Source organism: Lontra canadensis, unplaced genomic scaffold, assembly GCF_010015895.1.
Source record: "Lontra canadensis isolate GAN:19392208 unplaced genomic scaffold, GSC_riverotter_1.0 scaffold2, whole genome shotgun sequence".
In the NCBI taxonomy this organism is placed as follows: Eukaryota; Metazoa; Chordata; class Mammalia; order Carnivora; family Mustelidae; genus Lontra; species Lontra canadensis.
Window position 1 is genome coordinate 10,159,825 of NW_022630996.1, and position 144,179 is coordinate 10,304,003.

General features: G+C 41.2%; 1 protein-coding gene and 1 long non-coding RNA gene across 2 annotated transcripts; one reads left to right on the top strand and one right to left on the bottom strand.

Annotated features, from left to right (window-relative positions):
• The first annotated feature begins 8,887 nt into the window (after positions 1-8,887).
• MTPN (myotrophin) lies at positions 8,888-65,610 on the top strand. The gene is made up of 4 exons (XM_032868491.1): positions 8,888-9,223; positions 44,936-45,049; positions 45,804-45,887; positions 64,218-65,610. The coding sequence occupies exons 1-4, from the start codon at positions 9,152-9,154 to the stop codon at positions 64,302-64,304; spliced, it is 357 nt and encodes a 118-aa protein (XP_032724382.1). The 5' UTR covers positions 8,888-9,151; the 3' UTR covers positions 64,305-65,610.
• A 53,165-nt stretch (positions 65,611-118,775) lies between these two features.
• On the bottom strand, positions 118,776-123,159 carry LOC116874075. The gene is made up of 3 exons (XR_004383923.1): positions 122,963-123,159; positions 122,690-122,843; positions 118,776-118,933 (listed from the first exon to the last, which is right to left on the bottom strand). It is a non-coding gene; the product is annotated as an uncharacterized LOC116874075 (long non-coding RNA).
• Positions 123,160-144,179: the final 21,020 nt, after the last annotated feature.

The window sequence follows — 144,179 nt, forward strand, 5'->3', positions numbered from 1 at the left end:
GCAACATCTTCCTAGGAACATCACCAAAGGCAAGGGAAGCAAGGGCAAAAATGAACTATTGGGATTTTATCAAGATCAAAAGCTTTTGCACAGCAAAGGAAACAGTTAACAAAACCAAAAGACAACTGACAGAATGGGAGAAGATATTTGCAAACGACATATCAGATAAAGCGCTAATGTCCAGAATCTATAAAGAGCTTAGCAAACTCAACACCCAAAGAACAAATAATCCAATCAAGAAATGGGCAGAGGACATGAACAGACATTTCTGCAAAGAAGACATCCAGATGGCCAACAGACACATGAAAAAGTGCTCCATATCACTCGGCATCAGGGAAATACAAATCAAAACCACAATGAGATACCACCTCACACCAGTCAGAATGGCTAAAATTAACAAGTCCGGAAATGACAGATGCTGGCGAGGATGCGGAGAAAGGGGAACCCTCCTACACTGTTGGTGGGAATGCAAGCTGGTGCAACCACTCTGGAAAACAGCATGGAGGTTCCTCAAAATGTTGAAAATAGAACTACCCTATGACCCAGCAATTGCACTGCTGGGTATTTACCCTAAAGATACAAACGTAGTGATCCGAAGGGGCACGTGCACACGAATGTTTATAGCAGCAATGTCTACAATAGCCAAACTATGGAAAGAACCTAGATGTCCATCAACAGACGAATGGATAAAGAAGATGTGGTATATATACACAATGGAATACTATGCAGCCATCAAAAGAAATGAAATCTTGCCATTTGCGATGACGTGGATGGAACTAGAGGGTATCATGCTTAGCAAAATAAGTCAATCGGAGAAAGACAACTATCATATGATCTCCCTGATATGAGGGAGAGGAGATGCAACATGGGGGGGTTAAGGGGGTAGGAGAAGAGTAAATGAAGCAAGATGGGATTGGGAGGGAGATAAACCATAAGTGACTCTTAATCTCACAAAACAAACTGAGGGTTGCTGGGGGGAGGGGGGTTGGGAGAGGGGGGGTGGGGTTATGGACATTGGGGAGGGTATGTGCTATGGTGAGTGCTGTGAAGTGTGTAAAGCTGGCGATTCACAGACCTGTACCCCTGGGGAAAAAAATATATGTTTATAAAAAATAAAATTTAAAAAAAAAATACCTTCACCCTCAGTGGGACAATTCTTCGAGAAAAACGGACATAGCAACTTACAAGATTTCAGAAATATGCAGATGTCTTCTACTGGACAACCAAGAATTTCTAAGAAATGTTGGACAAAATTTTATGTTCACATTATTATTGCTGCTGGCAGCCTTGTTTCATATAAAACTCACTGGTTTAAAAAAAAAAATCGGGGCGCCTGCGTGGCTCAGTCAGTTGAGCATCTACGTTTGGCTCAGGTCATGGTCCCGAGGTCCTGGGATCGAGCCCCAGGTCTGGCTCCCTGCTCACTGGGGAGCTTGCTTCTCACTCTGCCTCTCTCCCCCTCCAAACCCCCGCCGACTTCTCTCAAATAGGTAAATAAAATCTTTAAAAAAAAAAAAAAAGAGATGCTGCAAAAGCAGTTCTAACAGGAAAATTTATGGCTATAGATGCATACGTTAAGAAGAAAGAAAGATCTCAAATAAGCCTAACATTACACCTCAAGGAACTAAAAAAGAAGAATAAACTAAGTTCAACATAAGAAGGAAGGAAATAATAAAAACTATAGCATAAATAGAGAACAAGAAAACATTAACAAAATAAGAGTTGACCCTTTGAAAAGATAATCTTCACAAACCTTAGCCTGACTACCCAAGAAAAAAAAAAAAAAGAGAACTCAAATAAATAAAATAGAAAGGGGAGAGGAAATGTTACAATAAATACCACACAAATACAAAGGGTCATAAGAGACTGCTATGAACAATTATATGCCTAGCTTGTTCTAGAATAACATAGAAAAATGGATAAATTCCTAGAAAAATACAACCTACCAAGAATGAATCATGAAGAAATAGAAAATCTAAATAGACCAATAATGAGTAAGAAAGTAAGAGACTGAATCAGTATTCAAAAACCTCCCAACAAAGTCCAGGATTTTGGTTTCAGTTGTAAATTCTACCAAAATACTCAAAAGATTAATAACAATTCTTCTGAAACTTTTCTAAAACATTGAACAGGAGGGAATACTCCCAAACTCATTTTAAAAGGCCAGAATTAACTGGATGCCAAAGCCAAATAAGGATACTATTAGAAAAGAAAACTAATAAGTTTTCTATACTGATAAGTATATAAATATAGAAATATATATAAATATAAATAAATCTATAATATATAAAAATTCTCAACAATATATTAGCAAGTTGATTCAACAGAATATTAAAAGGTTCATACACCATGATCAAATGTATTTATTCCTGGGATACAAGGATGGCTCAACATACACAAATCAATAAATGGGAAACATCACATTAAAAGAATGAAAGACAAAGATCATGATCACATTAATAGTGAAGGTGAAGCATTCAACATCTTTTCATGACAAAACTCAACAACTGAGTATTAAAAGAAGGTACCCCAATATAACAAAAGCTGTATATGACAAGTCCAGAGCTAACATCATAGTCAAAGATGAAAGATTGAAACTTTTCCTTTAAGCTCAGGAACAAAACAAGGATGTCCACTCTCACCACTCATTCACATAGTACTGGAAGTCCTAGACAAAATAATCAGACAAGAAAAAAAAAGGCATCCAAATTTGAAAGGAAGAAGTAAAATTGTTTACAGATGACATGATCTTACATATGTAAAACCCTAAAAACTCTACCAAAAAACTGTTAAAATTAATCTTTGAATTCAGTAAAGTTGCATGATACAAAATCAACATATAAAAATCAGTTGCATTTCTATACACTTAACAATGAACTATCTAAAAAAGAAATAAAACAATCCCAATAACATCAAAAAATAATTTAATTAGGAATAAATTTAACCAAGAAGACAAAAGATCTGTACACTGAAAACTGTATGACACTGGCGAAAGAAATTGAAGAGGATACAAACAAATGCAATGATATCCCATGTTCATGGATTGGAAAAATTAATATTGTCAAAATGTCTACACTACCTAGAGCAATCTGTAGATTTAATGCAACCCCTATAAAAATTCCAACAGCATTTTTTACAGAAATAGATAAAAAAAAAATCCTAAAATTAGTGTGGAACCACAAAAGACCTCAAATAGTCAAAGCAGTCCTCAGAAAGAACAAAGCTGGAGCCATCACTCTTCCTGATTTCAAAACATATTACAAAGCCACAGCAACCAAAACAAATCGTACCGGCATAAAGACAGACACATAGACCAATGCAACAAAATAGAGAGCCCAGAAATCAACCCACAAATGAACTAACATTTGAAAAGGAAGCCAAGGAGATTCAGTGGGGAAAATACAGTCTTTTCAATAAATGGTACTGACAATACTGGACAGCCACATGCAAAAGAATGAAATTAGACCAATATCTTGCACCACTTAAAAATTAACTTTGAGTAGATTAAAGACTTAAATGTAAGACTTGAAACCATAAAACTCCTAGAAGAAAACATAAGGAAAATGTTTCTTGACATTTTTCTTGATGATGAGTTTTTACATATGATGCCCAAAACACAGGGAACAAAAGTAAAAATAAACAAGTGGGAATGTATGAAACAAAAATCTTCTGCACAGAAAAAGAAATAATCAACAAAATGAAAAGATAATCTACAGAATTAGAGAAAATATTTATAAATTATATATCTGATAAGGGGTTAATATCAAAATATACATGGAATTCATACAACTCTATAGCAAAATAACAAAGTATCCAATTTAAAAATGGGCAAAAGACTTGAAAAAGCATTTTTCCAAAGAAAATATGCAAATGGCCAACAGTTACATGAAAAGGTGCTCAACACCATTAATCACCTGGGAAATGCTAGTCAAAACCACAGTGAGAGATCTCCTCACGCTGTTAGAATGGCTATTATGAAAAAGCCAAGAGTTAATAAGTTTTGGAGAGGATGAGGAGAAAAAGCCACCCTTGTGTACTGTTGATGGGAATGTGAATTGAGGCAGCCACTTGGAAAACAGTATGGAGGTTCCTCAAAAAACTAAAAATAGAACAACAGTATGATCTAGCAGTTCCAATCCTGGCTATATATGCAAAGGAAACAAAACCACTATCCCAAACTGACATCTGCACCCCCATGTTCACTGCAGCATTATTTACAATAGCCAAGAGATGAAAAACAGTTCAGTGTCCACTGACATGAATGGCTGAAGAAAATGTGGTACATACACACCATGGACTATTATTTAGGCATAAATAGGAAGGAAATCCAGCCATCTGAGACAACATGGATGAATTTCGAAGATATTATGCTAACTGAAAGAAGTCAGGCAGAGGAAGACAAATACTCTATGATCTTGATCTTACTTATATGCGGAATCTAAAACACCAAACAGAAAAAGAATAGATTGGTGGTGGCCAGAGGTTAGGGGTTGGGAGAAATGGGTGAAAGTCGCCAAAGGGAACAAAATACTGGTTATGAGGTGTTACATTCTGAGGATCTAATGTATAGCATGATGACTACAGTACATACTGTATTATATACCTGAAAGGTGCTAAGAGAGTAGATCTTAAAAATTCTCACCACACACACACACACACACACACACACACATCCTTACTAAGATAATCATTTTTGCAATATATGTATATATCATATCATCACCTCGTATACCTTAAACTTTCACAATGTTATATGTCAACTATATCTCAGTTAAGCAGGGAAAAATAAATAAAAATATGTCCCCCCCACAAAAACATAGTTACCAAGACATGCAACCAGCTTTCCATTGTCCAGCCTCTTCCACTAGAGCTACAAATGTACAGGGTACATTATCTGCCTTCCAGACTTCACTATGCTACATGGGAGATTGTTTTGCCAAATGTTTCACTCCTGTGAATATGAATCATCATCCTTATGGCTTCTAATATCACTTCCTTTATTGTGTACTATTTAGTCCATAAGCCAAAGTCGTCTATTTAAGACTTTTGTTCTAGTAACAGCTCTCTTCTGACAATAATTTCTGCATCAGTCAAGATTGGCTCAGTGTTACTCACTAATAAATATTAAAATCTCAGTGGCTGAAAAGTTTGCTGCATATCCGTTGTGGAATGGTAGGGGAGCTCTGTTCAATAGGGTCACTCAGAAACTCAGGCTGATGATAGCTGTTGTCTTGAATGTTGCTGGTGGCTGTAACAGAGGAAATCAAGAGCTCTGAAGGGTCTGGCATTGGCAAGCCTGCAAGTGACTCATATTACTTCTGCTGATAACTAATAGGCCAAAATTAGTTACATGACATTATTCAACCACAAGGAAGCCAGGAAGAGCCATTCTCTCTTGTGCTTGGGATGGTAGACAAAAGAAAATAGTTTTTGAGCACCATGAATACCTAGCAAAGTAGGTCAATAAACAAAAAGAAATGAAAAATCTGTGATAAGTGAGGTAAAAGGGGAAAAAACTGGGCTATATGGTAGAAGTAATTGAGGGACCTACTTAAAGTGGGTGGTCTGGGAGGTCTGATGATGTAACATTTGCATTGAGACCTTGAAGTTCCGAAGGAGTAAGCAAGAATGAAAAGAACATTCTTGTTAGGGAAAAAGCACATTAGCCCCTGGGTGGAATGAGATTGATTTTTCCTAAACTGACAGAAGACAAGATTTTGAGGAACCCAAGAAGCAATGAGGATAGGAGAGTTGTGTCATAAGTTGGAAGAGACGTCAGAATCAGATCACAGAAGACCTGAAGGCTGTAGAAAATAATTAGGATTTCATCCTAAATGCAATGGGCAGCCATTGAAAGGTCTTAGGGTGAAAAGAGCCTGTTTGATTTATGTTTGAAAAAGGTAACTCTGGCTATGTGAGGAATTACTAGGAAAAGAGAGGGAAATGGGAGACCAACTGGGAGGGTACTGTAGCCGCGAAGACAGGTCGGGGGGTTGGGAAGGTTCATGGAAGGGGATCAGTAGTGAAGACCATAAGTGGTGAACAATTTAAGATATATTTTGGAGGCTTTACTGATATATTAAGAGAGAAAGATCAGGAATGATAGGAGTTATTTATGACTTCCATTGTCAAAGATAAATAAATCCGGATACTAGTAAAGTGGTAGGAACAGATTTTTATTAGTAACAACTTGTTACAATAAAAAATGGAGACCAGCCTTGAAAAGTCCCTGAGCAGACAATACCAGTTCAGTCATACAAACAAAGATTAATTTAACTTATTTTGCAAGACTAACTTGGCCTTGGTCATTTCTTACTTATGCCTCTGAAAATCACAAGTAAAGCTTGAACTGTTTCCCAAGGTTGATAAGAGCAGTGCCCTATCATTTAAGAGAATTCTAATATTATAACCAGCCACTGTGAAGAGTAGTCTGCTTTTCCACTACATACGCTGCTTTTATAGCAATATACCCCTGAGCCTCATTACTTGCTTTGGTTTGAGTGCTCCTGGTTTGCAACTGTCTTTTTGGTATGTGCACAATAAACTTTGACTAATTACTACTTCCGGTGATTCATTCGCTTTGCTTCTGTTATGTCTGAACTTCTGACAAACTATTACGTAGGTAAAAAGAATCCAATGTGAAATGAACTCAACTTTGATATGTACAGAGATGAATGGGTATTTTAAAGGAAGAATGAGAGAGGAAAGCGGAGGCAAGTGGGGGCTTAACTGAGTAAATGCAAGTAGGCTGGCTGTGTATGCTAGCTGGCGATCACTGAAGCTAGGGTTCTTCCTTCCAACAGAGACTGGGAGACAGAGGCCCTAACCTCAGGTATCAAATGAAATGAAAAGAAAAAAAAAATGGCAGTCTTGAGTTTTCTCAGGCAGACACTTTAAGGGGTCTGGGGTCATCTTAGGATGTGGCCTTGATCTGTTAGAAACTACATTAGTGTTGGTTCAAGTTTTTATATGTCAAGGTTGAGGCCCAGCTGAGAACAGGCTCTCAGAGGAGGCTGTCGTCAGTTTGGTCAAGGAGAGAATCTTTGTTACATGTTTCTGATTCTAGTGACATGTGGTTGGTGATGTCATTCACAGAGAAGGGGAAGTCTACAGGGACAACTAGGTTTAGAATCTAGAGGAGACCAAATCCCATGTTAATTTTGAAACATTTGAATGGCTAAGAAATTAAATATAAGAATGGTTCGTAGGGGCACCTGGGTGGCTCAGTGGGTTGGGCCACTGCCTTCGGTCAGGTCGTGATCTCAGGGTCCTGGGATTGAGCCCCACATTCGGGCTCCCTGCTCAGCAGGGAGCCTGCTTCCCCCTTCCTCTCTGCCTACTTGTGATCTCTCTCTCTCTCTGTCAAATAAATAAATAAAATCTTTTTAAAAATGTTTAAAAAAAGAAAAGAATGATTTGTAGTAGAAGTCTGAGCTAGAGATATAAACATAAATCAAGAGCTGTCATCATGATCTAACTCAAAGATCACACAGGTGGGAGTGGGAGATCAAGAAGATGTAGGGACTCTAGGATTTGCCTTACAAATTATTCCTTGAGATTTTTTTCCAGAAATGTATCACCATTAGGTGGATGGATCTGTGTTTTTGTCAGAAAGTCAAATTAACAGAACATCAATCAAGATAGCTACTAAATATTTGATTTTTCTTTTGATTTGAAACCTATCTCCATTTACTATTTCTAAACCATAGCAAAAAAAAATTACATTTATTGAACATTATTATTCACATTAAACATATGTAGCAAACTGAACAGAGAAGGGTTAAATAACTTTTGCCTTACAAAATTAGTAAGGATTGGGTCCTGTATACAAAACCAAGCAATCTGTTTCCAGAGGCTATGATCTGAACCCCTATACTATATGGCAAGCATAGTTAGTAGCTTGGCTTATTTACTTAGTGGGCCATAAATAATAGTCTTTTATATACATGTAATAGTTCCGGTAAGTTTTTATTGGATCTATGTTTATGTGTGCATGTCTGGGTCATTAGGGTTGGACACAATTCACCTTGAGGCTGTGCCCTACGGTAAAATACACCCAAACTCTAAGAAGAGTAGAACTGGCTTCACGAGAATGGCCCTGAAGCTTCAACCCATTAAAAACAAATGAACAAACAGAAAATAAAAAATAAATAAAAACGCAAATTGTACAGTTGGGTTTGCTTTATCCTAAGGCATCAAGCTGAATTCCTAGTCCTGGACGTAATTTGTTAGTCTGGGAGATGAGTAAAAATTTTCCCCCACCACACACTGAAGTTTTCGCGCTCCAAACAACATCATACATGGTTATTTTACTGAATTCACACGGTTATCTTAAGTATTGAAGAGGTCTTTGACGGCAGGCATTGTTTTATCCATCTTTCTTACTATACCCGCAGTGGCTAACAGAGTCTAGCATGGAGGAGGAGCCCAAGGGATGCCTGATAGTGTAAGAAGAAAGAGAAGTAACAGAAAAGGAAGGAAAGAGGGTAAGAGAGAGAAGGGTAAAAAAAAAGTAAAGGAGGGAACGAAAAGAGAAAGGAATTCAAATCCAACATTCCTACTGGACACTTAGAATGTGAGCAAGGTGCCCTCCAACGCTGTGTTTTAAAAAAGTTTTTCCCCACGTGTGTGGTGTGCAAAAAACATCCTGGTTCTACCTGAACTAGCCTAACTGGGCCTCCGCCCTGGGCCCCTGAGGCCCACGGGCTCGCTTCACTGGCCTCTCAGTCCCGCCCACTCCCCCCGGACCCGGTCCGTCAGCCGGCCTCGCCACTGCGCCTGCGCACGTGGAGCGCTCCGCCGCGGGCCGTCAGGGCGGGGTCCCGAGCGGGGCGTTCCGCCCAAGGGAAGAGGAAGAGGAAGTTGGGGGAGGATCCTAGCTGGGAGTGAACCGGAAGTGCAAACGCTCCGGCTTCTCTTCGGCCAGGCGGAACCTGCTCTGCTGGGCCCGGTGGCCGCAAAAGAACTTTGTTTCTCCCGCCCCAACGGTCGCCGCGGCCAACTGCCTCGCCCGCCTGGCAGCCTTCCCCGCCTTCTCTTCCCCTCTCCAGCTCCGCGCGGCCCTGTCTGCCTCTCGCCCCGCGGTATCCGCTTGCTGCTACCACCGCCTCCTCGTCTTCTACCCGGCCAGGCGGCCCGCCCCGCTGCAGTGATGTGCGACAAGGAGTTCATGTGGGCCCTGAAAAACGGAGACTTGGATGAGGTGAAAGACTATGTGGCCAAGGTAAGCGGCGACGAGTGGAGTGCGCGAGAGCACGGAGGTGGGATGTCGATGAGGCTCAGGAAGCGGACGGGAGCTGGGCTGGCGGGAGTGGGGGTTGGGGGAGGAGAGACAGCCTGGATGGAGGTGGCACCGAGGAGAGAGGGGAGCCTGGGAGCGTCTGAACTGAAGGAAGGGTCCGATACCACGGTCGCGTTCTGTCAGGTAACTGGTTGGTGTGATACAGTCAGACTCCTCTTGTCCGCCTGCTCCCTGGGGGAGGGGAGGAGTGGTAACCCTCTTTGAGAGTCACTTCTGAGCCCTGGTCATTTGAGTTTGGTCGTCTTCTATGGTGGAGTTACTTAAATCTTTCTTGAATGGAGGTAATTCTCCATCTTGGACCTGCCGGTTGCTGAATGAAGTAACCTAAGTGATTAGAATCAGAGGAACGCCTTTTCTTGAACTTTGAACCTGTTGAGAATTTGAAGGATACATTGACCCTGGAAAAGAGTGCCGAAAATAGCAATGGTTGAAATTTTGAAACTCGGTATCACTTCACTGTGAAGTCTTAACTTTGGGTGTGGCCTTTTTCCTCTCCCACACTACAACAAATAGGTATTTGCTTCAAGTGGTGAGGGTGTCAGTCAGCACCTGGCAGTGTTTAAGATAATCAGAATAGTTTTCAGTCAAGCACGTTGACTTTAGTTACTCCATGTTTATCCTCGATCCCATCTGAAATACTCAAACGTGTAATAGATAGTATGCAGTGTAGTCACCGTGTGTTTAAGGGTAAAATCGTGATGAAGAAAGCTCATCTCAAACCTAAACTCAAAATAGAAAGTTGAATCTGCTTTGTGGTGGAATGGTAAGCTTAGAATCCCAAGCTGACCTGCCTCCGGACCCTGAAACTGCCTTTTGTAGTCGTTAGAGAACTGACCTGCGATTATCATATGATGGTAATGTAAAAACAAATCTCCCAAAACAAAAGTATAACCTTATGACGTAACTGTGGAGGGTGTCTTCTGAAAAATATAATTTTATGACATAACCAAGGAGGACATCTTGCTCACCTTCAAAAAGTGTGAGAATTGGTTCTGGATTTTAGTTCTTCAAAGGATATGACCACTGGTTGTTTTTGCTTCAGAGATCTGTGTTAGGAAGGAACTAAGCAGAAGCAGTGTTTCTTAAAACTTGCAGGATTGTGCAAGGCAAACCACTGCTAGTTTTTACTCATTTAATACCATTACAGTTTAGACTTTTGCATGAAGAATATGTGTTTTGTTGTTATTTGCAGTGGATTCATAGGACACCATTTGCTGCCTTCTCAGCTAGTGGCAGTCTGAAACCTAACTTATTGGATGTTTCAATGTAAGATTGAAAGGAAAACATTACTGGGATACTTTAATCCATGGTACACTTTCCAGTGATGGGACACTACGGTACTCTGGAATCGAGTGGGCTTTTGTTTTTCTGTTATGGCAGAAGCTAGGTTATTTGATATACCTGAAATATGAAAAGTTGGTAAATATTAATGGAGCTTGCAGCTACAAAACAATACCATTTATGTGGTGTCTTCCTGATCCATTATTTTATATCATCCTTGTGAGTCTTGTGAAAGTCCTTTTATTAATCCCATTTTACAGATACATTTTACAGTACTGAGATGCAGGGTACTTAAAAATCCAAAGTTACAGAGATAACAGATAATGAAGCCAGAACTGCTGACTCCAAAACTTAGGCTCTTTTAACTGCTCCATGCAGTCTCTCCCAATATAAACTGTAATTGTGAAAGTATTTGATATCAAGATTCTAGTAGAACATTACCCATTTTTTTTTTAAAGAGTATCAAAATCAGGTCATTATGTTCAGTTTGATTTTGTTCTTTCCCTATTACTACCCTACTGCCTATTCTCATCAAAAGAGAGATGCATGAGAGGGAGGCTAGGCGTTCAAAGAAAAGCAAAAGGAAGTATTAAGAACTGGCTTATCTGAAAAGTTTGACTATAATGTAATCCTATGAATCCTAAGATTTTTCCTTAGTTTTATTGAGTAACTCGAGTCTCTTAAAATATCTTTTGTTAGTGAAAAATACCCCCAAAACCCAAAACCCACCACTCCAGTGTTTACTGAGTTCCCTTTACAGTGCTATTCATACTCTCAAGTGCTTATAACATAGTTTCTTCTGCTCAGCAGCCATCTTCCCTGCTTATTCATTGCCTCATCCTTTTCATCTGCCAATTTATGAACACTCATTATGATACTGAGTTTATGTAATGTGCATTTATCTGAGTAAAAGTATGTAAACAAAGTACATAAAGGAAGTTTGGACTCATCTAATTTTCCTTCTAAGTGGTGAGTCTTTAAAAATATTCTCCTCAGTACTCCTATGAAGATCTCTCACATTGTTAATACATAAGAATGGACCCATAGGTGAAGTATTTTAGTATTTTCCCTTTTTAAAACTAATGTTTTAAATAAATCAATAATCTGGGGCCCCGGATGGCTTGATGGGTTAAGCGTCTGCCTTTGGCTCAGGTCATGATTTCCGGGTCCTGAGATCAAGCCCCACATCAAGCTCCCAGAGGCTGCTTCTCCCTCTCCCACTCCCCTGGCTTGTGCTTTCTTTATCTCTCTCTCTAATAAATGAAATCTTTTTTTAAAAAACCAATAATCTTACTTTTCTACCTGCTATTGACTTCTATACAGAAATCGGAAATAAGGATAGGCATAACTTACTGGTTTTGAGTTCTTAACTCTGAAAAGTAAATTCAGAGTCCCCAGATCATTGAAAAATCTGTTACTAAATGTAAAAAGCAGCATATAAAGAAAATTTTAGGTTAATCTGTATTAAATGTTCATCTGGAACATTAAAACAGTATCTAAGACACTTTGGCTTCTTTTTTTTTTTTTTTTTTAATTTATTTATTTATTTATTTTTATGATTTTATTTATTTATTTGCCAGAGAGAGAGAGGGAGAGTGAGCACAGGCAGACAGAATGGCAGGCAGAGGCAGAGGGAGAATCAGGCTCCCCGCCGAGCAAGGAGCCCGATGCGGGACTCGATCCCAGGACGCTGGGATCATGACCTGAGCCGAAGGCAGCTGCTTAACCAACTGAGCCACCCAGGCGTCCCGACACTTTGGCTTCTTGATTGACCTAAAGACCACACATGGTTAGTTAATTCATTTTTTTTTTTTTTAAGATTTTATTTATTTATCTGGCAGACAGAGATCACAAGTAGGCAGAGAAGCAGGCAGAGAGAGAGGAGGAAGCAGGCTCCCCAGTGAGCAGAGAGCCCGATGCGGGGCTCGATCCCAGGACCCTGGGATCATGACCTGAGCCGAAAGCAGAGGCTTTAACCCACTGAGCCACCCAGGCGCCCCAGTTAATTCATTTTTATTAGGCATCTTTCAGGTCCCAAGCACTCTGCTAGGTCTGGCCCAATAGTGAAGAAGCTGGACACGGTGCTCAGTAGACTTAAGCATCTACATTCAGCAGACTTGTAGGGGGCCATTTTCATGCTTTTAAAGAAGTATGAAAACTCTAAGTAATATCTCACTTACATAAAATTCAGTTTGTCCAGTTGGAAAACAAGCGAAAGCCAGAGAGTGAGATCTTTATGAGCAGCAGTAATAGATACTCGTAGCCCCATCCTCAATCTCTGTACTTCTTCTGGGTGACATTACCTTTGCATCATCTGCCATTTCTACCTCTATGTCCATTTCTTTTGTCGCAGTTAATTCTGCTTTCACCTGAGCTCCCATCTGCCAAATGGACGCCTTTGTTCACATAAAATCCAGATTGAGTCCACACTGTCTTCTCAGAAACTTTTTCATTTTTGTTGTCTCCATTTTGACTAATGACCTCCTGACCCAGCAATTTGCCCAAATGAGAAATTGGGGAATTTTCCCCAACTACTCAGTGTTGTCAAGACTACCCACTTCATCTCTCTCTTTACTATCATTCTTATCACTACTACTTGCGATTAATTGCTGCATCTTTCCCGCCTGAACTGTATTTTCCTTGGCTTTGGTAGTCCTCTCTTTCCTCGTCAGTTTGCACATCTTAGTTGGGGAGATCTCTCAGTATTGTGAATTCTGACCATGTTACCTTTTTCAGCCAACCACCTCCACTGTCCTTAAAATACTTTGTGATTCCCCATTATTATTTTTTCCCATTAATTAATTTTAAAAAGGGCCAGTTACTCCTCGGTTTGGAGGACTAGGCCATTATGATCTGGCCCATGCCTACCTTTCTAAATTCTTCTCTCTACAAACACTCTGCTCCAGGCTGTGCCAGGCTGTTTCTTACTTGTATATCTTTACATGTGCTCTTTTTATCCTCCCGAACCAAGTCTGCGCACCTCAGTCCCTAACCCCCAACCTGCTGATCCCCTGTTTATCCTCTGAGCTTAAATTCCACTTCTTCCAGAAAAAAAAATTTTGACTTCAGATGGTGCACTGCTTCTTTTACAGTTTGACTTATCAAATTGCTGTGACTTTGTTTACATGTCTGTCTTTAATTAAGCTCTGAGCCTCTGGAGATTCGATACTATATTCTTTTTCATCTTTGTATCTCTAGTACAGTGCCAAGGAATTTCACACATTAAAAGCATATGTTCCAAGAAATTCTTTTTATTCTTGACTTAGCTACAGTTTCAATATACTTCATTAGCTATATAATAAAGATTACAATTAACAGAATGATTTATATTGCTGGATATAAGAAGACACTCTGCACGATCTTTAAGTTTTCATTTGCTTTTTAAGCCAGCATTTCAGTATAGCTAATAGTATTCCCATTTTAAGGATGAGGAAATTGAAACTTAGAGAAGTTGAAGTTAAGCAATGTAACAAGGTCACAAAGTCAGTAGCGTAAGGATTTAAACATAGAGCTGTCTGAATCTGCCGCCCGTATTTTTTTCACTGTATCAGTCTGCCTTGAAATGGTTATCTGGTTTCTTAGCTCAGAGTAGCTTAGCATCAGCACCTTAAGAAAAAGAAAGGGGCTTGCAAGAAGGAGGCACAACAAGTCATCTCTGATTATGAATAAAGACATAGGAAAAATGGCTATAATTTTTGAAATTTTTAGCTGTAACAATATAGAAATAGCATAAAGACAGCATCTCTTATAAACTTTAAATCTCCTCAGAGGCTCTCTTTGCTCAAGGTACTCTCTGAAGAGACTGATTATTTGATAGCTTGTGGAAACTTTTGTATTTATAGTCACACGTTCTTTTTGTTTGTTTGTTTTTAAAGGTTTTGTTTTGTTTTTAAATATCTACACCCAGTGTGAGATGTGAGGCTTGAACCACAACCCTGATTCAGAGAGTTGCACACTCTACCGACTGAGCCAGCCAGGTGCCCCTATAGTCATACAGTCTTATAATTTATATTCCTAGTGATGACCCTGTGCAGTGCAGAAAAGGTTAAATTGTGTCTGCGTTAAGAAACAAAGTAAACTAAAGTATTGAGATCTCTATTCAGAATGGTTTCAATTAACAAATAGCACTTTTTTCCCAAAAAGTATGTTCTTAAAATTTTACTTGAGCACTGTCATGCCATGTATAAATATAATTTCATTTACTTATCATGTCAACCCATGAGCATAGTTAATGGCGTTAAACCCCCATTTTAGAGATTAAGAGACTGAAGCAAAGATTAAATAGCTTGCCTAAGGTCATAAAGCTCTTGAGTAGTGAAGCTGAGATTTGAACTCTGACTTCATAGCTCCTTGCTATATACTTCAGCATACCATTGACCTTCATTTCTCAAGAATGCTGTGTAATTGGGGCGCCTGGGTGGCTCAGTGGGTTAAGCCGCTGCCTTCGGCTCAGGTCATGATCTCAGGGTCCTGGGATCGAGTCCCGCATCGGGCTCTCTGCTCAGCAGGGAGCCTGCTTCCCTCTCTCTCTCTCTGTCTGCCTCTCCATCTACTTGTGATCTCTGTCTGTCAAATAAATAAATAAAATCTTAAAAAAAAAAAAAAAGAATGCTATGTAATTTAGGGGGTACTGTTTTATGCAAGTCTTAAAAATAATCACAACAGGATGGTAATTATCCATTGAGACTACTTAGAGGTGAACTTTGTGGTAGATTTTGAGGATCCAACTATCCTAGGGGTGAACGTTTATGAGTTGTATTAATGGTCCCTTATAACCTCCAGTAGGACTGATGTATGTACTCTCTTGTTTACATGTGCTTCTGTTTCACTTGCTGTGAAATACTATACATCAGGTCTCTAACTTCCCTTTCTCTATGGTTTCCTTTCCCTCTTCCAGCCCCCATTCTAATTACATCTGCCTTCGACACTCTGATAGGTTTGAAAAGCCACAATTGTGCACACTTTGAAAGGATAGGATCTCTTGAATCTGAGAAAAGTATCAACTCTAATCTTTAGCAATTGCAAGACTTATTGGGATCGCTTTTCACTTTCCTAATAAAATAGGCGACTTAAAAGCTGTCTTATTTTAATCTGTCTTGCATTTATTCATTTTAGGCAGTTTCCAGTTTTTCCATTCCTTTTTTAAATTACCGGCTTCTTTCTTATAAAGATTTGTCACTGTATTCTGCCCTTTCTGCATCAGGGCTAGTGACTCAGTCAGAAAGCAGATATATCAGCTTGTATAAATAAATATAGGTGCCCTCAGAAGACAGAGAAAATTAAGTGTAGATACACTTTTTATTAGGCTTTTTTTTTTTTAATGTAAAAGAAGATCTTTTTATATTGGAAGGTTAATGTTCACTCTGATATATATATATATATATATATATATATATATATATATATAGTGTTTGGTTTGAAATTGTAGACGTTGTCCTTACACTAGTGCAGGCAGTTAAAAGTATAATATATTAAAGCTGATTTGATTATAAAAATAAAAGCTTTTACTATGTAAAAGATAACACTGCACTGAATAAAATAAATTGAAGCTAAGTGTCCCATTGCCCATTTCCCCTACCCAAGTAGTTTCTTAAATATGGGTTGTATTAGGTATTTTTAAGACAGAAAAGCATAGAAAAGACAAAAATTGCCCCATTATTCTACTACCTAAATAATTCCTTTTAACTTTAAAAAGTGAAATTAATTCAGGAACAGATTAAAAAATGCAGCAGCTCTGATTTCCTTCTCTGGTCTATGTGAACAAAGTGAACCAAGAGTTTCACGTAATTTCAGAAAAACACTGGAAATTCAGTTACTCATCTATTTCCCCACTTAAAAACAATTCTGTACATACGTCTACACTTGCGTTTTTAAATTCCTTGATAATTTATCTTAAGTTCCACAGTGAAATCTACTCATTCCCCCCCATTTTGTTCACTGGGGCATAGTATTCTATTTTATGGATATACCGTAATTTATTTGACTAGTGTTCTATGATAAATATTTTTTCCAGCTTATTTTTGTAAGTAAACAGTGCTATCATGATTACCTTTGTATATATACCTTGGCACCTTTTGAGGTTGTATCTGTATTACTCTCCTGATAAAGTTTTATAAACTTGGGCACACATCAGTAAGCACATTAGACTGATTATTCCGTGACAACATCAGCAGCATTGGGCATCATCACACTTTTAGTTTTTGCCATTTGAATAAGTTGCTTCAGATTCATTTTTTAATGAGGAAATCAAACATCAAAACTTTATTAGCATTTGTGTTCTTTCCCCAAAATTTTTTGTTCATATCTTTTGTTCATTTTTCTATTAGGTAGTTGGTCTGTTTTTTATTGATTTGCATGAGCCCTTTATAAATTAAGGAAGTTTGTTTTGTCCCATACTTTGTAAATTTTTTTTCCATTTTATCTCTTGACTTCCATCTATTTTGTTGTTGTTCTATAACAGTCCTTACTTTTTATGTGGTAAATATATCACTCTTTCCCCTTTTGTGACTTGAATATTGTCTCCTACTTACAGAGACCTCTTTCTTCTCTGTAAGATTATAGATAAATTTAGTCTTCTAAAACTTCTTTTTTCTTTCTTTTTTTGGTATTTTAGGCATTTGATCCTTCTGCTATTTAAAGTGTTTGTTTTTTTAACAGTTTGTTTCCATACCATTTATTGTGTAATTCCTCTATCCTTACTAATCTAAACTGTTATCTTCATCATTGGCAGAATTCTGTGCTTGAATTTCTTGCTCTGGTTCTATCTATACTAAATTGTTTTAATTACTGTAGCTTCATAATATATTTTAGCATGGAATGAAGCCATTTTTCTCTTATATTCTCTTTAGAATTTTTGCATGAGGGTTCCTTTAAGATTTTTTTTTCCTTTTTTCTGTTGTCTCAGGGAAAATATGAGCATTTTTGGAACTACTTCAAGTTTAACCCTTATGTCTCCATAAGCATTATACATTTTTTTCTTGCATGTTGACATCATGTAATGTGAGGAACATAATCTTTTAGGTAGGATCAGAGGATATAGTACAGTGTGGGAATATTCTGTATGAAGTATTTGAAGTAGTGAAATTGTGTTGAGGTAATCCGATCATAGCTGAATTGATAATTTTAAGAGCTACTCTAGGTACCATAGCAAAGGCCACCTTGTAATGAGAAGTAAGACAAGAATTAATTTTTTTGCAGCCGTATATTTACTATATTAATAGTTTTGATAGCTTGGAAGCTTGATTTTTTTGCGGGGGGGGGGTGATCCACAGAACACTACCAAGGGTGGAGAGGAGCTGTGATTATTGAAAGCAATGAAAGAGGAAGCAAACGTAAGCTTACCCTAGAAAATGAAGGAGCAAAGAGTCAGGTGACCTTAAAGTTCTAGAGGCCCATACAGTAATTAACATGTATGGATGTAACCTTGAGCTTCAAGAAAAGTTTAAATTTAGTCTACTTTTCTCTTACTTAAAAAGTCAGAGATGTGTAGGATATATTTTGGAAAGATTTCTATTTGACTGTACAAGATAATGAACATTATGATACTTAGGTCTAAATTCTTGACTTTCTGAAAAATTTAGATATCAAAGAAAGGGGGTTGTAGATAATGAACACTTTACCCATAGTATAATAAAAGCAATAACAGTCTCCTTAGGGAATTTGAAATTTCATTGTTGGGTTAGCCATAATGGCTTTGGAATTAGACCCTCTTGGCTCTGGCTCTCTTAACTTACTGGATTGTGTTGAGCAAATTAGTTCACCGCTCAGAACCTGGGTTTCCTCAACTGGGGAAAAATGAGGCTATTAATAATACCTACTTGGTATATGTCGACTGTGTACCATTTTCCTTGGCATGCGGTGATTGTTAGCCAAGAAATGTTAGCCACTGTTACTCATAATAATAACCATAAATTTTTTTAGAAGCAGAACTATGTAAATATCATGTAGTCTTCCTAGACCCTTATTTTGTAGATGAGAAAAAATAAGTCATTAAATGACTTGACCAAGATCATACTGCTAATTAGGATTAGGACTTTATGGCAGTTTTCTGGAACCAGAACAGGTGCTTCCCCCCCGCCACCACCACCAAACTATGGTATTTTATAATAAAGTATTTTGTACTTTATACTAGTCACTACCTCTGTTGGAATGTTCTTTTTTGCCCCACCCTATCTGCAGAGTAAATTTCTGCTTATTTTTAAAGTTCTTGTTCTATATAGCACTCCTTATTTGTGCACTTAACTCCTCATTTATGCCAGTGTGGTATCTAACATAGAACTTTTTTAAGGTGTTTCTGCTATACTGCAGTTTCTTTAACTGGAGAGCTATAGGCTCCTGATTTGACGGACAAGTCCCTGGACTTGAATTAGAAAAATAGTGGTTTAAGAAATTCAAATCTTGTTCTATGGAAGTCTTGCTCTTGTCTTTAAGTTTTGAATATTCAAAAAGAGTTTTGTGTTAATGACTGGTTTAAAAAAAACAAAAAGTGCCATGTGTGAGTGGCTCATTTGTTACCATTTAGATGTTTGAATAGTTTGTCTCAAACTTGAGAACTAGGAGATCACCTCCCCCTGAATATTTCATATCTTGATTTAAGATACAGTATTTGTAGTGGGGCTTTTATCTTTGGGGGGGGTGGGGCTTCCCAGAATTTGAAGGCCCTTCCTGTGTTTGAGGAGTTCACTCTTACATGGTATGAATCTTGGTGAAATGCAAGATCTACCACAACAAAAGCCAAAAAATACAGATAAATTTCTTTTTCCTGCCTGCACTTAGAAAATAGGCCCCAAATTCATAATCCTTATTGGATGCTTTTTTCCTGGAGCTGATACAAAGACGCTGGCACTGTAAAGAATCTAGCAGCAGCAGTAAAATATGCAGTTTCCAAAATCAGAAGTCATGCTATGCCCATTGTGGTATCTTCTACGCAGGTGCTTCTTGTGACAGATTTTGGTTTTATTTCTTGTTTTGAAGCCTCCTTCATGCTTGCACATTTACTGAGCTTGGATCTTGCTTGATTTCCAAACTGTGGAATCTCAAGAGAAGGCTAGTTACTGCAGTTTTCATTGTTTCATTCATAATTCATTCAGCATATCATTTGGGCGCCTATAATACCAGCCAGCGTATTCAGTAAGCCTAGGAATACAGTGATTGTTTCTGAGGATCCATTTTCTTTAGTAGGCTCAGTTAAAAGGGTATACATGACAAACAATAAATAAGATACTTATATGGGTTCTGAATAAATTATTTTCTTTCTTAAAACATGACATGAAAAACACTTAGAAAGCAAACATACAAATATGTTAATGTTAGGGAATATACAACCATATAAAAATAATAGACTGCTAAAAGAGCCAAGAAAAAGTCATATTTGATTAAGGTATAGAGGAGAATCAATGCTATAGAACATCAGACTCAAAATGGAAGATAATGGGAACAGAATCCCTTCTCTTTGAGGGCTTTCTCTGTGTCAGGTATGGTCCTACAGAATAAGGTAATATACATGTAGATAATGCATATAATTTAATCCGTATCTGCCCAGGTAGGCTTTATCTCCATTTTATAGGTAGAGAAATGAAAATTAAGTAACTTGCCTGAAATCCTACAGCTAATAAGTGGAAGGACAAGATTTGATCTCATTCTAAAAGAGTATTCTTTTCCATCATTTGCACTGAAAATTTTCAGAACTACAAATGGAATACATAGATGGAAAAAATTGAAGATTATTATGATATGTAAAGCGTTGAGATCGAACCAGCAAAAGATAGCATAAGCAAAAGAACATACAAGTTTGAACTGATAAACAGAAATACAGGTTTTCACAACTGAAAAGAACACCCACAATTGGAAATAGAGGGTCCCCACATTTTATTCAAAATCAGTAAATGTAAATGAGGAGCATAACACATCCTGACTAAAATGATTAATTTCTGAAGGTTTTTTTTTTTTTAGTTTGTATGCTTATAGGCAAAATAATAACATGAATTTTGAGGTTAAATTGTCTTACCTTTAGATTTTCTGTGATAGTACTGGAAAATAGTGAAACAAGCAGTTCTGTCAGGAATAAAACATATAATCAAGTTGTCACTCATATATGATCGTGACAGAAAAACAATCTTAAGAAAATATATACACCCCCTTCCCCACTCAGTAGATTTCTGCAGAGATCATATTTAAAATTTTAGAAATTGAATTACGTTTTCCCTTCTGTCTGTCTTCTCTCTTGCCCCCTCTTTTCCTTCCCTTTTCCCTCTTTCTCCCTATTGTGGTTTTATTTGCAGATATAAACTTTAGGAATGTAAACCATTGGATCCAGACACAAAGATATTTCCCAAGCTACGTAAGGTTTTAAGAATAAATTCCAGCTGTGGAGCCATGACTTAGTTTCTTGAAAATGAAGCTAATTTTTTATCATACTAAGCTTTCTAAATTGAGGTACCACCATAATATTTTGAATGGGCTTTTTTGATTTTGGTAGTCTTCATATAAATGCATGCATTCTGTTAAATTAAAATTTTAATTTTATACCACCAGTAAGAATTTTAATTCTTCATTATTTCCATCTGAAAATTTCTAAATGTGACTGATTGCTTTAAAATCTTCCAAAGAAGAAAAATCAGGTGAGCTTTTAATAAGTAAGTCAGCTATATAAAATTAATTTCAGTGCCAGAAGTAGTCATCTTGAAGAAAAAAAAAAAATGAACCTTACGTTGAAAGTTCTGTGTAGTGTACAGATGAGGGATTATACCATAAGATTTGAGCTCTTAACTCTATGGGCTTTCATTTAAAAACTTTTTTGTTAGTAAAAAATGTAGATGCTTAATACTTCTATTAGGTAAAAAAAAATACTTAAAAACAGTCATGCATTATGTTTGCACTTAAAATTTTTTCCAGTTCACATTTTGATTTTCATTAGTTTTGTGTGATACTCGTAAGTAAATTAATGAAAATGAACTATAATTTGAATGTATACTTTCAAAACCTTGAATAGTCCTAAATTAAGAGTCCTGGAGACAGAAAAACATAGTTATTTGCATAACTATTTTAAAAACACAGAACTTTGTTTTATTTTGTAGTTCTCATCTTTACACAAGGTATATGTGGTTTTTTTCTGTGAACAGTTTTTTTCAAAATTTCTTTGCCAGATTCTCAGGCATCCATTAACCATTGAAATATGTTAAAAGTACTACCATTTGTAGTAATTTTGTCAGTGAAAATAACCCACAGTTGGGAATGTGTCTGGGGTGACTGATCCTGGTAGATTTTAGAAGGTGATTATTTTGGTCAGAATCAGCACAGTAAGGATTTTAACTAGTAATAAAAATTGTTCTTCAAAACAATTTAAAATGTTTTCTGTGGATGCATTATTATTTATGTACTAAGTAGGTGCTCATTAAATGAATGCTTATTGTTGTTATTCCTGTTCATTACTTTGAAATGAGTTCATATTTATAATATTGAAAGTTTCATGCATTTGGTATGGCAGACCTTTACTGAAAACTGTAGAAAATATGTAGAATTAAGAGCAAGTGATTAAATATTTCTCAGACCATCTACCTTTCTCCTGTGCTGTCTGCCTGTGTTACCACCTTTTTTTTTTGTTTTCTTTGCTCCTCAGTGGTAAATTATACATTTGAATCCACTGCTATGTAATTTATAACTCTGGTACTTTTTATCCACTAATATCACTAGTGCAGTATTACATAATTATTTTGGCAAAGTTGTATCCTGAGGCAAGGACTTGTACCCTCGAGGGGCAAGAGAGAGGACAGAGGGACAGTTGTAGGAAAGAAGAAGCCATAGCATTCATCCAGTTCTCAAAAGGCTCTGTCATTATGAAAATACTTAATACTACAGTCTTAAGGAAATTTTGAACTCTGAGTGGGGAAAGGTAATACTTAGCTGTAACTGAATTACTGGGTACATTGACTCAACTATATAGAATTTGTTAAATTTAATAGTTTTACTGCATTCTCCTGTCAGTCAGGTGTCCAGTATTAACTTACCTGCTGTGCTACAAAATGGTCCCACATATGCTAATTTAGTCTACTCTTTGTTGAGTAGCTTTTGAGGACACTGGTTTCTTGTGACAGTACAGTATGTTCTTATGCCAGTGGAACTCAATTGCAGTAACATCATAGGTATCTTGGAGATCAAAGGAAGCAAATTACCTGTGTATTTTCACCTGAAAAAAGTCCTTGAAAAGAGTTCTCTGCAAGAATCAAATGACCAGGGGCGCCTGGGTGGCTCAGTGGTTAAAGCCTCTGCCTTCGGCTCAGGTCATGATCCCAGGGTCCTGGGATCAAGTCCCGCATCGGGCTCTCTGCTCAGCAGGGAGCCTGCCTCCTCCTCCTCTCTCTCTCTGCCTGCCTCTCTGCCTACTTGTGATCTGTCTGTCAAATAAATTAAAAAAAAAAAAAAAAGAATCAAATGACCATTTTATTTGGAAATACTGTAAAGAATGCTATCCCAGTCGGAATGTTTATTATTCAAATGAACCTAATGTGTTGTAGAGAGCTGCAGGAAGTACTGCATCTAATAAATATCACGCCCAAACCACACTTCTGCAATGCATATAAAAGGTTTTGCCATTGGGGCACCTAGGTGGCTCAGTCCAAGCATCTGCCTTCAGCTCAGGACATGATCCCAGGGTCCTAGGATCAAGCCCCACACTGGGCTCATCCTGCTCAGTGGGAAATTCATCTGGTCAAGTAACAGGTGTTACTTGACCTTCTCCCTTGCACCCCACCCTCCTTGTGCTCACTCACTCATTCAGATAAATAAGTAAAATCTTTAAAAAAAAAAAAAAAAGATTTTGTTGGGTTATGGACATTGGGGAGGGTAGATGATATGATGAGTACTGTGAAGTATGTAAGCCTGACGATTCACAGATCTGTACCCTGGGGCAAATAATATATTCTATGTTAATAGAAACAATTTTTAAAAATTAATAAAAATTTAAAAAAGATTTTGCCATTAAGGAGAGGCAGTCTGAAATTATTGAAAGTATGTACGTATTTGTAAATATGTTTTTATTCTATATTAAAACCATTTAGGAGAGTAGATAAGGAGAATATTGAAAAAAGCTGGGGAAATCTGGTGAGAGGAAGATAGAGAAAAATAGAAATACAAAGTGAACTAGATTAGGTGAACGGACCTACTCTCTGTTTGGACTGTGAATGATAGAGATAGAGCACTTCATATCACAAAGCTCCTTGAAGTGATTTTTTTTATTCACTATTGTACCTACCTTTTGCCACTTATTTGCCTTAAACTTCCAGAAGATATACTTAACAGTGAGGTAGTACTAGCACCCACCAGAAGAAAAATTACTCTCTGGACCATATAAGTGATTAAAATGACAATATTTTTAGCATATAGGTAAAGCAAACCAAAGACCTCATACTTGTCCTGTGTTACAAATAAATGTAATGATATTCTAATAGCCACCATGTAATATTAAGTTATTTGCAGAGTGTTTTGTCTACATTTTCTTATTTAATTCTCATAACATTTGGTTTAAAAAAGACACCATGAAAGATTGTTTTGACAGATAAGGTAAATGAGAATTGAAGAAATTTAAGTAATGTGCCCAGGTTAACCAAGCTAGTAAATGGCAGAGCCAAGATTTGTCTCTAGGTGTTTGATTTCATAAACCACTCTCATTCCATGTCATGAACAGGAGTTTTTTTTTGAAAGACTGAGGGAGTAGAGAAATGGAGTTTCAATTTTTTTTTAAATGACTTAACACAAACCTGTTGTCAAAAGAGAAACTTGTAGAACCACAATGACCATAGTCCAGCTCATGCTATGCAGATTACACCTGTTACTTGACCTGATGAATTTGTATCTTTTTGTTCACTTCAGTACTTTTCTACCATGTAGAGTAATATCTCGCTCTTAGTGGGAGCGTATAAATATTTGTTGGATAAATGACCAGATAAATGACTAAGGAATGAAAAAATGTTTGAAGGTCTTATAAAAGATCTAGAGCTGTGCATGTGATGGTAAGAGTTTATATAGAAAGAGCTTGTAGTTATTCTCTCTCCAGAAGATGAAATCAAGATCAGATTAAGGATTATCAGCTTGAGCTGAAAGTCACTGGCAAGATTTGAGTCTCTAAATGGCAGGAAAAGAAGAGCATCCAAAATCTAGACAGGGAATAAAGTGTTAACAGACAGAAACCAGGTGAACCAGTTCCCCATCATGTTGGCATTAGCAAACTGGCAGAAAAGGGGTCTGAATTATGGTGAGGGGGAGCTACAGTATTGTCTTGGGATTTAACTCTTGTCACCCAGTACATTAGGGTTCTTCAGTGCTTTTAACTAGTTTCTAAGGTGTAACACAAAAGATAAGGAGATCAAAAATTAGATGTCGGGCCACTTTGAGTTACTCATGTAAAAAGTCTTTTAAATAAATGACATCTTTAGAGACAAGGACCATGAGAATACGCTCTCATTTTCTAAGAAAAAGCCGCCTGGGTGGTGGCTCAGTGGGTTGAAGCCTTCGGCTCTGGTCATGATCTTGGGGTTCTGGGATCTAGCCCTGTGTGGGGCTCTCTGCTTGGCAGGGAGCCTGCTTCCCCACCTCCTCTGCCTGCCTCTCTGCCTACTTGTGATCTCTGTCTGCCAAATAAATAAATGAAATCTTTAAAAAAAAAATCATTTATTTAGATCATTATAAGACTTCTTTACCTTTGATAGAGAACATTGCTCATTATTTTTTTTTATAATTTGTTATTCAGGGAGAAACAATCATATTATTACACAGTACCACCAAAGCCAGGTATTTGTTTGCTGGTTTTGCTTAAAATGAAAGATGAATTCAGCACCTCCTTTGGCTCAAAATATTAAGACGACGTCTTTAAAATAAGACTTGGAGATTTTCTGCTGTTAGTCCTAAAAGTGCTGTATGCTGTTAATTCTTGTTTTCATTCCAAATATTCATTTTTTATAAGGATATATTTTGACCAGATTTGTGGATAATTATTCTAAAGGAAATAGTGGACTCTGTGTGTGTGTGTGTGTGTGTGTGTGTGTGTGTGTATACACATACATTATAAATACTGGGGTTTTTTTCCAAGCATTGAAAACTCTTAAATGCACTCTTATTACTGATATTTATGAAACTAGAAAAATAGATTTTTGAATTTGAAATCAGATGTTCTGAGGTTAATTTTCTTTGGAAGCAAGATGGATTGGATGATGTTTCTGTATAGGTTTTTCTAATGGATTTTTAAGTTTATAAAAATTGTCATTACCTTTTAGCTAATATGGAAAGTTACCAGAATTAGTATACTTAAAACTTTTGTTGTTGCGAGATCTAGGCAAAATAATAAATGTTTTTAAAGTCTAATGTGAAAATCAAATTAAGATTTTAAAAAGCCTATAACTTTATATTAACACTCTTACAAAAGCTGTGGTTTTCCACAGTTTTGGGCCTAAAGGTAATATTCTTACCTTTAATATAATAATTTAATATTTTTATCTTTATTTTTAAAACAGTAATTTTCCAGTCTTGAGCTCTTCTTTGCTTCATCAGTAATTTAGGACATTCACTATTGGTTCCATTGTGTGTGTGCATGTTTATGTGTGTAAATTGGTGTGTTTTGTGTTTTATTTTTATTGCTTCTTCCTTCGGTGTTTTTTTGGTCCTGGTTTGTGTTTATGTTAAAGTTTTTGGTATTACTCTATAGTTTTATTGCAGTGGGGTTCTATAAGATTTTCAACTTCAGGAGGTACTGAGGTTTTCTTTGGTCTATTACATTCAAGTTTTGTTAATCATTGTAAGTTAAAGGTGTAGTTTCCATAAAGTTTGAATTTCCACAAAATTCGATATGTATTAATTCAGTCTTACTGATTGTTAATCATGCCTGCTATAGTCTTACCTGCCAAAGTCTGATAATATATTAGTCTCTCACTACGGCGCTATTTTGTCAGTTGTTTCTTGCTATTCTTTGGTAGATTCATAACTAACATACATAATTTTTAAATGTAAAATGAACATCTCTTTCACATATACTCTTTGCCTTGAATTCAACTTTATCATGTATTAATATTACTCATTAATTTTTTAGATATATGTGCCTGATATATTTTTGCCCATTTGTTTATATTTTTCACATTTTCTCACAGTATTTTGTTTTTAGGTGTGTCTCTCATTGGATTTTTGTTTGCTTTTCTTTTACCAATGTTACTTAACAAAACCCAAATTCATTCTTCATGTTTAAATTTGATAGTTAAAACTATTCACATTTGTTAACATAACTGATCAGTTTAAATGTTCTTTTTAGACTTTGAATTTATTTTGTTTAAACTTATTTTCATTTTGCTTTTTTTTTTTTTTTTTTTTGCCATAGGAATTTATTTTCTTGGCTTCCTTTTCTTCCATGACTTGAAAGATACTTTTTTGTTGTTGTTGTTCTACTAGAACTTAAATTTCATCAGAAAAAAAGTGTTTCAGTCTAAATTTTGCTAAGCAATAGCCTTTTTTGTTTTTGTTTTTCAAAACAAAAATCTGTGTTGCTTTAATTGAGTAGAAAAGTAATGGATTTTTAAATTTTTAATGGATTTTTAAATTTTTAAAAATATAACATTATTACAACTCAGAAAATGAGAGCGTATTCTCATGGTCCTTGTCTCTAAAGATGACAACTAATAGATTTATTGTATATATTCTTTGAAAATTTTTATGATTATAGATAAACATTTTTCTGGGTTTTGAAGTAAGTGGGATCATTCCTTTATTCACTCAACAGAAATGGTCATCTCTGCATGTCAGCAGTACAGATTACTTTCATTGTTCCTCAGTTTCCTTGTAAGGGAATAGTGGTACTAATTTCCTAAAGCTTTCGTAATAGTTAAGTTAATTAATACCTGGAATGTACTAGTAACAGTGCCTGGCCACATGGTAAGCATTCAAGAACTATATTTTCATCTTAAATGATTCCGCATAGTATTTCATGGAGGATATGCCAGCATTTATTTTAAAGTCTTCCATGTACAGTATTTAGTTGTGATTGTGTCACTTAATAAGGCTCAAGTTGGATAGAATCTAGTCGATTTTTATTTCCTCACCTACTTTCTGTTTTATATAAATGTGTGATTGTATGTGCATGTTAAATTCTGTCTTCTCTCTCGACTTCTTTTTGATATCTGTATTATCTAGTTTTTAACCATATTTGCTTAAGTAAGGACTTAATTGGCTTTTTTCATCATTAATTCTTTGATGCCCAAACTCCCTAATATTGTGTTCTGACTTTGAATTCATTTCTTCTATTTCACTAAAGCAGCAGTTCTCAAAGTACTATAGTTCTCATAGATCTTGGCGGGGGCAGGGGCGTTGGGCCCCTCTTCAAGACATTCGTGAGGTCAGAATTATTTTCTTAAGAATATTAAGACTTTCTTTGCTCTCTTCGCTATGCTGACACTTCTACTGACGGTGCAGAAGCAGAGGTAAGTAAAGCCACTGTTAAAATCAAGGCAGCAGCGCCAAGCTGTATGGCTGCTAGTCATTGTGAACTTTACCCCAACACATGCACAATTACATATGTGCCAGTTTCCCTTCAGGATGCCCTTGATGAAATGCTAAATAGTGCACTTTCGTTAGCTCTTGGTTGTGGTGTACACTTCCTTCATATTCTGCGTGAACAAGTGGGAATTGTTCGTAAAGCACTTTTGCAGTTGGAGCTGCAACCTGAGCTCGCTGCCTATTTGATGGAGCAAAACCCTGCAGATTATAAATTCGGTTACTCAGTCTTGGATATTTGGCAGGTATTTTCTTGAAAATGAAGTTAGTGAGCCGAAGAAAAAAGTCAAAATTTGGAACATTTGCATCTGCCATTTTGAGCTTGACAGCCTCCCAGTACTTAATGGCTTTACTGATGAGATTGGAAGTGTAATCAATGAATGTGATTGTTTTGATATTGAAGAAAGAAGTGTGTCAGCATTTGGAAGATCTGTGAAACTCAGTAAACCGGTACTTTCTAAACGATCTATTCATTACAAAATCATGCATATTTATAAAAGATCCATTTAAAGTGTAAATAGACTGATGGGTTTTAATGTAACAGTATGAAGTTCATTGCTACAGTGAGATTCCACATTGTAAGTGATTTTTTAACAACCTGCCACTTGTTGAGTTTTAGTGTAGAATCAAAGAAAATCCATAATTAACTAAAAAGGCTGTTAAAAACATGTTAAATATGGAGCGCCTGGGTGGTTCAGATGGTTAACTTTTGCCTTCAGTTCCTTCAGCTCAGGTCATGATCAGGATCCTGGGACTCAGACCCTACATCCTGCTCCTTCCTCAGCTGGGAGCCTGCTTCTCCCTCTCTGTCGCTCTCCCTGCTCGTTTTCGCACTCTCTCTCTCAAGTAAAATTTTTTAAAAAGTTAAATTTTTTACTTGTTCAACTACATATCTGTGGGAGGCCAAATTTTCTTCATATATTTTGCCCAAAACGGTATGTCAGAACAAATTGAATGTGACAGCAGGTATGAGAAGTCAGCTGTCCCCTATTAAAGCAGACATTAAAAAGAATTGGAAAAAAAGAAGTGTAATGCAGGGTCACCCTTCACATTTTGGGGGAGAAGGGAAGAGAAATATAGTTACTTTTCATTTTTAAAAATCCCATTTATGTTAACATGCAGTGTGATTCTTTTTGTGATTTCTAAATGAATTACTTTTTTTATTTTATTTTATTTTATTTATTTGACAGAGAGACATGGCGAGAGAGGGAACAGAAGCAGGGGGAGTGGGAGAATGAGAAGCAGGTCTCCTGCCTAGTAGGGAGCCGGATGCGGGGCCCAATCCCAGGACCCTGGGATCATGACCTGAGCCAAAGGCAGACGTTTAACGACTGAGCCACCCAGGCACCCCTAATTAATAAATATTTAAAAGGCTGTCTGCCTTAACAAATACCCATAGATAGAACCATTATAAACAGAAATAACTCTGGGATGCTGAGACTAAATGTTGGAGAATTTACTGCACTAGAAGTCCTAAGATACTGCTCACCTCCTCCTCCTCCCCTCATGGGAGCATCAGTGGTGTATTTTCTGATTTGCTGGTGCCCAAGACTGCCTTTGCCTTTACACATGAATGTTGATTTGCTTGGTGTGGAATGCATGAGTCATAATTTATTCTCTCTCAGCTGCAGCTCAGAGATTCTGTAGACCTTCTGCCTACTTCCAACATATTTAAAGGACACCTCATACATCCCCCAGTAGTGTCAGTGTCAGTAACTCTCCTCAGAGGCTTAGACCTGATCCCTAAGTCCTCTCCAGAAAGCATTACTATAGATAGTTTCTGTCTCTTGTCCTCTGGAATTCAGTGTTGGAGAAAGAGACTGGGCTAATTTAATTTTCGTTAGAGTTAACATATCTTTTACTTTTTTTTATTTTTATCCTTGTAAAACAGAAATTGCAAAACTATACTAATGGGCACTGGGGGCGGGTGGTTCTATTGAACTTTGCCAATGGGCTTTTAGGATCTGCAGGTTCAGGTCTTTTTTTTTTACTCAAAAAGTTTACTTTTATAACTTTCAGTTCCCCTTGTTTTGACAATGTATTATTTATAGATTTTAGCTTTACTATCATTATATCATGTAAATCATTTTTATTTGTTTATCAAACCTCGGTATTCTGGGAGAATTTCTTAAGCTTATAGTCAATTCTTTATTTAAGTTTTCTTAATTTAGGCTTTTACCCAGTCTGACTTTGGTGCAGATTTTAATCTTGCAGTTTCAGTTTTTTGGGTTTTTTTTTGTTTTTTTAAAGATTTTTATTTATTTATTTGACAGAGATCACAAGTAGGCAGAGAAGCAGGCAGAGAGAGATAGGAGGAAGCAGACTCTCTGCTGAGCAGAGAGCCCGATGCGGGGCTCGATCCCAGGACCTGGGACCATGACCCGAGCCGAAGGCAGAGGCTTTAACCCACTGAGCCACCCAGGCGCCCCTGCAATTTCAGTTTTAATTCTCCTGTCATATTTCACTTTCTTAACCAGTTTCCTATTCCCAAAAGCCTGGATCTCCATTTGTTCGCTTTGCATATTTGCTTATTTTCCTCTTAAGATACTTTTTTCATAGAAACCATGTCTTTTGGATTCCATCTTGATCACTCTGTGAATGCTTTCTAAAATTTTCTTGAGTTTTCAGTATGATTTTTTTCCCTTTGTTATAGTTTTCTTACAGTTTTCATACACTTATAGTACTCCCCCCAGCTCAGAAGACTCGGCATCAGGATCTGATGAGTAGAGAGGAGGAAAATTCTCTCTCCTTGGGCTTGCTCTGTGACACCTGCGGTCTCCCCACCCATGTTTTGTACCAGTTTCTCCTATGAAATGTAGTCCTCGGGTTTTGTGCCATCTTGACAGGCTTTCTTGGTGGAATGCACTTCGCTGAGGCAGCAGGGGAGGCATCCTCCTCTGCTTCCCAAGGGTGGCTCTTTATCATTTGGGCAGAGATTGGGTGGGGCAGTGTGGTGCAGGGTGGAATCCTGGGCCTGTTCTCCCCACCTTAGGGCTGCTGCTTCTTCTGTTCAAGTTGCTGCAGCAGGGGTCATGTGAGGTCAGGCCTATAGCTCCTAACGGGGGCCCATTTCTACTTTTATTTTGTATTTCTGGTCTGTGAAAAATCAACATTTAATAAAGGGAACTGACTTTGGAAAAAAAAAAAAAAAACTTTTCTCTAAGTTACCCTTTAAAGGGGAAAGCTGTCCAGATTGAGGGTATGCAAACATGCCCAGAGTGGAGCTTGACATGGGGCTTGATCTCATAACCCTCAGATCCTGACCTGCACCGAAATCAAGAGTCAGATGCTTAACCAACTGAGCCACCAAGGTGTCCCCATTCTGAGCTTTTTGAGTTGGCTTTTTCTGTTCATTTTCACAGAAGTTGAAGCAGACATATCAGGAATGTGACCTAGAGAATGTATCAGTTAACACTGGAAGACAGTTTGCTTTCTGTTTTAGTTTGTGGACACAGTTTAGATGAAGTGCGAACTTCCAGACATTTAGTATTAGCATTAGGATTTAATGTGTTCCTACTAGTTTTAATTTATTTAACATCTTTATTACATTATTAACATATGAAATACTCTGAACTAGAATTGATGGCACACTTACCCATTTCCCATGAGAATACTATGAGCAGATCTTGCCTTCAGTGAATTTTGCCATTTTCTCTTCCCCAACTTTTTTTTCTATCTTGTAACCTGATTTCAGAGATGTTAAAATACAGGAAAATGCATGCTTTGGAATAAATGAAATATATGATAATAAAATAAGAACTTTAATGGTACAGGGTATTTGGTATTAAACTACATTTCCAGAATTAAAGTAATAAGGTAAACTATGGCACATCTGCTCGACAGCATATTCTGTAGCTGTCAAGAATGGTAGCAAGATAAGATACCTCAGGGTTAAATAAGTGTTATTTACTTCCATAGCAAAAAATTAAACAGAAGGACAGCAAGGTAGTAATAATTGTGTTTCAGATGGCAGGACTCACTAGAAGAAAGATCTCTTCTCTCCAAATCTTACTTAATGAATATGTTACTTTTTAAGTATTTTTGTGGTGGCTGTGGGGTAGTCTGTATCACTTATGAAGGGATCAGTTAGATTATTTATAGATTTTATTATTTATGCTATGCTAATTTCCCTTTTTTTGCAGTTCCTAGACTACTATTAGATAAAGGAAATCTCAATCATTCCATTGAAATTTTTATGTTTTAATGTTATGCTTTGGGGAATGATGGTAAAGGATGGTGGGATAAGAATGTCATGAACTAAATTCAAGACTACTTGAATGGCCGTATCCAAATACTCTGCCTATTTCTTTATGTAGTGAGCTAAAGGAAGTTTCCTGAGTACTGGCGGGCCTCCTTCCTCATCTTTTCTCATTTTCTAATAAATGTCTTAGGTCACCATAATGAAGATAGGTGAGGTACAACTAGAGGGAGGTTGGGGATCAGAAGTAACAAATTCCTTTTAATAAGAACCTAGAAAGAACTTGGTAGCCTAGGAAAATAAAATGGCCATTTTAAGTTGAAATTTAATAGCAATTAATGTAATAGCCCAGCGTGTATGCTCAGAAAATCTGTAACTGAAGTTCGGGGTAACAGCAAATCATATAAAAAGATTTCATTTTAGTTATAATTTGATGTGGCTGGTAAACATAATGGTTAGTCTAACATGAAACCAGGGACTGCTTGTTCCATGTGTCCCCAAGGGGTAGAACCAGAACTGTAAAGTGGGAATGAGCTGATCAGTAAGATCTTGAGTTTCCTTTCATTAGAGAGGTTCAATTTTAGGTTGGACATAACACAAACAAGGATTCAAACAGAGTGAGGAGTTGGGTTAGATGACATTCAGAGCCCTTTCTAACACTGAGACTCTGTGACTTTCAGACCCACTGATGATATTTTTAAACTACCTCTTTGGGGAGTAGAGTTGTTATGGTAAGCAGCAGGTTCCATAGTGTGACAAAGATGCTGTAAATGACTGCACTAATTCATTAAATTGGACTGTTGGCACAAGTCACCCATAGACATTATAGGCAATATGTGTGTAAGTAAGGCACTCTCCTTTTTTTAATGGAGTTTTTATTGAAGTACGTAAATAACAAATACCTAATTGAGAAGAGGTAAAATATAGTCAGAGACATAAACTAAAAACTGTGAGGATTAAAAAAAGGGAATTAGATATCAAGAGTATCAAGGGGGGGGGAAGAGTATCGGTAAAAGTTTTATGAGAGAAAATAGGTCTCGAAAAGTAAGTGGAATTTCAGCAGATCAGGACATGAAAGGAAGTGGGGGTAACCCTGGCAAGAAAGGCAACAACATGAAGTTTCCCAGAAGCAGGAGAGCACTGATGTGTTGGGAACGGTGTAGTATGAGGTAAAACGGCCAGAAAGGCAAGTTGGGGTTGAAGTGAAGAGGACTTGAACGTCATGATGAGGATTTTCTATTCAACAGAAGGTAGCAGTTGAAATTTTCTGAGTGAAGAAGCATGATTGATCTTACTTTTTAGGAACATTGATGTACTTGATCAACATTTGCTGAATTGTTGAAGGTGGAGAAATTGAGTGGAAAGGCATCAAATGAGACCCATTGAGGACTTTGTTAATAAAAGCGTTTGGCATTATTGAGTGCTCACTATGTGCCAGGCACCTTAATGTTATTTCAGTGCAACCTCACAACTATGTCATGTGGTAGGTACTTTCCAAATAAACACTTCCTGGATTTCCAGGAGGAAATTCTGTGAGAAATCCATACACCATAATTAATTTCTGCAGGCATATTCTCTTACGTGCACGTATGCTATGTTCACCCACACTCTCCAGATCACCTTAGTGAATACTGTTACGTCTTAGCATAGCATTTTATAACTGCTGTCATAACCAGCAATCACAAATTATTGAGGTTGAAAAGTACCATATTAGGTATTGTGGTAGAAATAAAAGAAGTACAAGATATAGTCTCTGACTTCTAAGGTAGGCACACCTACCTTAGGTATTTATGGTATAAATTTAGGTATAAATTCTACTTTTTTGTACCATTCGCATGCCCAGCACAACATGGCTGCTCAGTTAATAGTAGTTGATTTATTGATATTAAAAGTAGAACTAGGCCATTACACCAATAATTTTCTAGTCAGATAAGAATTTATCAGTATGGCTCAGGCTCTTAGTTATTCAGAACAGTGATACTTGAGGGCGCCTGGGTGGCTCAGTGGGTTAAAGCCTCTGCCTTCGGTTCAGGTCATGATCCCGGGGTCCTGGGACCGAGCCCCACATCAGGCTCTCTGCTCGGCAGGGAACCTGCTTCCTCCTCTCTCTCTCTGCCTGCCTCTCTGCCTACCTGTGATCTCTGTCTGTCAAATAAATAAATAAAATATTTAAAAAAAAAAAAAAAAAGAACAGTGATACTTGAGAAATGAAGCATGATTAGCCTTCACAAATGCCAGTAATGTTATTTAATTTTCAAAACCACCCACTGTCCAGCCCTAAAATGTCATGCTTCAACATAGGAATAAAGGATATTGCTTACAGTTTACTCGGTTCTCCTCTTAACATAGACCTCATTGATTTATTGATATAAACTAGTCATGCATTATCAAATCTTTTTTTTTTTCTTTTAGTTCTATGAATAGTTTTGATTAGGACCAGGGAAGAATTGGAGCAGGTAGTCTGCAGTTGCTGGAATATGGAATAATCTTAGAACTCTTCTTGGGTTCCATTCAATTTGGAATGTCACATAGACTTTCTCCTCCCACCATAATCTAAACCCCCTTACTTGAGAGGCACCAGGAGTCAACCTATCCTAAAGCATTTCATAGTCACTGTAGTGCTTCTGGATAGAATGTATTTAATTTAAACTGCTCACCAGAAAATATTGTGAAGTTAATTATATCTGCCATATTACATATCTGGAATATGCCATGTTTAGAGAAAGTAAGAATAGCTTAAAAACAACTTAGAAGAAAAATAAGTCAAAATATAATTGTAATAGAATAAAAATCTGTGTTGTATATTTAACAACCAACAGGCTTCCTGTTGGAATAAAAGAGTAAAATGAAACTGGATAGATTATTCTTATTAAAAGGGAAAGGAAAAGCTAGGCAAGCTTTGATGTGATTACAAATTAGGTATGTCGGTTTGCATTACTTCACCTGTGTATGAAGATGTGTGAAGAGTTGTGTGTGTGTGCAGAGCTGTTATTTGTGACCTGCATAATTACTTACACACATATCATGATGAGAAACAGTTTTATAATCACAGTGTTACTGCATGGTAAAGCCTTTAAACACATGTAAACTTTATCCCTAAGGAAGCATTTGTTATTCAAAAAAATTTCTAGTCAAACTATTTTGATATAGATATTATACAGGACTGTATAAGGATGGCTGAACTTAACAGCTGTTTAAATTACATGTGATGAAAATCGGAAATTATAACCAAGATTCCCAAAATTTGTTTTAACCACCTGGTTGTCCTGGGTAAGTCAGGAGAGGTGACAGAGAAGCAGTAGTCAGTAATGTGGTGTAGCTGAAGCCAGGAGAGAGTGTGTTTAAAAAAGGAAGAAATGATCAACTTTGTCACTTCTGTGAGGTCATTTAAGGTGAGGACTGAGATAACCTTTGCATTTTACAACATGGAAGTCATTGACCTCAGGGAAAATGGGTACTGTTGAGGGTGGAAGTCAAATTAGAACAGAAGGTGAGAAATTGGAGATAGCAAATATGGACCGTGTTTTAGGAAAGCTTAGCTGTGAGAGGGAGGAGGCGAACAGTAAGTGAAAGGTCTAAAGGAGGTCTAAGGAGAGCTTATCGTGTTGTATTTTGCTTGTTTAGTGGAAGAGTTGTGGATGGCACATACTGATGAAAAGGAGGCAGTCCAGCGGGAGAGGTTGAAAACACAGACAAGGGGCGCCTGGGTGGCTCAGTGGGTTAAAGCCTCTGCTTTCGGCTCAGGTCATGATCTCAGGGTCCTGGGATCGAGCCCCGCATTGGGCTCTCTGCTCAGCGGACAGCCTACTTCCCCATCTCTCTCTGCCTGCCTCTCTGCCTACTTGTGATCTCTCTCTGTGTCAAATAAATAAATAAAAATCTTTAAAAAGAAAGAAAAGAAAACAGACAAGAAAAGGGATAAACAAGGGATTATATTTTCTAAGAAAACAAGAAAGGTTAATATCCAAAACACAGGTGAGAGTTTGGCTTCAGATAAGAGGAGAGATTTGTCAGTTGTAGGAAGGTGTGGTGGAGGGAAGTTCCTGAGGGAGTAGCTGTCTGAAGGTGTCTTTTGTGTAGAGGGTGTGATGAGGTTATCTGCTGAGAATGAAAGGGAAGAGGAGATAGAGAAGTAGAAAGTCGATTAAAAAAAGTGGAAGAAACTTAAAATAGTCTCTGTGGAAAAGCAAGAGAAAGAGGAAAACATGGTAAGATTGTCATTTAATGCTAAGGGACCCCTTGAGATAGTATATCTTTTTTTAATCCCAGAATCTGGGAGACTGAAAATTAGGGTTAGATTTTTCTTTGTAGCCGGCACTGTTTCATTAAGTTAGAATTGATATTACAGAACAGGTGTCTAACTTCCTTTCTGGTGATGTCACTAACGCCTAGAGCATGGGCAGAGGGTAGGAGAAAGGAACTAGAGCACTGTCTTCCTTCCATATTTTTATCACCACTGCTGCAGTTAAACCTATCAGGACTGCGGGGGGGGGGGTGGGGGGGGGGGGGGGGGGGGGTGGGGGGGGGACGACTGTGAAATTCTCTCTACTTCGCTGAACACACCATTGATCTCGAGTTATTGCTGCTGTTGCTAGATAGTTAGCTAATCCCTGTTTGCTTGAAATGGAAGGTGTCTTGTATGACTTGCTTCCAAATCTATTACTTGAGCAACCTCACCATTTCTTCAACCAGAAGCTTTATTATATCAGTATTTACCATATGTCAGAAACTGTACTAGGCCTTGGAGATGCAAAAGTAAGTAATAGAGTCCGGGTACCTACCTGACCTGTGTTAATAGCGGATACTGATATAGGCAGTTTGAGTACAATGTGATAAATGTTAATGACAGAGAAATGCAAGGTGCTTTGGGCACACCTGTGAGGTTCACATTACTCAGAGCTGAGCTGAGGTGGTTAGAGATGACTTTCCACAGGAAGTTTTATTAAAGCCTGCTTCTAAAGGATTACTAGGAGTTAACAAAGGAGGGGAGAGGAGAGGAGTGGGGTGCTGGGGGAGGAATGCTGTGGGAATTGAAGTTGGAAGGGCAATCACCAGATAGATGACTCCAGATCTTCTAAACTGTGTTGTTTAGACATTATCCTCCAGGAGTGATAAAGAGCCTTCAGAGGACTTTTCTTTTCTCTCTTTTTTTTTTTAAGATTTTATTTATTTATTTGACAGACAGAGATCACAAGTAGGCAGAGAGGCAGTCAGAGAGAGGAGGAAGCAGGCTCCCTGCTGAGCAGAGAGCCTGATGTGGGGCTTGATCCCAGGACCCTGGGATCATGACCTGAGCCGAAGGCAGAGGCTTTAACCCACTGAGCCACCCAGGCGCCCCTCTTTCCTCTTTTCTTTTTAAATTAACATATAATGTATTATTTGTTTCAGGGGTACAGGTCTGTGATTCATTAGCCTTACACAATTCACAGCACTCACCATAGCACATACCCTCCCCAGTGACCATCACCCAGCCACCCTGTCCCTTCCCATCCTCCCCACCCCACCCCCAGGCCCAGCAGCCCTCAGTTTGTTTCCTGAGATTAAGAGTCTCTTACCGGTTGACTCCCTCTCCTCCCCCTTCCCCCCACAAATCTCTGCCCTGCCTCTCAAATTCAGAGGACATTTTAAAAGGGAATGATGTGATCACATTTTGTGTTTAGCAGGTTCTCTGTAGTTGCAGAGTAAAGAATGGAGTAGGCAAATAGTGCTAGAAGTTGGGATCTTGATAAGGATGTTTTTTCCAGCAATTCAGACAATTGTTTTGATCTCTGAAACCTACCCAACAGGTAGGGGTCACCTTGATCGTTTCTCATCACACTTTTTAAAACTGGTTCCATGTAGTTAGTTGAGGTATAGGATATAGAAGGCAAGAGGGAGCTGTGAAGGAGCTTGACTCAACTAGCTATTGCTCTTTAAGTCTCCCATGAAGATTGTTAGCCCTGCTCTCATCCTGTCTCAAATATTGCTTTGTTAGCCATTTTGTAGGAATAGAGCCACAGAGATTTGATTTCAGGAAAATCTGTTACTGAGGTATAATTGAAAGTTTTGACATGTATATACCTGTGAAATCATCACCACAATGTAGATAATGAACAGATCTGTTACCCTGTGCTCTTTTGTAATCCCTCCCTCCTGTTGTTCCTCCCCTCCCCTCAGGCAACCACTGATCCGCTTGCTTTCACTATAGTGATAAAGGTTTATGTATTTTGGAGAGCCTGGGTGGCTCAGTGGGTTAACCCCTCTGCCTTAGGCTTAAGTCATGATCTCAGGGTTGTGGAATCAAGTCCCACATGGCGCTGTCTGCTCAGCAGGGAGGCTGCTTCCCCCTCTCTCTCTGCCTGCCTCTCCACCTACTTATGAAATCTGTCAAATAAAATCTTTTTAAAAAAAATATAATTTTACGGCAATGCTGTACCTTCTTGATTACTTCAGTTTCTAATAATTCTTGAAGTCATGTAGTACTAGCCTTCCAAATTGTTCTTTTTAAAGTGGTTTTGGCTAGTCTAGATTCTCTACATTTTCAGATCAAATTTAGGTCAGTGTGTCAGTTTTCTAAAAAAGCCTGCTGTGGTTTTGACTGGTATTGCATTGAATCTATGCGTCACTTTGGGGAGAATCAACATCTTTACAGTCCTGAGTGTTCCAGCCAACAAACATGGTACATCTGTCCGTATCTTTAGGTACTCTCTAATTTCAGCACTTTTTAGCAGTTTCGGTGTATAGGTATTTCACATTTTTGTTAATTTATCACTAAGTATTTTATATCTTTGGATTCTCTTGTAAATAATACTGATTTTAGTTTTGATTTACAGGTACTCATTGCTAGTATATAAAAATGCAGTGGTGTCCTGAAACACCACTAAAGTTACTTACTAATTCTAGTAGCCTTTTGGTAGCTTCCATAGAATTTTCTACATAAATGATCATGTCCCTTCCAAATAGAGAGTTTTACTTCTTCTTCTTCTTTTTTTTTTTTTTTTTTTTTTTTTTCAAAAACTTACTTCTTCTTTTTTTTTTTCTCTTTCCTAATTGCACTGGTTATGTTGAGTAGAATTGGTAAGAACAGAGATGTCTTGTTCCTGATTTTTAGGGGCAAAGCATTGAATATGTCACCAGTGAAGTATGATAGTTGTAGTTTGTTTGTTTATTTACGAAAGCCCCTTATTACACCAAGGAAGTTTTCTTCTTTTCCTAGTTTGCTGAGCTTTTATCAGGAAAGAGATTTAGGGTTTTGTCAGGTACTTTTTCATTTACTAAGATGATCATATGTTTTTTCTTTTCTGGTTTGTTGAAATGATGAATTATGTTGACTGACTTTTCAGATATTTAACCAACTTTGTATTCCTGGGATAAACTCCTTTTTATCATGGTTATAGTCTTTTTTTTTATATCTTTGGATTCAGTTTGCTAAAATTTTGTTTAGAATTTGTGTTCATGAGGGATGAATGCCTGTAGCATTCTTTTGTTTTGTTTTGTTGTAGTGATCTTCTGTATCATCATTGTCACATTTTGAAGAGTAATGCTGACCTCATAAAATGAGTGGAAATCTTCCCATCTTCTGGAAGAAGATTGGTATTACTCTTTTTCTTAAATGTTTGGTAGAATTTACCAGTGTAGCCCTCTAGGGCCTGGGAGTTTCTTTGTGGAAAGGTTATCAGTAAAGTCTGATATTAGCACTTTGTGTATTCACTTTTTTTTTTTTTTTTTAAGATTTTATTTATTTATTTGACAGAGAGAGACACAGTGAGAGAGGGAACACAAGCAAGGGGACTGGGAGAGGGAGAAGCAGGCTTCCTGTGCTGCTGGATCTCAGGACCCTGGGATGATGACCTGAGCCCAAGGCACTTAACAACTGAGCCACCCGGGCGCCCCCAGTCTTTATTTTTCTGATCACTCTGGTTAGATATGTATCAATTATATTGATCTTAGAGAATCAGCTTTTGATTTCTGTTACTTCTTTGTTTTCTGTTTCATTTGTTCCTGCTCTTTTATTTTTCTCTCTGGCTTACTTTGAATTTAATTTTCCATTTTATAAAAATAAACTTTATTTTTTGGAGCACATTTAGGTTCACAGCAAAATTGAGCAGAAGTTACAGGGATTTCCATAAACTTTTTTTCTTCTCCCTAGTTTTAAGTTTTTATTTAAATTCTAGTTAATGTACAGTGTAATATTAATTTCACATGTACAGTATGGTAATTCAGTATGAATTTTTCATGAAAATTTCATGAATTTTTCATGAAAAAAGCACCTTTCCGTGTATCACCCTGCGCTCATTCCAAGTGTGGTTCTTAATCCCCATCACCTGTTTCACTCATTCCCCCCCCACCTCTGCTCTGGTATCCATCAGTTTGTTCTCTGTAGTTAAGTGTCCGTTTCTTGGTTTGCCCCCCCCCTTTTTTTTTTTTTTACCTGTGCTTATTGTTTGTTTGCTTACTTGCTTGTTTGTTTCTTAAATTCCACAAATGAGTGAAATCATATGGTATTTTTCTTTCTCCAGCTAGTTTATTTCACTTAGCATAATACTCTCTAGGTTGGTTGTGTGTGTGTGTAATACTCTCTAGTTTCTTAAGGTGAAAGTACAAAAATCATTATTTTGAGGCCTTCCTACTTTTCCAGTACAGATCTTTTAGTGTTACAAATTTCTCTGTGAGTACAGCTTTTGCTAAGGCTCCACAGAAGAGGATCCTTTTTTTCCTGTCCGTCATACAAAAGCCTTTCTGATATTGTCATCTTTTGTCTGCTAAAATAAGAGTTGTAAAGATATGTCTGCAGGGATAAAGGATAAAGTTTAAACTTACAACTCCATTTCATGTGCATTTCCATATTTAGACTAAGTGGGACGATGCCACTTACTTTGATTCAAGAATGTATCTTTTTGACGAAGTCATCTTATTGATTACCTACTACAAGCAGTACTTTCATGAAAAAAGCACCTATCCAGTTAATGCTGTCTAGCTAATATTAGTAATGGAAAGGAAATACTAATAATATAAGGAAAAATATATTTGAGAATCACTAAAGCAGTTTTTCCGTTTGCCTCAAAGCCTTTCATTTGTGCAGTTGTGAGTAAAGGCTAAGGTGGCATATCAAGTTGCCCTTACTATTTAAATTTGTTTCCAAATAGCAAGTATATTATATTAAGTCATACCTTTAAATCTCAAGCATTATGCAGAAACCTGCCTGTACTCAGTTTGGACAGTCTTTTAGTGCTAGTATAAACCAACATCAGGGTCCACAGAAATAGTAGCTGACCTTAATTAAACATTTTATACTGTGTCAGAAACTATGTTAAATTGCATGGAGTGGCTTAATGATGCATTAAAACCTTGTGAGGTCAAAGCATTTTTATTCCCATTTTACAGATAAGGAAATGGATTTGGAAAATAACCAGTCTAAGGTCCCGTACTACAAATAAGTAGAGTTGAAGCTTCAACCCCATCTCCAGTGACTTTAAGCATGTTGTACACCTTTCTTCTGTACCCATATAGAGTGTGTTTGAAAGAACAGCTTGTAATGGCCATGGAATGATAGGGTTCTGAACATCTTGATTCAGAATATGGTTTGATAAGTAGTTGGCCAAACCAGGGTAAGTTGAGAAAATAAATTCCTTCGGACATGTTGCTACTCTGAAAATCTGAACTTTGCTTAAGAAAGATGGGCAGATACTGAGTTGGAGGCATCGTGAGTTTAGATCTCACTTGTTAACTAAGCCACAGTAAATTAATTAGTTAACCTAATTTAGCTTCAGGCTTTTCATTTATTAGATAGAGACTTTCTCCTTTAAGGTTGGTTTAAAGATTAGAGATTATGTGTCTAGCACAGTACCAAACCCATTAGTAGCTGGTCAGCAAAGAGGCTGTTTGTATTTGTTACTCTTAGAATCTTCTCAGTGAATGAAAAGTTTTTTTGAGGCCTTAAGTTCATTCTCCAACATGACCCACTCCCCGTCCATCACCAAGATTAAGTCCTGGTCTTCTTCTTCTTTTTTTTTTTTTTAATTTAATTTAATTTAATTTTTTCAGTGTTCCAGGATTCATTGTTTATGCACCACACTCAGGGCTCCATGTGATACATGCCCTCCTTAATGCCCACCACCAGGCTCACCTAACCCTCCCACCCCCTCCCCTCCAAAACTCTCAGTTTGTGTCTCAGAGTCCACAGTCTCTTCATGGTTTGTCTCCCCCTCCGATTTTCCCCAACTCCCTTCTCCTCTCCTTCACCCAGTGTCCTCCTTGTTATTCCTTACGCTCCACAAATAAGTGAAACCATATGATAATTGACTCTCTCTGCTTGACTTATTTCACTCAGCATAATCTCCAGTCCCATCCATGTTGATAAAGTTGGGTATTCATTATTTCTAATGGAGGCATAATATTCCATTGTATATATGGATCATATCTTCTTTATCCATTTGTCTGTTGAAGGGCATCTTGGCTCTTCCCACAGTTTGGCGACTGTGGTCATTGCTGCTATGAACATTGGGGTACAAATGGCCCTTCTTTTCACTACATCTGTATCTTTGGGGTAGATACCCAGTAGTGCAATAGCAGGGTCATAGGGTAGCTCTATTTTTAATTTCTTAAGGAATCTCCACACTATTTTCCAAAGTACTGCACCAACTTGCATTCCCACCAACAGTGTAAGAGGATTCCCCTTTCTCCACATCCTCTCTAACACTTGTTGTTTACTGTCTTGTTAATTTTGACCATTCTGACTGATGTAAGGTGGTATCTCAGTGTGGTTTTGATTTGAATGTCCCTGATGGCTAATGGTGATGAACATTTTTTCATGTGTCTGTTAGCCATTTGTATGTCTTACTTGGAGAAGTGTCTGTTCACATCTTCTGCCCATTTTTTGACGTGATTATCTGTTTTGTGTGTGTTGAATTTGAGGAGTTCTTTATAGATCTCGGGTATCACCCTTTGTACTGTCATTTTTTAATATCTTCTCCCATTCCATTGGTTGCCTCTTTGTTTTGTTGACTGTTTCCTTTGCTGTGCAGAAGCTTGTGATCTCGTTGAAGTCCCAAAAGTTCATTTTCGCTTTTGTTTCCTTTGCCTTTGGAGATGCGTCTTGAAAGAAGTTGCTGTTGCTTATGTTGAAGAGGTTACTGCCTATGTCCTCCTCTGGGGTTTTGATAGATTCCTGCCTCACGTTGAGTTCTTTTACCCATTTCAAGTTTATCTTTGTATATGGTGTAAGAGAATGGTCAAGTTTCATTCTTCTATACGTAGCTGTCCAATTTTCCCAACACCATTTATTGAAGAGACTTTTTTTCCACTGTATATTTTTTCCTGCTTTGTCAAAGATTAGTTGACCACAGAGTTGCGGGTCCATATCTGGGCTCTCTACTCTGTTCCACTGGTCTATGTGTCTGTTTTTGTGCCAGTACCATGCTGTCTTGGTGATCACAGCTTTGTAGTAAAGCTTGAAATCAGGCAATGTGATGCCCCCAGTTTTTTCTTTTTCAACATTTCCGTAGCAATTTAGGGTCTCTTCTGGTTCCATACAAATTTTAGGATTGTTTGTTCCAGCTCTTTGAAAAATGCCGATGGAATTTTGATTGGGATGGCATTGAAAGTATAGATTGCTATAGGCAGTATAGACATTTTAACAATGTTTATTCTTCCGATCCATGAGCATGGAATGCTTTTCCATCTTTTTGTGTCTTCTTCAATTTCTTTCATGAGTGTTCTGTAGTTCCTCGAGTACAGATCCTTTACCTCTTTGGTTAGGTTTATTCCCAGGTATCTTATGGTTCTTGGTGCTATAGTAAATGGAATCGATTCTCTCATTTACCTTTCTATGTTTTCATTGTTCGTGTATAAGAAAGCAACTGATTTCTGTACATTGATTTTGTATCCTGCCACGTTACTGAATTGCTGCATGAGTTCGAGTAGTTTGGGGTGGAGTCTGTGTCCTGCTCTTCTGATAGTATTTATGCAGCACTGAGTTCCTTTCCTTTATAAGTTATATTTTGATTTTTTTTTTTTTTTGGTGTAAGTATTTTGTGTGTGGTTTTTTTTTTTTGCTGTTAACATTGTTTAATTATGTGACTATTTGATTAATATCTTCCTCCCCACACAAGATGGTTAGTTCCATCCAATCAGAAGCCATGTCTGATTTTGTTTACCTTTGTCTCTGTGCACGGTGCCTGCCATATAGTGGAGCTTTAGTAAATGTTAAATGAAGGAAATGATTCTTAGTAGCAATACTACTTGTGATAATGATGTCTGCTTCCTTCAAAGTCATGATGCTTTTCCCTGAATTATATAATACATGTCCTGTGATCAGCATAAACTCTCAGTATTTGAACTTACCAGTCTTCTGTGTTCACATCTTGACATAATGCTGACTGAACTCCTTAGAGTACAGTAAAGTATTTCATGACAGTATTATTGTCTGTTGTTTTCAGTTTGGCTAGACATGATTGAATTACCTTCATACTGTATGTATGCTACTACGCAGAATTTAATTTCAACTTCTTGGTCACTTATTTCACCTCGCAAAAAATGTAATTGTTTCATGAAATGCTTATGACTTAAGGGAAGAATACCGGGTATTTTCATGTTCCATCTTCAGTCTACCATCCATCTAAATACCATTTTCATTTGGCTTCTCTTATAAGGGAGAAGATGTCAACCGGACACTAGAAGGTGGAAGGAAGCCTCTTCATTATGCAGCAGACTGTGGGCAGCTTGAAATCCTGGAATTTCTGCTGCTGAAAGGAGCAGATATTAATGTATGTAAAGAACAGTGTCATTTTAGAAAAAAAATTTTGTTGTATGCCTTGAATGATTATTTTCTATAGGCTTATAAAATAAGAATAAAGTCTAAAATTATACCGAATTTCCTGTAACTTAGAATTTTTTAAAAAATAAGCAGCATAGATGGACTTTTAAAACTGCAGGTAGCAAATGGCTATCATGCAGTGGAGGACTCTGCAGTCCTAGGATAAATCCAGATTGGAGTTTTGGACAAAGGTCAATAGGCAGAAGGTCAGACGAGAGCAATCATCTCCCGGCTCTTGCCTTTTATAGCTTTTCAGAGTTTTGGACAAATGTTTAAGTAACCATGATAACAAGTGAGATACACTTTATACATTTCAGGGGACACCGTGTCACTTGGCCCCATTGTGTCAGTCTTTTACCTCTTTAGCAGCTAATTTCTAACCACCTCTTCCCTTCCTGGACCTCACTGGCATTCCTACAATAGTGAGGACTTGGGGCACAAAGAGGTTAAATAATCAATACAATAAGTAGCAGAGTCAAGGTCTGAGTTGAGGTCAAAACCCTGTGCCCTGTACTTCACTGCACTGATACCCAAGGAGATATTTCTTATGGGCTTGGGCCTTGGCCGCTGTCTAAATAGCAGAAAACTTGTAGCTATGAATTTTGTGTAACAAGGCAAATAGGAAAACATTGAGAGTTCTCTAAATAAATCTAGAAGGAAGGGAGAAATGAAAAATAAAGTTTTTTTATCTCATTATTTCATAGGCTCCAGATAAACATCATATTACCCCTCTTCTGTCTGCTGTCTATGAAGGTCATGTTTCCTGTGTGAAATTGCTTCTGTCAAAGGTGAGGTCAATTGCTAATTGTTTTTAAGTTTTTATTTAAAATTCCACTTAGTTGATGTACAGTGTAGTTTTAGCTTCGAGTGTACAATATAGCGATTCAGTACTTGCATACAACACATGGTGCTCACCACAAGTGTGCTCCTATATCCCTATCACCGATGTCCCCCATCCCACAACCCTCCTCCCTTCTGGTAACGCAGCAGTTTGTTCTCTGTAGTGAGGAGTCTACTTCTTGGTTTGCTGCTCTTTTTTCTCCTTTTTGCTTGTTTGTTTTTGTTTCTTAAATTCCACAAATGAGTGAAATCATGGTATTTGTCTTTCTCTGACTCATTTTTCTTAGCGTAATAACACTAAGCATCTGTATTGTTGCATCTGTATTGTTGCAAATGGCAAGATTTCATTCTTCTCATGGCTGAGTAATATTCCACTGTGTATATGTGTGTTTGTGTAGACATCTTCGTTATCCGTTCTTCAGTTGATGGACACTTGGCCTGTTTCCATAATTCGGCTATTGTAGATAATGCCACTGTAAACATTGGGTGTGTATATTGCTTTGAATTAGTATTTTTGTATTCTTTGGGTAAATACCTAGTAGTCAATTCGCTGAATCATAGGGTAGTTTTATTTTTAACTTATGAGGAACCTCCATACCATTTTCCAGAGTGGCTGCACCAGTGTGTTTTCCCACTAACAGCATGCAAGGATTCCCCTTTCTCCACATCCTCGCCAACACCTGTTGTTTCTTGTGTTGTTGGTTTTAGCCATTCTGACAGGTATAAGATGATATCTCATTGTAACTTTGATTTCCATTTCCCTGATGAAAAGACGTTTAACATCACCTGTCATGTGTCTGTTGGCCATCTGGATGTTGTCTTTGGAAAAATGTTAGCTCGTATCTTCTGCCCATTTTTAGTCAGATTATTTGTTTCTGGGTTTTAGGTTTTGTAAGTTCTTTATCTTCTCCCATCCTGTAGGCTGCCTTTTAGCGCTGTTGATCATTTCCTTTGCTGTGCAGAACCTTTTTAGTTTAATGTAGTCATATGGGTTTATTTTTGCTTTTGTTTCCCTTCCCTCAGGAGACATATCTAGAAAGTTGCTATGGCCAGTGTCAAATTACTGCCTGTGTTCTCTTTTAGGATTATTATGGTTTCAGGTCTCACATTTAGGTCTCTCATCCATTTTTAATTGATTTTTATGTATGGTATAATAAAGTGGTCCAGTTTCTTTCTTTTGGATGTTACTGTCCAGTTTTCCCAACATTGTGTGTTGAAGATACTTTTTTCTCATTGGGTATTCTCTCTTGCTTTGTCAAAGATTAATTGTCCATATAGTTGTGGGTTCATTTCTGGGTATTCTGTTCTGTTCCATTGATCTGTGTTTCTATTTTTGGGCCAGCACCATACTGTTTTGGTTACTGCAGCTTTGTAATATAACTTGAAGTCTGGATTTGTGGTTGCCCCCAGCTTTGTTTTTCTTTTTCGGTGCTGCTTTGGCTATTCGGGGTCTTTCGTGGTTCCATACAAATTATTGGGATTCTTTGTTCTAGCTCTGTGAACAATGCTGTTGATACTTTGATAGGGATTGCATTGAATGGGTATATTGTTTTGAGTAGTATAGACATTTCAACAAATATTTGTTCTTCTAATCCATGAGCATGATGGGATGTCTTGTCATTTCTTTGTGTCATCTTTGGTTTCTTTCATCGGTTTTTGTAGCTTTCAGAGTACAGGTCTTTCACCTCTTTGGTGAGGTTTATTCCTAGGTGTCCTATTATTTTTTATCTTAGTTGCTAATTTTTATTGTTTTTTTCAATTACTTTTTGACTGTTTAGGCTAAGTATATGGTTGGTCAGTTAAATTGTGTGTGGCATCAGGGATAGAAAACTAGAGGCAGTATTTAAAATTGAGGTCTAGAACAAGTGTTATTCCAAATAGCTGGTCCACAAACTGTTAACCAGTTCATGATGGATAAGGAGCTTGGGCTAAACTCTAAATCAGTCCAGTCTCCTTCATCAAGAATATCTTGCTATGAAAAAACAAGTTAGCTGAACTAAGCATTATACTTAGTGAGGTAGATAATGTCCTAGACTACTAAGTTTGCAGACTGGTGCCAAGTTCACAAACTTCACTTTGAGTAGCCCTGGTATGAAATGTGTAAGCTTCATTTTCTGTTGTACATACCAAGTAAGATTATTAGGGGCAGTTTGCTATAAATAAGGGCCCTCCACGTCATCTGGTGTCTTGATATGCTTGCGGTCCTGGTAAGTTTGGAATTTTCCAGTGTTAACTCTAAGATGGAGTTCAAATTCCAGTCTCAACAAACCAGTAAGTTGCAAATGATGGAAGACAAGATCTTTATAAAACAGGGCACCAGTATTAATCCCAAGCTTATCATTTTATGGCATACTCTAGAAAATACTGTTTGTAGCATTTCACTTGGGATTTTAAAGTAAGTCCTGCTAAAGGAAGAAAGATACTGAAATTAAATGAGTAAATAAATGTATATAAAGTATTTTGCCACAGTACCCGACAAACGATCAATAAACAGTAGCTCCTATTTTAACTAAGACTGAAGAGGATTTTATGCTTCATAGATTTAAAAAAATTAGGAAAGAAGGCTAGCACATTTGTCTCTTAACTCTATTGATAATTTTTTGAAGATTTTAAGGATTTAAACTGTTCTGAATGCAGTTAATTCAAGTTCTCTAAAATTAGGGGTTTTTTCCCCATAGCTGCATGTTAAATACCATTACTAAATTTCATTAAGTGTGTGGTTGTTACTGGGCTTGGGGTTGGGTTTTTATTTTGACAGAAGGGGTATAAATCAAGAGTAATTTTTAGATACTACACATTATACTGATATGAATGATATGGTTCTCCCAAAGCCAAACAAATGAAAATACCATTCTTGGTCACTGCAGTTGATCCAGAATCTGTGGTAGGATATGCTCACAGAGATTTCTAGTCATTCTGTCTTCCTCCTCCCTGTCCATTCCTCCCCCACACCCATGGAAAGATTCTTTTGAAAGCTGACAGCTTCCGAAAGTCTTCCTTTTATCAGTACTCCGTGAAGCGTATCACTTGCCCCACCTGCCTTTGAGTCTGCCAAAATGCAAGGCTTGGTGGCTTACTCCCTTGCTATGGGAAGCACAGAATAAAAATACCTTATTTTTCTCCTCAAAAAAAAATAAAGTTAAATTTGTAAAATTTAACAAATTTACAATTTGTTAAAGATTTATGTATTCCAATATTTTATTAGTTAGAATTCTTTATATTGCACGTAACTAAATCCAGCTCAGATAGGCTTAAAACGGTAAAAAGATCCTGTTGACTCATATACCTACAGTTGAGGCACACAGCCTGAACCTGGGGCTTAAGCCATATTACCAGGATCTGATTTCTCTTTGCTTCTCAGCTCTGTTCCTCAGCATAGACTTAATTCCCCTGGCCTCAACCTGTCTGTCAAGTGTATAGTAAAAGAAACAGTAATAATACTATCTTATAAATTTGAAAATTACTAAGTAAATCTTAAAGTTCTCATCACAAGAAAAAAAACTATGTGAGGAGGTGATAGATGTTAACTAAACTTTAGTGTAATAATCATTTCGCAATATATGCATGTATCAAAGCAAACTAATACAACTTTAATACACGTTATATGTCAATTACAGCCCAAAATACAAATTCGTAAGTCAGAATAAAAGATAAAACAAGATTTCTTCCCCCCCCTTGTCTCTCTTTTCCTGATATTTTTTGATGCAGCTCAGGTTTTGTTCTCTGAAAATAAAAACGCCCTAATAAAAACCTAATTTAAAAAACTAAAAAGGGATCCTTTTTAGCTTAGGCTCTGTGATCATTAAATGAGATGCTCCTAAGCATGCTCTTTCTTTTTAGCCATATCTCATACTCTGTTTCTTTCTGATAAGCCACTCTTTCTCCACGGGAGAAACAAAACAGTTATTGTTTTGCTAGGGAAGTCCCAAACCATTGTTGGTATTCCTTATTTCCAAAGCATGATGCTCCAGGTCATTGAGACATTGCTACAAGATTCCATTTTCTGCCTTGATTTGCATGTACATTAGGCCCTAATATGTTATCTTAGAAGGGTCTCTGTAATTATATACAATGTTGCTACATTATTGATTGTAAGTTGGTTGTTTGACTTTTAACTAGCTTATTTTTTCTTTCACTTGTGACTCTAATACTGTTCTTTTGTTTGTGTCTGAGCCTTGATTTTTGAAGGTAAGTGACATTCAGAGACGGCTCTGTTAATGGCAGATGAATTATACCCATGCAGAGAGCTGTTACTTTAGATGAAAGGGGTTTTTTTACCTTTATGAAAGCATAGTAAAATTCAGTTCTGCTTTTTCAAAATTACTTTGATTTTTTATTATTGCATAAGCTTCTTTAATGGATACCCTATAGTTTTGTTAGCCAAATACTTTTTTGGAAATTGATTGTGCTCTTTCAAAAATCCTTCGTTGCTAAAATAAGGCTATTCCAGAGCACTTTTTTTGTTGTTAAAATCAATGTTTCTATTACGAAATCTGGTTCTGCCTTTTGTCAAAAGTTTGAATCCTTAATTATTATGAATTCATTTTAAAAGTACTTAGTTTGAAAAGTTTACCAAATTAACATTTATAATATATTATCCCGCTGGTATATCATTAGTATAGAAAAAAAGCCAAAGTAAACGAAGTTGAAAACTCAGTATGATTATAACCAATAGGGGTAAAAAGAAAGAAAAACCACAAAAACAAAAGAAAGAAGGTTAGTAGAACATTCAAAATCAAACTATGGGATATGCTAGATCACTTACTGGACAAGTTTTTTTGTTTCTAATTTAATGCAATGGAAGATGAAGTTTATGACCCATGTGGGAATTAGAAACATTTACTTCTTGATTGTCCATATAGCAAAAGAAGAAGCTAACATCTGTGGAGAACATAATGTGTATAAACAATTTGTTTATCTTATCACCTTTAATTTCTGTCAACCCAAATAAATAGGTATAATCATCTCCATATTGTGGATAAGGAAACCATTTGGCTCACGACGGTTAAGTATCTACCCAGTGTTAAACAAAATATAATGGAATTTAGATTTGTTCCAGGATTATGACTCAGAAGTCCATGTTCTTTCCCTATCAGAATTACAGGCAGGGACAGTTACAAGAATGAAACACATTTATTTCTGTAGATAAAGTTATTTGGCCTGATCTTTTATTTTTGAACTAGTAATAATTTTTTTAAAAAAGATCAATACATGTGGAACTTCCACTTCAAGATGGAGGTACAAGCACATGCCATGGTATCCCCTTTTTCCCTCCTATGACAGAAAAGTGGTTTTTAAAATGAATGAATCAGTATTTGCTTTGGAACATAAGCAGGGCCCCATTAGAGAAGTTATAATGAATCCTTGAGACACAGAAAGCAGAGGGGCTGGAGTTGAAGAAGAAAACGTTCCCTGAAATGAGCAAGAGAGTATTGCAAGAGAGTATTGAAAAGGTAGGAGCTGATCCAAGACTGCTGTAAGCCTGAAGTGGTGAGCATCTTGAGTAACAAATAAGTGAAGATTTGGATGCACTTCAGGAAGAAACAGATTTCAACCCAAGAGAAAAACTGAGATGCAAGAAGGATCAGAATCAAGAAATCTGTGAATAAATCTAAAAGAATATGAAAATACAAAGCAAACACTGAAGTTAAAAAAATAAGCTACTGGGGCGCCTGGGTGGCTCAGTGGGTTAAAGCCTCTGCCTTCAGCTCAGGTCATGATCCCAGAGTCCTGGGATCGAGCCCCACATCGGGGGGTCTCTGCTCAGCGGGGAGCCTGCTTCCTCCTCTCTCTCTCTGCCTGCCTCTCTGCCTACTTGTGATCTCTGTCTGTCAAATAAATAACTAAATAAAATCTTTAAAAAAAAATAAGCTACTATAGAATTATTAAATAACAACCTATAAGATGGAAAGGAGTACATGAAAAACATTATATAAAACTGGGGAGAAGAGACCAGGGAAAAGACACAGGTGAAACAGGTTAAAATGCAGGCTCAAGAGGCATCCTGGGAAATGTAGCAGTAGCAGAGGAGGAAGCAGCCCAAGCAAGAGTGTGAAACAAACTTGTGCGTAGAACCAGCAGCAGCAGCCAGAGAGCACAGCAGTCTGTGAAAAGGCCAAGCCTAATCGACGTCACCTTGTTTTTATCAAAGCAAAACAGACTGTTGAAGTATATATTATTTTGAATTGTAATTTTCTCAGTTGAATAAGGTTTTTTATTTGGTTGGGTTTTTGCCCTAAAAAATCTCAACCAGGAAATTTGAGGAGTAAAAGGGATATTTAAAAGGTGATAAAAAAAAAAATCTATCCTATAGTCTATAGAGGTTGGCACACGTTTTCTTACAGTCCATGTATGACTTTGCAGACGATGTGGTCACTGGAGCTCTAACGCAGCCATGGACAAACTAAAACAAGTACAGGAGTTTGTATGGAATCACAGAAAACCTGAATAGCAAGGCATTCTTGAGAAAGAACAAAGCTGGAGGCATCATAACCCCCGATTCCAAGATAAATACTCCAAACTATAATGAAACACTATGGTACTATCACAGAAATACACATTCTGTTTAGTGGAACAGAATAGAGTCCAGAAACAAACCCGTGCTTAATATGGTCAATAAACCTATGACTGAGGAGGCAAAATATACAATGAGGAAAAGAAAGTCTCCAAAACATGATGCTGGGAAAACTACACAATTACAGAAGAGTAAACCTGGACTACTTTCTTATATCAAGTGCAAAAAGTAAACCCAAAATGGAGTAAAGACCTGTAAATGGGACTTGAAATTTCCCAGAAAAAAACGTAGTAATCTTTTTGACATTGGCCTTAGCAACATTTTTCTAAGGCGAGGGAAACAAAAATAAACTCTTAGAACTACACCAAAATAAAAAGCCTTTGCACAGTGAAAGGCACTATTAACAAAATGAGAAGGCAACCTATCGAAAGAGAGATTTAAAAATTTTATATTCAATAAGAGGTTAATATCCAAATTATATAAACATACAGCTTAACACCAAAAACACCCAAATAATCAAATAGACATTTTTCCAGAGAATGCATGTAGATGGCCAGCGGACACATGAAAGGATGCTCAGTATCACTAATCATTAGAGAAATGTAAAATCAAAACCACAATGAGATAACAATACCTTATACCAGTCAGAATGGCTAGTATCAGAAAGATAAGGAATAACAAGTGTTGTCAAGGACATGGAAAGAAAATAACTTTTGTGCACCATTGGTGGAAACAAATTGGTACAGCTATTGTGGAAAATAATATGGAGGTTTCTTAGAAAAATTAAAAATAGAAATACCATATGATCCAATAATTCCACTACTGGATATTTACCCAGAGGAGACTCAAACATTAATACAGAAAGGTATGTGCACTCCTGTGTTTATGACAGCATTATTTACAGTAGCCAAGATATGGAAGCAGTCTACTGTCCATACAGAGATGAATGAATAAAGGATACATACACAATGGAATATTAGCTATAAAAAGGAAGGGAATCTTGCCATTTGCAACATGGACAGATGTAGAGGGTATTAATGCTAAGTGAAATCATAGACAAATACCATATGATTTCACTTATATGTGGAATCTAAGAAGCAAAACAAAGCATAAACAGAGCCATAATTACAGAGAACAAACTGGTGGTTGTCAGAGGGGACGGGGCAGGAGGATGGGCAAAATGGGTGAAGGGGAATGGGGGGTGGGGGTGAGTATAGGCTTCCGGCTATGGAATGTATATGTCAGGGGGATGAAAGGTACAGCATAGGAATATCGTATAGAGTTGTCCAGTCACTATGTTGTGTACCTGAAACTTATGTAACATTTTGTGTCAACTGTAGTTGTAAAAAAGCTGCCATGAAGAAAGGACGGGCATGGCTGCGTTCCAGTAAAACTTTACTTACAAAAGCAAGCATCTGGGTCATAGTTTGCACACTCCTGTTTTAGTTCACGAATAGTTTGGAATTTATAGCACACATCATTTTAAAACACCAACCCTCAGTGGGAAAGTGATCTTTCCTAAGTGATACAAGTTGAGAATGTATCTATCATTCTGGGTGCTTTTATTCACCTGTGTTAATACTTATTTGTTGAAAAGTTTTATTATCAGTTAATGGAGCCAAACAAGAGCTTATAGGACAGTGATCTGGAATTTTCCTTGATTATTACTGATCTTCCGGACTAAAATCTCATCAATAGCATTGTTTCATGAAGACGTTAGTTAGAAGAGAGTTAATCATGAAATGATACTCTTGAATTTTATTATTAGCCAGTGGACTCTCATAAGTCCAAAATTCATTTCTTTCCCACAGCTACATATATTTTAGTATCTTAATTTTCTGAGAGAAAGTTTGCCTGTAGCATTAATACACTGTCATGTTAGGCATTTCCTATAATATTGTTATGATATATATTATCTAAAATATAGCAACATTTCTATATTAATACTAAAATTCCTTATAATTTATGTAATATCTTATAATTTATATAATTGATAATTGGATTTTAAGAAGTATCCTTGTTTCCTAATCCTAAGGAAAACCACTTCTAAATAAACCAGTGTGGTGAAAAGGGAAATATTTAAATGTTTACTTCTATTCCTCTTTCAAAGATGTTGAGTTTACTATAATTTTGTAGACAGGTAAGCTGAGTCATCTACCCTGGTGTGTCCTCCTATTTTGTCCCCATGTAAGTACACATCGCTATTAAAAATGACCACTCAGCTTCCTGTGAAAATAAGGATTCTTTTAAGTAAATAGAAAAAGTTGTACCCTAGCACGTGAGAATGAAAATCTTGTAAATTGAAGATGTAATCCAAGTTTTTAAAACATGGTAATTACAGTTTTCCTAGATTAACAAACCTATAGCATATTTCAGTTGTTATTATACACGGTCATTTGTTACTAGTGGTAATTAGCACAGTAAGCTGTATCTGAGAGGAAGAAAGCCAAAGAAACTTAGGCTTTTTTTGTTTTCCATGATTTCTCTGCTTCACTGTGTCAACGAAGTTCCCTCCTTAGCAGGACATGTCTGCTATAACCGTATGACAGATAGGTGACCGCTGATTGTGCAACACTAATTGTAGTGACTCCTAGCTGTTGCAGACAAAGTTGTCTGCTCCTGTTTGAGTAGGACAAATGAGATACCTTCCTCTTATAAAAAGGAAATGAAGCTATTAGTGTTTTATGTACAGTTGGTCTAAAGAGTAAAAAATACTAAACATCAGTTTATGAAAATTTAGAAGACCATCTTATAACATTAATGTTTTTACTAAACATATTGGCATTGTATTTTTAAAATGCAGCAGCCAGTTAATGATAAAAACTGAATACCCCTCTCAAATACCAGCATTGTCAAATTTTCAAAGTGTCCGTGGTACAGATTTTGCTGCTGAACGGAGAATCTAATAGATAAGAGCCAAAGATTGGGAAGTCCCCCTTCTCAGCAGAGACAAGTCCATGCTTGCAGGTAGAACCATTTTTCACTCTAATTACTCCTTGCTCCACCCCCAGTAAAACCTAGACAGCTTTACATACCCTCAAGCACAGATTCTCTGATTGCTCAGAACCCCCGAGTTCTCTTCCATTTCACAGGGGCAAGTCTGGCTTTAAAAATGCTTTAGGACAGATGACTCTCAAAGAATCCAGCAATGCCTTTCTGAATTGCCAGAATTAATACAGCCACAAATTTTACTGCCTCAAATGAAGAAATCAGTTGTTACACTGTTTAATGTTTCCTGAGTCTCATACACATATATGCCCATGGTAAGCTCGTTTTTTTCCCATTTAGATCTTTTAGTCTGGAGTCATTATTGAATAGTTTTTGTCAGGGGTGTATACTGGGGCTCTGCTGCTTCCACACCAAAACCCCCTACCCTGCCCCACCCAGTTTAGCTCTCAGTTCTGCTTCTTAATAGCTTTTGTGGTTTTGAGCAAGTTCCTTCACATGTAAGCCTGGTGAGTGTTCTCTCCTGCAGCATGGAGCCAGCACAGTAGTCCCCCCACCCCCCATCCAGAGTTTCACTTTTCACAGTTTCAGTTACCCTTGCTCAGCCACAGTCCAGATTCAGATGATCCTCCTCCTGACCGCAGAAGGTCCGTAGTAGCCTGATGCTGTGGCCATGCTGACATCGTTCACCCCCTGCACCTCATTATGTAGGCCCTGATCATCTCATACCACCACCTTTCAAATGAGCAACATGCACCTAATTGTTGCTTTCACTTGAACCCTTAGAGGCACTGTAGGGTTATTAATTGGCTTAATATCATACTGTGTCTCAGGGAATAGGGAGGCTGGAGGAGAGGGAGACAGGCAGGGGAAGTGGCCAGTCAGTGGAAATGTCAGAGCACACACACCGGGTATCGATTAAGTTCCTCATCTGATATGGGCACAATTCATGGTGCCCCAAAACAGTTACAGTGGGAACATCAGAAATCACAGATCACTCACAGATCACCAGAATAGAAAATGAAAAAAGTTTGAAATATCGCAAGAATTACCGAAATGTGACCCAGAGATGTGAAATGAACTAATGCTATTGAAAAAATGGCACTGATAGACTTGTTTGACCCAGGGTTCCCACAAACCTCCCATTTGTTTAAAAAAAAAAAAAAAAAAAGTATCTGAAGTGCAATAAAGCAAAGCACATTAAAATGAGGTATGCCTGTCCTTGCCACAGAGTAATGTTTTGCATACGTGAGCCTTTCCTTTGTCCTCTCCAGGTTGTGAAAATATGCAGAGAACCGGCTTCTTGTTCTCTTTAATGCCCCAGAATAGGAGTGGACAACCATTTTCTGTAAAAGACCAAATAACAAATATCTTGGGCTTTGCAGGGCACATGGTCTCTGTTATAGCTGCTCAGCTCTGCTGTTGTAGCATGAAAGCAGCCATAAGCAATGTGGGGGGGAGAGGGGGGATGAGATGTCTGTGCTCTGGTAAAATGTTACCAAACTATGTCTAGCAACGAATGGAATACTTCATAAATATATGTTGAATAGTCTTAGGAATTGGTTATCTATAACAATGTTTTTAGCTTGAAAGTGTTCAACAGTTGACATACTGTATACATAATTGTATACGGTTCTTCATTTTCCTGTAGGAGGCACAAAAATACTTAAAGTTAATAAATTCTTGAATCTGGGTCTACCCTGATGTTTTTTAGGAGAAAAGCCATAGGTCATTTATAACTAAAGATAGCATGGAACACAAAATGTATAGTCAGAAAGCTCTAGTTTAACTTGCTAACTGACTTTGGGCAAGTTCCTTAACCTCTCTGAGCTTAGAGTCAAATCTCTTATTAAAAAGAGAGAATGGGGCGCCGGCGTGACTCAGTTGGTTCCATGTCTGCCTTTGGCTTATGTCATGATCCAGGGTCCTGGGATCAAGTCCTGCATTAGGCTTCCTGCTTGGTAGGGAGTGTTCTTCTCCCCCATTCCTGCTCGCTCTCTCACTCTCTCTTTCTCTCAAAAATAAGTAAATAAAATCTTCAAAATAAAAAAAGAACAGTACCTACTTTACAGGGCTGCTGTGAAGAAAAAATAAGATGATGTATCTGGAGTATTAGATAAAAACTCAAAACTGCTACAAAGAAACCTAACATTTGGTGCATTGAGTATTGCATTAGATTCTTTGGGGTACCCAGAAACATTCTTCACTCTATCTCCTGTGTCATTATGTAAATTAAATGTGCTATTAAATCCTATACCAGTAAATAACATTATACAACATGTGTAAATGTAGATATTTGAATAATTTTTTTAATGTTACTGTTTTTAGTAGATTTCAAAATTGAATTGTGTAAGTTCTATGGTAATGGTAATATTTAAGTGTGTACTCAAACAATTGAAAGTTCCCAGATTCTGAGCACTTTATCATACTACTATGGAACTATAAAGAAATGCCCCAAATCATGAGATAAGGGAGTTCTTAATGAGCAGTTTCTCAAGACTGTTCTAAAATGCATATGAATTAATCCAAAATAAATATTTTGCAGTTAACAGTGATTTGGTATGTATATACATAAGATGGTAGAAAGGTCTTTTTCCTTTTAATGTGATGGGTATATATGATCACTAAGGGTAATATTGATGTTACTAATATTCCCTTGCACTGTGACCCACGTATGCATTTTTGTTGAGCAACTGTTATATGCCAAGCATCATCCTAGGTGTTAAAAGTACAGAGGTGAATATAACAAGACCCCTGCCCTCCTGGAGCCCAGCCTAATTTGGGGGAGACAAGTCTTTTAATCTAATTAGACTGGTAACTGCCTAAAGAGAAGCAGAGTTTATCTGTAGCAAAAACTCCTCCTACAGTGATTCAACCCAGAAAGTAACTCATAACAAGATGTCTGAGGTGTGTAGTCCAAGGCTGGGCAGCCGGATGTGCTGCGTCATCAACATCCCACGCTCCCTTCTCCATCTTCCCCAGACCTTACGGTCACAGAGGACTGCTGAACCTCCAGGTGTTGTGTCTGTGTTTTGGGTAGCAACAAGAGGAAGAGCTAAGAACTCTGCCTCCTGGGGCTTTACTGAAGAAGGAAAGGCTTCCATGGGAGAGGCCAAATTTGGGTCAGATGCCGTCTGTAGCTCTGGAGGCAAATGGGAGTTCAGTTTCTTTTCAACCTCTGAAGCAGGGGAGAGCAAAGTCTAGTCTAATAGAGGGAGACAGATACAGAAAACAGTGCATTAAAGGATTGTGATTGCTGTGGCAGTAGTTTCTCTGTGACATAGTAAGGATTTGAAGGAAGTAGAGGTCAAGTGTGGTCCTGGAGGTCAAGGGCATGATGTTATAAATAAGGATGCCATTACAACTTCAGGCACCACAATTCATAAAGCAGTTGTAATGTAACTCATAAAGCAATTGATACCTGAGCTGAATCTTAGAAACTTGTATCCAGGAATCTAACGGAATTGTGGGGCCATTCTAAACAGAAGCAACAATGTTAGAAAAGTCACAGGGACAAAGAGAGGCCTTGATGCATTAGGGTAAGATAAAAAATTATTCACAGCTACAACATACACTAGAAAGTATTTAGCAAGAAATATGACTAGACAGGTAAATAGCAAATTATGCCTCATTTGTCATATTATTTATCTCTATTCTCTTCTGTTAGGATACCATTAAGGTTTTTTGGTAGGTGGGTAGTATGAACAGACTTGGATTTTAACAGACATCACCCAAATAAGTGTACGAAATCTGAACCGAAATGGTGTAAGAAGTGAAAAAAGAGGGGTGCCTGGGTGGCTCAGTCAAATGTCTGCCTTTGGCTGAGGTCATGATCCCAGAATCCTGGGATCAGGCCTGGCATCCGGCTCCCCTCTTAGCAGGGAGTCTTCTTCTCCCGTTGCCCCTCCCCCCCACTTTGTACTCTCTCTTTGCCTAATAAATATTTTTTAAAAAGTGAGAAATGATAGGAAATTATTGAATTAGGATTTCTGTATAAAAATCCTGAACTAAGAAAGTAATGGTAGCAAGGACAGCTGAGAAATGTTAAGAATAGTCTGTTCTAAAGACTTGGTGACTGATTATGTGGGAAGTAAACAAAAAATTATATGATGTCTGCACATTTCCTGGAAGATGGTGGTATTCTTTACCATGATAGAAAAAAACTGAAAAATGAACACATCTGTAGGAAAAGATTATGGAGGAAGCACATGTAGAGGTGAGCCAGCTTGAGCCAGACGATGAGAACAATAACATAGGAAAAGGGGCCTATATCCCTAAATAGCCTTATGGGATGGAACCACCCTACCAATCTTAATACTCTTGGCACTAGACTATTTGAGAGAATAATTTATATTGTTAGAATGCACATAATTACCCCAAATAATCGACTGTCAGTGCAGTCCCTATCAAAATTCCAGTGGCATTCTCACAGATACAGAAGAAAAAATTCCCAACTTCATATGTGGAACCACAGAAGATTCCAAATAGCCAAAGCAGTCTTGAGAAAGAAAAACAAATTTGGAGGCATCACACTTAATAATTTCAAAACCTAAAGCTTATAGTAATCAAAACAGTAATGTGTTAGCATAAAAACAGACACACACAGGAAATAAATGGGATAGCAGAGAGCATCCAGAAATAAACCCACATGTATATGGTCAACTAGTTTCCTATACAGGAACCAAGAACATACAGTCAGAAAACGGCAGTCTCTTCAATAAATGGTGTTGGGAAAACTGGACAGCTGTCTTACACCTTACATAAAAATCAACTAAAAATGGATTAAAGACTTGAACATAAAACTTGAAAACTGTAATATTCCTAGAAGAAAACATAGGGGTTAAACTCCTTAACATCTGTGTTGGCTCTGTTTTTTTTAATTTGACACCAAAAGCAAAGGCAAAAAAAGCAAAACTAAGTGGGTGGGACTACCTCAAACAAAAAGCCTTCTGTACAGCAAAGGAGATAACAAAATGAAAAGACAACCAATGGAATGAGAGAAAAGATCTGCAAATCTAGTATATAAGGGGTTAATATCCAAAAATATATAAAGAATTACAACTCAATTGAAGAAGAAACACAATCTGATTAAAATATGGGTAGAGGGGTGAACATTTTTCCAAAGACAACATACAGATGGTCAGCAGGTATGGGGTAAAGGTGCTTCCCCAGTCATCAGGGAAATGCAAATCAGAACCACAATGAAATCTCACTTCTCACCTGTTAGAATGGCTATCATCAAAAAGACAAGATACAACAAATGTCGGCAAGGATAGGAAGAAAAGGGAACCCTGTTGGTGAGAATTTAAATTGGTGTAACCAGCATGGAAAACAGTATGGAGTTTCCTCAAAAAAATTAAAATAACTTCTGTATGACCCAGCAATTCCACTTCTGGGTATTTATCTGAAGAAAATGAGATTACCATCTTGAGAAGATTTTTGCAGCCCCCATGTTCACTGCTGCACTTATTGACAGTAGCCAAGACATCCAAACAACCTAAGTGTCCATCAACAAATGGATTAAGAAAATGTGGTGTATAATACACAATCATGTGTGCACACACACAGGAATATTATTCAGCCATTAAGGAAATTCCGCCATTTGCAGCAACATAGATGGATCTTCAGGGCATAGTATAATAGTGAAATAAGTCAGAGACCAGTACTATATAATCACTTATATGTGGAGACTTTAAACACACACACCCAGACTCATAGAGTGAGCTGATTGATGGTTGTCAGAAGTGGGGTGTTGGGGAATGGACAAAATGAATGAAGGTGGTCAAAAGATACACACTTAACAGTTGAAAGAGGGAGTTCTGGGGATGTAATACACACCATGGTGACTATAAGAGGTAAAAAAGAATCAAAAGTGTTCTTACAGAACAATATAAAAGTTGATCTTAACAAAATAGAAAAGCTTAAGTGAAGAAGTACAGGGAATGATGGGAAAGTAGAGAAAATATCTTATAAAGTAGAGGGATGAGATACTGTCAGAACTGATAGAACAAGAAATATAAATTTAAATGCTAGTTATTTAAACCTCTAAAGAAACAAACTGATATTTTAAATATAAGAAATAGGACAGTCTGGGGAAGAAGGTGGTGGTGAGCTAAAGCCTCATCCATGTGGCAGGAAGTAAGAAGATAATATCCAAAGTTAATAATGCAAATAAACATGAGTATTATTTAGAGCTATGAAAATAATCACTAGAATTAAAAACAAATGATTAAAAATGCTTTCCTCAAGGAAGGGGTTTAGTCAAATATACTAACTTACATAAGTTTGCTAGTAATTGCATTAAGCACTAAAAATCACTTTAATATTCTTATCCACATTAATAAAATTGGTTCATCATTAGATTTCTACATATTTTATTGTTTTTAATGCTATTATAAATGGAACTGTTTTCTCAGTTTCATTTTTGAAATTTGAATATTGAACCTTTTATCTTATGAAATGCCCCTCTTGGTAGTAATACTGGTTTATCTTTTCTGTTGTCTGAGATAAAGTCACTCTAGTTCTCCTAGGGTTATTCATTTATTTTTAAAAGAAATACCTATATATGCACATTTAGAACAAAAGAGTAGATAAACACTAAAAAAAGTATGTGACCTATAGAATTAAGAGTTTTGTGGAGTTCTTTTGTATTTTGAGTTCTGTGGTGTGTCTATTAAAATTAGGGAGAAAAAGTGACTTATGTAAATGAGCTAGATTTTTGTTATTGTTGCTACAAAAGGCAGCAACAATACCTTTTTCTACCAGGTAGAAAAAGCAATTTTTGAAGATATTGGACTAGTCGTAGAACCAACAGGATCGCTGGAGGATTAGGCTCAGAAGAGGGAGGAGCCCCAGCAGCTCCAGGTCTCTAGGTAGCAGAAACTCCTCGGCCATCTCCTCTGGGTCATGCCACAGGAATAAATGAACTGGATTTTTTTCCTTATCAAGATTCAAAATCCAGAAGTGAGAGTCCTGACTAGGTCAAATAAATCTTTGACATGTTACTGAGGAAAATACTTGGCCTTTTCAGTTACATAGTCCTAGGACTCCACACAGTAGGGTCCAAAGAACCCTCAAAATGATATTAGGATGCTGTTATCAAAAGAAGGGAAATGCATTCTGGCAGCTAAAAAGCAAGTGATCTTCACTGAAATCTTTAACTTTTTTGTTAGTGCAGAATTACAGTTTCTAATGCTAGTCTTTGTAAAAAGCAGGGATCAAATAAATGGTTTTGAATACAGTGATCCCAGTTACTGTCCCACAGCCCATAGAGGACTTACCCACTGAAGTTCTCTCAGATTTCCACTTGACTAGGATTTCCATGTGTTCCATGAAGCAGTTATATTCAATTAGAAAATGAGGAAATAAAGGTTTTTATAATTCTATTGAAGAGAACTTTGTAATAATGGAACACTTCCTAAGGTGTCCTCTTCTTGGTTTACCTGATCAGTTTGGTCTTATTCATCAAGACCCAGCTCAAGCACTGCCTCGTTAGAAGCCTTTCTCCCTGACACCCTCCTCTCACACCCCAGTTTGGCTAACAGAGCGCTCATCCATGTGCGTTAACACTAGGATTCTCGTCCACCTCTGTCATATTGGTTCCTTTGTCTCCCACGCTAGCCAGACTTGCAGACTATCTTGTTTTTCTTGGATTTTCCAGCTCCTTACACAGTGTCTACACATTCACTAAATACTTGTTGAATGAATGACGCTCCCGGAGCACAGTAAGGCATTCTCTGTCTAGAACCTGGCGTGTATAACGACATGGCCCATGGCATGTGAGCATGATGAGAAGTTCCATAGGATTAGAGCACAGAGAGGTTAATGGGAGAGGAGACTGGTGAGTTTGACCAAAATTGGTCTTTAAAGAACTGTTTATGTCAAGTTTAGAGAGTTCTCTAGGCCTTAGAACAGAAGAACAGTGGAGATTTGGCCAGGAGAGGAGGGCGGGATACTAGCGGCTGTTGAATGGCTAAACACTGGTTGGGGCTGCTGTGCTTGCTTCTTTGGGAGTTAAAAAGGTTCAGATGTGGTTTGGGAGCAAACCTCCTGGACACTAGGCACTTTTCTAGGTGCTGGGAGCTCAGTAGTCAGTAGCACAGAGGAGGTGCTCCCCTGGAGCTTCATTCTAGTAAAGACAGCTAAAAACAACAGATAGACACAAAGCTGTGTGTACACATTCTCAGAATTGAAACGCCAAGATGAAAGGAAGATATTCTAGAATCACACTGTCCAGGTAAAGCTTTGGAGTAGGCCGGAGAGGATTTCCCTAGCATACAGAAGGGAGCCTCCTTTTATAGCCCACATGACAACCATTTACTGCTCAGTTTTTATATGTAGAATATTCGGTGTTACACAGCGTTCTTTAGGAACGTGTCTCAAGTAAATGGTTTGTAAGCTCTGAATTGTAGAAATAGACATGTAGTATTTATGCACTCTCCACAAGGTGTTGCAAAGAAGTAATTTTGTCACAGTAATACTTCCTTTAGCCAAAGTGATTTTCCCCATATTGCGCCTAGGGAAACTCTTTTCTAAAGCTTAGTGAATGCATGATAGTAGAAATGAAAGGCAGTCGTTGCCTGTATTATTGGCAAGTTATGTTTGTAGCTTACAGTTTCTGGTGCCTGAAAAATAATCTGGTATTTTCACCACTTAGTCTACAAACTTGCCAGATGTTTGGGGTTTCTTTTCAGTAGAAGGGACCCCATTAGTATAGAGATTCTGGATTCTTGATCTACACATTAGCCTATGCAGGTGATGGAGTCTCCGCGTTCCGGCGGACTCATTCAGTATTAATGGCCATTTCCTCTCTTTTCAGGGTGCTGATAAGACCGTGAAAGGTCCAGACGGACTAACTGCCTTTGAAGCCACGGACAACCAGGCGATCAAAGCCCTTCTTCAGTGACGGACGGATGGGCTGACAGCTCTGGAAGAAGGGCTCTCCTGTGGCCTCACACTGCTGCCTGTCTGTCTGTCACTCTCTATCTGCCAGCTTCTTCAGCTAAATACTTTAAGAGGGGTGAGGGGAGAGAGAAATTCATAACAAATCAGACTACCAGAAAAAAACAATGTTTGGGAAGAGAGGAAAAAAACCGTGATCAGGCTTTTACTCGGATTCCTGATCAAGTCCGCCTCTTTTCCATTTCCAACAAAACATACAGCTTATGCCCAAGGGAGAGCAAAGACAAAAGCTACCAGTACCATTTGACCCTTTCAGCTCCCTAGCTAGTTTATTCGTGAGATGGTGTCGAGGGTCTGATCCTACCAAGGCCAGCTCTCCGTGCGGGGTAGCCGAAACTGCGCGAGCAGCGGCGGCTGCTGGGACCTAACTCCGGGTGCTGAGATAAGCAATCAGCTCTAGCCTTCTGCCTTAAGACGCACTCTACTGGGGGCCTCCTGGCGTAGTTAAGAGCGCTGCCCGTGGTCGGCGACCAAATCTTCCCTCAGCGACTTTCAGCTTTACGTGGGAGCTCAGTTAAGGTGAGGGGGCACACTCCTAAATTCCCGGATGACTCAACTTTGGATTTCCTCTCCCCTTTCACATGGATTTCATGTATCTTTAGATAAAACTGACTAGTTTTATTTATAAAATCTTAAATTTTGGAAGCCTAAAGGAGAAATCATTCCAGTGTGCATATTTTTTTCTCCTCTAGATTCAGACGTTTATATAACATTGAAACACTTTCAACCTCCTACTGGTAGTAAAAGGGGATTTAAACTTAGAATCATAGCCATAGCCTGTTAGTATCCTATAGAGAACGGTTGTCTTAGTACCTCTGGATTTTCTTTATTTGCTCTTTGAATGGATTGGCCTCAGTTATGTTTGGAGAATCAAGGAACATTCTTTGGAAATTCTCTCTCAGACCCACCTTGGATGCTGATTACTGCACCAAAGCGGTCACTGGGGTGAGATTTACGATCTGGACAAACTGAGCCCTGTCCCTTCAAAAGTATGCTCATTACCAGGTTTCCCCACCTTGTCAGTCGGCTTCTGCTGAACATATGCCAGCCCACCTGCATAACAGATCTTTTGTTTCTTTACTAAACCATGCATCGCATTTAATGTGACCCCTTAAAAACGTATTCTATGTTCTTAAAAATACAGGGCCCTACAATGGGTGTTCTGACCTGCAGGAAATACTCAGACACATGTTCAGATGTTCATTTCGTGAGCAGTACCAACGAATTAAAACATACACCCTTAAATTTGCTATCCCGCATTTAAAATATTGACTCCTTTGACTTGCCATCCATAAAAGCTTGCTAAAAATGTTAGGGTTTTTCCTTAGCCAAATCATGCAATAATTGAATGTACCTCAAATTTTTAAAGGGGGGGGTTGGGTTAGGGGCTTGTATTCAGATTATGGATAACAAAGAATTATGATTTTGTAAGGCAATGTAGCATTCTAAAGCAGGGTTAAACTAGTATCAAGAGTAGCCAGCTAATAACAAATTTGAGTGATTGGTTGCTGATCGGTTGTTAGGGTGGGTGTGTGCGTGTGTGCGCGTGTGTGCATGTGTATTTCTCCCCATGAAACTTTTTTTTTTAAATCTTGTGGCTTTTTGCTTACAGCTAGCCTAGCCCTGTAATTTTCCTGCATCCAAGAAAACAATCATAACATAGCGGTTTAAATGCTTCAATATATTAGGCTGATTCTGCTGTCTTAATACAGCTCATTAGAGTTGGATTAGAAGTCTGCAGACGGACTTCATTACACGACTGAATGGAAGCAGAGCGATCCTCATGACGATGGAGGGCATTTTATCGGTCTGTACTTTGGGAGCAACAAGGTGTTTCAGTACCTTCGTTTTCACCTCTTGGCATAATGCTGTTGACAAGGCTTGGGTTTTACCCGCTCTGGTTGTTACCTTTCCTTTCTAACCGGTGTGTTGCGGTTGGCTGTTGCAGAGCGCACGGTGTCCCGTCATTCCTAAACCTGGTCAGCTTTCCTCAGTCACCCAGCGTAGAAAGCACGTGGTTCTTTGTACACTTCATCCTGCTGTTCGTGTTGCAGTAGAGGCTCGCTCACCTTCCCTCTTCTTTCTCAGCCATTTTGTGAGCCCCGTAACCCCGGGGCGACTGCTTGAGAAAATAACATAAACGTAGAATAGACTGGCCCACGTGGTTTACACTTTTTTTTTTTAAACTAGGTTATTTATAATGTATTTCTGAACCACTTGGCAGAGAAATTCACAACACTTAATGTTCATTTTTTGAGTAAAGGAAGCTAAAAACAGGTCTGCTTTTTGGTACTACATGCATTCGTGAAAGGTTAAGTAAGTTTTGTTCTCCGCTGAATATTGAACATCTCAGAAGAAATCTTGCATGTTCTGTAGTTTTTGTATTAAGTCAGTCATTTTGTATGCACTCTATCAAGTAAAAACAGGTGGTTTACCTGTTTACATTAGCATCCTAACAAACTCCCCTCCCCCCCCTTGCAGCTTCAGACTGGTATCTAAGTAGACTTAGAGTTCAAACACAGCACCCGACAATACCCAAGTCACCCTTCTATGCATAGCTCACCTTCTACACCCAGCGGGGCACAAAGGAGAGGTAGGCGGGTACGGTGTGTGCAAGCTGCAAGTAAGGCCCTTTACTCATTGATTTCTTTCCCCCCAAATAATAGATCTTAAATCTAGATGTACCGACTTTTTTTTTTTCCTAGAACTTCAACTGAGCTGCTCTTTACTTCCTTGCAATATTGTGTACTTGGTTGTGTATAGAAGAAGCTGGTGAGAGTGCCCTCCTACCTAAGCAATTGCAGTGTTTTGCATGCAAAATTTTAAGAATTTAAATCGTCCTGATTCTATTTCGTAAATGGAGAAACAATCATATCTTTCTAAGCAGTACTGAAGGAAGACTAGTGCTTTGTGCATTTTGATATATTTGAGTTCATTTTTCCCATCATGTAATACTTTTGACACAGTTGGGTTTCTCATACGATCCTAGTTCATGTACATCCGAATGCTAAATAATACTGTGTTTCAGTTTTGTGTTGCAAGAACAAATGGAATAAACTTGAATTGTGCTACAAGGAACGAGTTGGCAGCTTTTCCTCCCTCAGCTCGCGGCCTGCCTTTCCAAGCCCTCCTCTCACCCTCGACCCAGCCTGTGATTGACTCCAACTTTGGTATCATCCATATTCCCCCTCGTAACCCCCCGATGCTAGAAAAAAGTGGAAAGAAATAAGACAGGAAAGATTTAATTGAAATAAACTGCTCTTCCGCATCTGGAAGCTTTGGTCTTGTAGCAGTCTCCTGACGCAGACTGGCTCACTTGCAAAATGTTCGGCAGCCCTGACTTCCTCAAAGCAAGGGCTAGCCAGCATGTCCTCGAGCATCCGGGCCAGAGTCATGGGCAGCCGCTCAGATCTTTACTGCGCTCACGGAGGTTGCCACACATCCCAGGGTTTGCCAGACCTACTTGACCATGAGCGCTCTCTTAGCATGTACTCCTCAGAACAAATGTTCTGATTTAACATTAAATCACTTTGAACCTCAAAATCTGAACAAGATTATATTCAGCTTGGTTCTGTTGTAATCTTGTCAACAACCTAAGACAACCGTGTATTTTTCTTTTGAAATCTCCAGTGAATAATAATATGTGCAGGTGCTCAAAGGCCGTAAAAGCCATCTTCCAGGACCTTCCTATTGCCAACCGAGGTGTCAGCATGGGACACCATGTAGGGGTAGATGTGAGCATTCACAGATTTTTTGATCAATGAAACCTTAAGAATCTGGGGGGCCTGGATGGCTTACTTCAGTAAGTGTCTGACTCTTGGTTTCAGCTCAGGTCATGATCTCAGGGGCCTGGGATCCAGCCCACATCCAGCTCCACACTCACTGGGGAGTCAGCTTGAGATTCTCGCCCTCTCCCTCTGCCCCCTTACCCCTGCTTGCACGCACTCTAAAATAAATGTTAAAAAAAAGAAGTGGGGTCCATCTAAGTGTTTAAATCTAGTTAAATATGTGTAAAAGGGAACAGGGCATCTTCTGTAATCACTGAAGAACAGACCAGCATTAGTCAAGGAAGGCATACATCTAGACAAAAAGCACTTAAGAGTTACTGTGAAAACCTGCAGTTAGACACCAGCAGCCACAGGACTGCGATGCAACAGCGTAGATGAGATGGTTACAGGATTTTTTTTTTCCTTCTGAGACCAGGGGTTCCTAAAATGTCCCTGGCCTAGCCACGTCACTGCCAACTGGGGACTTGATTGAGGTGCCCCATCCAGGCCAACCAAATCGCAACGTGGGCTGAGCCCATCAGCCCACGGTGTAACTAACCCTCTGGGACATTCTGATGCACACTCGAGTTTGAGGACTACTGTGAGAGACCATTAGAGTCTAAAAACCTGCAAATGGGACGTCATCAAGGTTGGCTTCCTAGAGATGAAGTAAAGGGAAGCCTTTAACACGGGAGATGCAGCAAAATTGAACACCCAAGAAAATCTTAAGATGAGCCTCAAAGTTAGGCACTGGGCAAAAGAAGCGAAGGGAAGATGTAACAATGGGTCCAAAGAGACAATGCTTGTGAGAATGACCCTTTGTTATTAGGGGTTTTTCCCTGCAGGATGTCCTGTCAAATGCTGTGGGTAGTATTTCCACAGGAGCCCAGGGTTAGGGTCCCCATGGCCGAGTTGCTTGAGCCCTTCCCAAGTCCTTTCCTTAAATCCCACAGGGGTGAGGAGGCATGTGAGGAATTTGGAAAGATAGGACATGAGTCTTCTTATCTTGTGGCTGACTCATTGCAGATCACTGGGATTGCTCCAATCACTTACCTGGATCCCTGCTGGTTTCTGCCTATCCATCCTACAGCAGGAGATAGCCACACTGGGAGGCCAGTTCCTGCTGTCTCCACTGCCCACCCCCCAACCCCGTGCTGGTGTTAGTGCTGTGAATGTGGATCCTTCACTGCAGTGGGACCACCATGGGCTCAGAAACTGCCACCTGCCTGTCACCTCACCGTGCTCTTTTTAGGATCAACTCTTCTACCCAGATACTAGCCCGTTCATCACACATCAGCCATAGGATACTTCCCTCCAAGGCTCTTATTTCATTGAAATAATAACTAACTGCTTGAGAATAAAATACATCAGCAGCTTTTATAGTACCTGCCCCTTAGTGGACATTCACCATATTTGTTCAAATAGGACAGAAACTTTGTTTTCCGTAAATCAGGACTAAAGGATCGCTGTTATGACCATGGGACTACACCTAAGTGTCACTGTACACAAACGGCCCTGTAGCATTGTAAGTACTACTGGGACCACAAACCCCAATCAATGAAGTAAAGACAAATGTCACAGTCACAATGTCGCACGGAGGAGTGCTGACCTTGGGGTCAAATGCAGGCCACTGAGCCATTGTGGCATATACCAAACACAGCTCTCAATAGAGCAGCAAAACAAAGCACATTCTGGCCACCCTGGCAACTTCTGAGCCTTCAGCAGCTGCCGCAGCAGGGACAGCCTTATTTACACAGTTGGGATAGAACGACGGGTCACATGTCTAGCAACATCCGCAGTCACACCTCTTAGGACACAAAGGAAAATAATGCATCAACAATTCCTGATCACTGGGTGCTGGTTTTGAGGATACTACTAGATCACTAGAATCTTTTTTTTTTTAAGCCGCGATATTTTCCTAAGCTTTTAGTAACAAATCTGATGATGTGTTACGTAGCTGTAGGTCCCTGGCTGACCTCTAATACTGTTCCATCTCCGGTGGCTGGCTACCAAGTCGCTCTGTGTACTCAGAGCGAGGCTACCTTTACCACTGAATTTCTTAATTAACACTTACTGGGTGCAAGTTAGGAGCTAGGCATTGTGCCAAGGACTTTTTACCACAGGACCTTATCCAATATTCACAATCATCGTTTTTAAAAGGGAGACGAAGAAATGTTCAAGAACTTGCACACAGCCAGTCAGTAGCTCAGAGCAGTAAAAGTTAGTTCTGATCTGAGTGTCCCAACTCCTTCAAATTAAGTGAAAGTAAAAGGTGTTCTCACCCAGACACCCAAAACCAATGCTCAGACCTACTGCCTTGGCAGAACACTGCCCTGGTCCATGGAGGACACTGCGTGGCACTGGCGCGGTCATTCTCAACAGTGGGTGTCCAGAACTAACTTCACATGACCGAAGAAGCATTGCCCCGTCCCCCAGCCCTGGGCATCTGCCACTCTGCTCTCTGCTCCTGGGAGTCTACTTGAGTTTCCACATACGAGTGAGGCCGTGCAGTTATTTGTCCTTTGTCTGGCTTAATTCACTTAGCAGGATACTCTAAAGGCCTAGTGATGTTGGTGCATATGGCGTGATTTCCAAGGCTAAATAATAGGACATCATAGGTCTATAACCACATTTTCTTTATCTGTGCATCGACATTTAAGAGGTTTCCCTATGCCGGCTCCTAGGAATAACACTGAAGTGAACACGGGAATGCAGACCGATCTCTTTAAGATCTAGATCTCAACTCCTTTGGATATACACCCAGAAATAGGATTGCCAGTGTCCCAAGCCCACCTTAGAGGCGTACATCAGTGGTGTCTTTCCACAAGGTCAGCTTTATTCAATCATAAAGGTTGACTATAATTATCAAACAGGTTTAGGATTCTAAACTCAGTAACCTACAACTTGGCTTCATACATGTCACACAAAGCACAATACAAAGTCACACAACAAAGAAGGTAATAGGGAGGTATAAGAAGTGAAAGCAGCAAACTCCCAAGTCCATCCACGAGCGGGCAGTTGAGAGGAGAACTAGGTCCAGTCCAGGTCAGCTCTCAGCACTGACGGCTAATTCCGTCCAACAGTGGAGGACCTTTCTTTTCTTTTCTTTTTTTAAGATTTTATTTATTTGACAGACAGATCACAAGTAGGCAGAGAGGCAGGCAGAGACAAAGGGGAAAGCAGGCTCCCCTCTGAGCAGAGAGCCCGATGCGGGGCTTGATCCCAGGACCCTGAGATCATGACCTGAGCCTAAGGCAGAGGCTTAACCCACTGAGCCACTCAGGCGCCCCTGGAGGACATGTCTTTATCATGGTCAGGACCTACTGGGCAGAGCCCTAAGTAGCAGCTGCCTTTTCAGTGCGGTCAGATATGGGAGAGTCCGAGTCGAGAGTCTGACCGTCTGACAATATGTTACTTCGGCTGCAAAAGTCATCCCAGGTTTAAAAAGGGAGTTTCATCAGTCTTGGGCCTTCGCAGGTCTCTTCTGGTTCTCTCGATTACCAGCTCTCAGTTCTTCTAAGCTGTCTTGGCTTGGATGCCTATACCCATTCTGGCAGCCATCAGCCTCTGCAGGTTTCCATGATAACTGGTCTAGCTGCTCTGCCCCTGGCTGCTTCCATCACTGCTTGACAAGAATCACCGCCTGACATGAGTGACTCCATCTTGCTCTCTCTGGATGGATTAAACTTTAACTCTAGTTTTGGTGTTTTGAGAAACCTCCCCATTGTTTTCCATAGTGGCCACACTAATTTACATCCCCACCAACAACTTGGACAACACAAGCTCCCTTTTCTCCACTTCCTAGCCAACACTTCTCCATTGTTGTTGGTTTTTTGGTTTTGTTTTTGTTTTTTAAATAAGAGCCAACCTAACATATAGGAGGCAATAATTCATTGTGGTTCAGGTTTGCATTTCCCTGAAGATTAGTGATATCGAACATGTTTCCACATCCCTGGTGGCTATTGGTAGGTCTTCTTGGAAAGGAAGGTCTCTTGGGCTGTTGAGTTATAGGAGTTCATTATATGTTTTGGATATTAACTCCTTATCAGATAAATGGTCTGCAAATATTTTCTCCCATTCCATAGGTTGCCTTTTCATTTGTTGACAACTACCTTTGCTGTGCAGAAACTTTTTAGTTTGATGTGATCCCACTTTATTTTTGCTTATGTCTGCACGTTTGGTGTCCAATCTAGTATCAGCAGCTTTTCCCTGTTTTTGTCTATGGGTTTTATTGTTTCAGGGTTTATATTTAAGTCTTTAATCCATTTTGAATCAATTTTTCAATAACGGTCTAATTTCATTATTTTTCATGTGGATATCCAATTTTCCCAATACCTTTTAACAAAGAGACATTTATCCCCATTGAGTATTCTTGGCCCCTTTGTCAATATTAATTGACTGTATATGTGAGGGTTATTTCTGGCTCTCTGTTTTGTTCTACCAGTCTGTATGTTATTATACCAATACCATATTGCTGATTGCTATAGCTTTGCAATATCTCTTAAAATCAGGGAGTATGATACCTCCAGCTTTGTTTTTCTTACTCAAAACTGTTTTGGCTGTACAGGGTCTTTGGTGGCTCCCAGTGAATTTTAGAGTGTTTTCCTATTTCTACAAAAAGATCATTGGGATTTTGTTAAGCATTGCATTGAGTCTATGTGCCGCTTTGAGAAACATGGTCCGCATTTTAACAACATTAAGTCTTCTAATCCATGAACATGAGATGTCCTTCCATTTGTGTTATTTTTTCTGTCAATTTCTTATATTTTTTAGTAGACAACTCTGTTACCTCCTTGGTTAAGTATCATCTTCCTTTGATACTATTGTAAATGGATTTGTTTTCAATTTTCTCTTTGCAGTTGTTAGAAATGCAACTGATTTTTGTATCCAGGGACTTACTGAGTTTTAGGTCTAACAAGTTCTTATAACTGTACCGCAACACTATGAACCTGGAAACTGTCCTATACCTATGCTTATCAGAAAAAAAATTACCATTTAAGGGAGTTAGGGTTTCAGGATATTTTGATGTTTCAGCATTTTAACTGAGCATTTACTATGATCTGGGCACCATTCTAAGTATTTTCGTGGACCACAATGTTTAATCTTCCTAAAAACCCTATGAAGTAGGACTATCATCATCCCTATTGTCAGATGAAAAAACTAAAGCTCAGAGAAGTTAAGTAACTTGACTATGGTCCCACAGCCAGTGAGTGTTAGAGTAGGGCTTCAACTCGGACTGAAGTCTGTACTCGATACCTTATTATGTTGCCTCTCCAACTTTCACTGAACCAAATCATGACATTTTAGTCAATTAACTTAATTTAGTCAATTAAGTTCTTAAAAAGATACATAGAAAACAGTTTATGGATTTAGGATTTTAAACAATCGGGTAGAAAATATTATGTAACATGCACTCGTCAATAACTTTTCATGATGAAATCAAATTCTACAAAGATGACATTTAATTTTCAAGTTTGAGAAGCAGCGATATTTGAGTGTAACATACACAAAATACATATTGAGTATAACATACATTTTTGGGGGGGGGCAGTCTAAGAGATTAGGATACAGAACAAGAGTCAGCAACTTACAGTCCATAGCCAAACCTAGCCCACCACCTGTTTTTGTAAATAAAGTTTTCTTGGAGCGTAGCCATTCCTGTTCATTTGCTTATCACATATGGCTTCCTCCACACTTCAAGGGCGGAGCAAGCAGCTGCAGAGCCTATATGGCTACAAAGCCTAAAATATGTACTCTGTGGTCCTTCACAGAAAATATTTGCCAACGCCGGTCATAGAAGTTTAAGTGAGCTAGATTGAGAAACACCCGCGGTGAAAACACCTTTAGGACGTAGTTCTAGAGTGATGAGCAGAGTCAGGAGGGAATGTAATGTGTTTGTTGAAGCAAATGAAAAGCCGAGCCCATCTGTAAGGCACCTCATTACAGCAGTGGGGAGACGGTTACAGTAACCACGCCCAGCGACTCATGCCTCCCAGTATGGGTGCTCTAGGGTAACCCCTCTCTGCACAGGGTCTTGAGCTTGGCCATGTTACTTGCTGGGGCCAAATGGGCCAAATGTGAAACCAACAGAAGTTAAACATGTACTTCCTCATCGGGGTTTGGATCTCAGCAGGAGAAAGATGAACTCTTCAGGAGAGGCCACGTGGAGAACAGATGTATCCCAGCCTGCAGGCCCAGCTAACCGCTGTCCGTGACTGAGGCCACCTGGGCCGCCACCTCCATTAGGAGTGACACCAGGTGAGACCAGCAAAACCCCACTAGCTAAACCCAGTCCACGCTGCAGAACTGTGAACAAACAGTGGTGGGTTTAACCCATTAGGTTCTGGGTGTTGTTGAGTTTTTTGGTTTGTTTGGTGTTTTTTTTAACTGCAGAGTACATGCTGGCAACAACACCCTAGCCGAAGGGCATCAGGAACCAGTGGCGTCCCCTAGGGATGAGAAATTACGTCTGAAAATCAAAGGGAAAGTGATCATACACACACACACACACACACACACACACACACACACACACACGAAATACCAAACGCCATTAAGGACCCAGGATTGCCTTTTCTTTCAAACTCCTGAAAGGAAGGAGAATAGATTAAAAGACAAAAATCTTTGCCTTTTTAGGGAAGGTTAGATGTTGTAAATAATAAACTCTCCTCTTTCTAGAGAATCTTTATTCCCTTCTGTCTTCAGAGACAGAAAAGGAATCGCTCCCATCCCTGCAGGGCTTTCTTTTCACTTCTCAGAGGAGTCAAAGGCTAGAGGGGATTTACAGGTAAGAGCCAGATCCCCGAGCCAAATTCGGCACGGCAAGGCGGAGAAGCAAGCTGTGGTTTAAGTAGTGTGTGGGGGAAGGGGCGCCAGGCCGGCAGGGGGAGGCTGGAAAGACGGGGCAGCGCGGAACAAAGGGGAGCCACAAGGGCGAAGACCCTCACCAGAGATTCCCTGGGCAAACTGCAGGGTGAGCCAGCCCTGACTTCCTGCCCCAGATGAAGGCCAGGAGGGCCCTCAGTGCTGGCCAGCGGGGGCGGGGGGCGGGGGGTGCTGACGCCTGCACCCGGGGCAGGAGCCTCTCACACTTCAGACTTCCACTTCGTGCAAGCACGCGCTCTCAACCAAGACCTGGGAAATCCTGTGAAAGCAGCCCTCCCGAGATCCATGCCAGCCTCGAGCCCAAAACTGCCTCGGAGAACTCTAGAAGCTAAAGAGTGCCTCTGACGAGGAGACAAGAAGGGAGGGGAAGGTTGCAGGTCTGAAGAAGGAGGGACAAGGTCACGTGGGATGTAACTAACAAAGGAGACAAAACGTCCACTACAAAAGCAACTGGAGCCATTTCAGCTCAGAATGGAATTCATGAAGGGAGGTAGTGAGGCTCGTTCTCCAAACTGTGAGCTCATTCATTCAGTCAACACGTATTTATAGCCTCAAGGTGTGCGGCACTGTTGTGGCCCCTGCAGACAGGACAGGACTCCTGCCCAACTAGGGCTTACAGCCCGTGAGGGGAGAAAAACCAAACAGTAACAAGAACGTGAAGTCTAGGGGCCCCTGGGTGGCTCAGTCATTGGGTGTTTGCCTTCGGCTCAGGTCATGATCCCAGGGTCCGGGGATCAAGCCCCACATCGGGCTCCCTGCTAGGTGGGAAGCCTGCTTCTCCCTCTCCCACTCCCCCTGCTTATGTTTCCTCTATCCCTATGTCTTTCTCTGTCAAATAAATAAAATCTTTAAAAAAAAAAAATAAATAAAAAAATAACGCGAAGTCTACTCCTAACAAGATCATGACATGTCCAAATGGGTGCCGGAAGGAAAGAAGCAAGCTGGCTGAGAGCACATATGGGGTGTGGGGGAGATCGGGAGGGCGCCTCCTTGCTCCTGGGGGGCAAGCACCCGTGTCGTGCTCAGGTCTATGTCCCTCCCAGTGTTTGTGCATTTGAATGAAGTGTTTTGGCTTCGGGTCAGCAAAGCTCCACGCTGTTAGACTTCTCCCAGTTTTCACTCTATGGTCTTGTGTGACGCTGATGCCAGCTAAGACATGGTGGGGGAGGGGCACCAGCAGCATGGAGACCAGAGTAGATGCCGAGCAGGCCCTCCAGGGGACTCACCAGCTTCCCTGCTAAGGACTCGGCAGGCAGGGACAAGGAACAATGCTCCAATGCCATCTCTGCATAGGAACATTTCCTACCCTAGAGCCAGGAGCATGGTCCCCCATACACTGAAGGGTTCTGCCCCAGAGTGCCCTAGATCATCCTAATGGGACCACTCAGGAGACAGAGCCCGGCTTTCTCTGTAAGGAGCTAATAATGCTGGCCATTTCTGGGGGAGGACGACCAGGCTTTGCTCGCTTTACAAAGCAGGAACGTGGTCCCTAGGCTTTATCACCCCGAGGAGGACGGGGTTTATCACACCGAGGAGGATTGGGGTTTCTAACATCTGCTCCTCACATGAAGCAGAGAAGCCCTGGAGATATGCTTTTCACCTTTTTCTTACTCTCCCTTTTTTCCTGAGTGTACCATTACATAACAGCACTATAGATCATCTCGGTAGCTAGGAGTTTAAATCTTGTTTCATGTCATTATTAGCAATTCTTTTCATAATGATAGCAATGCATAAAAACCCCAGTTGAAACCTGGACATCAGACACCCAGTTGCCACAAGTAAATGAACTGTTTGCTCCAAACGTTTCACTGTGGTTTGATGGCACAGAGGGGAAAAAAAAAAAAAAGAGGAATCCCTCTCTGAGGATAAGCAGACCCAACACAAATGTTTTGGTTGTGTGCCCCTGTGGATTATCTTTTTAAAGTTTAAACTCCCTCATTTCAGAATATGTAAAGGGTAGGACTTTAAAGGGCATCTTCCTGATCAAATCTAATACCTTTGGCCCAGAACTTTCATTTGATTCAATTTCACTCCTTGAGATACTGACTCCTGGGTGTCAAATACATGATTTAATATGCTTGCTAAATTATGGAGTGTTGAACAAAGGGAAAGGATTTTTTTTTTTTTCCTCTCTTGCCACCGTTATTTATTTGGGTTAAAGATTGCCTTCTGCTTCCTGGTGTATGTTAAGAAATAATTATGTGAGAGTTGTGTCACATCATGAATCAACCTGACCGTCTTTTCCGCCAAAACTTGCACCTCTACTTTTGGTGTCCCTCTCTTTGAGGTCGTCCTCTCTTTGCTAAGAAGAAATAGATGCTTTCATAAGCCTGTGGGCTAATTTTGTCAAGGGGAAGGTGAGGAAGCAGGTTCCTAATATAGGTTCAGCGCCTGCACAAGGTTGAACTTAAGCTGACCACGGGAGAGTAGCACTTCCTTTTTTCTCATTGTGTTCTCTTCTGCCTGCACTGAGAGACAGTAGTTCTGAGCCTTCAGGTAAACTTGTACTCTAGATGAATTTGTCCAAGTTTCTTGTGCCCACATTTGCCTGAGCTGAAATTTTTTCCCAGGATCCAGAAACACTTCTGACACTAACCACCAATCTCTTGTATCCATAAGTCAGTCCATCCAATGAAAATTGAATTAAAGGGTCCTCGTTGCTCCCTCTGCTTCCTCCCCCAATGCTTAACTGTCTAATAAGATTCAATTAAGACCTCCCCGGCCTCCCCCAACCAATGCAGCAGCACAGGAGAGCCAGATTTAAACCAGCTTGACTAATGGAGTCAAACACACCAATGGGTAATCAGGCCAGAAGAAAAGCATGGAGAACACAGATACAGCACCAATATTGCAACACAAAGCGGTTATGAAATGATTCAAGTATTTAAAGACAGACATTGTTCTAAGAAAGCAGTAGTTCTGGGTGTTAGATCAGAAAACATCCTGCTTCCAGCCCCAACTGGGAGGCTTCCAGAAGTATGGCGGCATGAACAAGATACTGTGGAACTAAGAGTTTTAGCCCAGCTTGGTGGAGTCCTTCTGTATCCTGACTCCTTAAGCAGATTTATCTCCTACTTGAGAATTATCCCAAAAAGCCCAGCACGCCATCAACACAAGGGGCCTCGGATTCCTTTATTACCACGGGGCTCTCGATGGTATTGGGAGACAGGAGTTGCACACAACCAGAATTCCCAACACAGATGCTCAACATCAGAACAAGAACAAAAGTGGGTCAGGGGTACAGGCAGTAAAGTCAAGGGCACCAGGAGTGCCCCCCCGCCCATCCCCCACCCCCGCGGAGAAAGGACTCCCAGATCCACACCTTTCCTGAAACCTCATTCAAACCCTGAGTCCTTCTCTCCAACTACTTTCTGCACCCAAAACTAAACCCACCATCTGCACTGCCCACCCACCTCCACAAAGAAAACATTTCTTTCCTTCCAAATATAAAGTGCATTACAATGGATTAATTGAACATATGCCACAACACCATTCTTTCAATCATGGAGATTTGAAACCCAGTCAGACTTGCTGGGTTACACACTGTTTCATCCTCTCCTGTTGTCATTTCTTCTATTAAAAGCCTCCTTGGCCAAGCTGGAGCCTCCATTCACACTACTGCCCCCTGTTACGGATTGAATCATATCCCCAAAGAGGTATCTCAAAGTGCTAACCCCCCAGTACCTCAGACTGTGACTTTCTCTGGAAATAGGATTGCAGATGCCAGTAGTTCAGAGGAGGTCATACTGGAGTAAAAATGGGCCCTTGATGTCACATAGCTGGTGTCCTTAGAATGTGAGGACAGAGGCAGAGATCAGAGTGACACAACACCAAGCCACAAAATATTCTTTCCCTCCACCAACTGTCTTGATTTCTGCCTTCCCTATCAGTCCACAGCCCCTTGAGAAATGGGCTAGGACTTATTTTCTTTTGCATCTCCCCTGAGCACCCAAATACACCAGAACTCGTGGCAGATGAACAGATCTAGTCACCCTGACACAGGCTTTATCCTTGACCTGGAACATCGGGCAGGCCATAGGCTACAGGCCAGGAACCGCAGTTTTACTTTATGTGTCCCCAGTGCCTAGCCCAGTGTCTGACATTTCGTAGACTTTCAGTAATTGTTTATTCCGGGCCCATCCCAGGTAGACCAGCATCCCCTTCTTTTAAAGGACTCACTAATTAAATAGCTTGAAGTTCTTCAGACAAAAGTGGCTGGACAGGGAGGAAATGCCATTCTCTTTCTCTGGTAACCCCACTAATAGGTCATTAAAAGGGCCCCAGCTTGGAGCCCCAGGAAGCCTCATTAGTCCCCATGACCCATCAGGGAAGGCAGCCTTCCTCCCAATTATCAGGCTTCCTGTTTATTAATACATGACAAGCCTTGTCCTTCCAGCCCATTGTTACCTGTGTTTCCAGAGCCCTTTGAAAGCATAAATAAATGATAGCTGGCGGGTCTCCTTTCCCCAGGATGTTGTCAGTATTGAGAATCCTGACAGTTTTCCAAGACATGATTTGCCACTACAAATGCCAAATGCTCCTGTCCTCTCCTATTTATAGAGATGCTTGATAATCCAAGGTGCCAACTCCTTCCAACAGAGACAGACCAAAGCTGTCATAAGTCTGCAGGTCACAGAGCCGTGCACCTGGCTTTTCAGAGAGCCCAAGGCCTGGCAGTGGAGAACCCGTCTGCTCAGCAGGTCAGCCATTCAGATCCCCAAGATGCCAGACCCAGAGAGCCTGCAGGGGCCACAGGGTGACTCTGGGAAGGGCAGAGTTCCGAGGAAGTTTACTGTTGTTCCAACTCTGTCATTGCCCCTTTCCACCCCCAACCTCATCTCTTTGATCCACAGTTCCCAAAACATTTGAATTAACCTCTCGGATACTTTTTCCCATGGCCTGGACGTTGTCCCTCAAGATACAAATCCCCTGGCCATCCACTGGAGGTTTCGAGGGTCAGGATGGGGAGGAGAGTTGCAGTGGGGGGCGGGGGAGGGGTGGGTGTTGGAGAGTGGGAAGGAGGGGTTCCAAACCCGGAAGGTAGTTAGAAGCCAAAGAAAGAAGGGGACGTTCAGTTTCTAGTTCCTTGTGGAAGGAGCTCAGGACTCCCCACTCGGTCTAGACAACAAGTAAAAAGCTGAACACGCTGAACAACCAAAAATTCTTCTTGGGTTGGAGACATGAGGACACGGAGCAAACCACTGCCCCTGAGCCTGGAGAGAAAAGCAAGCGGTCACGGCCAGTCGTGACTTACCAGACAGAGGAGGCACTTCCGAGGGAACCCGTGCCGGGCGGGAAATCCTCAGCTGCGATGAACAAACTGGTAGGGGCTCGGTGTGGACAAATCTGAGAGTTGAAAACTCTGGGGGGGCGGGTATCCAGTCATAGGAAACCCCCCAAATACTGTGAGATTTACTTCCAGGCGCTCCAGCAGATTCCCACAGTAAGTATCTGAGGACAAACTCCCTCAAGCTTCCAGCAGGGGTTGGGGGAAGGAACCATTTTAAACACACCAGAGCATGTTGTTCTCAATTAGGGCTGCCCTCAAGTGAACGGGAGGCTAGGGTATTTCAGAGCCTAATTGACTGGGGGGTTGGGAAATACCCAACTCCAGCTGGCTCTCACCATCTCGTCCCACCTAAGGGAAGAGAAAGAGCTAAGAAACACCTATGAAACTCACAGCACTGAGGCACAGCCTCACGGAAAGGCTGAGACTGTGGCACACTCCGCCTTTCCCACACCTCACCAACACATGACTAGAGACCTACTTACGGCAGTCCCTCTTACCTGATACGTTATGTCCAGCTAGCCAGAGAAAATTACAAGGCCACACCAAAAGCCAAAAAGCACAATTTAAAAAGAGCCAACACAGGGCGCCTGGGTGGCTCGGTGGGTTAAAGCCTCTCCCTTCGGCTCAGGTCATGATCCCAGGGTCCTGGGATCGAGCCCCGCATTGGGCTCCCTGCTCAGCGGGGAGCCTGCTTCCTCCTCTCTCTCTGCCTGCCTCTCTGCCTACTTGTGATCTGTCTGTCAAATAAATAAATAAAATCTTAAAAAATAAAAAAATAAAAAGAGCCAACATCAGAACCAGACAAAGAAGGATGTTAGAATTATCAGACTAAGAACTTTACACAACTATGACAATATGCTAAGGGCTCTAGGGGTGCCTGGGTGACTCAATCAGTTTAGCACCCAACTCTTGATTTCAGCTCAAGTCATGATCTCAGGGTTGTAGGATTGAGCCCCAAGTCAGGCTTCATGTTCAGTGAGAAATCTGCTTCTCTCTGTCTCCCTCTGCCCCCCAACCACTCACACACATGCACATACTCTAATAAATAAATCAATCTTTTAAAAAATATATGCTAAGGACTCTAACGGATAAAGTAGACAGCACATAGGAATCAATGGTCAATGTAAACAGAAGAATATCCTAAGAAAGAAAAAAAAAAGCTAGATTAAAAAAACACTATAACAAATGAAGAATGTCTTTGATGAGTTCATTAGCCAATTGGATGTGGCTGAGGAAAGATTCTCTGATCTAGGAAATATATCTGTATTATCCTCAAAACCATAAAAAAGAAAATAAAGACTGGGGGGAAAAAGCAGAGTATCCAAGTTCCATGGGACATCTGCAAAAGGTATAATATATGCATAATATGGTATCAGAAAAAGAAAAAAGAAACACTTGAAACAACAAGGACTATTTTCCCAAATTAATATTAGATATTAAACAGTGGATCCAGGAAGCCCAGCACTCATGTGGGATAAATGCCCCCAGAAAAGTACATCTGGGCATATCATTTTTAATTACAGTAAATCAAACACCAAGAAAAATTTTGGAAAAAAAGCCAGAGGAAAAGAAACACATTACCTACAGAGGGACAAAGATAAGAATTACATCTGAGTTCTTCTCAGAAACCATGCATGCAAGAAGAGAGTTAAGTAGGATATTTTAAATGTTGAGAGAAAAAAAACCCACCAAACTGGAATTTTGAACTTATTGAAAAATTGAACTTATTGAACTTATTGAAGAAATTATCTTTCAAAACTGATGAAGAAATAAAGACTCTCTCAAACAAAAGAAAATTGAGGGAATTTGTTGGAGTGACTGGGTAGCTCAGTTGGTTAAGTGGCTGCCTTCAGTTCAGGTCTGGGATCATGCCCCACATTGAGCTCCCTGATTAGCAGGGAGTCTATGTTTCTCTAGCTCTCCCTCTGCCCCTCCCCACTGCTCATCCTCTCTCTGTGTCTCAAATAAATAAAATCTTAAAAAAAAAAAATTGAAGGAATTTGTTGCCAGTAGATCTGTCTTACAAGAAATATTGAAATAAATTCTTTAGGAAGAAGGAAAATAATATGGGTCAAACCTTGGATCCACATAAAGAAAAGAAGAGCGTTAAAGAAGGAATAAGTGAGGCAAAATAATAACTTTCTTTTCTTATTCTTAATTGATCTGACAGAAAACTGTTCATAATAATAGTAACAATATATTCAATTGGGTATTCTTATGTATATAACTTATATCTTATATGCTTATGTCTTTATATACTTAGGTATATATCTTATATATATTTATGTATGCTTATGTATAAGTGAAATGAATGGCAGCAATGATAGGAGGAAGCAATTAGGGTTATTTTGTTATTATAAGATGCTCACACTACCCATGAATTGGCATAGTGTTATTTGAAAGTGGACTTGGATTAGTTGTAAATGTATATAACAAACTCTAGGGCAACTACTAAAAAGGTAAAAAAAAAAAAAGAGTTTAAGTAATATGCTAAGAAAGGAGAGAAAGTGGGATCATATAAAATGCTCATTTAAAACTACATAAAGCAGAAAAGAGTTGAAGACAAAAATAGTAACAGAGAACAAGGGCAACAAACAGAAAACAGTAATGAATATGTTAGATATTAATCCAGGTATGTCAGTAATCCCTTTGAATGTCTAGAGTCCAAATGCATTGATTAAAGGGCAGAGATTGTCAGAGTAGATCAAAAAACAAGATCCAACTATATGTTGTCTTCATGAAATCCACTTTAACTATAATGACACAAATAGATTAAAAGTAGATGGATGGAGAAAACTGCACCATGCTAACACTAAGAAGAAGGGAAGTGTAGGTTATCAGAAGAGTTTATAGTTGATCAAATGCACTTTCAAAAGAAGAAAGGAGCCAAGATCAATTAAAGAATCAGAATTATATGAGGAGGGCAATTAAGGAACAAAGTTTTTCAAGGGAACATATTTAGAAAGTGGATATCTAGGCTTATGGTGTCTTGAAATAAGTTACTGAGGTTATTCCCTAAGTATTTTTGCCAGTTCTCAGTAACTTTCTGACCCCCAATACTCAAAATACTGTGTACATTCCTAAAATAGAGCGAAGGAGCCCCACTCGCTGTTTAAGAAATGCAAAAAATGTAAAATGCAGCCTAGGTCTGGCCTTACGGATGTGTATGAGTGCGCTGTAACAGCAGGAGGTGAACAACCACCTTCTCTTCAGTGTCCCTCCCTGTCAGTGGTGTCATGGCTGTCCTCAGGTATGGGCTATTCCTGGGCCTCCTTCACAAGGAGCCCCCTTTTATCTCATGTTACATCATCACATTATCTTACAATCCAGAAATGGTTGCATCTTAACTGCACACTGAACAACCTTCCAGACCCACTGTCTCTCTCTGAGGTAGCTGAAGTGTAGCAGGATGACTTATTTTCAGTCACACAGTTTTCTAGAAGTCTCAAAACTCCAGGCGCTATGGCAAATGGGAGCAAAGAAAATTATGTTTGGAAGGAAAAATGTCCCTTTATTATTGGCAACCCAGTGGCAACAAGCACACCCATGACCCAGATCATGGTTTCTAAATACCATCCTCCAGCAAAAGGAACCAGGGCTCCTTGAAGAAGCAGTTGATTCTACATCCAGGCAAGAAAAATACTAGATGATCCTGGGGCATTTTATGATGCCAGAAAGTAGGAAGGACTCAAAAAGGATGAGGGCTTCCTGAAGGAACATAGAAACCAACCAGAGTTCCCAGAGACCAAAGCTGGAACAAATTGAGCAATAAGCAAAAAATATTTCATTGCGATCCATAGAATAAAGTAAACACGCACGAATCTATCCTGACATTTATAAATAGTTGAACAGGGGCGCCTGGGTGGCTCAGTGGGTTGAGCCTCTGCCTTCGGCTCAGGTCATGGTCTCGGGGTCCTGGGATCAAGCCCCGCATCAGACTCTCTGCTCGGCAGGGAGCCTGCTTCCCCCCACTCCCAACTCTGCCTGACTTTCTGCCTACTTGTGATCTCTCTGTGTCAAGTAAATAAATAAAATTTTAAAAAATAAAAATAAAAATAGTTGAACAAATAAGGACACTGGCAATAAGGCATAGCTCATCCTTACAAAAGAATTTAAATTAATAAGTGTGGAAGGAAAGAAAGAGATATCAAATCACCATTAGAACTCCACAGTAACAATTCCTGTGGGAAAAATAATCCACCCATGGCTGTTAAAATTAGTGGTTGAGAGTTTTAGGAAAAGCAGAGTATTTCTATAATCTAAAAGCTCCTCCCCAAGATATGTATTAATTGTAAAAGGAAACACAGTAACTTTACATTCCATCCCTTCAGACACACCTTAGCTGAATAACAGAGGGAAAAGCACCAGTAATAAGAACTACTGATATCATGTACCCCTGGTATCAGATCAGGACCCCACACTTAGGACCTCATTTAACTTTAACCACCTTTTTAAAGACCTCATCTCCAAGGACAGTCACATTGGGGTTTAGGGTTCCATCATGTGAATTTGGAAGGGGAAACAATTCAATTTGTAGCACTTGCGAACCACAATCTAATCATGAAAATACATTAGACAAACCCAAATGATCCATGAAACAACTTATAAGCGCTCTTCAACAGTGTCAAGGTCATAAAAGACCAAGAAAGACTAAGGAACTATCTTAGGCTGAAGGCTATTAGGAGACATGATGATTAAATGCAACATGGGATATGGGATTGATTCCTGGGTCAGAAAAAGAACGTGAATGGAGAAATGGACTTGATCTGAATAAAGTCTCCAGTTTAGTTACTATTGTTGTATCCACGTTAATTTCTTGGTTTTGATCACTGTATGATGGTTATATAAAATGTTAACGTTACGGCAGCTGGGTGAGGGGTATACTGAAATGCTTTGTGCTCTTTTTACAACTTTACTCTAAAATTATTTCAGAATAAAAAGGGTTTTTTTAAAAATGTCCCTTCACGTCACACTCTTCACAAGGTGGTGGGAGTAAAGAACAGACCCTGGAAAATCTCTCTTTTGTGGGGGAAGTGTAGGGAGACAGTGCAGAGAACTGCACAATTTCCCCCCACCCTCCAGGATGTAATAGAGAGTGGGATATGGTTAGAGTCGAAGTGAAAGACAGATTTTAAAAGCCGGTTTCATGAAGGCAGACGTGGAGCATGGCATCTACCATAAGAGAGATGGGGGCTGGCCTCCTTCCAGGGGTCCAGTTCAGAGACCCATCACGCACCTTTATTTTAAGACTGTCAGCTGTTTGTGTCCACAAAAGAGAAAGAGAGGACTCTGTTTTCACACAAACAGCCCAGTGGACATGGACCACTGGCTGCTCTCTCCCTCCCAGCTGGTTGATTCTCTGGCTCTGAGAGCCCCAAGGCTGATTATTATAGGGATTAGCACTTGACAGCCTGTGCAACCCAGATAATTCCTTTTATTTAGGACAATCCACAATAAAGTGGATGGCCAACCCCTCACCCACTTCCTACTCTCCCCGCCATCTTTTAGCTTTGTGGTTCTAAGCATTTTTGTTCTCATTCATTTTGCAAAGGTTTTTTGTTTGTTTTTTTTCCCCTGAGTACCTACCTTGTTTAAGGCATCAATAAACCCTGAAGATAGAAAATAACTCTTAGATAAGAATGGAGTGCTAACACGTAGTAGGTTTGCCATCAAGAGTTTGCTGAATTGACTCGAATGCCCTCTGTGGATTGTATTCAGAAAGCTTTTCTATACTTAGATTGTGGTATTTCTGGCCATAATCTCTCCTATGCACAGTGGCCGGAAAAGAATATAAATTGCTGGGCCGAGGTGTAGTTGCGAAAGTTTCTAAAGATATACCGTTTAACACAATGACTCCTCTATATAAGATGCACCCATAAACCCTGGATAAAAGATAAAAATAGAAATAATAATGAGAGTGGTCAGCTATCATCAAGTGTTTACCATGTGCCATGTATGTAAAGCTCCTGGCCACAAACCTAGTATGTAGGAGCTAGTACAAGTTTGCAGATGGCTAGTAAAGAAGAGGCAGAGCCTAGACACAAGCCAAGCACCTGGACTGGAGTCCATGCTCTAAACCAGCGGGCTCCGCTTCCCTTCCCATTCCTCAGTTCTGTTCTAGCCTTACTGCGGGACTTTGAGCAAATCTTTACAATTCTCTGGGCCCCTGATTGCCTGCCTATAATACGGGAATAATCATCCCATCTTGCCTACTTCGAAGGGTTAATTACATAAGGGTCAACACAACAAACGTTGAAGTCACAGTAGACGAAGGGGATCAACAGGACACTTACTGTGACGAGCACTGAGAAATGGAAAGAATTGTTCAATCGTTATATTGTATACCTGAAACTAACGTAAGACTGGATGTTAATTGTGCTTGAGTTTTTTTTTAGAGATTTTATTTATTTATTTGACAGACAGAGATCACTAGTAGGCAGAGAGGCAGGCAGAGAGAGAGGGGGAAGCAGGCTCCCCATTGAGCAGAGAGCCAGATGCAGGGCTCAATCCCAGGACCCTGAGATCATGACCTGAGCCGAAGGCAGAGGCTTTAACCCACTGAAGTCACCCAGGTGCTCCGAATTTTTTTTTAAAGTTGTCTAAAATGTCTAGGACTCTGAGGCACCTGGGTGGCTCAGTCAGTTAAGCATCCAACTCTTGATTTTGGCTCAGGTAGTGATCTCAGGGTGGTGAGATCCAACCCCTGGTTGGGCTCCGCATTCAGCAGGAAGTCTGCTTGAGATTCTCTCTCCCTCTCCCCCTGCCCCTCCCTGCCACTCATGCTTGCGCGCGCTCTCTCTCTCTCTCTCTCTCTTAAATAAATAAATAAATAAATAAATAAATAAATAAATAAATAAAATCTTTTAAAAATAAAACAGGGGCACCTGGATGGCTCAGTCAATTAGGCATCAGCCTTTGGCTCCAGTTGTGACCCTGGAGTTCTGGGATTGGGCCCCACATCCGGCTCCCTGCTCAGCATTGAATCTGCTTCTCCTGTTCCCTCTGCCTCTCTCTCCCAATTCTCTCTCTCTCAATGAATAAATGAAAATCTCTTTAAAAATAAAATAAAATAAAATTTCTAGGACTCTATAGAGAGACCACATCCTTGGCCATAATGCAATTATGAAATCAGCTATAGAAAATATACTTCAGGGGCACCTGGGTGGCTCAGTCAGATAAGCATCTGCCTTCAGCTCAGGTCATGATCTCAGAGTCCTGGGATAGAGTCCCGCATCAGGCTCTCTGCTCAGTGGAAATCCTGCTTCTCTGTCTCGCATTCCCCTTGCTCGTACTCCCTCTCTCGCTGTCTCTCTCTCTCTCTGTCAAATAAATCAATAAAATCTTAAAAAAAAAAAAAAGAAAAGAAAAAGAAAAAAGAAGGTACTTGAAATTTATTTTAAACTAATGTGTTCATAAATAAGTCACAGGTTAAAGAAATTAAGTATCATTAAAATAACAGATTTAAAAAACAAAAGATATAAATCCACAAAATCGAATTCCTAAGCTACAGTGAGGAAAACTGAGAGGCAGCCTATTTTTCCCCTTCAGAACTCCCGAAAGATCTGGACATTTTAGGAATCAGGAAGCTCTGGAAGCAAGGATGGAGAAAGGTCTGAAAATAGACGGACCGGCTGGAAATGAGTGTGGGAAGCACTGAGAAGACTCAAGGTGACTTCCCTCGGCACAGCCCAAATGACAACCTCTTTATACACTTGCCAGGGAGAGTAAGGCGGGGGTCCCTGGTCCGGCACACACCAGGCATGGCTGAATTTTGTTGTTGTTGCTGTTGTTTTTGGGTTTTTTTGTTTGTTTGGTTGGGTTTTTTTTTTTAAGATTTTATTTATTTATTTGACAGACAGAGATCACAAGCAGGCAGAGAGACAGGCAGAGAGAGAGGAGGAAGCAGGCTCCCCATTGAGCAGAGAGCCCGATTCGGGGCTCCATGCCAGGACCCCGGGATCATGACCTGAGCCAAAAGCAGAGGCTTTAACCCACTGAGCCACCCAGGTGCCCCTGTTTTGTTCTGTTTTAAGTAGGCTCCACACCCAGCACAGGGCCCAACACAGGATTCAAATGCATGACCCTGAGGTCAAGACCTGAGCCAAGATCAAGAGCATAAGGCCAACCCACTGAGCACCCAGGTGCCCCACAGCTGAAGTTTTTAGCCGTCCTCACAAAAAGATCTTCAGTGGGAACTCTTCCTGAATACTGACACTCTCTCCTCCCAGCCTTCTTCCCTGACTTACTGCCCCTCCAGCAGCCAGGATTGTAAGCCTCGGGCCCGACCTTGAGAGAGGCTTCGCTGCGGGATCTCAGGATTCTGAAATCCAGGGTCCCTCAGGATCTGGTCTAGCCAGACTCCTTTCAGGGACGCTCACAGCCCATCAGTCCTACCAGTGGGCTCGGGGCTGCCAATCACTTTTTTCCCTGTTGTGGTAAAATACGTGTCACATAAAATATGCCATCTTGGCCATTTATAATTTCACAGTTCGGTGGCATTAAGCCCATTCACAATGTTGTGCAAGCACCACCTCCTTCTATTTCCACAACTTTTCATCGCCCCAAACAGAAACTCTTTACCCATTAAGCAATAACTCTCACTCCATCTCCCTCCAGCCCCTGGCAACTTCTGTTCTACTTTCTGTCTCTGTGAATTGGCCTACTCAAGATATTTCAGGTAAGTGGAATCACGCAATATTTGTATTCTTTAGTGTTTGGCTCATCTCACTTAGTATAATGCTTTCAAGATTCAATCATATAGTAGCATGTATCATAATTTCATTCCTTTATAGCTGGATAATATTCCCTTCATTCACCCACACCTCTGCTGATGGACACTGAGATTGTTACCACCTTTTGGCCACTGGGACTGATGCTGCTGTGAACACCAACGGCACAATATCTGAGTCCCTCTTCTCAATTCTTTTGGGTATTCTCTCTTCCCATCACTTTTTAATTCCTTGTCGTCATAAAGTGACAAACCAGGGATCCCCTGACATTTGAGGAAAGCATTTATGATGAAAAACAGAACACGAACAGTAAAAAAAAAAACATTGTTTTTCAACTTAGAGGAAACAAAGACTATACAGAGAGAAGAAAACAATGCAAAACAAAACAAAACAAAAATGTGTATCCTGAGAAAGATAAAAAGCAGATACAGCATCTAGGAAATAAGGAGAGTATGCTTTAAAAATAAAACTTGCAGAGAACAGAAAAGTTCTTTGTAAATAAATGTCTGAGGGCAGAAATAAAAAGCTAGAACTACCATGCTGTCCAGCAATCCCACTGCTGGGTCTGTCTCCAAAGGAGATGAAAACAGAGAACCGAGAGACATATGGGCTCCCATGCCCATCACCACACTATTCACAACAGCCAAGATATGGAAACCACCTATGTGTCCATCAGCAGATGGACATTGGCTAAAGAAGAGGTGGTACATATATACAGTGGAACACTACTCAGCCTAGAGAGAAAGGGAAGTGCTGCCATGTGCAACAACATGGATAAATCTTGAGCATATTATGCTAAGAGAGGTAAATTAGAGAAAGACAAATGCTGCATGGTATCCCTTATATGTGGAATCTTCAAAAACAAAAAACAAAACAAAACAAAATTGTAAAAGAATAAAATGTGATTCCCAGGGATTGAGGGGTGGGTGAATGGGAGCAATATTTAAGGATACAAACCAGAAACTAATAAATAATTAAGACCTGGAGACCTAAAATAGAGTACAGTGATTATAGATAATACAACTATTATAATCATTAAATGTGCTAAGAAATTAGATCTTAACTGTCACCAACAGATGAAGTGATCATTACGTGACATCACAGAGATGTTTACTAACGCTACAATGACAATCATACTACAACATAAAATGTACCAAATCGGTATGTTGTACACCTTAAACTTACACAGTGTGGTATGTCAAATATATCTCAATTTTTAAAAAAGAAAGGAAAAGAAAATATCCCAGAGCTAATGCACATCAGAAAAAGCCCACCATGTGTCCAGCACACAGGATAAAAACTGGCCCATGTCAATACACATCATCATGGAACTCTGGAGTTCTGAGGATTAACAGAAGACCCTAGAAGTGTCCAGAGAGAGAAAAACATAAGCATGTATGAAGGGTCTAAGGTCAAGATGATTTCTGACATCTCCCCAGCACATGAGAAGCTAGAAGACAATGGAGTAATGTCTTCAAAATGCTTAGGAACAAAGATTTCTGACCTAGAAATCTCTATTTTAAGTTCACTTGTGGTCCATACACCCAGATATGAGCTTTCACTTTGGCAGCATTTTTCCCAAACTTCAAAAATTCACGTACTATCTTCTTGACTTTTGCCCTAATCCCAATGACTTATACTATTATTTTCTTCTTAAATGGAGTCATTTTTTTTTTACTTAAAAATTTATGGAATTTGTTATGGAAAACCAGTTATCACTTGTGATGAATAAAAAGCAAATATGGAAATAAAGACAATCAAAGCAATGATTTCAAGTTCTAACTGGCTCCTGTTGGCTTCCCAGGGCTCAGCCTGGTGCACTTCTCTGCTTGAGAAAGGAGAATTAACAAGAGTAAGAGAAATGTTCAAGATCTATACACTGCCTGATAGGTCTTTTGATGTAATCAAAAGGACCAAAAGAGATTTGAAAGGACTAATTGGCTGTACGCATCAACCTTCTATAACATCACCTCATGCACCTCCTATACCCCCATGCCCCCAACCATTCCACCCAGCACCTCGTCTTGGAAATACTGCACTGAAAGGACACACAGAGGCCATTTCCCACTCACTGGCAAGTCTCAGAGCTGACAAGGTGGCCTGTGTCTCCACAGAGAAAAGCATGAAGGGCCTTGAGACCCCATCAGGCTCAACGGCTAAGATCAGACAAGAACACTAAACCCTGTTTTGATTTTAAAACCTGTCTGTCTCTGCTCTTCAAAGCTCAGAAACCAAAGGGGGCCTGCCTGCAAAAGGGCAGGTCTCATCTGTGAGCTCAAACCAAGTCTTGCTTTAACCAACCTCCCCTCCGCATCTCCAAGTTTGCTTAAATCATCTCAATTTGCCATTTCACAGAAGAGTGGTTTCTGCAGGCGGTCTACCCCCCATCCCACCCCCACAGGGTTGGGCTATGTGTGAATGGCAGCTTCACGGTCTTCTCCAGGCCTCGGGTAACGTTTGTGGTTTTCCTCTGTGTTCACACAACCACTGAGGCTGGGCTCCAGAGATCTAAAGACTTGCTGGTCCCTGACTGAGATAGGCAGCTTCATAAGTACATGGGCTAAGTGTGCTCAGCACACTCTCTGGCAAGACCAAGCCAGGTCTCAGACTCCAAGACTCTATGTGGCCAGCACCGTCTACCTTCCATGACCCACTTCAGGCATGAGACGAGTAGGAGCAACGTCCAGTAGTCAGAGACCAAGCAGAAGTTCTAGCAGTTGCAGTTACAACCAGTCAACAAGAAACCAAAACATTGCTCCTGCCCTGACTAATAACAATAACCACCTCAATTCAAGATTATACTTTGCCGGCCCATGTGGAGTGTGACCCCCAGGGCCCCTTTTCATCTGGATTTTTTTTCTGTAAATGTTGGAGAAGCCCAGAGTTCCTCCTTAGACAGTCTCTCACTTTTTCCATATGCCGTCTCTCCCTTGTCATATCATCCAAGCTCATGGTTCAAATAAAATCTCTATGCCGATGGCCCCCAAACTCATATCTGCATACCAGAACTTCTCACCTGACATCTGGACTTGTATATTCCTATGCTTACTCCATTTAGGATTTTTATAGGCATCTAGAATGCAACATATCCCAGATTGAGTTCCTCATGTTCTCCCAAAGAACCGTCTCCCCTCCAGTCTTCCCATCTCAATTTAAGTGGCCACCCTTGGTTCCATTTGCTAACCTTGGCATTAGCTTTAGGGTTTTTTTGCTCTCACATTCTCTCCACCATCTTGTGAGTTCTACCTCCAGAATATGTCCAGAGTGTGACCACTTCTTACCACCCTCACTGCTCTCACCCTGGTCCCTGTGGTTATGGCAGTGGCCTCTGCTTTTGCCCTAACCCCAGTCTATTTCAGTGCAGTGGTCAGAGTTCTCCTATAAGACAGACCACATTACTCCTGTGGCTTCCATCCCCCTAGAAGGAGAAGATAGAATATTCACCACAACAGTCCCATACAATCTGCCCTGTTACCTCTATAACTTCTTCTCCTTCTCCTCTCCTCCTTTTCACTTGGCTCCAGCCACACTGCCTTCCTTTCTGTTTCCAAAATAAACCAGGTATGTTTCTACCTCAGGGCCTTTGCACCTGCTGTTCCCTTGACCTGGAATACTCTTTCCTCAGACAGTCACATGCTGGCTCCTTCACCTCCTTCAAGTCTTTATTCAACAGTGACCCTCAGTAAGGCTTTTCCTTGCCACCTATTATGGGCTGAATTGTGTCCCTACCTCCCCACCCATCCTGACAAATTCATATGCTAAAGCCCTAATGAACACAGAGGAGCTCAGAATGTGACTGCATTTGGACATAGCGTCTTTAAAGAGGTGATTAAGTTTAAGTGAGGTCATTCAAGTAGGCTCTAATCCAATAGGACTGGTATGCCTAGAAGAGGAGGAGATTGGCACAGAGGGAAGACCATGAGAAGACACAAGGAGAAGGACCCCATCTACAAGCAAGGAGAGAAGTCTCAGAAGAACCCCCTCTGCAACACCCTAACCTCAGAGTTCTAGCCTCCAGAATTGTGAGGAAATTAATTTCTGCGATTTAAGCCACCCAGTCTGTGGCACTTTAGCAAACTAATACATCACCCCATCTACAATGCCGAACGCCCTCCTCCAACACTTCATATTCCCCTTCTGTGCTTGCTTCTTTCTCCCCAGCATTTGCCACTCGTAAATATGCTATAGATCTTTCTTATTTCATTTATTATGTGTTCTCACATTACAATGTGGTTACCTCCAGGAAGATGGAGACTTTTATCTGTTTTCATCCAGAAGTAGAATGGAACCCAGCACACAGTAGGCACTCTGTAATCATTGCTGACAGTGAATCTTCCTGCTCGCTGCAGACTATGAATGTGAGCTTGCATTTACGTGCAGAATCATGGGGGTGGGGGAGGGCTAGGTCACCCTGTGTGCATTCAACAAGGTTTGAGGAGCACCCACTTTCTAGAAGATGGACATTTTAAACACTGAAGTAGAAGGTGGTCACAGTGAGATGAGGAAGATGAGAGGATATCAAGCAATTATTGATATAGACACAAATAGTTTGGTCTCTGGTCCTGAAGGGATCCTAAAACCTTGCTGGAGAGCTTACTACACTCTGCCATACACTAGGCTGTATGCTTGACCTTCTCTCAATCCCCCCCAATCACTTAATAAAGCAAATATTATTCTTATTATTCCCTTTTTACACAGGAGACACCAGGCTCAGAGAAGAAGGTTGAGTGGCTCAATCAAGTTCACCTATTGACAAAATGGCCACACGCTACACTAGAGGCCATTTGGTGTCATGGCCACGTGCTACTGGAGTCCATTTGGTGTCAAAGTCTATGCTCTTAACCACTATTCCAGAAAGACATAACTGAGTCTTTGGAGTATTACATCAATCCAGGGTTGCCAACCCACTGGGCTGCCCTCGGGTATTCTGCTCTGATGAACTCTTTTGATCTTCCCAGCCCAACAAGGAGAAGATCCTGCTGAGCTTCAACTCCAGGACTGTAGCCTCTCCTACTCATTAACCTTCACATTCTAGGTCCCTGCACTGGGTGAGAAGCATTGCCGCTGCCAGTCCTCACCCCCCAGCAGGCAAGGGCCAGTGAGCTCTGGCTTCAGAGTCTAGAACAGCCATCTCGTCCCAAGGGTGTGCTGGCACTGAGAGCCAACAGCAGATCCCACTGGAGACTGACTGAGGTCAGGAATAGATACATTCAAGGATTTCACAGTGACTCTGGGGGAGGAGGCCCCAGTTATCTTGAAATAATCTTTGGTGACATCTATGGCTAAACCCAAGTGTCACAGTGAGGAGTGCCAGTCACCAAAACGTGTCTGGATTTTCAGAGCTAGTGAGGTCTGTTGTTTGACACCTTCTGTGTCTTGGTCAACAGGGACATGAGTCATGATAGGGTACAGGAAGCAATGCAGAGTACCAGACATACATTTAATCTCTGTGACTCCTAAAATTTCAAATGAAACTTATGTTTAATGGGCACCTATTATATGCCAGGGACCGTATTGGCGCACTTCATCCCTGTGAGATAGGGATTGATCTCCTCATTTTGCAAATGAGAAAACAAGGCTCAGAGAGCTTGCAAGTGGTAAGGTCCAGCTTCAAATATAGCCTGTCCGTACTCAAGCTCAGTGTGAACTTCCTGCTACACAAATTTGCCTTATAGAAGAGAAGAGTCCTTTCTCTCTAGAAGGACTTTATATCTCAGGAAAGTAACATCTTTCTAACCAGATGTGCCCACAGCACTATCCAAGTTCCAAAACAACAACAACAACAAAACAACTTACCTAACTGGAAAAAAAGGAGTTTTCATTGGAGAGCTCTGAACTTGGAGCAGAAGAATGGCCCAAAAAAGGGTGGGAGGTACACATAAGCAAGAAAATCCCTCTCCACTCTAGGAAGCTGCTCCTAATTGTCTTTCTCTACACCCAGAAGGTATTCCTTTGGGTTAAGATGTTTATGACTATAAGAGTCCCTGCAAAGTTCACCTGCTAGCCTGACTGACCCCTGGGCAGAAATTAATTCATCTGCCTCCTAACTGCTATGGCTGCTGGTAGGAACTAGGGCAGTGACAAGAATGGGGGGAATGTATCTTGAGGAGATCTGAAGCAGTCATCAAAATGGGTCTTGTCCTACCTCATAAGTTTTCCTGTTCACAGCTCTGCCAACAATTCACTGTGTCACATTTACATCTCAGTGAGTGCTATGTCTCAGAACCATCATCTCTAGGTGGAAGAAGCCTCCAGAAGCAATCCACTTCATCCCCCAACTCCAGGGGCCACCACCACTCTCTGCATGGTTAAACGGGGATCCATTCTTGAAGGTAGTTTCTCAGTTCTGCTGTAAGTACCTCCCAGGGACTAATCATCCCACAAAGAAATTCTTCCTTATACCTGGTTTCAGTTTCTCCAAGGAAATTCCAGCTCCTTTTGTTCTCTTTGAAGATGAAAAGCCCTTTTCATGACAGATTTAAATATATTCAAAAAACATGGGGCACCTGGGTGGCTCAGTAGGTTAAGTGTCTGTCTTTGGCTTAGGTCATGATCTTGGGGTCCTGGGATTGAGCCCTTCGTCAGGCTCCTTGTTCCAGGGGGAGTCTGCTTCTCCTTCTGCTTCTGCCACTCTCCCCCCGCATTTTCTCTCTCTCTTTCTCTCTCAAACAAATAAATAAATAAATTTAGAAAACATTTAAATATATTTAAACATTACAAAAATCAGCAAAATTTGTAAAATATTCAGTCATAATCCTGCCAGCTTACCTTAATTTTTATTTCTCTGTATCCCTTTCCAAAGTTTATCCTTATAAATATTTCCAGTAATTATGATCCTAACATAGGCACCATTTTGTAGATTCCTCTTCTCATTAAAATACTTCTTCACACACTACCTAATTTTCATCCCCTTCTTGCAAAAGGAGGGTCATTAGTGTGCTGTCTTTCCTACACAGATTATTCCTGGAGTCCTCACCTATACTCCAAAAAAGATAGAATGATTGTTTCTACTTGAGGGGTGTGTATGTCTGCCCATTAATAGGATGGGACTCACTGAGCCAGATTACCTAATCTTGCCATATCTCCCTTGAGCCCAATAATATTCATATATGAGAGGGATGGTTGAGGGCTTCAAGGTTTTGTCAAGGTTTTCTTACATTAGCATAAGTGTTCCTATTTCTTGACTCCTTGTTATAGACCTATAATTCACCTGCTTAGTTTCCAATGACCGTGAACCTTAATGGCTGATCCATGCTGTTCCGCAAAAGGGTCAAAAAACTACAGACAATGTATTATACCAGACCTCCTCCCCAGTCTTCACCAAAACAGTTAGTGCTTGGTGTCTGAAACAGCTCTCTCTTAACATTACAGGTCTGCTAAGCTCTGGGTCTATTGGTGCTTCAGCTTCACCGAGGACTGGACCTTACCTGACACCGATGTCCCCTTGAGGAGGCAGAATATGTACAAAACACCCTTGGTACTTCAAGTTCTCACAGTCAAACAGCACATAGTCTATAGCCAGGAGACAAGATTGTTCTGAGTATAACTCACTGGCTGCTACAGAATGGAACATATGACCTTCCATTGTGCTTTCAATGATAGTTAACTAAGAGTGAAATATGAGTCCCTACCCGAGCATATCTCAGGAACAATTTTTTTTTAACAAAGGCAAAAAAAATTAGAGTACTAGCCCTCAGAAATAGCAACAAGAGATGAATGCATACCTGTAGGAAAGAGATGCCAGTCCAGAATTGAAAGCTGATTTCAGTTAATGAGCAGAAGACTAAATGCCACTGATCATCCTACAGAACCCCACCTCACTCCCGAACTTCCTTCCATCTGGCACATGGGAAAAGACTCCATCTCTCTACTTGGAACAATTCTTATTGGAATCCAGTTTCTGAGGGCCATTGTGTGCCCTTCTGCAAGCTTAAGAGAATGATGACTTTCTGGCAGAAGGCCCTGGGAGAGTTGTCAGACATCCTGATAAACAGGAAGCATTCCTATTCTCAGTGTTTGACCACATATTTCACTGCCAATCTTCCACAATTGTTTCATTTCCACACTGACTTTTCCCAATAGCCAGGCAAGGAGCCATGAAAATGAGTGAGCATCTCTGCCCCTGACCATGTAAGTCCTGCTTCTCTCAGAATAATGGACAAGGAGGCTTATTCATAAGGGCGTGGAGCCAGCTCATAGCAGGTCATGAGAGAGGACTATTACATTTTCAGGAATTTTGTGAACAGGTGGACCCCAACTCAAAGGCTGGAAATCAGCCATGGTGAGAAGGTGTATACCACAGAAATTGGCAAATACTACAAATCATCAGTGCCAGTTGTTAAACATTGACCAGCACACCATTGCTCATTATTGAATCTTTGGGATTTTATAGACATTCAGAAAGGGTCAGAACTTGAGCTATTTGATTTTTTTGATTCTCCCCAGAAAAGACCAAGAAAGATAGACACAGAGAGTCAAAAAAAATGTTGGGATGAGAAGGGATGCTAGAGATCACCTGGTGAAAACACTGTGATCAAATGACAAGAGTGTCACACTGCTGGGTTCCAGACAAAAGACAAGACCCAGATCCCTGTGTCCCCATCAGTGTTCTTTGGAACATCCCACCCAGATGCTACAATAACAGCAAACTAATACTTGCTTTCACCCCATCATTCTGGGAGCAAATTTTCCCACCCTGAAAACAGAGCATATGATTTTCACCATGACATTCCTTGACCTGAGAAGCAGGTGGGCCAAGCACTTCCCAAGCGTTTTATGGAAAAGAACCACTTCCTGCTTCACTTGAGATTTCAGGCAGGGAGTGAGAGCAATTCTGAGCAGGTGCAGTATCTGCCTTGGGCGATGGTCATAGTCAGTAGGGTCACTGTGACAAAGGAGCATGGACTGAGTGACTTATAAACTACAACCATTTCTTTTCTGAAGTTCTAGACATTGGAAATCTGAGATCAGGGGGCCACCCCAGTTGGGTTCTGGTAAAGACTCTCTCTAGGTTGCAAACTGCTGACTTCCCATCATCTCTTCACATGGTGAAAGAGAACTCTCTGCGGTGATTTTTATGAAGGCACCCATCTCTTTCATAAGAGCTCCACCCTCATGGCCTCATCAGCTCCCAAAGTCCCCACCTCCAAACACCACAATGGGAGTTAGGATTTCAACAGATGAATTTGGGGAGGACACAAACATTCCATCTCTTGGAGGGCTAGTTAAGGTTGCTGGCGCCTGAAGCAAGCAACCAAAGAGACATCTCTGAGTTCAAGCATCATGGAATTCCCTGAGTTCCTAGCCATGCTGAGGACACACGGTCCTTGCCCCTTTCTTTACTGCAAGCTGAGCTGGCATAGCCACCCTCCAGCTCTGGTGAGGACCATGGATGCCTGGGACCCAGAATGACCAGACTACCAGGACCTGGAAAGCATGTCAGAACTCCTGTCTGTGAGAGCCCCAGATCTTCATCAGCCTGAGGACCAGAGTAGCCTGGAAGTTGAATGGGCCATTATTCCCACTTAATGGTTTGGGACAGAAGAGGCACAGCCCCTGAACTTATGTGAGTTCATAAAATACAAGGCAAAACTGGGAACTTTTGACCTTATGGGTTTATTTTGGCTAAAAAATAACTGAGAGCATCTCAAAGGAGAAGAGTGAAGTGTTAATGAACTAATTAGCACTTGTGCATTGGTTGCTAGCAATTCATGCGTGGACACAGTACCTGCCTTTGGTACTAAGAAGTTTGTTCTCGACACTTAATTAGAAGATTACCTATTCAAAGGGAAAAAGTTAGGTGTTAGATTATATGGGTGACTTTACAAAAAATTACAGAGTATTCTATTTGAAAAGTATTTTTTAGTCAGTTCAGTCTGAAATTGCTGATACTCTAGCTCCTAGGCTGGAAGTAAATGTAACCACTGGTCCTGTGTTACTTGAAACAGTTGTCACCAGCCAGGCAAGGGACAGACACGTTCACCGCATCCATAACCTCCAACAGGGTTTGCTCTACCTCCATGAACCTGACTTTGTGACTTTGGTCTATTTTGACAAAAGGAAATCACTGTTGCACTCTGAGGAGTCTGGACTGGCTTGCTGGTCCTGTTCAACATTCAGTGAGAACCTATTGCCCACAGGACACAGGCCAGCTTCTCAAACAGTAAGATGCATAGGAGTCCTGGGGACTTGCCTGCTAAAATGCGGATTCAAACAGCCTTCTAGGTGATGCTTATACTGCTGGTACAAGGCCCAAATTTCCACTGGCATAGTGCTAGACAGTGGAAACAGAATGATCAACAAGACAAAGCCTGTGCATCTTAGGAGCCTATAGACACATACACAGGTGATTTCAATACATCGTAGCACCATGATAGAGATGCCACATGCCCACGTGCTGGGGCAGAACAAGGGGGCATCTAACTTCTAGGAAAGTCTTCTGGTGAGAAAAACAGAAACAAACCAGGGATGGCCTTGCATCTGTGGCTACAGTTATTTGGAACTGTTGGATACCCAGAGAGGAACTATGGACGGTTCTTCAACAGTGGAAGCAAGGATGCTTGAGCTATGTTTAGAAAATCAATCTGGAGCCACTGAAAGAGGCTGGAGAAGACATCCCGATTCTTTTCAAGTCCTAGGGATTCTGTATCCAGATGATATCAATTCCATCCACTCCTTTCCATCTCCACTGCTGTCTCATTGGGCCAGCATCACCATTTCTTTTCTGGAATAATACAATCACCTCCTAACTACTTCCAGCTGTGCTCCTACAACCTATTTTCCATGCAGCCACCAGAGTGCTCTGCTTTGGAGGTGCACCAGACCATGTCACCTGCCAGGAAAAATCCTCTCATGGCTTCCTATCACACTGTAGATTCCCAAACTCGTCCCATGGCCTATATGGCTTAACACAATCCTACCTCAGCTGATACCTTCCAAACATGCACCTACTCAGAGCCCTTGTACATGCTGTTCTCCCCACCCTTAATGCTCTTCTTCATCATTCAGATCTCTGCTCAAATGTCACCTTATCAAAGAGGCCTACTTTGAACATCCAAATTTAATTCACTCCATCAGTCAGCGCCTATCCTTTTATCTTGTCTTTGGAGCACTTAAGGGTATCTGGAATTATTTAATGTGGATTAAAACACACACACACACACACACACACACACACTCACACACTACCACAGTATAAGCATAGTGACAGTAAAGGACATAACTATCCTCCTTAACACTATATCCCCTGCCCCCAGATCAGTGCCTATGGTAGGTGCTCTCTGAATATGTGTTGAACAAATGGGTTTGTGGGAGGTAAAATGGGTGTCAGGGACACTTGTTAAGAAGCCTTTGGAGTCATCCAGGCAAAAATCAAGGAAGCCTAAAAGAAGATATTGGTAAAAAAAAAAAAAAAAAAAAAAAAAAAAGTTGGAGAGATAGCAGCTTGAGGAGTATTTACTAAGTAGAATCAATAGGACTTGGTGATCGAAGAGAGATGGAACATGTGAATGAAGGAAGAAATAAAGACTATTTGAAGACTTTGATCTTCCATGTCTTAGTGAGGGGCAGTGACACTCAATGAGATAGAGAGCCCCAGAAGTAGAAAATGATGAATTCAGTTATGGATGTGATAAACTGGAGGTTCTTCTGGTACATCCAGATGGAGAGGAATATATGGGTCTGGAGCTTGGGACAGATGTCCGTACTGAAGATAGAAACTGAGAAGTTACTGGTATCCAGATAGTGCTGCTCAGAGAGAACATGCAGAATAAGTCAATGAATACACAGTAGGCAAAATCTTGGGGTACTCCAACAGTCAGATGGTGTGTGAAGAAAGAGGAGCCCATGTGGGACAGAGATAAGGAGAACTAGAGCATTTTTCTGTGTCATGGAAGCCAAGGGAAAGTTCCCAGGAAGCAGGAGTGATCAATGGTGTTAGATGTAGCAGACAGGTCAGGGAAGACAATAGAAAAAAGTGCCCATTGGATTTGCAATTAGGTTTTCGTAGGCGCCTCCCATTCAATAGAACTGTGTAGGTGGAAGTCAAATTGCAGAATAATGAAGATGGAACCAGAGGTGAGGAGATGATTAAAAACCAATCTTTCAAGAAGTTTGAATGAGAGTGGAAGGAGAAAGACCAGCAGCTACAGAGGTCACAGGAAAGTTCTGCTGAACATTTTTTAAGGGTGGGAGAGACGATATGTTTGTGTGCTAAGGGTAAGAAGGGGGAGGGTGAACACAGGAGGAGAGAGGAAAGTGATGGGCAAGCCCCTGGGGATGGGATCCAGGACACAGGTTGTGGCATCAGCCTTTAGCAGAAAGAGGGCTACTTTATTCTCTGAGGCAAGAGAGAATAAGGAAAATGTGGAGCAAGGTTAAGTCCATGAGATTACGTGAATATAATGGCCTCAATTTCTCAATAAAACAGGTGATAGGCAGGTTAGTTGCTTTTTTTAACACAAACAGCACTATTAAAAAAAAAAAAAAACGGGATCCAAGATCATTAACTGACAGCCTGTGCATAACATATTGTCTCAAGTGGGATGGAGGCAGGGAGGCCGGAGAGGAGGCTGTTTCACACCAGCATGAACAGACATAAATAAGAACCAAGACAACTCATGATATGTGGGAGGCAGAGTGTGACACACAGCCCATCATCCCACAGGGGTATGTATACTGCGGTGTCATGAAAACTCAAAATTCATACAAGACCCAGAATCACCCTTGCCTTTATGTCCTGCCCTGTCATGCCTTTTCCCTTGTTTGGATGTCTCAGAGTATGGGTATGTGTAGAAAACAGTTAACATACCAGGTCTGAGACTGCTACCCTTAGAAAGGTCTGCTTGCATGGTTGGCATCTGGAAACCAGACACTCAGAAGGTTCCCTGGATGATAAGGGAGGTTTACAGTGCCTGGACTGTTTGTGCAAACAATGTGTTTATGCTAAACACCTTCTTTCCTTCTGGGAGCCTGGAATTTTGGTACTAGCTATGTAATCGGTGCCTACATGACCAGCCCACAAGGAAAACCTTGAGCCCTGAGTGTCTAATAGAATTCCCTAGGCAGAAACATCAGACACATGGAAAGAAATGAGCATTTGGTGACCTCCCCCGCTCACGGGAGGGATAGAGCATAAGAAAGTCTGCATGTGGATTCCTCCAGACTCTGCCTGTGCCTTTTTCCCTTATGATTAGACATACACCCTATTGCATTGCTGCAATAAATCTTAGCAATGAGTACAATTATCAGCCAAGTCTGGGAATTTTTCTAACATATCACTGAACATGGAGGACCTTGGGGATGCCTGACACATGGGCCATACTTGCCACCCACTCTGTTGTCCCCTCCCACTTACTCTGCCACCAAACACAATCCAGCTTCTACATATAACACATTACAGAAACAGGGCTTACTGGGCCCATCTCCAGTAAAAACACTACAGGAGTTGTGAACACCGGGGTACCATAGACATATGAGCATCAGTGTGGTGAGTTCCAGCATGGCTTTCCAAACTTCCGAATGATATACTTTCTTGTATGATTCAAAACATGTCTCAAGCAATTTCTTCAGAAGCCCAGATGGTTTTATCAGTCCCATTACCTAAAGGCTAAAGTGTAGCTCCCAATACTTCAGTGAATGCTGGCTAATAGATTCAACCCTAGAGCAGGAGTTCACAAGCTATAGCCCGGAAGCCAAATTCAGTCCAGTGTTTGTTCCTTAAATAAAGTTTTATTGGAACACAGCCATGCCCATGTGTTTACATAGCATCAATGGCTGATTGGATACCACAACAGCCATTTGAGTAGTTTCAAAAGGGACCCAGTTGCCCTAAAATATTTACTATCTGGACCTTTGCGAAAAATACTTGCTGACTCTCACATTGGATGAATAAAGTCCAGCAGAAAGAACAGGAAAAAAGGAGGAGAAGTTAAAGATAAATTTTCCCATTGGCAAGTTTGCCTCAGCCTGGATTTTGAGTCTTATTCCTAAAGTTTCTGGAATATTTGGCTCACAAAATGTGGCCTTAAAAAAGAGAAGAAGTCACAGATATTGGGAGAAGTCTCTTCATTTGTTTGGGAAAATGGTCTTGCTCCAACAAGTAAGAATGGCCGCGTTTAAAAAAAAATTTTTTTTTTATTACATGTATTTACTTTTAATTTTTCCAAAAATTTGATTCTATTAAAGTTTTAGAAATATACTTGCACATTGTATGACATAATAAAAAATAACTAAAATTCTCTGTATGTGCCTTTTTAAAAATTGTTTTTTGAAGTTTTTATTTTAATTTCAATTAGTTAACATACAGTCTAATATTAGTTTGATGTGTACAATATAATGATTCAACACTTCCACACACCTGGTGGTCATCACAGCTAGTGCCCTCCTTCATTCCCATCACCAACCCATCGGCCCACCTACCTCCCCTCTGGTAACCATCAGATTGTTCTCTGTTGTTAAGAGTCTGTTTTTTATTTTTCTTTCTATTTTTTTCTGCTTTTCTCACTTGCTTTGTTCCTTAATTTCCACATGGTATTTGTCTTTCTCTGACTTATTTCACTTAACATTAAACACTCTAGCTCCATCCATGTCATCGCAAATGGTAAGATTTCATTCATTTTTTTATGGCTGAAAATTTCATTGTGTGTATGTTTATCACTTCTTTATCCATTTATCAATTGATGGACACTTGGGCTGCTTCCATAATTTAGCTATTATAAATAAAGCTGCTTTAAACATAGGGGGGCATATACCCCTTCAAGCTAGTGTTTTTGTGTTCTTTGGGAAAATACCCAGGAGTAAGGCTGCTGGAGCCACATTCTAAATTTATTGATTCAGTAATGTCTACAGAGCAGCAAGTTCGTATATGTTTTGCAAATATCTCCCTGTGTAGGACCAAGCATTTTCACTGTCATAGCGATGACTTTAAAAAACGTTTCTTGAGCATGTTTGATTAACTCGTTTTTTAATCTGTGTCCTATTTTAGAATCTTCGTTAAATTTAAGGTTGCTAAGATCTTCTCATACATTTTCTGCTGTTAACTTCATAGTTTCATTTCTTCTATGTTGGTTTCTGCTGCACATCAAGTTACTTTTTATAGGTTATGTGAGGCAAAGATTAAGGTACTTTCCGATGGTTTTGGTTTTTGTTTTTTACGTCTGGCCATCCAGTTTTCCCAGTACTTTCTGTTGCAAAGATTATTCTTTCCCAGTTGAATTGTCTTGGCACCAGTATTGAAGACCAATTGACATATAGGTGGAGGTCTATTTCTGGACTTCTGATTATGTTCCATAGGTCTGTCTTTATGCCAGTACCACACTGTCCTTATGACTATACTTTTTAATCTTGAAGTCAAGCGGTGTTAAGTCTTCCCATTTTGTCCTTCTTTGTAAAAGTTGTTTGGACTGTCTATAGTCTTTGAATTTCCTTGTAAGTTTTGAATTGGCTTGTCAATTTTTAGCAAAAAAAAAGTTCTGCTAGGATTTTAATTAGGTTTGCTTTGATCTATAGATCAACTTCAGGAGAACAGATATCTTAACATCGGTTCCTCTAATCCATGAACATGACATCTCTCTCCATTTATTTAGGGGTTCTTTAATTTTTCACAGCTATGTTTTATAGTTTTCAGTGTACAGGTCTTTCATGTCTTTTGTCAAATTTGCTCCTAAATGTTTCCTATTTGGGGGACAGTTGTCAGGGGTACTTTTCATGGCAATGTCTACCCGCTAGTGTATAGGAATACAATTACTTTATGCGTTGGTCTTGTATCCTGCAAATACAAGATCTTAGTTCTGGGAGCTCTTTTGGTAGATGGTTGGGGTTTCCTACATAGAAGATCACGTCGTCTGGGTATAAAGACAATTTTACTTCATCTAATCTGCATGCCTTTTATTTCTTTTATGTGCCTTATTGTACCAACTAACCTCCAGTACATTGTTGAATAGGAATGTTGAGCAGACATTCTTGCCTCATTCCCTATCTTAAGGAGAAAGCATTCAGTCTTTCACCAGTAAGTATGATTTTAGCTATAGGTTTTTTGTTGGTTATAGGTTTGTTTTAGGCTTAAGAAGTTTCTTTCTGTTCCTGGTTTGCTCAGAGTTTTTATTTTAATGGGTATTTGTTTCATGAATCTATTGTTTTATCCTTATGTATTTGTGATTTCCATTGATAAACGACCATAAAAACTTTTTCATTTGAAAGTAATTTCTGTTACTCATAAAAGATACTTAATTTTCAATATTGTCAGTATTATTTTCACGGTTTAAGGCAAGCAGACAAGCCAAATGGGAATTTTAAATCATAACTTAGCCTCCATATATTTGATTTTATGTGATTGACTGCTGTGTTGTCTGTTTGAGTCATAAGCATTTTTAAAACTTCGTATAGCATTCTGATAAACAATGGTTTATTAAATACCAATTTTGATCCTTGAAAGAAAGGATTCTAATAAGAGAGAAATAGGAAAAGAACACAATCAAATATATAGAGCTTGGGAGTTATTGCCCATTAAACTGCACTGGTTTGGGGCACCTGGGTGGCTCAGTGGGTTAAGTCTCTGCGTTTGGCTCAGGTCATGATCCCAGGGTCCTGGGATTGAGCCCCACATCGGGCTCTCTGCTCAGCGGGGAGCCTACTTCCCCCTCTCTCTCTGCCTCTCTGCCTGCTTGTGATCTCTCTCTCTCTCTCTCAAATAAATAAATAAAACTCTTTAAAAAAAACTGCACTGGTCTTTAAGTTTCTGGACTGTATGAGAGTCTCAACCGTATATCAAGTACTACTCTCTCTCACTTCCTGCTAGTTCACAGAAATTTTAATTCTCAAAGCCCTACTGTACCTAAAAACTCACCTGGGTAAGACCAAAACCTTGAATACCTTATATAAAACTTTCAGATTCGTTTTCTTTAGAAGACAGAGATTGTCTGGGGTGAAGAGTAAAATTAATTTGATCCTCAAAATTTTAAAATTTATTCTATCATCTAAACAGCATACAGAGATCTGGCAAGATGCCTCCTTGTCTTGCTGGGGACTCAATCTACAGCGATAAAATAAAAATGATTCATACTCATAAGCATTCAGGAACCTGCAGAGAGTTGCCAAGACAGCAAATAAATGAAATGTCCATTTCCCGCAGCTGGGTGGTTATGTGAATGCACAAAACAAAAGCCTTGGTCTCGCCATCCCTTCTTTCCTCTCCTCTAGATAACACCAGCCATCTTCAAGGCTCAGCCTTCACTTGCCTAGGGAAGATGAAATAAAACCCTGGGGAGGAATCTGTCCCTACTCCAAAAATTTACTCCACCCACAAGCTGCCCTCTGGGATTTCACTCGTGGATCGCCTTGATTATTTGGTCTGGAATCCCTTTGACAGCCATCCTTCTGACAGCCTACTGCATCTTTGGGCAGTTCTGATTCAAAGAAGAGCCATCTTGGGGCTCCTGGCCTGCTCAGCCAGTAGAGCATGTGACTCTTGATCTTGGGATCGTGAGTTCAAGCCCCACATTGGGTGTAGAGCTTACTTTATAACAAAACAAAACCTCCACGTACATTTCACCCAGTGGTCCTAGTTCCACCCTTGGCAATAAGATATTGAACAAATCTACCCCCTTCCTAGAAGACATCCTTCATGAGGTAGAGCATAGCTCTCCAGGCCTTGCTAAACCTGCTCTTTACTCCTTACTAACCCAAATGTATCCATTATGTCCATGTGTTTCTTCAAGCTAGGAGTCCAAAACTATATGTGAAAACTCCAAGAGAAATCTGATGCCCATAGAGTCAGATTGGAATTTATATGTCTTCATGCTTCATTTTGTGTTCACATTAACACAGCCTTCTTGGGACAGTCACATCATATCATTATTTTTTTCTTAGCATAGGATAGCCCAACTAAATATATCATTCCCTTAAAAAGCCATTCTTCTAAAATGCAATGTCTCAGGAAGAGTTTGCAAAGAACACTATAGAAAGAAACATGTTATGAATTGATTTCTCAGATCTAGTTCCTCTGTGGGAAGTCTGACAATCGGGCACCAAGAGAATACTCAATTTGAGGGAAGAAGAGGTAAATTTATGAGAACTGAGGAAGGCAGGCCTGGGGGTGCCACAGCGGCCAAATGAATGGGAGGGGAGAGAGAACACAAAAAGAGGAGGTGGGATTCTGTGAAGGATCAAGTCCAACAGTTTTATAGTTTTTCCAGGGTTTAGAATTGCCAAAAACTGCAAGTCCGCTCTTTCCCCTTTCCTTCCAGTGAATTCTCTAAGAACAGAAATCCTGTCAGTCAGCCTTCTCACATGGGGAAGGGATCATTCCCACTGCTGTGCTCAGCAATTTCAAGTTCTTCACCCTCCTCTGGCACGTTCTAGTACCCCCCGGCCCCAACTTTCCCTTTAAAGTTTTTTATATTGATCTCTTCTTTTCCCCCAGCCAATATATTCATAAATGATGGCATGGCTCTTTAGCCGAGGAAGTGATTGTGCCAAGGGTAGGGGTCGTGGGACAAACCCAACAGACCACCCAAATAACAGCTGTGATATCACAGTCAGAGCATTATGGAAATAAAAGAACATCTGAGTCCTCTAACGAAGGATTCACGTTTTACACGGACACCTAGGAGCAGAGGGCAGTGGGCTGGGACAACTTTGGAGAGAGCTGGCAACCAGAGACCGTGGAATCAGGGAGGGAGGGAAGAAAGGTACTCAAGAGATACCTCCAGACACAGGTTGGGGGTTTCACCCACACTTAACCACCCACGCCAACCTTGGGGAGTACGTATTACAATGTTCTCTCTGTAGGTGAACGCACAGAGGTTAAGCTCTCAGAACTTGCCCAAGGCCACACAGCTCATGGATGGATGACTAAGATCTGGGCCACACAAAGTCCATTGTATCTCTACCTTCCTACACAGCCCTCTGGACCTCAAGAGAAGTGCTTCTGAAACCATGTGTCCCACTTAATTCTTGGCTGTGGAACTTGAATGCTACATGCTAGAAACACAGATACAACTATGTGATCCTGGAACACCAGGAAAGAAACAGGTTCGAGTTCAGAGGAGGCGCCCCCAGTGGGTGAGCAGGGGGAGGGGACCCACAGTTATGTATCACAAACAGAGGTGTCTATCTGCCCTGTGTGGGCCCCATCTGTACTACCATCTCTCACTTCAAAAGCAGTGATGTTAAGTCAACAGATATTAGCATTCACAAACAATGCATCACTGTAACTTGGTTTCCCAACCTGAATGTCATTTAGATCCATAAAAAAAGATGCAATTTTGCCATTGTTGCCTGGGAGGGTCACGCTGGGAGTTGGTAGTAATGTGGAAAGAGAAACATGAGGAGCTGGAATGAGCTGTGGGTGGAGAGATGACACGATCTGTAGATGGGGGATGAAGAAAGGCAAAGGATTGGCTGACAGCCTCCTCCAGGATGATCTGCTTAAATACTGATCCATAGCAGATCTTGGAATAATCAGTAACTATGTAGTAGCCAGTTGATTCCAAATGCTGTGCTCACAAGAAAAAAAAAAAGTATTTCAGTAGGGCCGCTATCTTTGATTTCTAGGGCAAAATTAAATAGCACATCTGTCTCCATGGGATTCTTTCTTACTAGAAATCACAAAAGATCTTAAAGAGTGTGCACACATTTGATGTACTCCCTAGCTCACCTCACAGTAGATAAAATATGTCTAAAAAAAAAAGAAATGTTAAAAGTCATAGTTGTACTCAAAAATAAAATAAACATCCCTGTGGAGGAGCTGAAAAGGGAGACAAACCATGAGAGACTGTGGACTCTGAGAAACAAACTGAGGGTTTGGGAGGGAAGGAGGGTAGGAGGTTGGGTGGACCTGGTGGTGGGTATTAGGGAAGGCACATATTGCATGGAGCACTGGGTGTGGTACATAAACAATGAATCTTGGAACACTGAAAAGAAGTTAAATTAAATTAAATAAAATTTTTTTAAAAAGGCAAAGTGATCAGGACTGGTGATGCGGTACAGGCTACTGAGCCCCAAAGCAGACAGAGGCAACAATGGTTTGGTCACCCTGAAGGAAGGTATGTTAGGTCTCCTCGAGCTATCATAACACAATACCAGAGACCAGGTGGCCTGAACAAGACTTATTTTCTTACAGTTCTAGAGGTTGGAGGTCCCACATTGAGGTCCAAAGGGTTCAGTTTCTGGAGAGAGGTCTCTTCTGACTTATGGATGCTCACCTTCTCAGCATGTCCTCATATAGCCTTTCCTCTGTCGTACGCAGAGGGGAGTAAGAAGGGAGGGAGGGAGTTCTCCCCTGTTCCTTCATATAAGGGCCCCACCCTCACCACCTCATTTAACCTACTTCCTCAGAGGCCCTATCTCCAAATACAGCCATGCTGGGAGTTAAACTTCAACATAGGGATTTGGAAAGGACCACCAACATTCAGTCCATAACAAGGGAATTAGCCTCGGATTGACTGTTGGAGGCCACCATCAGGAGGCGACAGGGGGACAGGCAAGATGAGCATTTCTTGCCTCATGGAAAACAGCTGAGAACCAGGCTGTGGACCTGAGAGGAGCCTCATGATCAGGAATTAAGCTACTGGTCTGTATCTTCCCGGCATTTCCATGGAGCAGGAGCCCCAAAACACCATCATAGGACTTGATTCTGGACTAAGAGTCTGAGAGGCCAAATGGAAGCATTGACAAAAGTCATAAAACTCTAGATATGGGGGAGGGGGGTTGGGGGGGTGGGTTATGGACATTGGGGAGGGTATGTGCTATGGTGAGTGCTGTGAAGTGTGTAAACCTGGAGATTCACAGACCTGTACCCCTGGGGAAAAAATATATGTTTATAAAAAATAAAATTTTAAAAATAATTAATTAATTAATTAATTTAAAAAAAAACAAACCTCTAGATATGAAGACAGAAAAGAGACACTAATTGCCATTGAAGGTGACCCTGCCAGCATCTTTATGGGTATTTATATTTGATTTGTTGCCACCACTGCTGTTTCTACCTTCTTGAAATGGGTGCTTAGCTTATTGATTTTCAGCATTCTTTTTAATTATGTGCATTTAAATATGTGCTGTAAGTTTCCCTTTAAGCAAGTCCAAAATTGCATCCACAAGTTTTCGTCTGCCATAGTTTCATTATGATTCAGTTCAAAACATTTTAACATTTTTACTGTGTTTTTTTTTCTCTGATGCATAAGTTATTTATGAGAGTATTTCTAAGTTTCCAAATATAAAGGACTTTAAGTCTTTTGGTGGTGGCGGTGTGATTTTTAGCTTAATTGCACTGGATTAGAAAGCACATTCTATATGATCTCAATATTCTTAAATGTGCCGAGATTTCTTTTAAGGCCCATGATAAAGATTTAACAAACCACAGCTCATATGTTTGAAACTTAAAATGTACTCTTAAATCATGCTCAGATTCAAGAGATAATCCTCAGTGAAATTGCAAAATATTTTGACCTGAACTACAATGAAACCTATGCATATTTAAATTTCTGGGTGAAGTTTAGATTGTAGTTAGCAATTCAGAGCTTTAAAGAAAGTTTTCAAAATTACAAATTTAAAAAAACATTGCAAAAGAAAAAATTCAACTCAAGGAACTAGAAGAAGAATGCCAGAACAAGATTTTAAGAAGTAGAAGAAAATATAACAAACACAAACAGATACATATAGTAATGTTTACTGCAAGATTCTCTATAAAAGATCCCCTCCCCAAAAAGGAACTTTTAATTACCAGACACCAGATTCAGAATTGACAGCTGAAAATGGTTTCCCTTTAGTTATATAAGTTGTGGTATGTCCTTTCACTGGAATATTATGCAGCCATTATACATATATCTCTGACTCTTCATTTATTGACCTAAGGAAATGCACAAGACACATCATTAAGAAGACAAGGTTAGAGAGCAGTAAATATGGTATCTGCGAAGTTTCTTCAGGTTGTAAAGAAGAATTGCTTCTGGCTGGAGTAGGAGAAACAGAAGGAGAAAGAGAAAGAAAGGGAGGAAGGGAGGGCATGGTTTCACTAGGAAGATGTTGGAAAATTTCATGGGATTAAAGAATAAAACAACTAAGAATGAGGAAAGGGCCAAAACCACCATAGTTTCATGGATCTCAGTAGAAAAAAAAATTCCAAAGTACATTTTTTTAGTTGGTTTAGATTAATCTAGGTTGGATCCAATGTCTACACCAAAGCCGAGCAGCTTTGGTTTATCAAATAATGTAAACCCTGATTATTAGGATGGTCACAGAGTAAGAAAAATGACTGTACATGTACCCAAGAAGTGTCTATCACCAGTAGGATCCCCCGCTGTGTGGGTATGTGTGTGTGTGTGTGTGTGTGATATGGTAGTGGAATAGCGAGTGATAGTCACTCCCTTCGAACTTTTCAATATACCTCAATGACTACGTTTTATTTTTATATTTTTTAAAATGCAATTTTCTGTTTAGGAAAGAAAAACTCACTTCAGAATGTGCTAGCATATTTTATGAGACTCTGGACAGACCTGACAGCCACAGGTTGCAAAGCTGTCATCACATATTCCTAAGAAAGCACAGTGACCACCAGCTCCATCTTCTTCTCAGCTGTCTGCCTACCTCTGTTTCCTTGTCACTCACCCAAATCTGTTCCCTGATTCAAGAACAAGAAAGAAAAGGTTATTAGCCTGTAGGATATAGGGCAAAAGCAAGGACAATAGACCTAAATCATCCCAACAGAAGGAAACAGTTTTCAGCTGTCAATTCTGAGATCATCATCTGGTAATTTCATGCTCTGCAAAATCTGGAGTCTTTAACGGAGTCTGCATCTTTTTCTGCTACTGATGCACAGAGGATGGGCTTTGGTTGCTCTTTCCTCCCTTCTTCCTTTACACATACACAGGAGGAGGAAATATATACTTATAGGAGGAAAAAAAAATGCAGGTATTCTTTTAAGATCTTTTCAGCAACTCTCGTGTCTCCGCCACTGCCTGTCTGGGCATTTCCACGAGCATCTCATGAATGAATATTCATCCGACAAGCAACAACCAACATCTCCTCAAGACAGAACAGCTCAGCCTTTGGCATCAGCATGCCCTGGGTTTGAATTTTGGCTTTTTTTTTCTCTTGCTATTTGCATGTCTGAAAGAAATCATAGGACTGCCATAAGCCTTTGTTTCCTAACCTGTGAAAGACTTCTGTGAGGAGTAACCGAGACAGCCCATCCTAGCTTCTGACTCACACCTGTCTAAAGTACCCTCTAGACTATCCAGTTAAGGGAAAGAATTACAGCTTCTTCACCTTTGTTTGCTGAGACGTAGCACAGTGCACACAGAAACAAGGACTACCACCATCAGGCATGGCACTAAACATACACCCTTATCAAATCCTTTTACTTCTCTGTGCCCCAAACCATATCCCAATGTTATAGCAATCTCCTATACATTTTGTGTTCCTAGAATGGTGCCAGATGCTTTAGTGGGACTCCCATAATCATTTGTAGAATTAAGGCATGCAGCCAGCCAGTCAAACACCCTCATATTTAATCAACATCTCCTCATATCAAAGGTGCTCTTCCGGATAGAGACAAAGGCAGCAAGAAGTCGCATGTCAGTGTTGAACCGTTAAGGAAACTGAGGCACAAAGGTATTAAGTGGCTCACCCGCAGCCAAGTCAATAGTACAATATCATTCTATGTTCCCATATCCAGTCCCTACCCAGTGTGCAAGTAAGAAAAGAAGAGAAAGTCCCTGGGTGTGAGACAAGGAGTAAACAGATAGCTCCCACACCTGAGAATGAGCATAAGCACAAAGGAGGCCATTCACCAACCTTCACAGAACATAGTGCTTCAAGGTGAGAAAAGAAACCTTCCAAAATGGGGGTGGAAATCACTGCTCAGGAATCCCGTATTTAACCTAAAAAGCCAAAGAGTGAATTGTCCTATTGGGGAGAGATCCCAAGAAGGGAGTGGTGAGCATCTGCCTGGGGCCTCCCAAACGTGTCCATCCTCAAAGGCACCTTCTGCTCCCAGAGGGTGACCACCATGGGCTTCAGCGAGCTGTTGCACTTTCCTATCAGGTACAACAAATAGAACTGTTTTTGCTTCTCAGATGAGCCTGTTTCTGTTATTCCAGAATGTGCTCAGACTGCCCAAGGGTGTCACGTCAGAATGCAGGTCATGTTTGATTCCACGTTTGCTCTTCTTTTTACGAAGTATAAAAATAAAATAAAAAATAAAGATAGGAGAAAGTGATCAAAATCCTGTTGGCTCCTTTGACAGAAGAAAAACTCACTCGAAAGTAAGAAAACCAAGGGGACGGTGTAGAAGAAAGTGCTGCTGATGAAATTCAGAATCATGGGTACTCAGAACAATGAGCATCCCATCAGAACAGTATGTTGGTCACAGATTGTACCCCAACCCCGATGGCTCCTTCTCCAATCTCACCAGTATCACAACGCAGCAGGCAGGCCTGTGTTATCTGGCCTCACACTGGAAAAACAACCCAAAGTATCATCTTCCCAAATAAGGGCAAAACATAAATAATGGGTCAGCCAAGGGGACCTCCCATGGTTCTGGCAAAGAGCTCTGTGACTCCATTTGTTGCCATGTATGAAGCACTGGGCATCAGGGATTGTGTTCCAGAGCTAAGACAATGTTGCAACAAGTCCTGAGAAGTTTGGTACTTAAGGTAAATAATATTCAAATGCAATATTTTTCAAAATTAAAATTAATGCAAAAGCTGCTATAGAAAACAGTTGGAAGCTTCCTCAAAAAATCAAATATACAATTACCATATGACCCAGAAATTCCACTTCTGGGTGTATACCCAAAAAGAATTGAAACAGAGACCTCAACAGTTATTTCTATCCCCATATCCATCACAGCCTTACATTAGCCAGGAAGTAGAAACAACCCAAATTACATCGATGGATGAATGAATAAGCAAGATGTATTGTATACCTACAATAGAATATTATTCAGCCTTTAAAAAGAAGGAAATTCTGATACATGCTACATCACGGATGGACCTAAGGGCTCCTGGGTGGCTCAGTTGGTTAAGCATCTGACTCTTAGTTTTGGCTCAGGTCATGATCTCAGGGTTGTGAGATCAAGCCCTGAGTCAGGCTCTGTGCTCAGGATGGAGCCTGCTTAAGATTCTCTCTGTCCCTCTCTCTCTGTCCTTCTCCAGCCCCCACTCACACACTCTCTCTTTCTTTCTCTAGAAAACAAGACAAAACAAACAAGCAAGCAAGCAATAAAACCATGGATGGACCTTGAGGGCAGTCTGCTAAGTGAAATAGACCAGTTGCAAAAAGACAAATACAGTACGATTGACTCCACTTACAGGAGAAGCCAAAAGCAGTCAAATTCACAGAAACACACTGTAGAACAGCAGTTGCCGGGGCTGGGAGAGAGGTGGATGGACAGTCAGTGTTTCATGGGGACAGACTTTCAACTGGGGAAGAGGAAAGGACTTCCGGAAATGGATGGTGGTGACGGATGTCTAACAGAGTGAACACACTTAATGCTTCTCAACTGTGCTCTTGAAAATAGTTAAAATGATAACTTTTGTGTTATGCAAACCTCACCACAATAGAAAATGGGAAAAAATGGGGAAAGCTTCATGATGAACAAAATGCAAACATTTTAAATAAAGTTGCGATCAATACTACTGATTTCTCCTTTTGCCTGAGGCTCCAATATGGCTCCACATGGCCAGTATCCAGGTCAGTATCTTGTTCACTACAGATTATTTTTTAATTGTGTTTTCTGCAAATATTGCCTTGAAGCATTGCTCACCTTGATTTCTGAGATCTGGAGCTCCCCATTAAATTTTGTGACCCAGGAAAGGGCCTCCCTCTCCTCCCCTGCCTCTCCCTGGGCCCCGTATCTTTCCATTGCTTTCCTTTGACATCCTAAGACCTCTACATTTCCATTTAGTCTCCAGTTTCTCTCTGTTGTGTCTGGAGAAAGAGAAAGGACCCAGAAACCAGTGCCTCTGGATCATCGAAGTCATGTTTTCGTCTGCGAAACTTCCTGATGCTCCCTGGGCTCCTCACTGACTCTAATTTGGGCTTATTCACATGCCAGGTCCCTCCTGCCCTAATCCTACCATCACCTGGAAACTTTCAGCCTGTGACCCTGCATCACCTTTAGCAGAAGGCCCTGAAGAGCTCCTGTGCCAGCTGTTTTTTTCCTCTTCTGGAGGAATTGATTCCTCGTGATCCTCTGAGCTGTAATCTCATCGGGCTGGAATAACTTGACACTCCCATTTGTCTGAAACAGAAGTCATTTGTCTTCCAAACCTCAGAGCTGGGCTTGTTGTGAATTCCACCCACTGGCCTCCTCTTAGGGGACTGTGACCACTTCATCAGCCGCTTTTGCCTTGCCTCTGAGAGATGCAGGGCTAGCAAGGACAAGAACATTCCTGAGCAGCAGGGAGCGAGAGCTGCAGGCGAAGACCATTCTGGGTGAAAGCACCTCACCCACTTAAGAGGGAGCCTGTTCACATAGCCTGGCCTGGTGGTCTGGACAGAGCTCAGACATGGGTCGGCAAACTCCACAGGAGGCACAATTGTCCACCCCAAGGCTGGATCCTGGGTGAATTCTTCTTCATAGCAACAGTCCATGGAACACCAAGAGAGAGGTAAGGGGAGCTACGGCCAAAGCCAACCGTGCCCCTTAGCAGCTGTGTGACCTCAGGCCCTTTGGGTCTCAGGGGCTTGACTCCATGGTGGGGATAAAAATGGCCCAGGCTATTTCAGAGGGAGGCCAACACAATAAAATCAGTTCCTCATTGTGGAGATGTTTGAAAACACTCTAGTGCCAAACAAATATAATATGTTGTTTTGATAGTGATCTAACCAAAAGCAATGACTAAGCACTTTTCAAAAAAGAAATCCAAAACAAGGAATTGAGCCCTTGTGATACACCAGGCAACACGGGCCAGGGTTTTGAGAGGACTCATGCTGGGGCTGTGGAGACCTCGGGAAACATGAGTAAGGCCCCAGCTCCTTGTGTCTTATACCCCTTTGTTTCATGGGACTGCAGACCAGCTACGGGCTGTGTAGGGGGAGACCTGAGGGGCAGGAGAAGCATCACAACCCAGAGCACCCTGGAGGAGCCTGGGATACTGTCCCAAGGACAGCCAAGAGAGCATGCGACGGAAACAAGACTGACCCAGCATCTCTTCCAGACTCCTCCCAAAGCCTGCGGAAGAGAGGAGGGCCCGAGAATATCCCAGTCAGAGTCGAGGCGGTACAGTGAGTAGTGGTCCCATGGAGCCAAATCTGACCAGAAAGTTCCCACATACCTGGGCCCAACCCAGGTGATGTGTGAGAGCGTATACATCTGCAGAGCGTTTGTCCAAGAGTCATAGACATTTTTCTTTTTTGGTTACTCAGCACTGAGTATCCTCCCTCTGTTTCTAGCACATTCCCCTGGTGCTTCTCTATAGAAAGCAGAGCCTTCTTCCCACTAGAGATCCTGAAAAAAGCCAAAGACTCTTTTTCCCAGGCTCCCTTGCAGCTCAGTGAAGGTGAAAGCCAGGACTTTGAGTCAGGCCCCCTGGTACAACACGCAGAGACAGAGCATCCTTCCGGCAGTGCAGCAGCGGCCATGACAGCAGTTTGGCATTTCTGGGGGCAGGAATGTCCAGTGCCCTGGGCCAGCAGCAGAGGTGATGTAAGCAGACATGCCCAGTGTTCAGGGAGGGCAAAAGCAGGATCTTGGGTGGAGGCTTCGTCATGGCAGCTTCTCCCCTGCTGTAGTTTGGAATGTGACTGGGGTTGTGGTCTTATTGATGCCCCATCTTTTGTTCATGCCCGCTTTCCAAACCTAGCTCTAGAACCTTCCCTAAAGGCTCTTTGGCCTATCTAATCACTGGTCAATAAATCTCTTTACCATTATGTAAACAGAAGTAGTGTCTCTTGCTTACCTTCATGAGTTCTGGGTGATAACACCGAGTAAAACAAGTATCACAGGCCAACCCCTGCCAACCCCTGACACATGCTGGGAACACCCCAGGCAGCCCACAGCTTCTCAGGGACCCTGAAATGATGACCCAGGGCACTGGTGCAAGGAATGTGCCCCGCTACCCAAGTCACATAGGGCAAGATGAAAACCTCCCTCAGATGAGGAGCAAATTCACAAATATTTAGTTCATCTCAAAAGTTTAAAGAAGTTTCATATTTTTGATCTTCTGTTTCAGTGGGTTTTATCTTAATAACAGAATTCTTCTCTGTAGTGACTTTTTCTAGAACCTGGATTAAGAGAACTTTTAGAAGTTAGAATGTATTCCTGGCACCGGCTACCTTAGAGTGAATAAGTGAGGACTTGGCTTGCTAAATCAGGAGGGTTGCCAATTCCTGAGCTAGAAAAATGCCAAAATCTTCTGGCCATTGCATAGAAAGAAGGTTCAGCAGAAAAGGCCTGGCTCCAAGCCAGCCAGCTCCTCAGTGCTAGGTCTATACCTCGACTTAGTCATCAGTGACACACTGAACTCCAGGTCCGTACAGACACCCCAGGCCCCAGCTTTAGTCCTCAAGAAAGGAGGAAAATGGCATCTTCGCCATCTCTTAGCCCCTCTGTACAGAATGTGGACCAAGGAAAACGGCATGATTCCTTTTGAGATAACAGCATAAAATCTAGCATAGTCGCAGAATTCCAAAGCTGGAGGGGCTCCCGGGTGGCTCAGTGGGTTAAAACCTCTGCATTCAGCTCAGGTCATGATCTCAGGGTCATGGGATCGAGCTCCGCATTGGGTTCTATGCTCATCAGGGAGCCTGCTTCCCTCTCTCTTTGTCTGCCTCTCTGTCTACTTGTGATCTCTCTCTCTCTCTCTCTCTCTGTGTCAAATAAATAAATAAATAAATCTTTAAAAATTAAAAAAAAAAAAAAGAATTCCAAAGCTGGAGATGGTGTGTACAGGTAAATACTTAACAACCAATTCTCCAAAAGGAAAAAAACGGACAAATGGGTGAATGCACGTATAAGGATACTGTAGACTTTGCTGATATAACGTGCATTTACAATACACAGTTTCTAGATTGTAATGAAATACCCCACAGTCCTTACTGCAGATTCCATAGTGAATTTTTGCAGAGCCCTTGTACTCACGGTCAAACTATGGCCATGATTCCACCACGACCTGACAAATAGAGTCGCACATCAGCCTGCTAAGTCTCCTCCCAATAAATGTATATATAGGATGAGATGCACCGATTTAGTCACTTTTGTACAAATTATGTTCATTGAATTAAGACCTCACTCTCCTTCAGCTCTGGTCATGACAGACTTTAAAGTCTAACGTGCATTATTAATATTTTCTCCTTTACTTTCAGTCTAGAATACAATAAATCAAGCACAGATTTATCCTTCGTGTAAATACTGCCATCACAGTCAATGTCAGGCAGCCAAGGGCTATCACGAACCACTGAGTTGAGAAGAGATGGCCAGTCACTCACCATTATGTAGTATTTCTGCGATACAGGTAACAATTGATGTAAAAAACTCCAAGGCATGAATAAGATGTACTGTCATAATTAGGCAGTGATGTGTTTTGAATATTTATTACCTTTGTTTTTAAATTCATATTTTTAAATTCATATAATTCTCAATAATGGCTATAGTTAACAACCAGCTCACTAAATTCCTGAAAACCTAATCAGCCTTCGAACGTTGGTACAATCCAACTCCAACACGCCCCTCACTGAAGCAGACCCAGAGAGATCCCTGTCTACACCTGTTTCTCCACATATGCAGAATATCAGGAAATGGGAGGGAAGCAGAATAATAAATACTGTGATCAGGAAATCAGACTGCCCAGAGATGTTCTTTGTGTCCGTTCGTAAGAAATCCTGGATGTTCAAAGGGCGGAGTCTGGATTCTGGCTGCCCTGGCATGAAGCTTCCAGCTCCTCAATGCCTTTTCAGATCTGACCTATTTTCAAACCAAAAAAAAAAAAAAAAAAAGATTTATTCTCCAGTTGCCAACTTTGGCTACTGGTTGCACAGACCTTGCTCTATCCGTGCAGACACACCCTCAGTTTTGACAGCATTTCCCGTAACTCTGCAGGTCCAGAAGAATGACACAGCTGGAGATAATTTTGAAGACAATTAAAGCTAACGAGCTGACCCAGCAAAAGCCGCAAGGAAGGCAGGAAATGGCTCTGGCTGGAGGAGAGTTTTGCCAGATCTCGGGGAAGAGACCAGTTAGGAAGTAAAATGGGAGAGGATCTGCTTTACCCACAAAGATTAGAATTTGCTTAACCAAACCTTGACCGTAGCTGAAATGGAGAGTGTGATTCTGGCGGTGCTGTGGGGACCCAGGCACTTTTCTGTCCTGTTGATAGAAGCATAAATCCATACAGCCTCTACGGAAGTGTTTTTGACAGTGACTCTCGGGGTTTTTGCACGTTCTCATTGAGCCAGATGCTCAGGGATATGCACTGCAACACAGTTTCAGTGAATAATGACCCAGGTTAGAAACAAACTCAAAGTCTATTAACAGGTGGGCTGCTAAATGTATAAATGACCGTAAATCCAGGTAGAGGAATACTATACAACCACTAAAAAGGATAGGGCAACTTATCACCTGTTGAATGATCAGAAATAATGCTGTTAATTAAAAAAAAAGAAAAAGGGGGAGGTGCACCAGATGCTACCATTTGGATGTTTTAAATAAATATTTATACATTTAAAGGAGCATAGAACATCTTTGGAAGGATACGCAAAGAACCTGGGCACAGTTTGCCACTGAAGAAGAGAATGGACAGAGGCTGAGTGGTGAAAGACTTACCCTACAGCATGTTTTAATTTTATGTCATGGATGATCCCTTTTTTAAAATTATTTTTTAATTTTACTTCCAATATAATTAACACAGCATTAGTTGCAAGTGTACAACATAGTGATTCAACAATTGTGTAATCACTCAGTGTTCATTGTGGTAAATGTACTCTTAATCCCCTTCGCCTGTTTCACCCACCCCCCACCCTCTAATTTTTCTAACCAAATAAATAATAAAATGTGTGGCTATTTTTAAAACAGCAAGAGTAGCTACTCTTCGATGGGTCTTAACCACTGTCCTGAGCTCCCTTGAGTTTTGTTTAAGTCACCTTGCAAAGTCACATTCCACAGTCTGCCCGGCCCCTCCTGGTCCTAGCACAGGAAGTCCCCTGTCCTGGGAAACCGGCAGCCCCAGGGGAACTAGGATGGTTGGTCACACTGTTCCCGTCCTGCACTCATGTGGTCCCTCAGGTGAGCCGTTCACGGTGTCCACCCCAATGGGCCTCTTCTCCCTGTCTCCCACCAGTGCTTCCTGATGGCCAAGTCCAGCCAGAAGCCAGTGGGCAGGGAGCCGATGGCTGCAGTCCAAGCAGGTCAGCCTCCTGGGCCCCGAGCAGGGGGCAGGCTCAGGAAGAGGCCTGGAGGGGTCTGGCCTCTCCAAGAGTTCGCACTTTGGTGACCTGGGAACAAGGACAAGTAGGGACTAAAACATAGGTTCTAGTTTCAAATCTTTTTTTTTTTTTTTTTTAAGATTTTCTTTCTTTCTTTGCAAGCGATCGGGGGAGGGGCAAAGGGAGAGAGACTCAGACTCTCCCCCTGGGCAGGGCGCTCATCACAGCCCAATCCCAGGACCATCATGACCTGAGCAGAAGACAGATGCTTAACCACTCAGCCACCCAAGTGCCCCTAGTGACTTTCAGTCACCTTCCAGGGTCTTAATGGTCTCATTCGTAAAACGAGAGGGAAAGTGGGCCCCCACCATGGCCTTGGCCACACACCTGCCTGACCTCTAGCTCCACGTGCAGGGTCTCAGTTGCCCAGAGGGCAATGATGTGTGCGCTCCCTCATGTTCCACGTTCTCCCACAGAATAACGGAAGCTTCAGGACTCTCCGTTCAGACCGCCTTCACAGACAGGATCTGGAAGTTTCTACCCAGAAAAGTGACCCATGGTCCTTCAGGATCCAGTGGAAAGTTGCCTTCTCTCAAAGTAGCATTTCTTCGTTCAAAATGTCAACCCACAGGCCCCACCCCCGGAGACTCTCAGTCAGAGGGTCTAGGGAAGAGGCCAAGAGAGGTTTTCCTTGTACCACACTTGGAAACCCACGGTCTTCAGGAACAGTGCTGCATCATCGAGTAGGAATTGCCAAGTTCGTTTCCCTTTCAGTGAAAACAAGCTATTATTCTGTAATGGTTATTTTTTCAAAACAACAATAAGAGCTTGGGGACAACCAATCCACTTAATGCTTTGCAGCATGGATGTGCGCGCTAAATAGTAAAATTACATTTCAAAACATGATCAAACATCAGCCTAATCAGCCAGGTGTTAGACGCTCAATCACAAGCCTCAAAACACATCATCAAGGATCAGTAAGCAGGTGTTTTAAGTGAAGATTGAGATAAACAGTTTCCTTTGTGAGTATTTAGGAGGTTTTGCAACATTAAAATGGAGCACCTCGCACTCCAGCCGGCAGACGTCAGAAGCTTCGCGGCTGAATAAAACCCAGGCAATAATTAGCCTTGGAGATTTTCACTGGATTGCAATCAGAAGTTCTGAGTCTTACTGAGGAAATCTGTGTCCTTCCTTTATTTCCACCGTCTGTAAGGTGTCGCCCTTGTGGGTGGAGACGCTTTTAACAATCACGAGGACACATTTTGCTTTGTTGGGACTGAAGATTTTGATCCCGTTAGGAGAGTGTGCAGATCACACACGCACACACACGCGCGCACACACACACACACTCAGTGACATGGACCCATCCCACCTGTTTCTCCAATGTGGCAAGTTTAAGCCAGGGAGGTCGGAAGAAACAGCAAAGTTTCTCTCTAGAAGTTAATTTTTGTTTTCACACACATTCCATATGGCTTCCCAGTGGCCCCACAGCTAGTCCAACATAGCCTCCCGAAAATCACTGGGGACAATTTCAAGCGACTCACCGTCCTCGGTTGAAGCACCATTTTAAGAACCATTATTAATAAGACCAGCTTGTCACGTAACCATAGTAGTTTGTCCCTGGGGTTTTTTTGTTTTGGTTTGGTTTGGTTTTTTTTGTTGTTTTGTTTTGTTTTGTTTGTTTTTTTTTTGGAAATGCCAAGCAGTGGGTGCAGTCGTTAAGTGTCTGCCTTCGGCTCAGGTCATGATCCCAGGGTCCTAGGATCGAGTCCCGCATCAGGCTCCCTGCTCAGTGGGGAGTCTGTTTCTCCCTCTCCTTCTGCCTGTCATTCTCCCTACTTGTGTGCTCTCTCTCTCTCTCTCTGTCAGATAAGTAAATAAAATCTTGAGGGGGAAAAAAAAAAAGGAAATGCCAAGCAGGAGTGCCTGCTTAAAAACAGGGACAAACTAACTACTATTCTTTTCTGGTAAAAGTAAACTTCATCTATGCACTGCCTCAACAGGAACACAGTTGTGTTGTTTTGTAATGGTCTTTACTTGGCTATATATATTTTTAAAGATGTTATTTATTTGAGATCGAGAGAGGGGGGAAAAGGGAGAAGCAGGCTCCCCGCCGAGCAGAGAGCCCGATTCGGGACTCGATCCCAGGACCCTGCAATCATGACCTGAGCCAAAGGCAGACAGTTAGCCCACCGAGCCACCCAGGCATCCCTGAGAGAATTGCTTAAGCTTCGTTTTTCTTTCTTTTCTCTCTTCCCAGGCCTTGAATTCCCACCAAAATAATAGTTTCAGTTCTTACCATTTTACCTCCTACAGTTGAAGGAGCCATAGATCCATGTTGGGTCGTCCAGGACACCAACTTAACCAAGTCGCCATCATCCTCACCAGTCCGCAGAGATAAAAGTGAGACATCACAACGTTTCACAGTCGATCCCAGACATCAACGCATTGCTCTGAAACAAAATCGAGTTTTGTCAGGGGTTTTGAGACTGTGGATTCAGAGTCTGAATGAGCCCAAAGAACTTCATTCTTCCCTCCCACCAGTTCCCAAAACCCGTCGGTAATTGCCGACCGCATTAGGGCTGGTCTTTCATATCCTCGTCCTCTTCCGAGCTGTCGGATTCAGCGGGGTGCTGGTTAGTGGACAGCTGGGGCTTCTGTGACTCAGGACATCCAATCCTGAACTGTGAGTCTATTTGCAAAGATAAAACGTTTCCTCTGTAAACCAGGGAGTCTGGCTATCTTTGGGCTTTTCTGGCGCCCCTTTGTCCTGTGATCTGTACTCTCTTTGGTGTATGTGCTCTGTCATCTCTCCTCTCCCAACGGTGCCAGCCTGGGGCGTATTAACCTCCACTTACCGGGAGGGAAGAGGAGCTCATTGGCCCTGACAGCCTCCCGAGCCAGCAGGAGGGGTTATAACTTTAAGCTGGCCTGGAAATTCCCTCAGAAGTCCTGAGGGAATGACACAAATGATTCAGACCACTTCAATCATGGTTTTTCCTCTTCTCTGTCCTTCAATAAACCTCTGGCCTCCTATTTCATGGAGCAACTAGAAATCATTGACTGGAAGCCCCATTGATTCCTTGCCGGACTCCTCCCATCTAAGAACTGCCCTCTCCTGTCCCTCCTGTCTCCTCCTTTCCGCCCCCCCAGACCCTTTCCCCACGAAAACTTTGGACCCCAACTCTATCAACTGCTCTCCTTGTCTTCAGCTCCTGATCTCAGGATCCTGAGTCCTCTGTTGAAGCCCTGGCCCGTCACCATTTGTACATAACAAAACAGTAAATTGGAAGTTGGAACTGAAGCACCGAGATAGAATAAAGATTATATTCCAAGGTCTGCGCTAGACCCAATGCAAAATCTCAAAGCAAGATAACCAAGAACCGGTGTTTTGACTTTTAAATTCCTTCACTCACATGGAGGATAAGAAGAGTCAGAGGAGGGGGAATTGCAAGGATTTTAGAGCAGGGCCGGTAGAAAGCTATGGTTCTCATCCCTCAAGGAGAGAAGGATGAAGGGGATGTCTGCCTTCTCCTCAAGCCCAGTGAGAGAGCTTTAATAGAACCCCTTGGAGAAATTAATGTGTGTTCCCCGGAGCTGGGGGGCTGGAGGGACTGGGGTCTAGCTCACACCTGAGTCAGACCAGGACCCTGTCAGCAGGCAGAAGCCTGGATCTAAGGAGAAAGTTCGCTCCTGGAGACCAAACAGACAAATCCGGCTGGAAAACAGGGCCCTAGAAGTAAGAGGCAGAGCAGTAGTGGGGTGGGTAGATGGGGTTTGAGAGTGAACCAAGTGGACAAGACCAGCAAAAGTGTTGCCACTGGAAAGTCCTACCAGGTGAGATTTAAAAAAAAAAAAAAAAAAAAAAAAAAAGAAAAACCCATGGAAATGCCCAGTGAGTGTCCATGATGCACTCAGAAGAGACAGACAGGGCAAAGCCATCTCATCTCTTGTCCTCCTGGCTCTGGCCCTGACGCCCTCGTTAGCAGTAGGTTATCAGCTGGTTATCAGCTTGGAGCAGACGTTCTAAATGAACTAACATGACTCAGAACCTTCTTTTACATAAGAGGAACCAGAGAAATGACCAGTGCCTGAAACAGATTTAAAGGGGCAGGGGAAGGGGCACGTGAGTGGTTCAGTTGGTTAAGTGGCTGACTCTTGAGCTCAGGGTCCTGAGTTCGAGCCCCACGTTGGGCTCCACAGTGAGCACAGAGCCTACTTTTTTAAAAAAAGAGGACAGTGGAAGACAAAAATAAGACTGCTTCGGGAAAACTCAGCCCGTAGGCTGATATGCCACACATACAGACTGATAGACTCCTTAGAAGAGAAAGCACAAACCTCCCTTGATTCTACAACAACTTTTAGCTTTGCCCATCTTTTCCCTCCCCCACCCCTGAGGTTATTCAAGGAAAGTTGCTCTCCACCCGCCTCACGCATCATGTCCACAGCCAAACTGCTTCTGCCTTTTTATTACTGCTCGGAGATATCTCTTGGATAAGGTCACCATTCATATCTTTTTATTTTTTCCTTATTTTCTCAAAATAAATTTTTCTTACTGTAAAAGCAAATATGCATATTGCAGAAAAATCAGAAACTTTAAGTACCTAAAATCATCATTAAAAATAAAATCGGGGCGCCTGGGTGGCTCAGTCAGTTAAACGTCTGCCTTTGGCTCAGGTCATGATCCCAGGGTCCTGGGATCAGGTCCCACATCGGGCTCTGCTCAGCAGGGAGCCTGCTTCTCTCTCTGGCTCTGCTTGCCTTTCCCCATGCTTGTGCTCACTCATGCTCTCTTTCTCCAATAAAATCTTAAAAAAAAAAAAATGTTTTAAGTAAATAAAATCCATAACCCCATCCATCCCAGGTCAACCACTGTTAATGGGTTGATGCAGATCCTAGACTACTCTGTGCATACAGACATTGTGTAGATACACACGTGTAGGTACACACACACACACACACACACAGAGTTGTTTCAAGTGTTTCATGATAGCCATGATGATTTAAATGAGCTTGAATGCATACATAGACATACATGCTACTTAAAACATGTGTATGTACATGCACAAATTTGAGATGTATTTTTTAAGTATTTAGCAGGTTCAAATAGAAGTCTTACACACAAGCAAAAACAGGATTATGGGAGATGCAAATAATTTACACAGGTACATTCCTTACCCCGAAATATCTTTTTACATAGTGAGCTTGTAAAATAGGAGAGTCTACAGCTGCGTTTCCTTCACTCGGTCTCTTGTTCTTCTCTTTGTGTATCTTATGTAAATCAAAACTGTCCTATTCTTTCTGCTGCTTCTGTGTTTTCCAAAGATTTATGAAGACGTTGGCTTTTATTAAAGCAAGGACTCTGGGACAAGTTGGCACTTCCATTTACATCAGAAAACAGTGGGAGGTAATGAATGTGTTTTTAATGCTTTATCCAATAGTAAGACATCATTTCATTTATTTTTCCTTTTTCTTTTTTTTTAAGATTTTATTTATTTATTTGACAGAGAGAGATCACAAGTAGGCAGAGAGGCAGACAGAGGGAGAGGGGGAAGCAGGCTCCCTGCTGAGCAGAGAGCCTGATGCAGGGCTCGATCCCAGGACCCTGAGATCATGACCTGAGCCAAAGGCAGGGGCTTAACCCACTGAGCCACCCAGGTGCCCCTTATTTTTCAATTATATGTAATGTGATATTAAGATAGGAAAAGACAATGGTGGAAATTCTGAGCAGATGATTTTTTTTTTAAGATTTTTTTATTTATTTGACAGACAGAGATCACAGTAGGCAGAGAGGCAGGCAGAGAGAGAGGGGGAGAAGCAGGCTCCCCGCCGAGCAGAGAGACCGATGTGGGGCTCGATCCCAGGACCCTTGAGATCATGACCTGAGCTGAAGGCAGAGGCTTTAACCCACTGAGCCACCCAGGTGCCCCCAGATTATTCTTTTTTAAGCTGTACTTTTATTTTGTTTTTTTAAGTACACTCTGTCCCCCAATGTGGAGCTCAAAGTCATGACCCCAAGATCAAGAGCTGCATGCTCTACTGACTGAGACAGCCAGGTGTTTCACGGGCAGATGGTTCTGACATAGGAAATATCTTTTACACATATAATCATGTGAGGTCCACTTCTGCCAATATATAATTTATACTAGTATTTATTCAAGTATTTATATACACATACCACTTTGTTGTTTAGACACATTCCACTATGTTAAAAATAAACGCTAAAGATGTAAAAATCACATCTAGGGGCACCTGGGTGGCTCAGTGGGTTAAGCCTCTGCCTTTCGGCTCAGGTCATGATCTCAGGGTCCTGGGATCAAGCCCAGCATCGGGCTCTCTGCTCTGCAGGGAGTCTGCTTCCCTCTCTCTCTGCCTGCCTCTCTGCCTACCTGTGATCTCTGTCTGTCAAATGAATAAATAAAATCTTTTTAAAATTTTAAAAAATAAAATAAATAAATAAATAAATAATAAAAAATAAAAACCACATCTAAAAATCCCACTCTGTGGAAAAGACAACATTGAAGAATGTTGTGTAAGACTTCCAAACCTATTTCAAACCTAACAAATATAGCTCTGTAAACCTCCCTTCTTTTTAGAAAGAGAGAGAGAGTGGGTACACACATATGAGTGAGTGGGGGGCAGGCAAAAGAAGAGGGAGAGAGGGAGAGAATCTCAAGCAGACTCCGTGCTGAGCCTGGAACCTGCTGTAGGGCTCAATCTCACAACCCTGAGATCATGACCTGAGCTGAAATCAAGAGTTGGACACTCAACTGACTGAGCCACCCAGGCACCCCACCATAACCCATTTTATTTTGTTATTTTTACAAAATGAGAGATCATGCAGACTGTCCTACAACTTGCTTCTTTTACTTAACCTGCCATGAACATTTTTTTCAAATCTAGACATCCAGACTGACCTCATGCCTTTTTACCAATTGTGTATTGTTCTGCTGCATGTTATGGCCCATGATTTATTTAAGCACATCCTTGTGGAGAAACATTTATTTCAGAGAATTTATTATCACAGATAGTGCAGCTCTGCCCACCAAGTACCTTTATCTCCAAACAGTTGTCTAATCCTCTAGGTAGGCTCAGTAGTCAAGGTGAACTTGCTTGGTCAAAAAAAAAAAGGCACATCCAAATAAAAAGCACATTCAAATTTCAATTTGAAATGCAGATTTGATGCAGATTTGAAAATGAGAATGCACTCATACTCTAGAAAGACTACACCACTTTATTCTCCCTTGAGCTCTTCAAAAATGAGTATTATTGGGACGCCTGGGTGGCTCAGTGGGTTAAGCCACTGCCTTCGGCTCAGGTCATGATCCCAGGTTCCTGGGATCAAGTCCCACATCAGGCTCCTTGCTCAGTGAGGAGCCTGCTTCTCTCTCTCTGCCTCTGCCTGCCACTCTGCCTGCTTATGTTCTCCCGCTCTCTCTCTCTCTCTCTCTCTGACAAATAAATAAATAAAATCTTTAAAAAAATGAGTATTATTGATCTTTCTTTTTGCCAAGGTGATAGGTATAAATGAACACATTGTTTCCATTAGCATTTTTTTTCATAGTCAAGGAGACTGTACTTCTCATCCTTGATTGGCTATCTTATTTCTCCCAGGAATTGCTGATTCTGGTCTTTTTCCATCTTTCTGCTGGGTTATTTGTCTTTTCTAGCAATTTATAAAATTTCTTCGGCTAATAGAGATATTAACTCTATCGCGCTGATTGCCAACAATTTTCCCAGTTCTTCTCTTGGCCATTGTCTGAGGGATTCCCCCCTACGAGAAATGTAACTTTTTCTACAATCGAGTATACCCACCTTTTCCTCATGGTTTCTGGTTTTAATATCATGTTGCACAGGGTCTCACTACTCTACTCTTCTAAGAATAGTCACCCATTTTTTCTTCTAGTATTTCTAGAATTTTGCTTCTACACTTGTTACTTCATAGAGTATATGTTTGGGTATAAACAGTGCAATTAGAATCCAACAGTATCATCCTCTGCATATTTTGACATCCTTTTTTCACTTATTGCATTGTGATCGTATTTCCATGTTCACAGATTTATTCTGTAATATTATTCCATACCGGTTCCATAACTTATTTAATTTTATTTAATTGGATAATTACGGTGTTTGCAATTATTTAAAACAGCTGGGTGATAAACATGCCAGATGCTAAGCCCTTATCCATCACCTAACAGGCTCCTTAGTATTTCAAACTCTTTAGATCTTAAGCTTTGCCCTGCCTTTATACCACAATGAACTGTACCTCCACCCAGCCTATTGCTCAAACCAAAATCTTAGAAGTGACTTTTGTATCCTCACTTTCTCTTCAACTTCAAACTCAATGCATCAGAAAAATCCCACCAGCGCTATCTAATTGTCCACCTGTCCCCTGTTCTCCTCCTCACCTGGATGACTATGATGGCCCCTCTGTTCTGACTCCTGCCAATTGCAATCCTGTCTCTGGACAGCAGCCATAGCATCCTTTTAGAATGGAAATTGGATCAAGCCACTTCGCTGCTTAATCTCTCTAACGGCTGCCCATTGCATCACGAAGGAAAATATAAACCCCTTACCAAGCCCTGGAAGGCCTCTGTCATCTGTCCCTCCCAGGCTGCCTCTCTGACTCAGGTCCTACCACCCACCCCCAGACACTGAGCTTTATGCTCTTCTTTTTTCCTTTTTTTTTTTTTTTTTTTTTTTTTAAGTAGGCTCCACACCCAGCATGGAACCAGCACAGGGCTTGAACTCATGACCCTGAGTTCAAAACCTAAGATCAAGAGTTAGACGCTTAACTGACAGCCACCCAGGCTGTCCCCCACCTTCTGCTCTTTATTTTTTTTAAAGATTTTATTTATTTATTTGACAGACAGAGATCACAAGTAGGCAGAGAGGCAAGCAGAGACAGAGGGAAGCAGACTCTCTGCAGACCAGAGAGCCCGATGCTGGGCTTGATCCCAGGACCCTGAGATCATGACCTGAGCCGAAAGGCAGAGGCTTTAACCCACTGAGCCACCCAGGTGCCCCCCCAACCTTCTGCTCTTTAAATGGACCAGACTTGTTCCTGATTTGAGGCAGGGTTTCTTACCCTCCGCACTGGTGACATGTGGAACCAGATGATTCTTTGTTGCTGGGGACTGTCCTGTACGTGGCAGGGTGTTTGCTAGCATCCCTAACCTCTATCCCCTAGATGCCTGTAGCACTCCCCATCCCTCCTGATTTGTGAGGACCAAAAATGTCTCCAGACCCTGCCAAGTGTACCCTGGAGGGCACAATTACCCCCAGTTGAGAATCCCTGTCTTAGGGCCTTTGCATAAGCTGTTCCCTCTACTGGAACAGTCTGCCCCCTGGATCTTTATGCAAATGTTTCTTCTCATTCAGTACTCCAGTCAAATGTTACCTCCTCAGAAAGTCCTTTCCTGTCCATCCAATCTGAATGCACTCCCACCCATCACCGGGTGCCCCCCCTGTCACGCCCCTCTGTTTTGTTTTTTAATTGCTCTTACCTCTGAAAAAGCCTTGTCCAGGTTTTGGTTTGTCTGCTTGTCTCTCCTACTAGACTGCAAGCCTCAGGCCAAGAGCAGGCCCTTGTGTGAGTAAGCCGATGTTCAGGGGATATTTGTTGATTGAAAAAAAAATAATAAATTCCCAAAAGTGGAAACTGAAGTTTTCTTTGCTGCTAAATCCGGCAGGTACTTTGAAGTTTATGAATTCTCTCCAACATTGGACATTCCTGATGACCTGCTCTTTTTTTTTTTAAGATTTTATTTATTTATTTGACAGAGAGAGACATCCCAAGTAGGCAGAGAGGCAGGCAGCGAGAGAAGAGGAAGCAGGCTCCCTGCTGAGCAGAGAGCCCGATGCAGGGCTCGATCCTAGGACCCTGAGATCATGACCTGAGCCAAAGGCAGAGGCTTAACCCACTGAGCCACCCAGGCACCACTGATGACCTGTTAGTTAACTCATCAATTCCCTTGGCTTCCGTGAACCTGTGCTGCCCTAATGGACCCTCGTCTCTTGGATTCTTCTAATTCCTTCAAGGGTTCCTCTTCCTCAGGGCATCCCCAAGACTCTGCTGTTCAGGGAGATCCATCCTGGAGAACCTTCTCGTCCACCTCCTTATCTTCTAGCAAGGAGACCTCAGCACTCCTGTGCATGTCTCATCAATTACCATCTATTTATCCATGAGTCCCAAATTCACCTCTACCCTACATGCATGAGGCCACTGGGACATCCCAAAGGCCCTTCAATATTTCCCAGCCAAAGGCAGCACTCTACCAACTCCAATCCCCCCGACTCAACAATCCCCACTGTTGGACGCAGCTCAGCCAGCTGCTCCTGAAGCTCTCGTTCCTACAGTGGAATTATTCTGCTGGATTGCTGCCAGGCCCTTGAACAGCCTCCGGACCATCGGCCCTGCTCCCAGGCCACACATGCTCCTTGCTTTGCTATTCGAGACTCTCAATGGCTTCTGATTGCCCTAAGCCTAAGATACAATTCCTCCCCTACCTTTTTCTCTTTTTTTTAAAGATTTTTATTTATTTGAGAGAGAGAGAGAGTGAGAATGAGTGAGAGATAGAAAACATGAGCAGGGGGAAGGGGCAGAGACAGAGGGAGAAGCAGACTCCCTATTGAGCAGGGAGCCAGACATGGGGACTCCATCCCAGGAGCCCAGGATCATGACCTAAGCCCAAGGCAGACGCTTAACCAACTGAGCCACCCAGGTGCCCCCTTCCCATTCAAGAACCTCTGTAAACTGGCTGTTCCATCACCCCAACCACTTAAACCGTCCTCTCCCGTCACCTCTGGGGCTACAGAAGTGCTTCTTCCTAAGTCAGAAACACTTGCCTCCACCTCTCTGTGCCAGGATCCATATGATATTCATAAAATCAACAGGCAATTTCCATTCTCCCTGTTCTTGAGTCATTATGTGTTTGGTCTGGGTCTCATGAGCCTTTGAACCTCCTTTAAAAATAGACCTGAATACTCTTTCCTCCATTGCTAGTCCCCCAATGGTCTTTGCTTCAAATGACCTCAAGACACCTCTTTGAAATCACCTGTGGGGTTTCTATAGCCTATCTATCTTACTTCCCAGACCCTAATCCTAGTTTTTAATGTCACTCCCTCTGCTCTGCACAGCAAGAGACATCCTAACAACTTCTGTGAGGGTCTGGGTTAATGAGTAACTAGAACTTGCATCATCCAGCTAAGAATCTAGCCCAAGATTTACACGTTGCTGCCACTGTACACTTGGTAACAGTGAGCAAGCATTTTGTCAGCTCTTCAATTGTATAAGAGAAATTCAGAGATAACATAATCAATTATCGAGAACTAATGAGAAAGCAACATGCTATAAATAAAATGCGGATTAAGAAGTCACATATTAAGACCAGCATGCAAAACCAACAGCAAACTGCTCTCTGTTCAGAGCTGTCCCTGTTCAGCCTCTCGATCTGTCCCTGTCCTGTTGGCTCCTGGGCTTCGACCTGATGTTCTATGTGAATGAACTCCGGGCTGGTCCTCTTTAAAGGAAGAAGGACCCACAGCTGTCAGGCTGCCCAACTTCCCCATCAGGCCAACCCGAGACACATCCCCAAAGGATCGTATTCCTCTCACCTTACCCTAATTATTACTATCAGGGTTCGCGAAGGGATCCTGGGATCCAACAAGGACCACAGGCTCTTGCCTGTGGTCTGTACTGTTTTTCCCAGCTGTGCAGGTACAGGAGAAGAGCGGCAACACATGACAGTACCCAGACCATGTCTGCGCCAGGCCATCTCCTAGGGGAGGGAGCAGGGAATCTGCCTTGTAGGATAGTGACAACTGGTAACTCACTGGGAACACACTGGCAGGAAGGAGCTTGCCCCCCTCCACAGGGAACCATAGGAGCCCACATGATGTGACCCGAACTGCAGTTTTGAGAACACATGGCCAAACACAAAGCCACTCATCTGGGTTGGGTGACATGGGACTCTCTTGGTGTTAAAAGCCCATCATGCCCAATTTCTCAAGGCTGTGCCACAGAGAGGCATTGAGAGACCAGAGTGAGTCTGAGAGTGACCTTGGAAGCCAGAGAGAAACAGGTTCCCAAAGCTGGGGAAGGAGTCTCCTAATGATTGCCAACAATGAAATGTCTTCGTGTTGCAAAATATTAAAATAAGCCATCTAGTCCTAGCGCTCGAGCCCACACTCCGCGCAATGAGGAAATTACAAAAGGGAAATCCCTAGAGACAGCTGTGGCCTAAGTAAGGAAGAGAGATCTCTGCATGCAAAGAAACACCTTATGTTGGGGATCCTGGCCCTCCTGGCTCCTGACCCCAGTTATACTCGATCGGTCAGGGAACTTTTAAAATTCCTTTTAAAATCAGAAGAAAAAAGTGAGTGTAATCCAATCTGGATTGCGTTCACCTTTATACCACTACAATCATAAAATATCGACTTTCCTATTTTTTAAGACAGAGGGAGGCACCTGCCAGGCCAAACAGTTTCAGAGGCTCCTGGAAGTCATCACGCAGACCTGAGCAGAAGGGATACCCAACAAGCAGCTGCACAAAATGCCCGGTTCCTATGCTGCCCTTGCATCTGCGGACTGAGCGAGAAACCTGAAAATCCTCTCTGCGCCTCTCCCTAGAGCCCCAGAGCAAGTACTGAGTAGCCATTCTGCTCACAGGCATGCGGGCCCTGCCCTCAACTGAGAACCGCGGTCGGGATCGGAACAATGATGGTGATACCAGCGGCGCCCATTACCATGCGTCTGTAGGCATCAGCTTCAGGGCTACGGGCTTCCCAGGCTTGCTCGCATTTCCTCACCACTGCAGCCTTGGGAGGCAAATAACATTCCCGACATTTTATAGATCAAGAAGCCACAACCTGAAGAACCTAAGTAACAAGTCCTGGCCACAGGCTCTGCCTTGACCTTGCCAAGAGGATGCCATCCACTTTATAGTCCCCGTTAATGATGGCCCCAGGAGTTAGGTGATGGGCCAGCATCGGCCAAGGTCACCCGTGTGCTTTGAATCTTCACTCCACTGCCTCTAGAATTACAGAGTTTTCCCAAGCCAAAAGCACACCCCAGACCAAACAAGGAGAGAGAACAAGAGACACAACAGTGATCCCAAAGCCCAAATTGCCCTACACCTACAAGCCCAAGATTTCTCTCCAGCACCGCATACCTCAGGACCTCACAGAACCAAAGGGCCCCTCATGGCCCAGGCCCCAGAGTTTGCTAATCTTGAGGGTGTAGGTGCTGTGTCCACAGCTGCCCCGGGGGTGGACGGGGTAGGAAGTTGGTACCATCCATCCCACGTGCCAGACTATCCTTACCCCTGGTTTTCCCACCTCATGGTTGTTGCTCTCTGACATGTCTTTGCCAGTTTCTTTCAGATGTTTCCAAAGCCCCCCTTGAAAGCATGTCTGATGAGGGAGATCAAAGTAACTGCTCATTCTTGTCTATGTATTTCCCATAAACTATCTCAAATCTCACAGGGACTAAGGGGAGTCTCGATGCCCTGACAGAAATTGTGCAGTACTCTGTTATTCAACACATGGTGCCCAGAGCAGCAGCACCAGCACTGCCTGGGAGCTTGCTAGAAATGCAGAACCTGGGCCTCACAGATGCTTTGATGACTGTCGCACACTTCAAGTTTGACAAGCATGAGCAGAGCGCAAGAGATGAGGTCACTGCCAAATTTTGGCTCTCCACTGACTCACTGGGCACTTTACACTATTCTGGGCACACGCATTCCATGCCAGAGGCTCTTCCATGACTCCAGGGGAGGACAGCCTGTGCACTGGGGAGATTTTAAAAATCCCAAAGTGATTCTAATACCCAGCCAAGTTGGCGAATGTCTTGAGTACATAATGGTGGTCTGGCAGAAGAATTTGGCAAGGAGGCCCGGCAGGTGAGGAAAGCAGCATGAGCAGACCTGGGGAGGCAGGCGTGAGCATGCGTGTCCATGCATTAGGGAGAAGGCCTGTCTGAAGAGAGTGGAGGTCTTGTCTGGGGGTGGGTGGGGACAGGGGCACTTTTGGGGAGCAGGTTAGGGTCATGGAATGCATCCTTGAGGTAGTAAGAAATGGGGGACTGGCAGGAATGAAAGCCACTCAGCAACGCTGGCTCTGCCTATGGATTTGCCCAACAGGCTGGGTAGGAAGGAGCCTGGAGTCAGGGAGACCAGCTGTCCATGGGAACCCAAGAGACCTGAGGAGACTGGAGAGGCATGAGGACAATGAGAAGCAGTGAAGACAACAGACGTGTTGTATTTATTTGCTGGGGCTGGTGTAAAGGCACCAGAAACTGGAGGACACAGACAATCAAAGTTCATGGTCTCCCAGTTCTGGAGACTAGGAGTCTGAGAGCAAGGTGTCTGCAGGGCTGGTGTCTTCTGAGCTGTGAGGGAGAATTTGCCCCCTACCTGATGGTTTGCTAACAGTCTTTGGGGTTCCTTGGTGTATGGCAGCGTCACCCTGATCCCTGCCTTCATGCTCTCATGGCATTCTCCCTGCATATGTGTCTGTGTCCAAATCTCCCCCTTTAGAAGGTCCTCGCACTAAGGTCCACCCTAATGATCTCATTTTACCTTCAACAAACCCTATCTGCAAATACAGTCACAGAGTACTGGGGTTTAGGGCTTGACATGTGAATTTGGGGGTGGGGGGCACATATTCGATCCATAAGACACACCAAAGTGGGGGGGATCTCTAGGAGATCAGTTTTTCTTCCTCACACTCTAAATGCCTGAAGTCAGCTCGGTGAGATCTCTGCTCATGTCTTCTGAGGTTGATGATGGTTGCAGTTTACTGGGGGCAGAAGCAGTTAATTGTGAGATGAAAGAGGACTTTCCTTGGCAAGGAATGCTGGCCGAAATAGGATTTTTACATGCAGTTTTTCTTATATCATAGCAAAGACAGTTGGTTTAAATGTATCAGTTTGTAGAGTTGGAATTTATAGGCCATGGTATAATACTAAAAAAGCAAATGTCATCTTTTGTGCATAGAAATAACTTTCAGAAGTCAAATTCTCACTCTTCACAGAGGACATGATACTTGATGTGGAAAACTCAAAAGACTCCATCCCCAAACTACTAGAACTTACACAGCGATTCAGTAATATGGCAGGATATAAAAATCAATGCACAGAAGTCAGGTGCATTTCTATACACTAACAATGAGACAGAAGAGAAATTAAGGAATCGATCCCATTTACAATTGCACCAAAAACCATACGATACCTAGGAATAAATCTAACCAAAGAGGAAAAGGTTCTGTACTCAAAAAACTATTGAACATTCATGAAAGAAATCAAGGAATTCACAAAGAAATGGAGAAATGTTCCATGTTGATGGATTGGAAGAACAAATATTGTTAAAATGTCTATGCTACCCAGAGCAGTCGACACATTCAAAGCAATCCCTATCAAAATACCATTAACGGGGCACCTGGGTGGCTCAGTGGTTTGGGCCTCTGCCTTCGGCTCGGATCGTGGTCCCAGAGTCCTGGGATTGAGCCCCGCGTCGGGCTCTCTGCTCAGCGGGGAGCCTGTTTCCCTTCCTCTCTCTCTGCCTGCTTGTGATCTCTTTCTGTCAAATAAATAAATAAAAATCTTAAAAAAAAATACCATTAACATTTTTCATAGAGCTGGAACAAACAATCTTCAAATTTGTAAGGAACCAGAAAAGACACTGAATAGCCAGAGGAATGCTGAAAAAGAAAACCAAAGCTGGTAGCATCCCATGCCAGACTTCAAGCTCTATTACAAAGCTATAATCATCAAGACAGTATGGTACTGGCACAAAACAGACACACAGATCAATAGAACAGAACAGAGACCCCAGAAATGGACCCTCAATGCAATGGTCAACTAATCTTCAATAAAGCAGGAAAGAATGTCCAATGGAAAAAAGACAGTCTCTTCAACAAATGGTTCTGGGAAAATTGGACAGCCATATGCAGAAGAATTAAACTGGGCCATTTTCTCACACAACACACTAAAATAAACTCTAAAAGGATGAAAGACCTAAATGTGAGACAGGAATCCATCAAAATCCTTGAGAAGAACACAGGCAGCAACCTCTTCAGCCTTGGCCACAGCAACTTCTTGCTCAACGTGTCTCCAAAGGCAAGAGAAACAAAAGCAAAAATGAACTATTGGGACTTCATCAAGATAAAAAGCTTCTGCAGACCAAAGGAATCAGTCAACAAAACTAAAAGGCAAACTACAGAATGGGAGATATTTGCAAACAACATATCAGATAAAGGGCTAGTGTCCAAGATCTGTAAAGAACTTCTCAAACCCAACACCCAAAAAACAAATAATCCAGTCAAGAAATGAGCAGGAGACATGAACAGATATTTCTCCAAAGAAGACATATAAATGGCCAAAAGACACATGAAAAAATGCTCCACATCCCTTAGCCTCAGGGAAATACAAATCCAACCCACAATGAGATACCTCCTCATACCTGCTAGAACGCTTAAAATTAACAACTCAGGAACCAACAGATGCTGGCAAGGATGCGGAGGAAGGAGAACCATCTTACACTCTTGGTGGGGATGCAAGCTGGTAGTGCCACTCTGGAAAATAGAATGGAGGTTGCTCAAGAAGTTAAAAATAGAGCTGTCCTATGAACCAGCAATTGCACTATTAGGCATTTACCCCAAAGATACAAAAATGTAGTGATCCAAAGGGGCATCTGCACCCCAATGTTCATAGAAACAATGTCCATAATAGCCAAATTGTGAAAAGAACCAAGATGTCCATTGACAGGTGAATGGACAAAGAAGATGTGGTATATCTAGACACAATGGAATATCACTCAGCCATCAAAAAAGGATGAAATCTTACCATTTACATCAACATGGATGAAACTGGAAGGTATTATGCTGAATGAAATACATCAATCAGAGAAAGAAAATTGCCTTAAGGTTTCACTTTATGTGGAATATAAGAAACAGCACAGAAGATCATAGAGGAAGGGAGGGAAAACAGAATGGTAAGTCATCAGAAAGGGAAAAAACCATGAGAGACTCTTAACTGTAGGAAACAAACTGAGGGTTGCTGGAGGGGAAGTGAGTGGGGGGATGTGGTAACTGGATGATAGGCATTAAGGGGGGCACGCAATGTGATGAGCACTGGGTGTTTTACACAACTGAGAAGTTATTGAACACTACATCTGAAACTAAGTATGTACTTTATGTTGGCTGATTGATTTTAAATTAAAAAAGAAAGAAAACTCTCAGAGATCCCAGCAGATCCAGCAGGAGAGGAAACAGAGACAAGATTCTATGACACTAATGAACCATAGCCAACACCAACAAATGGACTGCCATTTCATGTTCAACTAACTCATGTTCATGAAGACAGGGGATTTCCAGGGTCAAGAGCAAAGGCCTCAGAGGTTAAGGCAGCCAAGGGGTAAAGTCGTGATGGTGAGATTATCATGTGTCAAGACATACCCTAACCTGCTATATTCCTCTGGTGACTCAGTCCCATGACAGAGGTGTACGTGTGGTAGGAGAGACTGTGACCCAGGTTCGAAGATCCCAGGGGACAAGTAGTCAAGGCAAAGGTGTGCACTGACATGATTCTGCTACTCCTCACCCAACATTAGCTCAATATTCCTTTTTGTTTTCTTGTAATAGAGATAAGCTTTAAGACATTAGTATACACCAGAGCCACTGAAGGACTTGTTAAAACACAGATTTCCTGAACCCACCCCCAGAGCTCCCAATCCAATAGATCTGTGGTGGGACCTGAAATTTTCCATTTCCAACATTCTTCCAAGAAATGCTGAGCCATGGACCATACTTTGAAAACCACTCTGCAGAGTTACACACACTCTCACTTCCTCCTCTTCATGACCAATGATAAATATTCGAGGAGCAATGAGCCAAGGTTCATGGTACAGTCTGTGACCCCTGCCTATAATTGTCCTTGCAACTGTTTATTGAGGATTTAGTTCAAGATCTCTTGGCCTCATTAGCTTCATACTATAGTCAATTGAATTAAGTGGACTCCATTTTTTAATTCTTCTAGGATCTTAATCCATAAAGTCATAAAATACTTACCCAAGGATTCTGACAAGGTGAGGGTTATTTGATTTTTATGGGTGGTCATTTGAAACTAGCTCTCAAATTTTGGCACAGAGGCCCACTCAGAAGCCCCATAAACTCAGTTTAATGAGCAAATGAGCAAGACATGGAGGCAACATCATGAAGGAAAGAGCATGTGGTATTGGATCAAGGGACTTGCATTGAAGTCGCCACTCTGTTATGAAGCAGCTATGTAACTGCAGTTTTCTCATCTGAAGAACACAGAAAACTGTTAGAATTATAACTCAACAAGGGTATTATATAGTCTATGGATTTCCCCCTTCCATCCAAAGATCCTTCTCCACTACCCCTTACCTCTCAGGGTTTTTTAGTATAAAATGGGATAAAATGTGGGGAAATGCTTCCTTTGACCCAAAAGTACAACCTCAAGGTATTATAGAAAAAGTCCCACATGAACACAAAGAATCGTGTTCATTGTAATATTGACTCTGAAGAGTCAAAGCTGGAAAACATAGAAAGGACCATAAATTATAGTACATCCATACTAAATAATGCTACACAAGGATTTTAAAGATGGGAAAATCTACAGGGTATATTAAGAGAAAAGAAGGAAATTGCAAAATAATACCTACCAAATTACCTAATTCGTGTTTTTTAAAAGCCATGTAGATATGTGTACAATGCATAGAAAGGGTCTGGAATAATGCACATGAAGCTCTTAAGAGAAGTTCTTTCTGGGGAAGGGAGATAAATGGGACAAGGCTTATCTCAGCTGCCCATACAAACAAGAGGCAGCTTTTGGCTCCTGGCAAGGCAGAAAGTATGGGGCTTGGCTGAAACCATAGAGGTTCTGGGGTCCCCAGCTGCTGCCAAAGGAATCTGGGGATGCAACCTGGGTATAAACTTCAATTGATAATAGACCAGAGAGGATGAGTCCCTTTGGATGTAATGGTTTACTTGATGGTGTCCCATATGACCAAAACCATCTGATTTTCCTCATTTTCTTGGCCAAATTAGTGATACCTGCCTTGTGTTACCTTCCTCCTTCCTGGCCTGCTGTCCCTGTCTCCCTCAAATCTTGATTCCCTGGGATTCTGGCCCCCAACCCCAAGGACTAGCCCAGGAAGATTGGCATCCACCTCATTTTTCTAGGGAGTCTGGACTAAGAGAGTTTTGTGTTTACACAGTGATAATATATTCAGATAGTACTTAAAGAAGAACACAAGATTAAAAGCTCTTATTGTAAAGAGCCACATGAAGGTCATGGTAATTCAAGGCGTTTGGTTGGAAAGAAGGCTGGGGGGAGGTTGTGTTGGTATCATCCTCTTCCAGGTCTTCCCAGAGGAGCTTGGGAACCAAATGTTCCTGCTTGACAGGCAATGTTTTCCTTGCCCTTCCCGGAGCCCCACTGCTCTTCCAGCTGGCCGCTGGGTCAACCAAGTTGTACCTTCCAGGTATTATCCCCTCTCCAAAACCTCAGAACCAGCCCCCTTGCCTCCTCAGCCTTCCTTCCCTGTTTGTGAAAATGACGTGTGTGTGTGTGTGTGTGTGTGTGTGTGTTGCTTAGCTTGTTTCAAATCAATTGAACTGAGGGTTCAAGGAGTACTACCTATCAGCACACTTTTTTGTTTTGTTTTGTTTTTGCTCAGCACTCAAGAGAAACAGGGGATCTTTTGGATTTGAAAACAGAATGGGAGCAGGAGAGGCAGAAAGCCGGATGTGCAGTTTCGTGGAACCTACCTGCCCCTCATCTCCCCCACATCAAATGCCCTGGAAGCAGAAGACACTAGAGGTCAAGATGTCCAGATTATACAAGAGTGGGAGTTAGGGGAAGTTTCCCCCAAAATCCATTAACAATCAAGTTCATAGACTTTAGTGCCCCAAGAAAATTGGTTTCCAGGAGTCAGACTTTAAGCACAAGAAGGAGCCATTAACAAAGTCCTGCTGGTTCTCCGCACGCACCTGCTTTGGAGGATGGGAGCGGGGGCTTAATGCTGACCTGACGGGAAGGGGGCTGGAGCCTCAGTTTGCCATGGGTAAGTTGTGCTGGGTACAATTAAAGAACTTTAACCTGCACGGCCATACCTGGGGAGGCTTTGCAAGCGATACAGAAGAACGGAGCTTTTCTCTGGCATTGTTCGTTTTGTCCCAGAAAAATCACCCTTTATTCTGAGTCTGGAATTGTCTGAAAAGACAAAACAAACTAGAGGCTGAGGGCAACAGAGTCCTGCCTTATAGGTGAGAGAGGATTCGGTCTCTCTGACACCAGAATCCTGAGAGTCAAGTACTCTACGACCGGACAGGCTTGCCTTAGGAATTTCACTGGGGATTCGCTGAAGGGCAAGGTTTACCCAAAAGAAGTGAAAACAAGAAAAAGCTGTGGGCTTTGATATAAAATGATAGAGATCCAGATGAGCGCTCTAAAATGGAGGTCCTTTCCTTAAAGCCAGCCCTGGCTGGCTCAGTGGGAAGAACGTGCGACTCTTGATCTCAGGGTCATGAGTTCGAGCTTCACGTTGGGTGCAGAGATGACTAAAAATGAACAAACTTTAAAGCCAGCCCTGATTGCGGGTGTGGAACGCACTAAGAACTGAGAGTTGCCCTCCCCACCGGGATCAGAAGAGGCAGCCCACTGGGCCTCCCCTTTGTCTGATGTGACCCTGTTCCTGTTGACAACTCTTACCAAGTCAAGGTTTTCCTGGGTATCATCAGGCCTGCCCAGAGAGTCTGTGCTTACCAACTCCTCATTCCACTCGAGCAAACCCGAGGAAGAACATCCCATCCTGCAATAGTATTGTTCTGGACACAGTATTTACAACTCTTCCTGTATTTCCAGGGGTTTGCCCAGGAACTTGACAAGTGCTCCACTGGAAACTTTTTTTTTTTTAAGATTTTATTTATTTATTTGACAGACAGAGATCACAAGTAGGCAGAGAGGCAGGCAGAGAGAGAGAGAGGAGGAAGCAGGCTCCCTGCTGAGCAGAGAGCCCGATGCAGGGCTCGATCCCAGGACCCTGGGATCATGACCTGAGCCGAAGACAGAGCTTTAACCCACTGAGCCACCCAGGCGCCCCTGGAAAGCTTTTCCTTAAAATCTCTCGTGCTCAATTCCAAGGTCACCCTCCTCCTGCTGATATCTGGCACCCCCCTCCCTCCCCCTCACTGCTCAATCCTACCTACCAGTGCCCTCCCCACAGCAGGCTCAGCCTCACCAGGTCGGGAGCCCGTCCTGACCAAGGCAGGAAAGAGATGCTGAGCCCCAGACCCACAGAAGATGGAACCTGGAACCTCATGCCCGCCCCAGGGAGGCCTGACTCTCCTCATACTTACCAGGTCATAACCTTCTACCGTGCCTCACCGAACACCTGGTTTCCGTCATAAGCACTGAGGCCCCAATACCTAGCCTGCTCATGACATCTTCTCCTCAGGGGGAATGGAACAGACCCTGTACCCCTAGTCAGGGCTTGGGAGGCTTTTCACTGAACAGAGCATCCAGACACCACAAGAACCACCTGCTGCCACGGTGGCTGACAGCAAGCTCGCCCTCCAGCCGCCCCCGGACAGCCCCTCCCGCTGCACCACGCCAAGCACCCCCAGCTCGGGGGCTCTCCAGCTCCAGGGCCGTAAGAATATCTGGGACACCGTTACAGAGAAGTCCTAAACCATCACAGGAGATTCGGATCCAGGTGCCCGGCCCTCTGCTCATCCCCTGTCCTGCGTGATTCCAGCAGGAGATCTCTGTGAGCCCCGTGTCGTATAAGGCTGCTGAGGGCAAACCAAACCCCTAGCCCAAGTCCCACACAGCTCTGGAAGCCTGCCCTCTGTGGACGGCCACCGGCCCCACTTCTTCATCTCCCCACCTCCCCCTCCTGTCCACCTGTGTTACGTGGCCTGGAAGCATCGTGCCATGATGGGACAGCTGTTCCCCTCAAGCCAGCAAGGCTGCAGATGGCACCCTGACTTCTCAGCCCGATGCCTAGGCTCCAACCTTCCTTGAACATTTAATAAATCCTCCATCGGGCAGGGACGAGAAGGTCCTCTGAGGGCTCTACGTTATTACAGAGAAATGTGTGTTGATATTTCAAGAACAATGAATCTTTAATGAACTGTGGTCCCACAGAGATGGACAGATTAACCCGAAAAGGTTAAACACTTTTCTGCTTGTTCCATTTTGGTCTATCTTCATCCTTCTTCTGTCGCAGCAGAATACATTTTGATCTGACACCAGGAGGAACTTTCCATCGTGGCTCGGTTTCAGAAGGCTGCCTGCAGAACTGTCACCCCGTCTTGTGGGCAGAGAGCTATTTGGAGAACCACTGTCTTCCCCCGTAGCCACCCTGCAGGCATCCCCAGGGAGTGAGCCAACCCTGGGAGGGTCCGAGCCCAACTCCCTTCTTCGGTGGGAGGGGCCCCGCAACCCCTTCCCCCAGCCCCTGCTGTGCTCCCTTTCCTGCTTTGTCACCTTGACTCAACAAGACACAGCCCTGGAGCCCACATTAGCATAAGGAGTGACAGCAAGAAATACAGTCTGTGGGAAGAGCCTTCCGCTTTCCTTCTCTGCAATTACCACTCAACTGCTTCAGTCAACAACAGAATGGCTCCCCACATACCCCATTATCATTTACAAGATTAAAATAGTCGGGAGGTTACAGAGGTAAACACAGGTTACTTCGAGATTTTGAGAGGCACTGCTTTCCCTGGCTAAGCCCTCCCCCAACCCCTTCTTTCCTGAAGAAAATTGAGGAGAGGCCTGGGAGAAGTTAGCATCTCCCTACTTACACAGGAGAAGATTTTAGAAAGAGACAAAATGAACAGACAACAGTGGCCAGCATGGGCCTCTGTCTCAGAGGCTCTGGGCTCACAGATGATGGTCTCCTGGCCCTCCACACACCTTCCCGGGCATCTGCCACTTGATACCTCCCCCTCCTCGAGCAGGAGGCTTCTGTGTTCTACCTGCAGGTCCCACCACTCAAGTTCCAGAAAAGGAGACCTAGAAGAGCAGCCTCATATTTCTCTGTTCAGAGTACAGTCTTGATTTTGGTTGTCCACTCCTTGAGCAGGAAGATCTGACGTAACCAGACCCAAGTGATAAAGTTTTGATCCAACCAACTAGGGGTAAACCTCACAGACGCTTGCCCCCCACAGAGGCTCCCTGCACACCACACACCACGTGCACCAGGCCCTGGGGTTGAGTCACACCGTAAAAGCCCCCAATGGCATGGAAGAATGCTTTCCGGCTCTCTGATAACGAGAGGCCCTTTCAGATGAAGAGAGATTTTTCCATGATCTCAAAACGTGTCCTGAAAGGGCTCGCAAGGATCAGTCATGACCGGATTTAGTGGTGCAGACGTTGCCCTACCCAACATAAAGCTCCCAGGATGGACAAGGTCAGGTGACAAGGGCCAGGAAGGTAACATTATGTGAGTCAGGGCCTAACTAAAGGCACATGCCACCTGAAGGCCTTCAAGTTCAAGTCTAAAAAATGTGCTCAAACGACATACACGTGGAGACCAGGTTCAGTGTCCTGGCCTCCAGCCTGCCATTCCTGGATTAGGAAAAAACAAAAACAAAAAACAAAAACAGGAGATCAGAATAAACATGATCAAAATATTTGCCTCCCCCTTTCTAGCAGCCTGCATGCATTCTGTGCTGTGCAATGTCATCCAGACTATGGAAAGTGATCCCCAAAGAACATGCTCTCCAGGGATGTTTTTCTAGGAATCAGGATGGATTCTACC

Coding starts and splice junctions, on each gene's coding strand:
- MTPN (XM_032868491.1), top strand. CDS start 9,152: ATGTGCGACAAGGAGTTCATGTGGGCCCTGAAAAACGGAGACTTGGAT. Junction 9,224..44,935: donor TGAAAGACTATGTGGCCAAG/GTAAGCGGCGAC, acceptor TTCTCTTATAAG/GGAGAAGATGTCAACCGGAC. Junction 45,888..64,217: donor TGAAATTGCTTCTGTCAAAG/GTGAGGTCAATT, acceptor CTCTCTTTTCAG/GGTGCTGATAAGACCGTGAA.